The 141,622-nt window shown below is 54.6% G+C and overlaps 1 protein-coding gene across 2 annotated transcripts; it reads left to right on the plus strand.

Annotated features, from left to right (window-relative positions):
• Positions 1-13,577: 13,577 nt before the first annotated feature.
• On the plus strand, positions 13,578-81,912 carry NECTIN1 (nectin cell adhesion molecule 1). 2 transcript variants are annotated; one of them, XM_082410906.1, is made up of 7 exons: positions 13,578-14,603; positions 64,067-64,291; positions 64,597-64,947; positions 65,486-65,788; positions 66,199-66,316; positions 67,811-67,962; positions 77,578-81,912. In XM_082410906.1, the coding sequence occupies exons 3-7, from the start codon at positions 64,632-64,634 to the stop codon at positions 78,123-78,125; spliced, it is 1,437 nt and encodes a 478-aa protein (XP_082267032.1). In that variant the 5' UTR covers positions 13,578-14,603; positions 64,067-64,291; positions 64,597-64,631; the 3' UTR covers positions 78,126-81,912. The 2 variants fall into 2 exon arrangements, with proteins under 2 accessions (XP_082267032.1, XP_082267031.1); XM_082410905.1 differs by lacking the exon at positions 64,067-64,291.
• The last annotated feature ends 59,710 nt before the right edge of the window (positions 81,913-141,622 follow it).

The raw sequence follows: 141,622 nt of genomic DNA on the forward strand, positions 1-141,622 counted from the left end.
AAGACAGCATGGGGCAGGCAACCCGGAATGGGACAAGGTAATTGGGTGTTGGTTCTACCTCTGATGGAGGTGGACTGATAGTGCACCTGGGGCAGTCCTGGCAGCTCTGGCCTCTAAAGGGCCGCAGTGCCCAGAATTCGGATGCTGTGAGAGGTAAGGACTTCCCCATTGCAGAAGGAATGAAGCAAGAATTTGTAGGAGGGTCAGAAGCAGCCCCCTCCAGCCAAACCTATTCCTACCCCTGTCTTGTCCTGACTGGCACCCACCTCACGCAATCCCCCAACACTTGACCTGGGTGCAGTGTGCCATCCATTAGCCATTCTGTGGAGAGGGCAAAGTGCTGATAAACCAGAGCAGCAGCATTTCAAACCTTCCTATCAGCCCGGGATGCATTACTGCATATTATTTGTCTGCAGCAGCTGTGACAGCGGTTCTTCCTTCCTAACAATATTGGCTTCGCCTGGTATTAAAAAGGGCCCCTGAGTGCCACGAACACCTTTGCTAGGAGAGGAGACCACACACTGGGGAGAATGGGGAGGTGGACCACCCTGGGATGAACATTTTGCTGCGGATTAGTCCAAAGGTGGATGCAAAAATTAGGTGGGGGAAGGGGAGGAGGAGGAGGAAGACGGAACAGGACGGGGGGACAAGCCTCCCCAGGAGGCAGAGCTTTCCCGAGGACCAGTACACCCAGCCCCACTCTGCAGGAGGCAGGGCATGTGTGTGTGTGTGTGTGTGTGTGTGTGTATCCGCCGCACGCCCCCTCCAGCTTCCCTGCCACAGCCCGGCTACTCTTCCCCATCAATGGCCTCTTTGTGGCTGAGAAGGTACGGGAACCACTACAAGAACTGGGGGTTGGGGGGAGTCCACCTCGTAAGCACCCAGGCGCGCACGATCCCAACTGCTGCCGTCGGGGCCAGGGCTCCCGAAAAGGGTCTCCACACCTCTGGTAGCATGGGGCTGCCAGGGGCAGTGGCTGGAGCCTCTCCGACTCCGCGAGGCAGTCGCCGGTCCCACAGTCCCGGGAAGAAGCGCTCTCCCCCGGCCCACGCCCGCTAGGTGGCGCTCGGCAGTCATGCTCCTCCCACCCCCGGCCTCAGAGGCCCCTGGACGCCCGCTTGCAGGTGGGCGGGGGGGGTGGCAGGTGCACCGAGGTGGTGGAGGGAGATAGGAGCAGCATTCCCTCCTTCATTTATTCATGTCCATGGAATTTCTAAGGCCTCAGCCCTCAGCTGCATTAAAGGAAGCCAAGGACCAGGGAAGCTGGAGAATCCGTTTTACTTTTGTCCTTTGCATCGATGGCGCCATTCCCTCTCTTTTTATTGAAGTATAGTTGATTTACAATGCTGTTAGAAGTGTTAGCTTCAGGTGTACAACCAAGTGATTCAGTTATACATATATATATTCTTTTTCAGATTCTTTTCCTTTATAGGTTATTACAAGGTACTGAATATAGTTCACTGTGCTATACAGTAGGCCCTTATTGTTTATCTATTTTATACATAGCAATGTGTATCTGTTAACCCCAAGCTCCTAATTTATCCCTACCCCCTCTTTCCCTTTTGGTAACCATAAGTTTGTTTTCTATGTCTGTGAGTCTGTTTCTGTTTTGTAAATAAGTTCCTTTGTATCATTTTTTCAGATTACACATATAAGTGATATCATGTGATATTTGTCTTTGTCTGACTTATGTCACTTAGTATGATCATCTCTAGGTCCATCCATGTTGCTGCAAATAGCATCATTTCCTTATTTTTTATGGCTGAGTAATACTCCATTGTGTGTGTATGTGTGTGAGAGAGAGAGAGAGAGAGAGAGAGAGAGATAGATAGATAGATAGATAGATAGATAGATAGATAGATAGATAGATGATAGATAGAAATCTCCCACATCTTCTTTATCCATTCATCTGTTGACGTTGCATGTCCTTCTCTTGAGGGTCTAAATACCCCAGTCCTCCAGAAGCCCACAACCTCTGAGAGACAAGAGATCCAGGAAAAGTTAATCCAAGGTAATCTATGCCAAAGGCCAAGTAGGAAGTACAGCCAGTGCTCTGAGTTCAGAAACAGCCGTGGGATAAGACACCACAGAGCTCTGATAGGGGTTATCTTGGCCATTCTGCTCTGGACCAATCAGAGCAGAATGGGTGAGAGTCGTCCATCCCTGCCGGTGCCAGGTGCTGGACTAGGCCCTGAGCATTTGATTATGACCAGATAGCACAGCCCCTGTCCTCAGAAAGTGTGTGGACGAGTGAGGGAGAAAGACACCAGGCAGACAACTACACACATAATTAGCTGACTGCTACTGTCATATGTGAACAGGTTAATATAAAGACTTAGGGAGGAAGATTTCACAGTCACCCTGGGTTGCCTGCTCCAGGCCCAACCAGGGTTGGAAGTGAGGAAGTTTGCATTATACAGAACATGAGCCCACTTCCTCTTAGTAGACATAAGAAACGGTTGCCTAACATCCAAAGCATAATCAAGACTAGGGTGACATTTTTCCCCTGGGTAAACTGGGAAAAGAACCAGTGTTTACTGAGTGCTTAGTTCCATGTACCAGCATGGTTGATGCCTTCTCATTTAACCCTCGCTTCACTCTGTGGGGTGGATGTTAAGCCCACCTTACAGAAGGGGAGACTGATGCTCAGGGAGGTTGAGGAACTGGCCCTAGACTGGAACCCATAACTGCCTGAGTCCTAATCCCACCCCTCTTCTGCTGTAACACGCTGCCTCTGGGACCATCTCTGGATACCCTGCTGGGGGCCAACACAGGGAGCGTAGGGGAGGGGAGAGAGAGAAAGCAAAAGGAGCCTGGCAGGCTAGGAAGCCACCAGGTCAGGGCCATTGTCTCCACCTCCTGTCGGCATAGCCAGCCTTTTCTCAGCATCCTGACCAAACCACCACCCACTTAACATTCTGCTCAGTTTTCACTCCTTCCGGCTCCAAATGTTTATCAACACATGCTGTAATGTAATCAGCTCCTGGGAAAATACACACTAGGTAACAGATGCTGACAAGAGTGTCAAACAGATGTCCCCTCCCTGTCCCTCCCTCCCTCCCAGCCAGAGCCGGCACACCCAGGACGCTGGGGAGCACCTCTTGCCACTCCACCCTTCCAGCCCCAGCAGGGGAGGCCCTCCTTCCTCAGTAGCCCAACAGTGTGCGGGGCACAGTGCTGGGGGCTCACACATCTCACCTCAACCTCATGGCAACACTGTAAGTCTATTCTTAGGATGCCCATTTTGCAGATGCAGAAACTAAGGCACACAGTGATGAAGAATCCAAAGTGAAGCAACAGCACCATCAGAAGCAAAAGAAAGGATGATCACTCTGCCTGTTCCTTCACTAGGAGGCCACCTCCCCTCTGGAACACAGGTCTTGGAAGAAAGCTGTCTCATCACTTTTAAAGTTGTTGGATCTGAGGCCTCAGGGCCTGGCTTCTGTGGACTTGACAGGCCAGGTCAAGTCGGGCTGGCAGCCTGTTCCCCATTTCCACCCCAACCAGGTTGGGGACAGAATGGGTCCTGAAGGCTCAGGACCGAGCAAAATAGGGAGGCTTCAGATGCAGTGCGAGAGGAGAGAAGGGTCTGGGGAAGGGGGAGGCGCCTTCTTTTTGTCCTTTTCTCTCCCCTTCTTCTACTACCAGAGCTGAAGGACCCAGAGGCCAGCCCAGAAAGAGGGGAGAAGAAGGGCACAGAGATGGGGAGAGTCCTGATGGGACAGGACCCCCCCCCCCCAACTCAGGACCTCTGGACCCTCTGGGATCAACTGTCTGAGGCTGGGCAATCCTAAAGGAAATCCGTATTTGCTTTTCCCTCCAACGCAGTCAGTTGCTCCTTTCATCTGACAGGAGTTGTAAATGAGACTTTATGGGATTTCTAATGATGGCGGTTTCCCTTTATCAGCCTCCAATTCCCACTTCTCAGCCCAGTTGACTCCGGGAAATGTTTTGACCAGGAGTCCAGAATCTAGCACCAGGCCCCCACCCTGGTTCCTGCTTTCCATAGCGACAGCTAGCAGTCGTCAAACAGGCATCGGAGGCCAGGAGAAGCTCACGACGGAGAAGTCAGATCTGGGTTCCAGGCCACCTCCCAGATGGTGTATTTAACCTCTCTGGCTTTTGCTTCTTCAACCGTAAACCTGGGGTAATAATGCCTGCTCCACCCACCTACCTCACTGGGCTGCTGTGAGGATCAAATGAGATTACAGGCCTGAAAAGCCTTTGAAAAATATAAAGCAATCACCCAGCCTGGTTTTGCTATTATTATTATTGCTGTTGTGATTGTGTGTAGGTGCAACTGGGAAAGTCGATTATGGCAATCTGTGTGTCTCTGAGAGTGAGCTTGTTTGTGGGCACGGGGGTATATGTACCAGATTTGTGGAAGGACGGAGTTCTTGTGTCGGCACCTGCCTTTAAAGGCGCATACAGGCAATGTATGTGGCTATGAGTATATTGGTTCATGGCTACACATTCAAGTGTCTTAGTATAATATGATACTAAAATATAGCAATATAATAATCCTATATGCCAGGCATTTTGCTAAACACTTGATATGGAGGTTGGGCCAGTGTAGGTATACAGGCATCTATGGGAGGCTAGATGTGGAGCATTTGTACCATCTGTGTGTCAGTGTTGGGCAAATGTAACGTGATGTGTGCCTATTCATCTCATGCACATAGCAGGGAATCTCTCCATGTGCTCACCTGAGTTTCAGTGAATCTGAGTGTGTGCACGCAAGCATGTGTGTGCACGTACATGCATGTGGGCACACACCCACCTCCCTGTACCTGGGTCGATGGTGTAATTGTTCATTATTTATCAGCTGCCTGGGCTGTGGGAGCCCCTGGCACGCCCTGAGCTCATTGCCAAGCAGCCATCAGGCCCACACACCCATTGTGGTGACAGCAGCGTGCCTGGGAGGGGAGGTGCCACTCTACTCTCTGGAGCCCCAGTCTGTGCCAGGCAGCAGGGCCCCTGCCAGGGGAAGGTACAGATTGACTACTCCATGCTTGAAGCCGCAGGAGTGCTCAGCAGATGGGCCGGGCTCGGGGGCCTTGGGAGCAGAAGAGACAGCTGGCACCTTCAGGTCCAGAGGACGTGGCTTGTAACAGGCCAAACCCAGTGCCTGGCCCAGGAACACCATCTTAGCCTAATAGGCACTGGGGCTGCCCGGTGGCCAGGTGTGAAACATCCTTGCTCTCTCTGCCACACCACCACGGCTCCTCACTGCCCTCAGGATTAAGTCCAAACTCCAGTGTACAAGGCCCACACAACCTGGGCATGCACATCCCAGGCCCCCCGCTTCCTGCTCCTCTTGCACCGCACCCACCAGACTGAACTCTCACTCCTTTGATGCACCCAGCCCCCTGGGCCTTCTCACTGCCTTTCCTTCTGCCTGATTTCTCCATGCGACATCCCTGGCTAGCCAGTTCTCACCCCTCGGGGATCAGCTCACCTCTGCAGGAAAGCTTCCCTGACCCTAGATTAGGGAGGGGTCCCCACTCACCTGACACGCCCAGAGGCCCCTTGATTTCCTTATCATCCCACTTCCTAATAGAACCTTTCGTCCTCCTTAGACTTTGGCCCCAGCCACAAAGGGAGCGTGTCTCAGTAGTACATGGCTTTATTCCAATGCCTAGCATGGTACCAGGTCATAGGTGGTGCATAAATATTTGTTGAATGAATTATTTTTAAAATCCTGTTGAGAGAGAGTGGCTGTCTCAAACTCTCCATGTATCTACATCACAGTGTGCTTTGAACAGGCTCTTGGGTTCTCAGATCTCAAGGCTGGAGAGAACCACCCCTTTCCCCACTCCCTCCCCCCATGCTACCCCACCCATCATCATCATCATCCCAACAGGGCTGAAGATGGTAGAGTTTACAAAGTGCTTTTACAAAGGTCTTGGAAGTCATCAGCATCCCTTTACAAATGAGGAAACTGAGGCACAGAGAGGTTAAAGTGTCTCGTTCATAGGGGGCCAGCTCACTGCTTTGCCCAGAACTTTCCTAGTTTTAGCACTGAAAGTTCCATGTCCCAGGAACCCCCTCAGCCCCAGGCAAAATGGGACCGTTGACCACCCTTCCTGTCCAGGATGCAAACCTAGGACTCCTGACTCCAAATCACGTGTCCGCTCCCTGCCCAACTGCCTCCTGAGGGTTCTCAAAATTCAGTGACCCACCCTTTGGATGGCCTCCCCAGACCACTTGGCACTGCCCTGGAGCAACTCCCTCCAGAAGCATGTGCCAAGGAGTACAGGGCATTAATATTAACCTCAAGCAAATAGAATTCAGAGAGAGGCTCATTTCTGGATGGAAAGCACTTTACATAATATAGAAGAAAACTAAGTCTACTATTAAAATAACTTCATAATGATATTAAAGCAAATTTTTTAAATAAAAAAAAACTTCACTCACAAAACATTTTCATTTCTCCATGTTGCCTTTGCATTTTCCTCTTTCTAAGTGCGGATTTTTTACAGAACCTCAATGAAGTATAAGTATCATGCTTGTTCTCTTTCTCACTTCGCATTATAGAACTCTCGCTTAGATTTGCCTCATTCTGGATCCCCCATGTCACTAACACCCATTAGCTTAGATCACAGGGAGTTTGGGCTCAGGGCTGCCTCCTTCCTGAAAGACCCCTTTCTCAGCAGGGATTGCTAACTCAGGGCCCCAGCTGGGCTCCTGCGGGCTACCATGTAAACACCTTCTTTGGGCATGTGTGCTGTTTGCAGGGCAGAGGGACACAGCTTTCATCAGATCCTGAAAAGATCAGCGCCCTGGAGAAGGACACGCAGCCTCACGTCCACTCCCAGGGCAAGCGTCCACCATGCACTTTCTCTGCAGGGCTGGGCTGACCCAGGAACTCTGTTCCTCCCTTACAATAAATTCCATTTCTTGGCTTCCATATGGCTCTCAAAAAAAATCTGTTTCCTCTCTATGACCCTGATAATTATCCTGACCACAATGCCCCCCTCCAGCCTGAATCTAAAGGCAACATCGAAGGGGAGAGAGTGTGGGTGGGAGGTTGAGTGTCTTCTTTCTTTCTCTAAGTCTTTTTCCCTTTCACCTCTTTCTGCATTGGGTATGCTCCAGGCTGGAATTTGACCCATCCTCTTCCCGTCTCTTGGTCTAAGCTCCCTGGTCCATGGGTATCCTCACTGAAACCCTCTTCTTAGTACCACTGTTGAATTTTAAGTATTCCCACCCCAAATGAGGCATGCTCCTCCCCGTCACTTCCAGAATTCCCTAGGGTTTTGGATGTGGTGATTCACAGGAACGTGTTGAGTGTCTTCCAACCGGAGGCAGGGTGTAGACTGATTTACCTTCTGGAATCCCTTCTTTCTGGAGAATTGGGTGGTTCAAGAGGGAACTGGGGCCTTTCAATCATCGCTCAGAGCTCCAGCCCTCAGAGCCACAGAGATCCCTAGGAAACTATGGCCCACAAGGGAGAGGCTAGCTGCCTATTAGCCACTGAGGTACCACTTTGACATAGTAGATCATCGGACGTGGGGGGCAGCTGCGTTCCACTGATCTGTCATCTTCAAGATCAATGGCAGCCGTGGCAATAGGGAGGCTCTGCAGGGATCTCTGTAAGAATAACAATAATTAAACGTTCCTAAGCACTGTGGGATATGGGATACGGAGGCACCATCATAATCACCACAGCTACCAGGGTGATGACAACAGTAATTAGATGCTGTGGTTTCCCGACTACCCCCCGGGAGCGCTGCCTGGGGTGAGGCTGGCCTGTCAGGTTAATGAAGGGGGGACCAATGCCAGCCAGTCCTCTCTGGGGCTGGCTAGGGCTTTGGCCACACTTCCTCCATGAGATTCCTCCTCCTCCTCCTCCTCTTCTCTCGCCTTGCCCTCAGCCTCCACTGACCCCAGATTGGGGACTGGGGACACAGGAGAGGGTGACTCCCATTCAGCATATCACTCTAAGGTAGGTTCAAGTTCATCTCGTCCTATCCACAGATTTCAGGGGATTGGGGAATCTTGGGGACTTCTTAACAGGACTCCCCTCACATCAAAGTGAGCTTTATTAGCCAATTAGTGAATGACACCGAGGGGCCTGGGAGATGGCCAGGAGGGGAAGTCTTTATTGTATTGACTTTGGGCCTTCCCCAAGCCCAACAGCTGCCTCTCTGGAAGAGCCTGTAGAAGCCAAGGGGGGACGGTGGGGACAGTTTCCTGGGTAGGGCACCTTCCTCAGGGCTGGTCTCTGTCTAGTCACTGCCCTCAGCTGTGGAGAAGGTAAGAAAGGCAAGCCCAAGGGCCTGTCCTTTGAGCAGACTATCATTCCTGTAGTCATTGAGTCTCAGAGCCAGGAGGGAACGTGGAATTCATCTGGTACACTCTCCACGTCAGAGCAAGAATCCCATCCAGGGCATCCCTGATAAATGGACCTGGGGCTTCAGTCTGAAAAGGGACAGGGAGTTCATTCCATTGTTGGTTCCCTGAACAGTCTTCCTTAGGCTAAGTTGAAATCTGCTTCCCCAATGCATATGCCCATTGGTCTTGTTTCTTCTCTGTGAAATCACACAGGCTAGGCTTGTTCCTTTTCCCATCAGGGTTTTGGGAGCTTGCTAATCACACCTCACTTCCACCTCCTTTGGCCTTCTCCTTTATGAGGTCTGAGGCCACCTTCCAGCCTCTCTCTGCAGTTAACTCCAACTCCTACTTTACTGCAATGACCTTATTATTAACTTCCCTGCTTTCCACCCCCAAAACTTCCGTCTTCACTGCTTTCTTGACCTTCCCTCCAGGCTCAGAGAAAAACGAGTCCTCTCCTTTCCAAGGCCAACCCTCCTCCACCCTAGTCCCACCGGCCACGCTTCCTCCAGGGCCTGCCCCATGAAGTACACCCTCTTTCACTTCTTACACTTGTTTTGCCAATTCTCACCGGCCACTAGCTCTCTTCCTTCTGCCTCAGGATTCTCATCAGCTTTTGATTTCCCATCACAAAGGGGCAAATAAGCCCCTTGGTCTCTGTTGTGCTAATCCTCTTCAAGATTCTGGTCCATTTTACTCATTCTGTTCACCACCAAATTCCTCGAGAGCAGGGTGGACACCAGCTGCCTCTGCTTTTTCACCTTCCACATTCTTCCGCTTCCACTTTGATCTGGGTTCTGCCCCTGCTCTGCCCCCAACACCACCCTCTCAGAGGTCACCGGCGTTTTTGCCACTGTAACCAAAGGCCTCCTCTGATTCCCACCTGCTCTCTGCAGCATCAGACACTATTGGAAAACTCCTCCTCCGTTAAATTCTCTCCTCACTTGGCTTCCATGACAACCCTTTCTCCTTGCCCCCCTCCTCCCTCACTGACCAGTCCTCATCTGTCTGTCCTACCCACGTTATTGCCAGATTCATCTCCTGGAAGCCCAGCTCCGACAGCTCCCAATAAGCACTTCTCTGTTCAGAAACCTTCAATGGCTCACCATTGCCTGCAGGAAATAAAACAAAACTCATGGAGTTATAAAATGATGCAACTATAGGCAATGCATAATATACAATGTAATAATATGTCAGGGGGTTCAAACTTTTTAAGCAGCAGAGTCCATTATGAAGACTCTTTCTCAGAAGCCCAATGTTCGAAGAGCATGGAAACAGTATGTTCTTTAAACATGGTTCCTATTGAAGCAGGGAATAGGGATCCCAGGAAATTCTAGGGCTTTCAAACCACAGTTAGAAAACCACTGAAAAAATTAAATTCATCAGTCTGAGGGTGAGAAAACAGGCCCAGAGAGGAGAAGTGACTGGTAGAAAGTTGCACAAGATGTGTTAGTCAATCAACACATTTTCATTAAGTGCCTACTGAGTGCCAGACACATTCTAGGTGCCAGCAATAAAGCAGAGGACAAGACAGAAGTGGTCCTGCCCTGGAGGGGCTGACAGCCCAGCAGGGAGTGAACCAAGTATTATAAACAACTACTGAAAGTGGTCACAAGTATGCGAAGGAAACTGTGGGAGCATATAGGAGGGGACTCGCCTGGTCTGAAGGGCAAAGTGGGCCACCCTGGGGAAGTGACACATGTAAACTGAGCCCTGAAGGATAGACAAGTAGCTGGTCAAAAGAAGTAGAAGAGCATTGAGGCAGACGGAACAGCTTCGGTGAAGCCTAAAGAAGCAAGTTTGGTGGCCGGAACCTCAGGAAAGCCCAGCGGCTCCTACTCAAAGCCCTGGAGCAGGCTGAGAAAGGGCTGCAGAAGCAGGCAGCCTCAATGGCCTTACTGAGAACTTGACACTGGCCTCAGAGGCTGGCTGGCCAAGGAAGGCTTCTCAGGCATTGGGACCTAATCATTTGCATTGGAAGACAATCCACTGCTAAGTCAATGGGGTATTGTGTGTTGGATCCTAGAACATAAAGTAGACGTTAGCAGAAGAAAAAGACATCTGAATGAATTCTGTAGTTGAGTTAATAGTATTAAACCAATACTTATTTCTTAGGTTTAACAAAGGTACCATGGTTATGTAAAACATTAATATTAGGGGAAGCTGGATGAAGGACACATGAAAACTCTGTACCATTTTTACATCTCTTCTGTAAGCCCAAAACTATTTCAAAATAAAAAGTTTTAAAAATACATATATCCCTCTGGCACCGTGGCAGAGAGGAGCAAAACTGGATGCAGGGAGAGAGATTACAGTAATAACGATGACTAACACTTAAACCGTTCTTCCTGTACACCAGGCATTGTTTCAATTACTTAATGTGTTTAACTCATTTAATCCTTGCAAGTCCATGAGTAAGTACTTTATTCCACCTCATTTTACACATGAGGAAGCTGAGGACAGAGAGGTTAAGTCAGCGGCCCAAGGACACACAGCTACTGAGTGACAGAATTGGAGTTTAAGGATTCAAATCTAGGCAGTCTAGCTCCAGAGTCCTGTGTGCTTGAGCATTACATTGTACTCCCTCCCCTCAGTGTGCACTGGCTCTACTGCAAGGATATTGCAAGGATCAGGCAGAAATCATGAGCACACGGACTAGGGTGATAACAGTAGAAATGGAGCCATGTCACTAGACTTAAGACATCTATTGGAGGCATACTCAACATTTGCTTTTGAATTGGAATATGATGGTCAAAGAAGAGGGAAGAAGCAAGAATGACTCCTGGGCTTCCTTCCGGCTTAAGAGTAGGGACCAGAACTTAGTCTCCTGATGCTTGGTCCTATGTTTCTTCCCGTCACTGAGGGAAACATTCCAGACCTTTCACAATCTAGTTGCACCTACTTGTCCCTTTCTCTTATGATTTTCAAAATGCAAAACAAGCTGGACCACCTGCTGCTCGCAAGCAGGCCCCAACCTCTCCAACTTTCATGTCCTTGTACAAGTTGTTCCCTCCACTGAAATTGTCCCCTCCATCTCCCTTGGTCCAAATCTGATCAACCCTTCAAGGCCACCTCTTCCAGAAGCCTTCCCTGCTCTCCACAATGAGAAGCACTTAGTCTCTCCTCTAGACGCCAGCATTTTTTTGGCTCTCTTTGGCAGCGAACAACTTCCATCTTATAATATAGTTATTTGAGTTGGGTCTTGGCTCTTGTTCACTTTGGTGACCTCAGTACATAGCATAGTAGATGCTCAAAAAGATATTTGTTCAGTGAATCATCTGTCTGAGTAAACAAGCTCTATCTTATTTCTCTTTGTCCCTTCCTGGCTCCCTTTTCTGTCTACTGCAACCCACCGCACACACGCACCCGCGCGCGCACACACACACACACAACACATACAAGCTGGCACCCATGTTGGTGCTTTGCGTGTTTCAGGGACTGGTTTAATCCGCCTCCATCTTCTCCACCCAACCCATCCCCAGGCAGCCATGCCAACCCCCAGGCACACTCTCTCTGGAAGCCCATTTAATAGCAGAAGATCAAAGAAGCCTTACCCAAGGATGGAGAGATGGGAGAACATAAGTGGGGAACTAGCAGGCATTGGTGCATCTGGAATTGCCCCTTCAACCTATCCAGTCCAGCTCCTACAAGTGGTCCTGTCCTGGAGGAGCTGACAGCCCAATGGTGAATGAATCAAGTATTCAGAGGCAGAGTCTGAGACCACTGCAGTGAACTCAATCCAGCACTGGTCCTTAAAGTATAGGGCCAGACTGGACTACCACAAACCAAACTGATAAGGCATTCTCCAGGTAAAACCCTCCTGGTGGCTACCTGGCATTCACTGCAGGTCTCTCCTTTCCCCAAGTCTTAGGCTCAGGCTACAGCTTAATGCCTCTCTCCTCCAGCACTTGCCTCTGTCTGATAGATAACTCACTCAGCCCCTGTGTGCCTTCCCCACAGAAGCCTTCCCTGATCCCCACCCCACCCCAGACTGAACTGGGCACTTTCTCTGAGACCCATCAAATCATGTGTGCACATCTCAGGGACACACCACACACATTAAATGCTTGTTTATAACATCTGTTTCTGTTTGTCTTCCCCCTCTGCCCCCTAACTAGACTGAGTGCCCTTAGGGCAATGACGATGTCTCTGTATCCCCAAGCCTGGTATGGTGTTTGGTACAAAGAAAGCCCAATTACATTTGTTAAATGTAAAAGATGGTTGTATGAGTGTGAATGTTCATGTGAGCGCTTTAGTCTACAGGCTTCAGCAGGAAACCAAGAGACACTCCAGGGCCAGATCCCAAATAGTGGGAAAGTGGTGTCCTCTTTGCCCATCCACTTTCTCTCCTCCTACTCCCAGGAACTAGAATTTACATTTTATCAGGAATGGGCCACTTCCCCTCTGCTCCTGCCTGCTGGGCAAAGGGCAGCAATGGGCAAAGGGAGCATTGTCTGGTCAGGCGTCCGGGAAGAACTTGCTTCTCCTTAGTGGGAAACTCTTTCTGTCTGTCTCCTCTTGAGGGAGAGGATGGGGTCCAGAGGGAAGGAACAGAGGGCAGGCGCCGGACTGCCAAGGGCCCAGAGGGCCCAGCCGCCTTGGCAGGAAGCCAACCACACCCGGATGTGGTGGGTGGTGAATGGGATGGGGCGGAGAGTCCCTGCCTTGCCGCGGACACTGGATGGGTCCCTTACGCGGGTATCCTGCAAATCGCTCAAAACAGAGGTTCCACGAAGGGGGCAGAGCAAGATTTCTTGCTCTATTTAGAGAGGGAAGGGGGCTTCAGTTATTGGAAAAGGAACTCCTGAAGGGAGCGTGTGTTAGAAAAGACCAGAAACCTCAGTGGCCCCATTTCACCCACGAATGCACACCACCGACTTCTCTGGCAGCTTCCGGAGGATCCCCCATCCCCACCCCATAGCTGCCTCTCCATTTAGCGTTCAAGTGATGCAGAGACGCAGGAGCTACTGGGTTCTAGTCCGAACCCTGCCACTTTCTGCTCATGCCCCTGGGCGACCCGCTTTGCCCTTCTTTGAGCCTTTGTTTCCTCATCTGTAAAATGGGGCCAGGGTTGGAGGAGAGGGCCTGGAGAAGCCCTTTCGCCTCGGACACTGCTGGATCCTGGTTTCTCCGTACTGCACGCCCCCTCCTCCACAGCCCCGCCTCCACCCCGTCCTAACTCCACCCCCAGCGAGCGGCTTCTCCCCTGACGCCGGCCGCTAGGGGTCACTGCCTCCCTTTGTCAGCGACGGAGGAGGGCGGCTAGCCCTTCGGCCCTCTCCCCGGCGGAAGGGCGACCGAAGGGGCATCTCCCGAGCAGTGGGCCTGAGCGCGACCCCACGGCCCTTGCTGGGGATCCGCCTCTGCCTGCGGCCGGAAGGTGTGCGCGGCGGGGCGGAGGCCGGGGCCGAGCGCGGGCCGCGCGTGGGAGCCAGGAGGGGGTTAACGCTAACCCCTCCCCCTCAGGCTGACATCACGGGGAGAGCGGCTGAGAGGCTGGAGCTCGGCGAGTGAGAGAAAGAGAGGGAGAGGAGCGAGCGCGGCTCGACTCGGCGCCCGGGCAGCTCCACATTGTTGCGGATCGCCGGGACCCGGCAGAGCGAGCAGCTGAGGCGCTGCGGGGACGCGGCGCCCCGGGTCGCTCTCCTCGCCTGGAGCCGCACCGCCCGATCGCCCGGGCCGCCGAGCCGCGCGCCCTCCGCCTGGGCCCCGAGCCCACCGCGCCGCCCGCCCGCCGCCCTCGCTCGTCCCGCCGCCCTCGGAGGACGGCCGCTCATGGACGCCTTCAAGTTGGAGCCGAGCGGGAGGGTGTGAGCGCGCCGGGGGCCGGGAGCCCGCGCCGGGCAGCCGGGCGCGCCGGGGGTGGGTCCCTCTCCCCAGCCCGGCTCTGCGTGGAAGAAGAGGGCGGGGACCGGCGCGGGGAGGAGAGCGGAGGAGGAGAAGGGGGCATGACTCGTGCAACTTGCGGCGGGCATCTGCCGAGCCTCTGAGCCGGCGGCCGCCCGGGGCCCGGATTGCGTCCGCGCCGATCCCACCCAGCCCACCCCGCCCCGGCCGACGGCTGAGGTTGACCTGGATCTTCAGAGCGCCCGCCAGCCTGCAGGGATCGCCTTCGTCTTCCGGGCTGCTTTCTGGAGCGCGAGGAGCGCTCTCCTCGCGGCCCCTCTCGCTGGACCCCCGGACCCCGATGGCTCGGATGGGGCTTGCGGGCGCCGCTGGACGCTGGTGGGGACTCGCTCTCGGCTTGACCGCCTTCTTCCTCCCAGGTAAGCGCGTTCCGCCTCTGCCTTTCCCCCCCTCCACCCCCATCCAGTGCCTCCCCCGGGACTGGGAGCTGGATGGCGGGCACGTCTGGGTTGTAGGGAGTGAAAGGAGCCAGAAAAGTTGGGTCACGGCTTAGGTAAGGGGGGTAACGGGTGGCACGGCGGAGAGAGAGAGGTTGAGGAACCGAACAGCCTGCCCTGCAGGGAAGCAGTAGGATGCACGTCTCTGTGTAGCAAGAAAGCACTTTCTCCGCGCAGTTTCTCACACAAAAATAATAATATATGTAATAGCGTTCTATTTATTTAATAACCAGCTCTCAGCTCGGGAAGCAGTTTGGAAACACTTCATGTTACATAAATGCAAAATAATCACCGTAATCACCGTCTCGGGGTACGAGACAACAGACCCAGAGGGAGGGCATCAGTCTCGGATCTGGTGGGCTGCAGGGCTTGGCGGATAGCAGGGGGGCTTCGTTTCTTCTACCAGCCCCTTTGCCAGATGGTTTCGGGCGCTGCCGCACCGCGTCGCCCCACCACCGACGCGGAGAGCCCGCTCCTGCGGCAGGGCTCACCTGCGGTTCCTTTACCCGGAGGGTGAGGCCCCGGCGGCGCGAGATCGCAACCTCCCCGCCTTGCGCAGGGCTGGGCTTCGCCTCGGAACTGCAATCGCAGTTTGGGGGGCTCTCCCCGCAGGAGGCACCGCGGGCTTCGTGCCAGCCAGGTAGCTGCATGACCCACTTTCCCGAGGGTGCCCCGCGTGTCCTTCCTTGAGATGCTGGCAGCCGAGGGGTTAACGCGACGCCCGACCCCGGGGGTGGCCCGCGGTGGCCCCTCTGACGGATGGGGTGGGGGCGGAGGCTGGGACTGGCCCGGGCGTTTTGTGCTGGGGAATGAACTGGAAAATGCGTTTAGGAGGCAAATCCGACCGAGTCCCCTCGCCTGGATTTAACCCTTTGTGTCCCTGGGGAAGCTGCCTGGCTCCCACGGTGGCTGGGGACACCGCGCGCCAGTCGGGGCTGGCGGGTGGGGTGGGGGAGGGGTTTGGGGGAGTTCCTCCAGCCTTCGTGAAGGAAACCTGAGACTACCTCCCGCGCTAGCTAGATGGGGGGCTTGGGGAGGGGGCTGGGCAGGGTGGGGGCTTGGCTGGAGCACGTGGCCCCGACCTTAGGTGGCAAAATAAGGGGCCGAAGTACAGAGAGACCGGCTCCGCGTGGGGCGAGAATGTTGGGTCTCGGCTGTGCCGGCAGCTCCGCGAAGGAGGTACGTGCGATGTTGCAGACTCGGAGGGCGGTCTGTTATCTGAAGGCCAGCCAGGTTGTGTGTTTTGCGGGGCTGGCCTGCACTTCTGGAAGGGAGGAACCTGGCCGCATTCACTTTTGTACCCCGTCTGCCACCAGCTCACTGCCAGGGCTCCGAAAATGCCTCGGAGTGGCCGATGGCAGAGAAAGTGGTTTGTGAAAGCCCGCACCATGGTGCCCCCGGCCCTGCAGCCTGGGGGGCGCTGCCCTGCTAGGTGTGCGGGGTGAGGGTAAGTTCCTGGGCACACAGGTGTCACTGCCCATTTCAAAGAGGCATGGTTGAGTCCCCCCGCGCAGCAGGGTTGTTCTGGTGAGAATGAGAGGTCTTTATCTTTCCCTGGACCTCCTGGGAAGCCAGCAGGAGATGCTAGAAGCTCAGGCTCTAGCACTTGTCCGACACCAGGGTTTGGGCTTCTGGGAACACTTCAATCCCATATTGCCCATACCCAGAACCCAGCAAAAGGACAGCTTTCCTGAGGCCTGCGTGGCCCAGCATACTAGGGGTTAACCTAATCCTGGGTCAGACAAAGAGCGGGAAGGTTTGGGGAGGGGAAGTTCACTCCCCCCCATTCTCCCCTCCTTTTGTTACTCTCTTCCCCAGCTTTGTGGTGCTGTGCTTGGTAGTTCATTCCTTCTTTGGGGGACCGGAGGCCTGCCCTGCTTCCTCCCACTGAGGAAGTGGGGGCAAGGAGGTGACACTGTCACCTGGCTCAAGTGTAGACACTCCCCCCCACCAAAAATCCAGATTGAGGGGGTGGGACGAAGAGAAGGAACCACACAGCTCAGATAGGCAGTTAATAAGCCTCCTTGATTGATCGTAATTGTCATGTCTGGGTAGCGTCAGTCAGCGGGGCAGGCAGAGTTCCCTGACCCGCCAACCTCCTCTACGCGGTGCCTGTGGCCCTGGTGCCTCTGTGAAGGGAGGGAGGTGGATGTGGTAGTGCCCACATGACACTTGGACAGAGGCTGGTGGGCCCAGAAGTCGCCCTCCCACGCCCCGTTTACCATCACCCTCAGGCACCCTCCTGATTGCCCGCTGCTGCTTCTCTCTGGGGACTTGCCAGCCTGATGCTCCTTTCTGGGTTCTCCTAGGCTATGGCAGGGAGCGTGGAGGGTGGAGGAGAGGAGCCTGGTGGGGTGGGGGAGGGGAGCCCCCGGGCTGTGTGTGGTGGCCCACGGACTTCAAAACACTCCAAATCCGGCTATTGATGTGTAAGCACAGAAGTATGTTTTCAACAACACAGACTTTCCCAGGCAGGGTGGTGAAGCCCCACAAGCCTCTGAGATGAATCTGTTCACTCAGAGGCCGGGGCCAGTGGGGCACGGGGGCTGCATCCCAGAGGGACAGGAGGAGCCCTGGAGAGGAGGCAGAGAACCTGTCTTAGAAGCAGGTGCGCTGAGCTGGTGTCCCACCTACACCACACCCTCCCTAATTGGCTTCCCCAAACCTTTTGTCTGGAAAGAGAACACACGCCCCAGGTGTCACACACACCCTCGGAAGACCTGTCGGGCCACAGCACCCCCTTCTCTGCAGCCTATGCAGAGCTCGCCGTCATGGTGGTTTCCTTCGAAACCTGGGGTGTCAGGACTGTTGGGTTATTCTCCTCTCTCCCCATCGCTCACAGACAGTGGTGTGCTCTGGCTTGCTGGGCAGGACGTTATGGCAAAACCAATCCTGCTGGCCTGGGGTTTGCAGCGCGGGTAAGCAGGAATCCCAGTGCCCATTTCGGAGGCAGCGCTGTGGAATGTCTCAGACTCAGATTCAAGGCCGAACAGTCAAGGCTGGAAGGGAGGAGGAGATATGGCAGAGCCTGGGCCCAGCACCCTGGGCTGAGTGGTCTAGAAAGTGTCTCTGAGCCTGACTCTCTGTGTTTATGGGACAGGCCGCCCCTTGTTGCCTGATACTGGCCTCGACTCTGATATCCGTTCCCTTCTCGGCTGCTCAGCTTTGCACAATGAATCCACCTCGTTGGCCTGACCCGGGACCCAGTTGTACACTGCCAGGATGGTCTCCAGCCAGAACCCTAGTGCTGACGGCTGAGCAAGTGGGCCAGGCTGGGGAGGGTGGGGGGCAGGGGGGCAGCCCCAGTTGCTGTGCCTATGATACTGCCATTGTTTAGCAGCTGACTAATGTTCATTGTTCAGCACAAACAGAAAATACCCAAGGGAGGTGTGAATATACCTTCGATTTTCCTGATTGTATCTTTCCTGGTTAACCTGGTAAATTGAATGGCTCCTACCTGCTGGGGGAAAGAGTGAGGGTGTCTGTATATTCACCTGTTTTGCTGATTTTTTTTTTTTTTAACTTTGAATGTTAGCCAGTGGGCCAGGCTAGAATGGACATTAGCCAGCTATGGGACTTAGGCTGTAACATTTTTGACAATCTGCATATGGCCTCACCTTCAGTATAGAGTGGGTGCACACACACGTGTGCAAGACTGTGTGTGCATGTGTTGGTCATCTACAATTTACTGTGCACATGCAGACCCACGGGGGCTAGGACCAGGAGGTGTGTGCACTGGGATCTGTGGGTCACCATGGTGCAGGGGCCATAAATATACATCAAATGTATATTCACATGCAATTGATTTCTTATGGCTCTCCAACTAGGATTTTGTGAGTGGCTGTGAGCCTTGGTAACACCTGTGTTTATGTCAGAGTGTCAGTGAGGGTGACTTTGGAGGAGACCTAGGATTTGCCCTTAGCCAGCTCCTTCCAAGATGAGCTGCCATATCCTTTGGGGCTGGGAAGCCTGGACACTGCCTTATTTTTCTGCTCTGCCCTTGGCCTTAGACTGGGCCTCTGCATCCTCACAGGGAGATGCTCACCTGGAGAGACTTTCCGCTGCTTCTCAGGATTCCTGAACGGCTGGGAGGGGCCTCAAGAAATAGAGTTTCAGCTACTATTTTGGCATCTGCTTCCTGAATGAATACTTGGGGGAAAGGATCAGCTGGAGAAAGGTGATGTACTCTGGGCATTTAAAAAGGAGCTCTGAGTCGTGGGCTGTGAAAAGCCCTGCTGAACCATATGTGCGCCCAGGTTGGCAACATACATGTACCTGGAAGCATCCCAGTTCATTCAGCAGAAAGCAGGAGCCCCCTTGTTGAAAAGACAAGTGGGGATGAGGGGCAAGGAGTGGGGAAGAGGGAAGTCCTGGGATCCCAGGACCCGGTGCCCGAGTCCAGCTGGCAAATGTTTCTGCCCCATGATGCCCGCCCCTCTCCATAGAGACCAGGTCTGCAGAGCCAGCAGCAGATGTGCTGGCTGGGGCAGGAGGTAACTTAAGATCTGAGCAGGGATCACCTTGCACAGGGAAAGCCCTGAGCTGGAGATAACACCCCTTAGTCCGGTTAACCCTTTAAGCTCTGAATTCTCTTGCACTGTTTGGAACTGGGAAATGGGGAGAGGGAAAAGCTAGGAGAAAACACATCAAACCTAATATCTGAACACTGACAAGGAGAGATGAACTCAGTGCAACAGGAGAGACCCAAGAAGAACACAAAGAAAGTCTTCCTGACAGCAGACTGTAGGCTCTTCAGGGCAATGGATAATCCCAAGGTTTATTCTGGGGTAAGGGAGGGGCAATGCTTATGTATTCTCAGGGACTCATGGGATCTGTGCCTTTCACAGTCTTCTGGGGCAGAGTAGCAGTGGTCCCAGGCCCCAGTCAAGAGGGAGCAGCAGATAGCTCAGTTCCTCTTCCCACAACCTGGAGATCACCCCATCTTGGCCACCCAGCAGAGTGAGAGAGCAAAGCAAGGCCAGCTGGACTGGATTTGAATCCCATCTCTACCAATTGCCAGCTGAGTGGACTTGGTTAAGTTGCTTTGTAGCCCTCAGTTTTCCCATCTGTAAAATGGGTGTCTGCTAATACAGCTTTCAAAGGAGGTTTGTGAAGATTAGATTGACAGTAATGTATGAAAAGCGCTTAGTGCATTGCCAGGCATGTGATAAATGTGCAGTAGTGGTAGCTGCTCTTATTCCCTACACCTTTCCTCTGAGTGGTCCTGGCCCCCACTGTGTCTGCCACCTGGGCAGTGCCAATTTCACAATCCCTTGAGAAAGAACCACACAGCTGCCTGCCCACTGCTGACCTCTCATCCCCACCTGGAAATGATGGCAAAGGCTGCAGCAGCCCTGGGGGACTCAGGTGGCCTGGTTGGCTGCAGGCACCTACCTGAACCCAGCCCTGGTGGTCATGTATGGCACGAGCAGCAGGTGCTGTGCACCTTTGCTCTGCAGCCTGTCACCGAGGGCTCTCCCCCGCACCTGCCTCACTCCCTGGCTGGGGCCCAGCTGGGCACCGTGGCCCATCTGGAGTGCTGGCTGGGGCAGCAGCCTGAGGCTGGCATGGAGGGCCTGGGATTCGGCCCCTGCGAACTTCCACACTTGGGAGAAAGGTGGGCCACAGGACCCTTTCCCAGCAGTCCATGGTACCAGCTCTTCAGGCGAGATGGTACAGTCAGAGAGGTAGAGACTCTGTCCTGAGGTCACGCCCTTCTCACTGGCAGAAAGTCCTTTTGGTTTCTCCAGCTGAAGGTTCAGTCCTTTCACCAATAATAATAAAGATGTTTGTGACAGTCTTTTCAGTTCATAGTTTCAGTTGATCCTCTCAGTGAACCCATGTGAAGGGTATCAGTAGTTCTCCCATTTTACAGATGAGAAAAGTGAGATGTAGGTTTAGTACCTTGCTGACCATCTCATGCCAGTATAGCCAAATTAGATTTCAGGTCTTCTGACTCCAAATTCTGTAGATGAGGAAGATGAGATGGGCTGGGCTGGACAGATGCGGAAGAGGCTGAGCCAGGCCACGAGAGAATGTGTCCGATGAGGTGGTCATTCACTTTGGCAGCAACCGTCAGCTTACACTCTGCCCCACAACAAGCAGAGCATGGCGGCTCCCTGGAGAAGCGAGGGATAAGTTAAGGACATAGGTTGGAGGGTGGCCCAGCTGGAGCTGACCACAGAGCCCAGGTTGGCACAGAGCACAAGATGCCCAACAACAGAACAGCTTGCGGGGTTTGGGGGGGGGGGCGTGTCAAGGGGAGCATGTCCTTTCAGATGCTAGAGCACCACTCCCGGGGATCTGACCTGAGACGTGGGCACGGCCCCTGAGGTGTGAGCACAGAGCCTCTGGGCACAGGCAGGCACACAGCCAGCGTGTGGGCCTGGCCCGGAGCAGAGCAGTGCTCAGACAGCATTGTGGACTTGACTGGAACAGTGGAGAGGGGGAGGGGTGTGGGATTTGGTAGGCAGAGTCGATTCCCTCTCCTGGGCTATCCCCCACCCCTCTCTGGTCCACGCAGACCCCAATTTCATTCCCAGTTTATGAGGAGTCTCATTACCAAGCCACAGACAATAAAACCCGCCTGGCCACTCTGGCCCGGATCTCATTAGAGGACATTAGTTCCGCTGGCTTGGTGGCTCCACTGGGACACAGCTGCAGGCGTGGCCCAGGCAGCAAAACAGGCCAATGGCCATGGGCACAAGCATGTCCCATTGGGAGTTCGAGTTTGATCTGTGGGCCTAAGCAGGGTCCTCCTTCCCCACCCGCACCCACACATTCCTGGAATGCATGTTCCCCAAAGCTGGAAACATGGAGTCCCTCCTGCCCACTTGGACCCTCAGTTCTGCTCCCCACCTTAAGGAGACAAGGACACAGCTCCCTCCAGGGCTACGCATAGGAGTCCGCCTTCTCTGAGAAGCTCAGCAGATCATTGTCATTCCATAGAAGAGGGCACAGGGGACAGCACGCCCACCACACACACATCCCCCCCCCCAGATCTGAGAGACACGTCCTAGCAGCAGAGGTGGAGTCTGGAGCCTTCCACACGGCCTTGGCCTGAATCTTAGCCCATCTTTCTGTCCAAAAGGCGGGGGTAGAGACCTGGGGACCCCATGTGAGAAGCATTTTTCATTCCCTATAGATGCAGTTTCACCAGCTGGCAGCCTCCATAGGGGCTTCCTGGCCCCTCCCCTCTCCCCAAGGTGGAGTGACTTGCCCACAGTCGCTGTGATGGAGCCCTGGTTCCATCTTGGGGTTCTTCCCACCAAAGACGGGATTATTTCTTTCTCAGCAGATTCTGGTGTCTGTTGACAGCCAGCCCCTCTGCCCGTGCCCTCCCCCTCTGCTTTATCTCTCTTCCCCCGCAGACCAACCAGTCACCACAATACCACCAGGGCTCAGTGGATGTAGCCATGAAAAACAAGACGAGGGCAAAGAAAACCTTGCCCCTTCTTGGAGCCTCAGTCTTGTAGAGGAAAGAGGGTGCCAGGCCGGAGTAATTGGTTCTTAGCGCACACGGGGGTCACACAGGCCAGCCCACACTTCAGCACGTGAACGCCCGCCAAATCAGTCAGCGGAGGTGGGAGCGCCAAGCTGTTTGGGAAGACATCGGCAAGTCAGCCCTGCTCTGGAGAAATGGGGACTGGAGATCTATGCCAGCCCCTGATGCTCCCCTGTAAGGCCCTGCAGCTTGTCTGGAATTCGAGCCCCAAGTGAGATTGGTGGGCTGACTCCATGGGCTCCATTCCCTGACCCCTGAGCAGCGCCCCAGGTATCCCCTCCGTCACTCCTGGTCTCTCCTGGGCAAATGCTGTCAGCTGCTGGGACAAAGGAAGTAGACGAGGTGCCTCAGAGCCGAGCCAGCCTTGTCGCCACTTGACCCACTTGATCCCACTGCAGGAGGGGCTGGTAGCAGGCTGCAGCAGCCCCTGGCTCACCTCCGTCCCCAACTCCTGGCTCTCTGGCTCCAAACTGCCTACACTGCTTCTTGGATGAATATACCTAAAGCGTGCCTGAGAAGGATACTCACAAGCCCAGAAGCATTTGATGGCTGCCCCCTCCCTGGCTCAGCTCCCACCACCCCTCCCTGCATGGCTGGCCCAGCCAGCCACACTCCCCATGCTTTCCCACCTCAGTGCCTTTGCACGTGCTGTTCCCCCCAAATCGCCCTTATTTCCCATATCCAAAAACTGAGGTCGAGAGCTACTTTTATCATGAAGCCCCCAGCTGGAGATAACCTCTCTCACTCAAAGCCCCCACCCCCCGTCCCCAGCACCTCATCCATGCCACCCATGGCAATAACCACTCTGCATCTTGCTATAGTTATTTGGGCCTGGGATTTATCTTCATAAGACTGAGAGCTCCAAAAGAACAGGGCTCATTGTTGACAGAGCTTGGAATCCCTAGGGCCTTGCACAGGGTTGGCCACACCATGGGCTGACAGCACTGTAGTAGGTGGATACATCATTGCATAGTACACGCTAAGTGGATGCGTCGTTGCTTGTTTGGACAGTATGATGACAACAATAACAGCGAACTGTTATCAAGAGTCTTTAGACACTCAGACACTGTTGTAAACATCTCACGTGTAATCACTTATTCGGTGTTCATAACAATACCTCCTTCTTGTGGAGGATCCTTCCCCCCGTCTTTAACATATGAACAAAGGAGACCTGAGCAGAGGCTAGGTAACTCGCCTCTGGTCACATAGCTAGTAAGTGGCAGAGGCAGGATTCAGATCCAGGAAATCAGGTCCAGTGTCCATGATCCTACGATTTGGCTAAGCTGCCTCTCTTCTGGGTGATGGAAGAAGACAGCTTACTAAGCCTGGAGTAACACAGGACCTTGCCTCAAGAATGCCCATCCCCCCTGCATAGCATCTTATAGCCTACCCTCCTGCCCCCTTTGATGGTGCAGCAATGACCTGGGGCCTCCCTGGAGCATTGGGGAGTTATTAGTGCTTATCATCAGGGAGTTTCGGCGGTTGTTACTACTTATCCTTTGGATACATTACAAGTACTAAAAGTACAGTTGTTACATTCCTGGTATATCCTGCCACTGTCACCGTTGTGTCTTGGGAGTATTAATGTGCCTGTGCTGGAGGGAAATGTCTTGACATTATTGCTGTTTCATCCCCTGAGCCTTTGAGCATCACTGATGCCGTTTGGGGGCCTCCCACCATGTTTCACTGTGAGACTAGAGGCAGGTGTAATAGCTCCTCTCAGAGAATCTGCCTGGAACTGCCCCCAGCAGGTGTTCCCAGGCTGGCCCCAGATCCTGGGTGGGTCCACAGCTCAGCAAACTGCTCCTATGCCAGGGCCTGTCCTCAGCTTCTGGAAGGTTCCCGTCCCTCCTGCCCTCACCCAGAGATCCCAAAAGATGGCAAGGGAGGTGGCCCCTACCTGGGGAGAGGGGCAGGGAGAGGATTTAGAGTGTTCACCTGTGCCGGCTGCTTTGATCTCCTGGGATGAAAGGGCCTGGTGCTTCCTGTACCACAGGCAGGTTCAAGACAGGGAGCCGGGGACAGAGGCATTGTCCGCCTTGCAGCTGAGGTATGAAACTGTCCCAAGAAGGAGGATCGTGGGAGCAGAAAAATCAAAACCCTTTCCCAGTGTTGTGGTCAAGGACCAGGAGTGGACTCCAGATGGCCCACGTGTGGATTGTCCTCTCGAGGGTCACCTGGGGCCAGTGCTCCTCCGGCACACCCTGACCCTGCAGATTACCACGTGCGCTCAGGCCTCACAAACTCCCTTGCTTAATTAGGAAGGTAATTCAGCTGCAAAACAGTCATCTGATATGTTTCGACGCCAAAGAGAAATTCCTCCTAGACCCTCTGCTGTTCTAGATTATCCATGCTCCGTTAGTTTGAATTACGGTGCAACTTCTGTGGCCCAGACACAGGCCAGAGCTATGCGATCGGTTCCTGGAGCTGGAATCGCCCGGCACCCGGGAAGTACTTGGAAGCAATAGGAGGAAGGAGGGCTTAAGACCCATCTGACCTCCATGCAAACCTAAGGATTGCCTTGTCAGCACAAAGGAGCCAGCTCTGCCCAGAGCCTGCCTGCCCCAGGGCCTGCGATGCCCACGGGTGCTTTTGAGTCGAGCCACTTTCGTGCCCCTCTCGTGTGCCCTCTGGGCCAGGCCTCCTTTGAGGGTTTTAAGTCAATGGCAGAAGCTTCTACAGCGGCTCCTGGGTAAAAATTGGAGCAGAGGCAGGGACAGGCTTCTCCGTGAGTGTGAGTAAGATCGGAGCGGAGCAGCCACACTGCACTGGATTATTTTATTATGATTGCCCACCTCCCCCATCCCCAAACCATCCTGATCTCATTGGCCTAGATTGCTGCATCTCTCAGAATGATGGATGGGCAGGGTGGCCGGCCCTGCTACCGAGACACCTCCTCCCCAGCCCCTTCCCAGATTTATTCCCTGTGTTTACGGTGCCCAGAGAGTAATCAGTGTCCTGGGCCGGCTGCGCACTCTGATTATCTCCGCTCGGTTGATGGATGAGCCTTTGGGGAACTTAGATGACAACCCCCTGCCCCTGCTCCCCTGTGACCGCCCCTGCCTGGGCCTCAGCACCCTTCCCAACCTTCGACGCCTCCCAGGAGTCAGATAATGGGCCTCTGGGCTGGAACCGAAGGAGTGGGTAGTCGTGGAGGAGGAGAGGTGACAGTCTTTGGCCCCCACCTCTCAGCACTGCTGTGGGATAACTGGAAAGGGTCTCTGTGGCTCCCCCTTCCCTCCAGGGAGCCTGGGACAGCGGGCAGACAGTGCCACCAGCTAGTTTCTCTGCAAGTCACCCCCCCGCGCCCCCCCCACACACAGCCCAGCTCTGTTCAGAAGCACCCGTCCCAGGAAACAGCTCCATTATCCTCTCCCATCTCCCATCACTCCATTACTCCTACCCCCTCCGCACTTGTGTACACAGTTTGCACTGTAATGATAATTTGTGCTGGTTGATGTGTTTCTTTACAAGTGTTTTTATGTCCTGCGTGTGTGTATGAGAGAGGTTTATGGTTTGTGTGTGTATGTGTGTGCCCACGCATGAGGTCACGTGCTCTGTGTGTGTGTGTCTGCTCCCGATCAGACTCTGATTGCCATCTTCTCCCCCACGGAGGTGGGGGGCTGTCACCCAGCTCCCTGCGGGGAGGGCAGAGTCTGGATCCTGGGGGGTGAGTGGAAGAGTAAGGAGAGGCAGGCAGTCAAAGACGATGGCTGTTGAGGCAGGGTCTGCACTGTCCCCCAGCCACCAGTTAGAGAATGCAGAAGGTCAATCTTAGATAACTGTTTTGTCTATAGGATCACAAACAACTGGTTTGACTGTTTTTTTCCCAGCAAATTGACTGAACCCACTGGTTGTTTTGGAGCCAAGCAGTCTCTGCCTTTTATTACTTACATGTGGCCGTGTATATATCTATGTCTTGTCTTCTCCAGACTTGAGTTCCCATCACTGGAAAATGGGGCTGTGATACTGGGAGGTTTAGAAGTGGTAAAGAATGCATGTGGCCATGTGGTGTGATTAGCACGGTGCCTGGTACAGAGTGAGTCTTCACACCACTTGGCTGTTATTAGCTACTGCCCGCCTAGGGACCCTGGGTCTAGAGGAAGGTCACTTCCCAGGGGCTGGGAAGCCAGGCCCAGGAGCCCTCCCAGCAGTTCATGACCCGCTGGGTGGGGTGTCCCTCAGCAGGGCTCCTGTGACCTCTCCATGGTGATCAACTCAGGAAGAGTCAGGCTCTCAGGCCCCTGGGCTCCTGGAAAACCACCCCCCTGCCCAGATGGTCACCTGGAAAGGTGCCTGGTGACCCTTGGAGCCATCCTGTGCTCCCTTCTTAAAGGGTAGTTAGAAGCAAGAGTTACATGCCCTCGACCAAGGTACCCCAGGTGCAGGAGTCCGGCTGCCCCCAGAGCCCGATGCCAGCACTTATGGGACTCCCACTGCCCTGGGTGTGTGGTGGGAGAGGGGTGGCAGGCCCATTCCAGCACCCACTCAACCCCGTGTGCACTGATGCCTCCAGTACAGCATGGGACAGCACCAGCCCTCTGACCTCACACGCAGCAGGTGACACCTCAGAGTGCCACCTCTGCATGCCTGTAAGACAGTGGCCTGGCTGGGAGATGGAGAGGAGGAGCTGGGGCCTCATGAGGTATTTACCTAAGCCCGTCACTCTCCCTAAACCCTCCCTGCTGGGACATGAAGGGGCGGGGGCGACTAGGCAGGGGCTTCGTGCTCCTTCATCCTTAAAGGCGGGTTATACATCTGAGCCCACCTGGCCCCTCCCAGCCCCAGGTCTGGGAAGAGCCTCCCAGCTGGGCCTGCAGCTGAAGGTGCCTCCTGCCCTGCAGGTGAAGGTGGGGAGGACCAGAAGAGTAAGTCACAGAACCCTAGAGTCTCAGGGTTGGAAGGGGAGTCAAATGATGTAACACCCATTCACTTCTTAAAACCCCCAACCACATCCCTACCTGTTGGTTGACCATCCAGCTTCAGCATGAATACCTGCAGTGATGGGGAACTCACCACCCTACATGGAAGCCCATACAGCTCTGACTGCCCCAAATTCTTCCTTGTACTGAGCTGAAGTCTGTATCCCTGAAGCTCCCACCTCTTAGTCCTGTTTCTGCCCCCTTGGAATCCTGTAGGACACATCTGATTCTGCACATGGGGGTCCTTCAGGCATTTAAAGATGGCCTCTGGCACCCGGAGTCTTCTCTCCCATGAGCTCAGCCAGCCAAGTCTGACACCCCCTCCGTCTCAGATGCTTTCCTGGGAACCAAGTTGTCTAGATCCCCGGTAACAGGTGTGATGCTCCAAACGCCGGCTGACTGGCCCAGGGATTTCAGCCTAGGCGTCCCCAGCTGCAACTACTGTCCCAGGGGCCAGGAGGAGGGAGTGGGTTAGCTGCCTTCACCCTTCCCCACCTCCACCTCACCCCTTCCCAACCCCTGTTTTCCTTTGGATTAACAATAAATTGCAGTGAAAGATCCGTTTATCTCCAGTGGGAATTAAGGAATTAAGCTGGTGAGGGGCCTGAGAGAGGGAGCATATTGCAGAGATTCAGGGCATAAAGAGGACAGTGGGGAGGGCGGGGGACCCTCTGCCTGCAGTCACCTCACTGTGAGGCGGTGGGGGCAGCCCCCTAATTCTCCCAGCAGCCTGTGCCCTAATTGGCACGGGTGGGGACCGGTTGGAATGGGTGTGGTCACCGGTGGGAGGCGGTGCCCACAGGGATGCCTCCGGTGGGGTGGTCTCCTGGCAGCCTCTCCTGTCGCCCGTTGGTGCCTCGTGCCATGGTGCAGCGGCTCTGTGGCATGTCACGGCGCTGGGAGAGCGAGCCACGGCATGTGGCCGGGTGAGGCACCTCACCATCTGACCTTGTGATACACAGACTGTGATACAGATTCTGCAGCCGCAAGTCCGTCCCCCCACCCCGCACCGCCGCAGGCAGTTCATCAGTACCGTCCAGGCACTAAAAGCGCGTCCCCTCCCCGCCCCAGAAGACCCTTGCGGGCTTCTTAGCCGTGGATTCCCGTGGCCATTGGTGAGATGAGTCTTTGGCCCCTGGAGAGTCTGGGCTTCTCTTTATCCTAGGGGTAAACCAGAAGCCTCCATCCTGAACCCGAGAGGAGGTTAGCCAGGCTCCGCCCCCCAACACGTGTCCACCCGCCTGAGCCCCAGCGCCCCGCCCCCAAAACCCAGGAGGCGTGGCTTGGAGCCCCTTCTTCCCTGTTCCGCAGGCTCGCTGCTCCTTGCCAACTCCCCACCCCACCCCGCCTCAGATGGTGGTCTGCTTGCCAAACCTGCCAAACCCTGAGGCTGAGCAGGGAGAGATAAGGAGCTGGGCTACCCTCCGAGGGAGGGGGCGGGGAGGTGAGAAGTGAAGAGGGGATGGGATGGCTCCTCTTTTGGCCGCCTCTGGGTCACCCAGACACGCCCCCAAATAATATTTTCTATCGCTGTCATCCCTCTCTCTCCTGACACCCCACCAGGGTGGGGAGTAGGAGTTGATATTCAATAGTAGCAGCCACCGGGAAGGGCGGGGGAAGATGAAGAGGGAGGCCGGGCTGGGGACAGTCTGTGGTGGGTGGGGCGGAGGTGGGGCAGCCTCCAGAGCCGGGCTGGGGAGTTCCAGAGGGGCTCGGGATTCAACACTGGTGTAGGGGTGAAGGCGCAAAGTGGGCCCTCAAGTCCAGGAGTCTAGCTGGTTAATAATTAGTAACTCTGGTTAGTAAATCATTAGTGTTTTCTCCCCAATTTCAGCTCCCCCACCTCCAACCCTGGAGATCCTTCTAGGCTCTGCCCTCCCCCTCTCCCAGCTGCTTTCTGGTCTCTAGAGCCAGCATGGTGTTTAATCTCCAAGAGTAATTAGTGACCTGCCGGCCTTCCCACAGGCTCTTTGGATGCACCTAGATATTGCCTGCTGAGAGGGCAGGCCCTTCGACCACCCCAGAGAGCATCTCAGTACTCTCTCTCCTTGGTCCCCACTGACTGACTTGGTTGGGCCCTTTCTGCTGGCCAGATGGGGTCCTGGGGTGATCCTGTGGGTAGCTCTTCCCTAATCCTTTAGGTGAGGTCAGTTAGTCAACAGATGTTCTTTGAGCATCTATTAAGTGCCAGGTACCGTATGTCAGGAAAAAGTACTTTAAGCCATTCAAATTGACATTAAAGGCTTTATTCAAAGGCGCTTGGGGGGGGGCAGGGCACGTGTCCTTGAGGTTTGGCCTTTAGGTGGCATTTTTCATCTGTAACTGCTGGAACACTTCCCATTGGCAGTTGTCGGGGTTTCCATGCCTTTTCCTGGCTCCTTGGTGCAATCCCATCCTGGTGGCTATCAGAACAGTTCTTCCTAGAACTGTTTTTGTAAGCCGTGTGGTCAGGGGATGGGGAGATGGCAAAGGAAGGGCAGAAAAGGGAAAAGGGAAAGGAGACAAGGGCTGAAGCGAGGGCACTGGGAGCCTCTCCTGCCTGTTTCAGTCCTTGGCAAGAGCTGGGGCTGAGCCCAGTTGTGATGTACTGTCTGAAAACAGGTGTCCTCCCGCTCTGGGCTCTGGGATGGCACACAGAGCGGGTCTAGGGAGTTACTCGAGTGATTAAAGTCTGCACAGTGCTGCATTGGGCTGCCAAGGAGACACCTGGGCCCTAACCTGGGGGAGGCTTCCTGCGGGGAAGTGACCTTGATGCTGAGGCCTGGAGTCTGAGTAGGAGTGGCTGGGGGAAGCGGCAGAGGAGAATGACCAGGGCAGTCTGAGGGAGGCCAGATGCAGACACACATGAAAGAAGACTAGACTCGTCTGGAATGTCTTCAGGATGGGGGAGCCGGGAGCTTGTGGCGATGGAGGGCACTGGGAAGGCCGTGTGGAGGATTTTGGCCTTCAGAGAACAATCCCCTCTATCTGCTCTGTCCAGTTGCAGCCTGACCTGCACCCCAGACCAGCTGGTCTGACTGCCAGCTGGACAGTCCCGCTTCAGGCCCCGCGTGCAATCCTCCTCTTCCCAGGACACAGCCCTCGCTGGACTCTCCTCATTTCTGTGCTTGGAACCCCAATTTTGCATTCAGTGGAGCTCTGACCAATTCTCCTCCATTCTCTGCATCTGATTTGTTGCCAGTTCTTATTGGTCCCATTTCTGTCAGACCCCCACCCCCGTGCCAGTCCCGCCACCATCACCCTCTGAGACATCCGGGGGCCTCTCCCCATTCCTGTGTGGCCTGCACACACTGAGAGCGAGGAGAAGTTGGGGCATGCGCTCCTGCTCTGCCTGAAGCCCTCCTGGACTCCCCAGTGCTGCTGTCTTAAACACAGACTCCGTGATCGAGGCCAGGGCTCTCACCCCCCAACTGGCACTGCTGACGTCCTGGGCCAAGTAATTCTGTGCATTGTAGGGTGTTTAGCACCATCCCTGGCCTCTACCAGGTGGATGCCAGTAGCGTTCTCCCACCGCCCCCCACCATGTGACAGGAAAAAATGTCTTTAGACATTGCTGAACATCCCCTGGGGGCAAAGTTACCCCCAGTTGGGAACCACTGGTCTAGGCTCTTGCTGTAGCCAGAACCTACTTTTCCAAAGATATCTTCCCCTGCCTGACTTGGGCACATTCAAGTTTGCAGCCAGAGTTAACTGCTCCTGGCTCCTCCACTCCTGCCCCTGGGCCTTGGCTCCTGCTGCTGGCTGAGCCCAAAGCCCCAACATGTGAAAATACCTGTGAAATACCTGGTTCCCAAATGGCCCCTTCCCCAATCTCCTGGTACTATGTTGTCCGGTACTGTCTTTCTTTCCTCCCCTCACCCTAGACGCTGAGGTCTTTGCAGGAGAGGTCTCAGCCTTATAATCTCTGCAGGCTCTAGCTCAGTGCCCTGTACACAGTAGGTGCCCCGTAAATGTACAGTACACCGATGGGAGCTGCTGGCTTGCCCTCCTTCTCAAGCCCAGTAAGCTCTGAGGTTTCCTTCCCCAGCGCACCTCGCTGTTTTCCTGGCACTTTGTTTAACCCCACAGCCAAGATGCGAAAACTGCTCTGCTTCCCTCTCTCCTGACACCTCCCATACTCATGTTGTGTTGTTTGTGGCAAACAAAAGCATCTTTTTGCCATTTAGTCAACATTTACTAAGTATTTACCTCCCATGCATCGACCCCTAGGGAGTAGGGGGCTCTGTAGACGCGCATGTGTGAAGGTGTGTGTGGATGTGTGGTTTCCCAGGGTGTGTGTTGGTGCATTGCTAGGTGCAGGTGTTTGCGTCTGACTTAGAACTTGTGCCACCCACGCCAGGGTTTGTTGGGGGTCTGCTCCTCCGCTAGCTACTCCACTGGCCAGACACCCTGGGCTTGTCCCCTCTACACACCCTCCCTTACTTTTCATTCCTTTGCTCGCACTGTCCCCTCTGCTTGGTGGGCCCGATTTCACTGCCTGGTAAAGTCCCAGTCCTCCTGCAAGGCCCTTTCTTCTCTAACTCCTCTCCCCAAGTTCATCATTTTCTCCCTGGTACTGTCATGGCACTTGTGAACATTCCTACCATAGCACATGATCACGGTATTAGTTCATGGATCCCGTGTCCTTAAGCCCGGGACGATATCACTCGTGTGTGTGTATGAGTGTGTGTGTGTGTGTGTGTGTGTGTGTATAATCCCTACTTTCAGGCACTTGATAGATTCTTAATACATGTTTATTAAATAAATTGAAGTAAATTGCTTATTTTCCTAGAGCATTTTCTTTGTACTGTTCTAAGAATGTGTCTCTGATTAATGACTTTGCTTAATCATTCTGCACGTGCCCCCATGTTTCTGTGCCTGCAACCGTGCACATATATACACGTCTATATGTATACAGCACTATTTAACTGCACACGTGTGCTTGGTTGGACATGCATGCATGCATGGATCTCTGTCTCAGTGTTTCTGTAGATTTAAATGTGGGTCCCCCCCCAGTGCAGCCCCTCTCCAAGCCCCTCACCTTTGAGAATTGAAGGAGTGAGGGTGAGCGGGCTGGGTGGTGACTCCCCCCAGGCAGCTTTCTCCAGCCACCTGAGATCTTCCTCACAGAATTTCCTTCTGACGCCAGCCCATGGTCTGTTGGAAGTGACCAGGGGCTTGCTGTCCATCCTGGGGCAGCCTAGGGTAGGCAGGTTAGGTTGGAGGGCAGAGCCTTCTGTGGCCTAGTCACATCATACCCCCTTCCCGATCCATCTCTGCCCTGTTTAATTGGAATTTGTCTAGTGGAGACCATCTGTTCCATTCCGTCCTGTTTCCATGACAACCAAGTGGCTTGAGACTGAGGTTTGTGGTGAGAGAAGTGGCCTGGGGGATGCTGGGAAAAATCAGTGATGTCCTCCCCCTCAGACCGGCTCTGCCTCGCCTTTTCCTTTCTGCCCTGCCCTCACCCCCAAGCCCAGAGCCAAAATAAAGCTATTGCCTGCCAGGGCGTGAAGTCCCCCAGCATCCCCTCTCCCAGCCCAGCCCAGCCCTGCTCTCTCCCAGGCTCCTTTGGGTTTCCTATACACGGCTCCCCCCGGCTTCCATTCATAAGCTCTTGCCACCAGCAGACTGGGGAGCTAGCCCTGTCCTTCTACCCACACCTGGGACTAGAAGGGAAATCTGGGGGCACAAAGCCCTGCAGTTTCTGCCTGCACTTTTGAGCCTCAGCCACCCCTGCCTCCAAACCACTTCCTCGCCCCATCCAGGCATCTTAAGATCTCCTTCAGCCAGGGATGAGACACATGCACACCCCTCACTTTACAAGCATCAGAACTTTCAACCCACTTTGATGGTTGGTGCATTTCCCCGCCCTGGCCAGTGTCCAGGGAACCTCAGTCCCCACGGACCTTCCACATGACAGGACTTTGAGAGTGGGGTCCCTTGCTTCCCTCCCAAGGGAGTGAGTGCTCCCTCAGCCGCCTTAGAGGCACTCAGGGCCCCGCACAAAGGACTCTGTCAGAGCCCCCTGTACCCAGGGCTCTCCCACCCACCCCACCCCCTGGCCCTAGGGAGCAGGGTGGCCCCGGCAAGCGCGTGGCAGATAGAAGAACTCTGAGCCTGGGGGGTGGTGGGCAGCTCTGCAGCTGGATGGTCCCTGGATTCCCGGGGGCTCAGGCAGACTCTGACACACTGGGATGAGGGTGAGGCTTTTTCTCTCCTATTTCTGGACAGACAGTTCTGTTTTCATAGTGTTATTTTCTGCCCTAATTTCCCCATCTATGGCAAAGCCTCTTCCGTGCCTGCTCTATTACCAGGGGACCCGCCTGTCTTCAAAAATAAGTGGTGTGGCTTGTCAGGTGACCCGTCTGTCGCTCTGGTCCTAGGCATAAGGTGCCGCCACCTGGATGTGGGGCGGGGAGCCTGCCCAGAGGTGGGGGTCCCAGGATCTCCCCAGTGCCTCCCACCCCAGGAGAATCAGTCCGGGGCAGAGGAGGGAAGAAGACCTCAGAACGTCGACGCTCAGAGCAGCTGTGCTAAGCAGGGGACACCACATCTGGGGCCTCCGCAACCTTGCAGAAGTCTCCTAGTGGCCAGCCTGCCTCTGTCGGGGTGGGATCTAGCTCCCTGCCACCCATCCTTCTTCATGTGCCTCTTCTTTTATTATTGAGACATAATTCACCTACCATAAAATTCACCCTCTTAAAGTGTACAATGCAGTGGGGTTCAGTATATTCACAAAGTTGTGCAGCCATCACCACTCCCTCATAGAGAATATTTTCATCACCCCGAAAAGAAACCCTGTACCCATTTGCCATCATTCCCCATTATCCCACCCCCTCTAACTCCTGGCAGTCACTATCTACTTCTGTGTCTCTGGATTTGCCAGTTCTGCACGGTTCATATAAGTGGAATCATACCCGGAGTGGCCTTTTGTGGCTGGTGTCTTTCACTGAGCATCCCATGTGCCTCTTTCCATGTCACCACCCTGATTCAACAGCACCAGTGGCTCCCAGTTGCCAGCAGGGTGAAGGGGGTGAAGTGCAGACCTTTGTCTGGTACAGAGCCCTCTTTAAACTGGCGGCCAGTTCCCTTTCGTGTCACCTCCGCACCACACAGCCAGCACGTTAGCCACAGCCAGGCTTTTAAAGACCGTCCTCCCTCTTCCTGTTCCTCTTCTGCCTCTGAGGGACTCCTGCTTATCCTGCAAGACCCAGCTAAAAATCTCACCTCTTCTGTGCTCCTCCATCACCCTCAGAACCACTCCTCATCTGAACTCCCATGGATTTTGGTTCATACTTTAAAAAACAAACAAACAAAACACAGCACTTATCACTCAGTAATTATTTGTTTTCATGTCTGGTCCTCTGCTAGACTGAGCTTGCACAGAGAAAGAAAATGTCTTATTCTCTCTTATTCCTCTACCTTCCTACCTCTTGCCGCTTCCACCATCGCCTCTACCCAAATGAACTAGCGCTGTGCTTGGCACACAGTATGTGTTCAGTAACGCCTCACAGACTTGAAAGAGCCAGTGTCCAAAATATCCTGGAGGAGAGAGCCCGGTGCGGGAGACGGGGAGGGCAGTGTTGAGGCTTAGGCCGGTGAGGTGAGCGGGAGCCCAGTTGCCCGGGGAGCTTTATGACAAGGTAAGGGTGGTGGCCTTTACACCTGTGTCTGATGAAAACCTCCCCATCCTTCAAGGGTCCCTTCAGGATGAATGGACTCTCCCTGACCACCCCAGCCTGCAGGGATATCAGTGGTCCTAGTGTCCTTGCCAGATGGAAACTACTAGAAGGCAAACGATGGATTCTAAAACCCTCTCCCTCTTCACCCAGCCCCATGGGGAAGAATTGAGGGTCCTCTGTGACCCTCTCTCCTCCTATAGACATTGGCCGACTGAGTATAAAAGCGGGTTGATAATAACACGTACTTTGAGGATTTCCTTGAGGAGTGAATGAGAGGGGGCATACAAATGCTCTGAAAGGGCCGGGAGAGCACTTATTCTCACATGTGCTATCAGCACAGATTAACTGAGGGAAGGAAGTGGAGGCCCGGGGTCTCTGGCTTGAAGGAATCACCCCTTCTCTTTTCTTGTCTTTTATGTCATTTCCAAGAGATTAGAAACCCTGATGGGGCAATTCCATACTGTTTATTTGAAATAGGCTGGAAAGCAAACAGAATTGTATTTTCTTGGGAGGACGGTGATGAGGGGGACAAATTAAGCCTCCACGCCTACTCCGAGGGCTGGGGATGTGGAAAAAAGAGAGTGGTGCTGGGTTGGGGGCGTCGGGAGGTCCCTCCCTCTTCACAGATACCAGCAGTTCTGGAGCAGAGGGAATCGGGTCCTTCCTGCTGCCAGCAGAGCAGTGAGGGGCTGGTGGCCAGGGTGGGGCGGGACCAAGTGAGGCCGGCAGCCTTCTCCACGGGGAGCCACCGGAGCCGCTGGCCCTCCCCACGGTGCGATCCGGTTCCCAAGGAGGGTGCCTGGCAGACCTCCTGCTCCTGCAGAAACAAAGCTGCCTAATTGCCTTTTAATCTGGGGATGTCAGTCCGATGGTGTTGGTGCTGAATTGTAAGGGGAGATAATATCTTTCCCTTTGAGTGAAAAGTTATTTGATCTCTGTGTGTCAGAGGAAGCCCTGTGCCCAGGGAAGAGGTGGGACGGAAGGAAAGGTGGAAGGAGAGAGAGGAGAGAGGGCCTGGCTCCTGGCTTAGCTGAGGCTTTATTTCTCCCCATAACAATCATAAATAAAGGGGAACAAGCATTGCGCTTGTCTTGGCTCAAGGCCATTGTTTGGTGCAGGCTTCCTCCTCACCCCTGCCCCTCCCAACCTCCCTTTCAGGCCCAGGATGGGGAAGACAGATTGTCTGCAGGGAGAGGGAGTGGGCTGCCAGCTGTCTTACCTGGAGAGGTGGGAGAGGTGGGCTCCCAAGACCTGAACGCACCCCTCCCCCGCCCTGCTCTGCCTCTGGCCTTGGCTCTCCCTCCCCATCCTTGCAGAGGCTGCTGAGATGTCCCAGGTGATTACAAGAGCCTCCTGACCAGTGCCTCTGCCTCCACTCCCTACTGTGTCAGCAATCTTGTCCAAAGCTAACCTGTGTTCCCCTCCCCCCGCTCACACTCCCCAGCGGCTCCCGTCTCGCTCAGAGGAGAAGCCTGGGCCCTCCATCATCTGGCCCCTGCACCTCTCCCCTCCAGCCACAGCCACCACACTTACCAGGCACACGCCCACCTCAGGGCCTTCGCACCTCTACTCCTTCTGCCTGCCATGCCCTTGTCCCAGGCGGCCACACGGCCGGCGGGCTCGCCTCCTCGGTCCTTTCCTCAAATGTCCTTCTCTCAGTGAGGCCTTCTGTGGTGACCCTTGGTCTGAAGTTACGCAGCCCTCGCACATACCCACACAGCACACCCACACAGTGCCCTTGAAAGTCCTGCTCGCCACACCCTGCTCCAGGAGCTCTCCCTGACCTGTGCATCCCAAGCCCTCCGACGGCGCCCCGCTTCCTGCAGGGTTTTACAGCATCTAGAGTGCTCTCGCCTCATCCTCCTAGCATCCTGTGCAGGTCAGGGTGGGCATCCCTGATTTACACTTGAGGAAGGTTCCGAGAGGTCCAGGCCTTGCTGGAGAATTCCACACGTGAGCGGCAGGCTCTTAGCCGGAGCCATGCACATTTTTTCTAGAAGCTTCTGCCGGGCTGAGTGGAAGAATGTCCGAGCCCTCCCCCAGCCTCGGGTCTGTCACTGTGGCCTGGGATGCAGGCTGTCCTGTCCTGGGAGCGGCTCACCACCTGCTGCCCCGTGTCCCAGCTCATCTAGGTCCCCTCCCACCTCCTCCCCTCACTCCCTGGCATGCACAGAGGCCCAGCTGATCTTTTAGCCCTTTTTCTGCATCTGTCCACCTGATTGGAGAGACCCTCCTGGGAGGGAGCAGGGTGGCCTGTCTTTACCCCAGCGAGGAGAGTCAGACCCCCTCTGAGCCCTCACAACGCTTAGTACTCCAAGTTATAGATGGAGAGGTGAACGCTGGGAGGGCCCGGGAGGACCCCTCCTGTGCTTGGGTCGGCTCTCTGCCTCCGGAAGCCCTTCTCTCGCAGCTCTGGGCTTTCTCCATCTCAAGAAACTCTGGGGTAGCCCCTGGAAAGATCCAGAGGGAGAAGGAAGACAGCCCTGCCCTCGGTGCACCAGCAGGAACACAATGGCAACCAGGGACACCAGCTATGTGGCCTTGGGTGAGGCGTTCCTTCCACCCCAGGTCCACGTCCCTGGTGCTAAGGTGGGGTCCCCAAGCCTGGAGCTGGAGGGGCTCACAGGAGCAGGTTTCTGAAGGAGCTGAGCCCAGTGGGTTGGGAAGAGCGGTGACTGGTCCTGGAGAAGAGGCGTGATGCGGTGGAGTAGATAATCTGGAAGGGCCGAGCACGCGTTCAATTAACCTGGCAGTGAGCTACCTTGCGTCGTATGTGATTGACCCTTTGGGGATCTCACTTGGAGCGTTGAAGTTGGAGGGAGTTACCTTAGCAATAATGCAGGGTGACAGGAATCAAATGTGGAAGTCACACAGGAAGCGGGATTGCTGACGTGGGCCAAGTGTGCTTTCGGGGAAAGAGCACCAGCCTCGGAGTTAGGAGTCCTGCTCAGCCACTTGTCGCCGAGTCACCCTGGGCACTCTCTGGCCCCAGTTTTCCCATCTGTACAGCAAGAGCGTTAGACTAGCTGTCCCTGTGCGGTCCCTGCTGACCCATCCTCGCTGTACAGTGACGTGCGTGGGACCAGTGACTAAACTTCACCACTTGGGGAAGTCCAAGGCATGCAGAGACCAAGAAGGGCACAGAAGAATGTGGTGCTGGGACTTCCCAGGGGCCAGCTGGTCCCTGAGCCCTGGGGATGTCCACGTGCCTTTGCTGTCAGACATCTCTCTGTCCCTTTGGCAGCCAGCATGAAGGCCCTTCCTGACTACCTTTGGGCCTCAGAGCGGAGCCAGGCAGGACCTGGCCCCCTCTGTCTCTGCCAGGAGCGATTCTCAAACCCGCCAGGGTCCCAGACCCTTTCCACTGGGGTGGGGGAAGCTCAGCACCTTGGCCCCTCCAGTTGTGCCAGGCATCAATCAATTCTCGGTGACTGATCACTAAGGCCTGCGTGCAGGCCCTGGCAGGGTGCTGGGATCTAGCCTTGAGCAGGTGGGCGCCATCTGTGTTCTCATGGAGCTTGTGGTCTAGCAGCGAACAGTGAACAGGTTACTACAGGTGTGGCAGTAGCCAAAGAGATGGCCTGGTGGGAGCGCACAGCAAGGAGGCTTAACCCAGTCTGGAGGGACCTAAAGGATGAAGGGACACTGGAGAAAGAGGAGAAAGAAAAGGGAAGAGCACACGTGGGGGCCCTGCATCTGCAGAAGGCGTGGTACTCCTGGGTGCTGGTAGGCGTGATGGGCAGCAGCACCTCGAGCTAACGTTTACTGCGCCAGGCGCCGCTCTCAGTGCTTCGCTTGTAGAAATTCACTTAAGCTTCCCAACAACCTATAAGGAGTTTACTGGCATTTTCTCCATTTTTATAGATGAGGAAACAAGTACAATACAGAAAGCGTATAGTCACACAGCTAGCCAGTGGCAGAGCTGGGATTTGAACCCAGGAGCCTGATGCCAGAGCCTCTCTGCTGTACAATTCGAGAGAACTGGGATCTCCAGCAGACGCCCCTGATGAGGTAGGACCAGGACAGGAGCAAGTGGCAGGGCCAGGCCCGGCCCAGCCAAAATCAAAAGGGAAGACACGCTTTCTTGCGGCACAGAGCTGGCTTGGCAGTATACAGACAGCCTCTTTCCCCAACCTGGGACTGGCCTGGATGGCATCTGGTGGTGGCCGACCCTCTCCCGGGCTCTGTATCAAAAGGCATGGGGAAATGCACTTGCTTTTCAGTGAAAGGGATCAAGATGAAACAGCAGGAAGAATTTCCCAGCTGTCATGACCATACGCTATTAAAACAGGCAGCCGAGGGAGGTGGAGGCCCCTCATGGAGAAGGTCAATGTCTTGGTTGCTCAGAGCTGCAGAAGAGGGGAGTGGAGGCTGGGGAGGTATGGGACGACCCCTCGGCTCAGCTCCGAAGGTGAGATACAGTCAGACACATCGCAGGGCACTGTCCCACAGAAAGAGACATCCGCTGTCCCCAAGCTGGTGCCCCCCTTTTCCTGGGACCCTGTCTGCCCCAGCCCTGCCATCGGACTTCATTAAATTGCATTTTCCCAGAGCAGGGCAGACCAGTGACAGAATGAGTCAACGCCAGCTTGCTACAACTGTCGCCCCTGGAGCCGGCGGGCACGGAGGGAGATAATTGGGAGTGGTTTGACAGCTTAATGTCTGGGGTTGGCTTCCCAGAGCAGTGGAGGGGTGGGGCAGGGTGGACGCAGGCAGCCAGCACGGAGGAGGCAGGGTGGTGGGGGCGGCGTCCATCCAGGTTGACCCCACCGCCAGCACCGTTCCCTCCATTTCCTTATCAGCAGCTTGTTGGGCAGGAAAAGAAACATGGGGAAGGAAATTAGATCTGGAGAATAAATGAGGCTTTCTTTATTAATTTGTCAGAACTAATTAACATCTCTACCAGATTCATCTCCTCTCCAGCTGCCCCCCTGAGCAGGAGGAAGGGAGGAGTCTGGAAGAGGCCGGATCTGGGCTTCGGGGTCCCATTCTAGGGACTGCAGGCTGAGAGGGACCCCCCCAAGTTCTCTTGTCCACTTATCTGGGGTGCTGAGTCCCGTTGTGGGTGACACAGCTCGGGGGTAAAGCCGCAGAAAACCCCAGCACCAGGTCTCAGCTACTTCACCTCTCTGAGCTTCTACCGAGAAACCGAGTCAGGGCCTGCCTCTCCACCAGGGGTGTTGGGGGAATGTGAAGCAGCAAGTATTGATACCTTCTGGGTGCAAACTCAGCTCTCGATGTTACTCTGGGAGATGGAACATAAGTAAAGCACTGGAAAGATCTCACAGTTCCTTCGTATTCACAAGGTCATTTTGGTTTGACCCTAACAGTAACCTCAGGAGGTATTAAGAAACAGTCATTGGTGTTCCCATTTCACAGATGACCCAAAGGGAGCACAGAGTGGTGAAGGACCTTATGGAAAGCACACAGCAAATTGCTGTAGAGGCAAGACCAGAACTCAGCTGGGCAAGTGCTCTGCTTCCCGGCCTGGCCCATCCCCCCCAACCCCTGGGCTCTGCAGAGACCTGACTCATGGCCAGAGCCTCACCTACTACCAGATGCCTCACTTCCTGGGTTTGAGCTCAAGGTCTCCAGCCCAGGAGCCTGCCCTCGCTACCGGGCACTCCTTCAGGCTGGCCCTTGATGTGGGCGAGAGTGGGGATTCGTCTTGCAGAGTGGGTGCCTTCCCTCACCACCCGCCCCCATCCCAGAACCGGGCCTAGCCCCGGCCATTTCGGAGAATAACCAGCTCTGAGAAACGCCTGTCCACGCCAGGCAGGAGGAGAAGCCCTCGAGAACCAGCCACGCCTTGCTTGCAAAATCCAGTCTGTTCTCTTGCCTGCCGTGCTGTGGTAGCATCCTAGAGGCTCCATTCCTGCCGACCGGCTGCTCCCGGGGGGCCCTGGGAACACGTGGACGTGAGCACTGCCCAGCCGGTAACATCTCCCTGCAGCCCGAGAGCTCGTTGCCTTCTGTGCGTGGAGCCGGTTGGGGGCTGGTTACAGAGCAGAGACTCCCTGGCTGGCCAGGCCGGGGGGAACCTGAAGGAAGCGTGGACTGTCCAGCTCCTGTATTTGAAATGAGGAAACTGAGGCCTCGAAAGAGAAAGCCACATGTTTCACTGGCTCATGGCACCACCAGGGTCAGCACCTGGGTCTCCTGACTCCCAGCCCTGGCCCTTTCATGAACTAGGTGTTAACGCTTGGTGAATGGCATCACAACAAGATGAATGTCTTACATCAGGGACCCGCAGAGCCAAGAACAGGCTGAGGGCTGGTGGCAGCCGGACAGGGCAGGGCAGCGTCCCTGGGGGAGGGGAGGTGGGACGTCTGCCTAGCGGGGCCAGACCACAAGGCCCAGGTCCGGGGGCAAGATCACTGCCCCCGTGCCCTCCGGGCCTCCTGGCAGAGCTCTCAGGAGGGGCCTCACCCCTGCAGGGCACACGGCCCTGCTCCATGCCCTCAAATCCTGGACCGGTAGTAGCCAGGCACGTCATCGGCGGCAGCACCGTTCTTTGCAGAGCTTGTCTCATTTGATGCCCTCAGCAGACCCACTAGTGCCGGCGGGGTGGAGGTTAGAATTCCCATTGTACAGATGGGGAACGGAGACCCGGAGAGGCTCTGAGTTTCCCCATCTTCGTGGGCCTGAAAAGCAGTGTCCTCGTTCGGGAGGCCTTGGAGGGGAGGGGGTTTTCGTCCGTGCTCCTCTGCTCACGGACTGTGGTGGTCCGAGCACCTCTGAGCCACGGTTTCCTCAGCTGTCTCCTAACGCCTGCTCTGGAAGGCAGTGCCCATGCCCAGCGAGTCCACCAGTGTCTTTCAAAAGGCCACACCCCAGGCTCCTGCCGCCGTCCCTCACACGTCTGTGAGCGATGAGGGAGCCGGGAGAGATGTCAGAAAGGAGCCCTCCCAGCCATCCTGTGACTCCAGCCAGGCCCAGAGGCCCGAGGTGCCAGAGCGCAGGGGTGTGGCAGGCAGCTGGGACGGGGGCCTCTGCTCTCCAGGACTCAGGGCCGGGCCCTGACAGCGCTGGATGTGGCCGGCTGGGGTCGGGGGAGAAGGACCCAGGGAGAGAGTGGAGCTGGCAGAGTTGGCGTCGGCTGGCTGGATGTAGGATAGAGTCCCAGAGTTCCCGCGAGGACACTCAGATCTTTCTTAGAGGCACTGGAAAAGGAGGTCGGGGGAAGCCCCTCAGCCCTCGTCACACCTCCGGCCCCTCTGGTCCTTCTTTCTTCTGCATCTTCAGGGCCCACAGTATGAATACAGGTCTGTGCTGGCACCCACCCCGGAGGCCCCTTACCCTCTGCGGGTAGCACACTCCAAGCTCTCCTGGGTCCCCAGCCACTTGCCATAGGACTCCAGGACCAGGCCACGCACCAGACTGAGGATGCTGATTTGGGGGAAAAGCAATTGAGCTGTCTGAGATCTATCACGGAGCTTTGGGGCTGTCCTTTCTTCTGCAGGAGGGCACAGGGCAGCTTCTAGAATCCAGACAAATGGGGGTAGCCTTGGTCTTTGGGGAGGGTGTGGAGCCTACTTTGGGATGCTAGAAAGGGCCTACTCCAGCCCTGAGGGATGGTCTCAGCTTACTGGCTCTGTCCGTGACCCCAAAGTACCTACATACCAGCTGCCACCTCCTGAGCAATTACTCTATGTCACACTATCCATGAACATACATTATTTTATTGAATCCTTATAGCCATATAGTGATCACACATTAAGTCCATTTTACAGATAAGGAAACTTATCTCATGAGCACTCACTGCCAGTGAGTGGAAGAGCTCAGCCCAGGTCTGTCTGCTACCACCCACGTCCCCTCCCTACCTCTCCCGTTCTCTCCTTAAGAGGAGGACCTGCCTGATCTCCAGCTCTGGCACCTGATCCAACAGGCCCCAGCACACCACAGGATAGAGTGTGCTTCCACTGCAGTAAGAGGAATTGAGGACAGACTTTAGGAAGGACTTCTCTGTCAATGAAGTGTCTAGAACATTTTAGCAGTTTCCCAGGGAAAATGGTAGGATCTCCTACTATGAAGACCTTGAAAGAAGGGGAAGAGATTTATTTAGTCACCTAGGTAGAGTTCTGGGGGGTAAAGCCTTGTCAGAGGCAGAGGGTAGTATATGACAGCCCCTCTCTCTAACCTCTGGTTGGGCAGTTCAGGGGCTCAACCTCTGGCTGGACATGACTGCCCTCTGCTGCTGCCACCTGGCCCAGAGGGTCAGGTATGGATGTCGCCTTTCTAAGGACATGCTTTCTTGCCCAAGTCCACTTGGAGCCCTTGCCAACTGGTGCCTGGGGCGGCATGTGGGGCAAGGCAGGGCCTGGGTAGGTGTGGTGCCCAGCTACCTGTCCGGACACCAGTTGGCTCTATGGGGAGAGCTCAGCCACTCCAAAGCCCCAGACTCTGCTCCTTTTCCCTCCCTTGCTCCCAGAACTGGGCTGGGAGAGGAGACCCAGACTGGGCAGATCACCGAGGGCTTCAGCCTCTGATGGCCGCCCTGTCCTTTGCGGAAGTCCATCTTATTCACTTCAGCAAATCCGCAGAGAACCTACGAATGTCAGCCAATGAGTTGGGCACTGCCTGCCTAGAAAGCTGAAATCTGGTCTTAGGAGAGGTTCTAACTGAACAGACAGAAAAACAGAGGGCAGTGTCATTCTGAAAGTGCACAGAAGCCAGACTCACCACTTTTTAGCATTGCAAGTTGGCAAATTTCTCAACCACTGGGCCTCAGTTTCCTCCTCTGTAAAATGGGAACGTCAGTACTTGCTCCAAAAGATGGAAGTAAGAATGATGTGAGATCCTAAACGGGAAGCACTTCCCAGTGCCTGGAACGTAGGAGTGGTTCAATCAGTATTGGAGGAAATAAAACAGCTTGCTGTTAGAATTCTGGGAGGCAGGAAGCACAAATACCAGTACTTACTTTTAGGGGTGAGGGAGCCCACAAAGGAGGGAGGACTGAGCCTCATATAAAACAGGGACACACACAATCTGTCTAATCACTTTGAAAATGAAAAGTTGCTGGGAAATGCCAACCTGTCTGATGGGAACAGGGCTGGAGCAAAGATGAAGAGACACAACAGGGCAGATTGTGTAAAATAAAGTGCATATTTTTAATTGCTTGAGTTCACATCTCATAAAAGGAAAAAAACTAAAGCACAAGCCTTGGCCATCCCCCCCTTTCTCTGCCATGAGCCAAGAACCAGTTCCCACCGGCCTGTCTTGGGTTCAAAGTGTCTCCCTGCCCTAGTCCTCACCCCGACCTGCCCACCCCCTACATCCACTGTGGGTGAGGGGCCTTCCCCTGAGCAACGGGGGCTCTGCCCCTCCCCGGGCCAGCCCCTCCCCGCTGTGGTGGGCAGCACCTAGAGTTGTCAGGCCTGATGGGAGATGGGGAGATGGAGGGGGTGTGGGAGATAGGAGTTAAAGGCAGCTCCCCCAACCTCTGCCTGCCAGGCCTCCTGTTGACTGTAGCTTACTGTCAGGGTGAAATGGCACAGCTAGGTCACTATTATTAGGCCTCGCAGGATTTTTCCCCAGACAATGGAGGCTAGGTGCTGCTTCCTACCTTGCCCTATCTACAGCCAGCAGTCCTGCTCCTGGGGCGTGTCTGAGCCTGTAACCTGGGAAGCCCGGGCCTTGGGCCAAAGCCCGCTGAGCCAACTCTGCTTCCTTCCCACCCTGGAAACCCACCCTTTCCCTGGTTCCTGCCAGCCCTGGTCCCCATGTCCTCTGAGGTGGGACAGACCTCCCAGCCACCTGCCTGTCGCTCTCTGTTCTCCCCTTCATTCTCCCCGCCCACCCCTGGCCCCCGAGCTCCGACTCATTCCCTCACTTCCCACCCAAGCTGTTCTCTGGGACGTGTCGGGACAGGGCACCTGGGTTCTGGTCCTCCAGGCTCTGGCTCTGCCCACTCGCAGTGGGGGTGGGGCACGTGGGGAGGATCTGCTTTGACCTGCTTCTTCAGGCTTTCTTCCTCCTCCACCCCCAACCCCGAGGGGGCAGGCTGGTGGTGAACTCCAGAGCACCTCCTGATTCACCCTTAAGGGCCCCAGCCTGGGGCCACTGAGGGGAGTAGGGGAGAGGGGTGCTGGCCATCTTCGCCTTGATCTGGGCCAGCTTGGGTCTCTGAAAACAGGACGTGGGACGCCAGCCTGCCCACCAATGACTCCTATCCAGAGGCCGTCACTCAGCCAGGCGCTGTGTCTACACCATTCCTCTTCCGCATCCCTTCGGGACCAGAAGAGTAAAAGAAGCGTCAAGAGACTTGGATTCACTCTCTGCTCTCAGTTAATTTATTATATAGCCTCTAGTAATCACCTCACCCTTCTGGGTCTCAATTTCAACATCTACCACATGGGCGGCACCTTCCTCTGGATCGTTCCAGAGGTAAACGATCGTTCCAGGGTCATCAGGGTAAATGGGGCTGGAAGAGCAGACTGATGGGATTAGCCCTGGCACCCCGGACTGGACTGCAAAGGAAGGGTTGGGGGGGGTCTTCCCACCTCCCACTGGGGCCTGGAATTGGATGCATCTCTCACATATGGGGCCTCTCAGTCTTTCTCTTATAGAGAATCCTTCCTTTTTATACATAATCATGGCATTCTCCAGGGAGTCTTTGATCGTGAGCTTTCTAAGAAGTCTTGATTAAAAGATCTTAATGACCGGAGCAGTCAACAGAGCACCCTGTCCCTGAGTCTGTCCTCTGAGATGTGACTGTAGCTGGGCTCGCAGTTCATTGAGCAAACACAGATCGGGGTCCTGCCTTGTGTGGGCACTGGAGCTTCAGAGTAAGAGATGAGCCACACCGGGCACCCGGGGAAAGCTTGTGCTGTGGGCGCTTGAGCACAGAGCTAGTGGCCAGGGGACCTGAGTGTTGAATTGGGTGGGAGGTTTCTACAGGGGCTGGTGTGGCGGATGGGGACATGGGAGGGCCCAGAGAAGGAGCTGGGAATACAGGCAGGGACAGATTGTGAAGGCTGCTAAGCAGCTCAGATTTGCCTTAGATTTCGCCCGGGGCAGTGGAAAGTGGGGGTGGGGAGGGCACTGGTGTGACAAGGTCTGCTTTGTGTTCAAATCCACTTGTGGCTTAGACAGGCCACTTCACCAGCCTGAGCCTCAGCTTCCCAACATGCACAGGAAGACTTCACTGGGAGGAATTTTGTGAGGGGGAAATGAGATTCCGCGCCTAACAATACCTCTTAGATAGTGAGCACTTACTAAAGATTCGCTGTTTTTAGTGTAATCTGTGCCAGGATTCCAGATTAGAAATGGTGGAGGCCTAAATTCCCAGTTGAGCTGCAGTAAGGATCAGGAGGTCAAGGGCTGTATTCTAGAAATTCAGAGGAAGGAGAGTCAAATGGATATAATGAGGTGACTGACGTGATGGGGCCCTGGGAGGGATAGGGGTGGTGAGGGAGCCGCTGGAGGGAAGAGTTCAGTGCGGAGCTGCCCAGTTGGCAGGTGCATGCTGGGGGCCCTCAGCATGGAGACATCATCAAGGCCTTAGGGGCGCGTGGACCCACCTAGAGTTGACCAAACATCCACAGCCAGGCAGCCGGTCCTCTCCCCTCCCTTCATCTCATGTTCCTTCCTCCAGTCTCCTCCCTCCCCAGAAGAGTACAAAATCTCTAGGTCACCATGAGGTTCCAGGGCTAAATGTCTTCATCACTTCAGGATGAGGCTGGTGAGTGTGAGCCAAGCAAGAAAGATACAGGAGATGCCTTAAGAGACGCCCATCCAGCCCTTTCCATACAGACCAGAGGGAGAGAGAATCGCAGGTAGAGGAGGTGTAGAGGTCGTAGCCTTCCACTACCGGCCCACCCACCGCTCTTTCTTTCTACACCTGACTGCCTCCCGGCTTGATGAGCTATTTGCTTATCCAATGACCCAGAGGCAGGGCCTTTGTAACCACAACAAGAGAAACAACCACAGTATACTGCTATGGGCTGGTGTCTGGCTGATAACCGTCCCCAGGTACTGTCACATCCACTCTCACAGTATTGAGCCCAGGTGGCTAAAGTCACGCCTTCCCACTGCTCTTCTTCCAGGGCCCAGCTTTGCCAGCTCCTCCTTTCCCCATTCCCACCAACTTCTTGGCAACTTTGGATGAGTTGCTTTTCTCCGCACCTCTGTTTCCTCCCCTATAAGTGGGAGCTTAGGCCAGATGGTCCCCATCTAAGGGAATGCACCACAGCTGAAGGATTCTCAGCCTGGTCCTTCCTCCCTGGGTCTGTCTGAGTGCTCTGTCCCTTTGACTTTCCTATCTGTTTATACACAGAATTCACCCACAACATTTCAGTTTTCCAATAGCATCATTAATTACCCCAGTAATTAAACCCAATTAGCAGTTGTAGGGGCCTTTCTGAGTGAGGAGCCATTAGCCAGGGTGAAAATGCATGGGAATGAGAGAGAAAGAAAACCCACCCTTTCCCAGCATTAAAAATGAAAGCCCGAGACAGCGCTGCAAAGCAGAGGGCCCCAATTAAAGCTGGGGCCTCACTCGTTAAGCTAATTTGACATGCCATCCCACCCAGCAGGCTCTGATGGGAAGCCCGCTGGTGGAGCTGGCTGGGAGATGTGTCCAAGCTTCCTGCTCACCTTGTGGGCTGAGCTGGACCCCCAAGTACCCCCTCCAGCCCCCTGCTCAGGGAGGACCATGAAGAGTCTGCCCATTTTTCATTAGCACCCGCTGCCCACTTCTGGGGGCTTCAGGGTAGCTAATAACCCAGAGTGGATGGGGCGGGGCTTGTGGGGGGGATGACGTGGTGGTGGAAGTGTGGTACAGGCCAGGTGGGAGGAGCAGGGATGAGAAATGAGAAGGAAAAGAAAAACCCGACATTTCTGGGGCCTTGGGAAAGGCAGAGGTTGGCAGTCACTCTCCTGTCTGGGCCCGAGGCTGAGGGGACTGCCCCGCCGGGGATGGCGATGAAGAGGAAGTGAGGTTATATATGTCAGTGCCTGACACATCATAGGTGCTTAATTGACGGTGGCCAGCGTTAACCCTTTGCACGCCTGGTGCTCCGAGCCGCACATCCCCGGAGGCCCCGGGGGAAGATGTGAACACCAGCCTTCACAGGTGGGGCATCCCAGGGACAGAAAGAGGAGGATCCACAGCCAGAGATCGGACTGGAAGTCAAGTTGCTTAGCTCCTGGACTGGGAGGAAAAGAGAGCAGGGGAACAGTGCATTTGGAGCGCCCAGAATTATCCCTTTGGCCAGGGCGGCCCTGGGCCCAGCCGGCCCAGTAGTCCCGATAGGAGTGGGGTTGGGGGGCTCAGCCTCACCCAGAGCCTGGATGAGAGGGGGGGATGGTGTCTGCCTTCCCAACGAAGAGCCCTTCCCAGCCCCATCAGCATGGCTGCCAACAGACAAGGGTCCCAGGTGTCACGTGCACCCTCACCCACGATTCTGGGGCTCGGTAGGTGTGTGCTGGCCACTCGTCTCCTCATGGAGTGGGGAGAGGGAGGCCGCGGGCAGCCGGTGTTGTGTTGAGGAGCTTAGCCTCTGGAGCCAGGCTGCCATGTCAAATAGGCTTCACCGACTGTGTGACTTTGGGCAGGTTACTTGACCTCTCTGTTTCCTCATCTCTAAGATAGAGACAATAATGGTACATAGCTCCCGGAGTTGTTGTGAGGATTAAGTGAGTTAATATCTGTAAACATTCAGACCTCCGCCTGGCACAGACAGGTAATATACATGTGTTAACTGTTCTTACCGTCCACTGGCAGGGGGCTGGCAGGGGCCCAGCAGGGAACGTCATCCTTTTGTACTTTCTGTGCTAGGGAGGGAGGGGAGCATGGGAGACCCCTGGCTTCTGCTGCTAAGGGGATGGGCTCAGTCTTGGGGCACTTGTGGGTAGCAGGCAACACCCTTCCCAGACTTAGTAGAACATGTGGGTCTGCTCCCCACCACACGCATACGCATTCCCGCCAGGGGCCACTCCTGGCTTTCGGGGGCCGCTCCCGGCAATGCGGTGGGCAGGGCGAAGAGGGCATGGGAATGGGAAGGAGAGGGAGGGCGGGGAAGGGAAGGGAAGCAGGTGGCCTCAGAGGCTGGGCTGCATCCCCGCCGCTGGGTATTGTGCCCTGCTGACTACGTGTTAGCTCTCTCTGCAAGGCAGGACGAGAAGCAGGTCCCGGCATGCCGGGCCCCTACCCAGTGACTCCTGAAACCCTAACAAGTCTGAGCTGGAAGTGGGACTGGGCGAGGTTCCTGATAGATTCATGTTGGGCAGAGGGATGGCGGGGAACAGAGGGTGGGGAGAATGGGAAAGACCCCCCCCACTTGAAACAACGGCACTGCCCGTGTTGGGGGAGAGTGGGCAGGGCTGGGGGGAAGTGACCAGGGCTTGGGGTTTTCTCCCCCTGCCTCTTGGGTTCCCTCTCACCCCACCTGCCCTGGCCCGACAGGGTGGGAAGAGGACAGGCTGTGACAACGGCAGGGACCTTCTCCTCTCAGCATTTTGCCAAGAAGAGGGTGATGATTTCAGCGCCGCTGAGAAAGGAAGTGGAGGAGAAATGAGGGGGAGGGAAGATGGCAGTCCCGTGGGGCCAGGCAGGAAGGGTCATTTGACACAGATGCCCTCACTCCATCCTTTCCCCAGCCAAAGAGGTGGGCGTGCTTAGGCCCGTTTTACAGGTGGAACAGGCTGGGCTTCGGGGAAGGTGTGGAACGTGATCATGGGTCCCACTGCTAGCGATCGCTGATGCTGAAATCACAGCAGGACAAACTGGGTAGCGGGTACCCCATCACCACCCCTTTCAGCCTCCTGGGCGCTGGGGAAGGGACAGCCCAGGGACTAGACATGTCTACAAGGTCCTGGGCCATGGGGTGTCGTGGGGAGAGAGCAGGATGAGCCCCCCGTCAGGCAGATCCACCCACAGAGGGAGGCCTTCAAGCTCAGCCAGCCTATCCCTGCAACTTGATGTCAGGACCCTTTGAAGACCCCGCTTTCTCTGGCCACCCCTGTCGGGGATTACTGGGTAGGAAAAAAACTGTGAGCTGTCACTGCTTTCCTTCCGGGGTACCACAGAGCTGAGGCTGAGTTCAGATCTGGAGTGAGTTGAGGTTAGAACCACATGTAGGATTGTGCTTCATTCTGTGGTTAAAACCAGGAAGAGGTTAGCGCAAGTGTTAGGGTCGTGACCCCGGTCTGTGGTCTAGGTTGGCGCTGACATGGCGACTTGGCTGGGGCTGGTTTGGGGGTTCATACTGTGGCTTGAGGAGGATGCTCTTCTGGGTTACCATTGGGGTAACAGTGAGTTGGGGGTGTCACAGCTAAGGGGTGTTGGAGAGGTTGGGGATCCAGCACCTCCTGCTTATGTTTGGAGGAGAAAAGGTCATTTTCACTTGAGCCATGGACTGGGGAGAGGAGCGGGGCTGGGGGTGGCGGCTGAGCCAGGGTGGGTTGAGCGCGGGGGTGTGAAAGGGGAGGGTGTTCTGGATGTGACGGAAGGACCGTTCAAAAACTCTCTCTTCCCTTTTCCCAAAGTTCTGCTCACCTGTTGCATCCCGTGACCCAGGCCACCCCAGGCCTCATTCAGATGCTACCCAGACCTAAGCCTGAATTTCTGAGGCATCGGGCAGTGTCTCCTCTGTGGGGTTTGGGTTCTCCCCTCGGCCAAGGGAGCATAAGGACTGGGGTTTGCCTCCTCCTCTCTACCCCAGCAGGCCCTCGGCCCTGACCTGAGGGGCCCTAGGGGCCTGCCTTCCTGGCCCACCTCCAGCCCCCCGCTGGAGACCCTTTAGGGGAGGCCCCTGGGGCAACACTAGCTGAAGAAGGTCAATCAGAGAGAAACTGTGACCCGAGCATTTGCCGGTTCCCTGCTTCCTGCCCTTGCCTCTTGTCTGCACCCTAGACCCTGCCCAGTACGGAGGTTTAATGCTGCCCAGAGTGGGTCAGGTCAAGACTGCTCCCCGCCCGCCTGAAGCCTGGGAGCGGAGCTCATGGGGTGGCAGGGAAGGCTTTGGGGGGATGGAGACAGTCCTGAACTGGGACGTGGAGAGGGAGGCTGACCTGCTGACGTCTGGGGCCAGGTTGTGGCAACCCAGACATTCAGGGGGGGCTTCACCAAGGAGGGGCTGTGCAGGGAAGGGCCCTTCTGCTGCACCTGAGACACTTCCCCTGCACCCGAGTCCAGATCTAGAGGAGGCCCCGTCTGCAGGCCCGGGAGCACCCTCTTCCCATCCCCCATCCCCACAGTCAACAGAAAGCGTCCCATGAGCCAACGCCCAAGGCCTGGCTCTGTCCTTGTACCATCTGTACAGTGAGGGGCCCAGCAGAGACCCGGCCCCTCCTGCCCTGCCTGGGAACATTACGTCTGAGCTAAGCCTTGGGCTGCAATGTGGCTACAGTATTGCTCATTTGGTCCGCACGGACCCATGCGTCCTGCCCAGAAATGAAATAGCAAGTTTGGTGCCGGCAGCGGCCACCTTCTCCCTCTCAGGCCCCTTCTCCTTCTTAAGCCTGTTCAGAAGCAAGTAGAGGGGAAGAGGTTGTCCTGGGCCCTAATCACTGACCCCCACGCCGTGTCCAAGAGTCCAGGGTTGCCACTGTGCTGTGGCTACAAAGCATCTTCACAGAGGCCGCTGCATTTCAGCACTAGGGACCAGTGAGACCGAGGCCCTCCTGTGGGGCGGGGTCAAGAGCCCGTCTCCCCCCCAACCCCGCCCCCCCGCACCCCAGCATTCCTCCTGAGACCCTCACTGCTGCACCGGCGGGGCAAGTCCACTGTAGTCCTGCCACCCCGTCATTGTCCTGTGAGCAGCAGTGGCCCCGCCCACACCCTGCAGCCTGGACGATCCCTCCCACTCCAGCCCTAGCTAGAGTCCCTCCCAGCAGGAAGAATTCTGACCCTAAAGCCTTGCCCAGGAGGAGCCCCCAGAGGCGGGGTTGGGGGGGGCGACAGGACGCAGAGCTGCCAGCCCACGTGGAGGAGGCTGGGGAGTGGACGGAGGTGCTGGGAGCCGCAAATGCCAGCCCAGGGTGGGATGGGTACAAGGGCTGGTGCTGTAGATGCCACAGGGAGGGGTGGTGTTTGTGTGTGTGTGTGTGTGTGTGTGTGTGTGTGTGCACGCACGCGTGTGCGCATGCCCACTCATCTCCTGAGGCCTCGAGGCTGAACAACCTGCACGGCAGCAATCAGGCCACCTGCCTTAAAAGGAAAGACAGAGGCGAGCCAGGCCGGGGGTGAGAAGAGCAAACGGCAAAACTTAATGACTTTAATATGAAAGAATTTGCCACTAATTAAGCACAAGCACTCCACTAATGCAGAGAACACATGTTGTGGATTTCACTTAAGCAGGAACCAAATGAGGTGACAATCCTTCCGAAATGATAGCAGTTTACCAGCCGAAGGAAGATGCTGCCGACCTCGTTTCTGCTCTTAGAAACACAGCCCTCTTGTCTTTGCGGCCTCTTGGCACTGAGCGTCTCCCTGTCTGCGCCTCTGTCCCCGACTCCCCCTCCCCCATGCTCTTCTGTCCTCTGAGGACTGCACGCCACTCTGTCACCCATGTTCTGACAGCAAACAGCAGTCAGGTGCAAACGCCCTAGGCCTCCTGTTCTCTCCGCCTGTTCCCCCCAAACACGCACCTGCTCCTACCGGGTCGGGAGCAGGCTCTCCAGACAGGAGCCTGCAGCTCCTCTGCCCCAAGGGAGATCAGGACACTTCCCCTCCGGAGTGCCCCCACCCCTCTTCCCCACTCCCCTCCTCACCCAGCTGGCTCTGGTCTGCCCTGCGCCTCCATCCCACACTCCAACACCCCTGCCTGAGCTTCATGCCCTTTCCTCTGGGCCAGTGGTCTTAACTGGAGGCAGTTTTGCCTCCCGGGGAACACTCGGCAATGTCTAGAGGTGTTTTTGGCTGTCACACCTGAGGGGGGCTGCTACTGCGTGGAGCGGGTAGAGGCCAGCGATGCTGCTAAATGCCCCACGTGCACGGAATGGTCCCCACGACGAGGGGTTATCAGGCCCCAAGTGTCAGCAGTGCTGAGGTTGAGGGCCCCTGCTCTGGGAGAGTGGCCTTATCACAGCAGGGACTTGATCAAGATCACATGGCGGGTTGGTAGAGCTGGGATGGAAACCAGCTTACCTGACTCCTAGGTAGCTCCTTTCCCCAAGACTATAATAGTGACAATAATACAACCACTTGTGTAGCATAACTGTGGCAAGCACTGCGCTAAGAACTGATGTGAATTATTTAATTTTCAAATCCACCCCAGGAGACAGTCCTATAAGTGTTCCCCTTTTATACATGAGAAAACTGGAGCACAGAGAGGTTGATGCAACTTGCTCAGTCACCCAGCGAATAAGGAGCTGATACAAGCCTGGGTCTATCTGAATCCAAAGTCAGTGCTCATGGATGAATGAATTACTTACATCCCCCTGCCCCGCCATATTCCTCTTAACCCCTTCCCCATCAGTCTCCCACCCCAACCCTGCCCTTTTAGATTGAGCCTTCCCTGAGGCTGGCACCATATACCCACCTGACTGCCTTCCCTTCCCTGTACGGGCCCAGCCCCCTGCCATTGGGGCAGGCAGCCGCCTGGGCGTCTGGAGCTGGGCACTGGGGTAGTCCGACAGGCCCCTCCTGGTAAGAGGCAGATCAAGAGACCTCCACTTCTAAACAGGTGGTGACCGTCGGCATGGAACCCACAGGGCTGAGACAATGCATCTGTCACCCCTGAGCCTTGGGAGGCTTGGGGAATTCTCCCTCTGTTTTCCCGGCAGCCCCCCGCCTCTCCCAGCCCACACTAGCCTTCCAAGGAGGCTGCTGCCTACACTCCCCAAAATGTGTCATTACAAACGCACATTTGCTGAGGGGAATCCGGGCTGCCGTGTGTCTGCTGCGAGATATGTCGTCTGCTGCAGCCGGGGTGGAGACGGCTGGCGTTGGCCGCAGAGAGGGGACCTGTCTGAATCCTGGCCTGAGAGCCAGGTGGTTCCAGGTCTTTGAAGCCTTAAAAGCCTGGCCAGGCTGGGAGAAATCCAGGCTGTGTAGTGAGGGGCGTGGAGCTGGGGAGCGTGCAGGCTTTGCAGGGCTGAGATCTCAGGAGCAGGGCCTCAGGGCCTCAGAGCCACAGCTCTCTTGGGTGAGAAGAATGTTTTTCACCTTATGGTCTGGAGTGAGGAAGGAAGTGGGGCCGGGTGCTAGGAACTGGGGCAGAGGACAGAGGAAAGAATCGGGAGGTGGCAAGTGGGAAGCAAGCGGAGGATATGGGGTTGGGGGGCAGACAAGAGGTCAGGCAGACCTACACCTTTTGGGGGTGTAGCTTCCTGGTTTCCATCAGGAAGGAGGAGATTCAGACCCTGACCTGCTTCCCTTCCGTGCAGATGTGAGGCCTCACCTTCTGTCTCTGTCCTCCGGCCCTACCTGGCCACACCATGCTGTGTCCTCCTGTACAGGCCCCCCTCCTTGGCTAATGTGCAATTTCCAGGAAGCTGCAGTCGGACCTGAGAAATGGCTAACCTTGGCCTGGGACCCCAGCCGGCTCACAGCCTTCTCCACCAACCACTTGAGGCCCCCTTATGCTTACTAGATGCCAGGCACTGGGCTGAAGCCCTGATCTTTCCACTCAGTAGGGGAAATGCCATGACAGGTGTATGCTGAGGTCCTGGGACCCTTGGGGTGTAGGGGGAAGGGGGGAAAGCCTCCCCAAAAGTCAAGGCTAAGGTCATTCAGGAAGGATGAAGAGGTGTGGGCAGGTAGCAGGGTATGTGTTTTTTTTTGTTGTTTTTTATTTATTTATTTATTTATTTTTTGGCTGTGTTGGGTCTTCATTTCTGTGTGAGGGCTTTCTCTAGTTGCAACGAGCAGGGGCCACTCTTCATCGCAGTGCACGGGCCTCTCGCTGTCGCGGCCTCTCTTGTTGCGGAGCAAAAGCTCTAGACGCACAGGCTCAGGAGTTGTGGCTCATGGGCCTTGTTGCTCTGCGGCATGTGGGACCTTCCCAGACCAGGGCTCGAACCCGTGTCCCCTGCATTGGCAGGCAGATTCTCAACCACTGCGCCACCAGGGAAGCCCCGGGGTATGTGTTTTTAATGGAAGGAAGAACGTGGCAGGGAACTGGTGGTCTTGTCCCATGTGGCAGGAGAGAGAGAGCAGGCAGGGGAGAGGCAGCTGGAGTCTTGGATGCCCAAGATGAGGTCCAGAGCCCAAAAGGACTTTGGACTTGATCCTGAGGGCTGTAGGAAGCCATGGAAGGATTTTAAATCGAGAATGATTTGTATTTTAGAGAGCAGAAAATGGATTAGAGGGGGAAGCCTGGAGGCAGGTATGTATCCTTGGCATTATAGTACAGTAGACTGGGCGAGAGATGATGGTGGCCTGCACCAGGGGCAAGGCGTGGGGAGAAGAAGGGCACAGGGCAGCAGGGATGAGATGGTAGGTGCTGGGTTCAAAGGAAAGGGGGTGGGATTTACTTCACTGTGGGTTCCCAGTCCAGGAATGTTGAGAAAATAAGGAAGTGAGACTCTGCTGGAGGTGCGGGTGGGTAGGAAAGGGGCTGAGCTGGAGGGAGGGGACTTAGGAGGAGTCTGGATTGGAGCCGGTGGGGATGGAGAACAAAGGTGAATTCAAAAGCATTTAGGAGCTAGCACCAGCTGCGCTTGGTGATTACGTGGCCGTGGAAGAGCCCTGTGGGCCCCGGCTCTGCCGTCGTGCAGCCTGGATTTTCCTGGCATTCCACTTAATCTGGGAGGTCTTCTTGGAGGAGCTGGGCAGTATACAGAGGTAGAGCACCCGCTTGGTAGAGAAGTTCCAGAGGCTGATCCAGGGAAGGTGCAGAGCAGGGGCAGAGAGAGAGCTGGACAGGTGACATCCAAAGTCAAGTCCTCCAGGGACATGGGGTCCAGCACTCTTGTTTTACAGAAAAGGAAACTAAGGTCAGAGAAGCAAACTGCCCTACCTAAGGCCATACAGAAAAAAGTGACCAAGTAATGGGGGCCAGAGCCCACCTCTCCCAATTTCCAGTAAGTACCCTCCCTTCCCACCATCCGGCCAGAGGAAAGGTGACAGGTGAGCAGTACAGAGAGGACCGAGAGGCGAAGCCTGAAGGCTAGAGACGGAGGGGGCAGAGCCGAGAGAGGCTCCCTGTTGCTGGGATGCCAGGAATGGAGTCAGGAGCTGCTCAAGTCCAGCCTACCCTGGGCTTTGGGGATGGGCAGCCAGCGTGAAAACAGGCCTAGAGGAGAGCCGTCCAGTTGTCTCTGGCCACTTGCTCCTCAGCGGGAGAAGGCAAAACCCAGCTCCCTGATTCATCCCCATCCCCCAACCTCTCCTCCTAGGGTTCAGGGAGAGATGGGACCAGAGCAGGCCCCACCGCCACCACTCCCCAGGGACTTCCGCGCTGCCAGAGAGCAGAGCCGGCCCAGCCCGTCTGGAAGATCCCGGGCTTCCACTCCAGCTCCTTCTGGGGCTTTTCCCAGGCTGCCACGCCCCCTCCTCTCCCACGCACTGTGCTCACGCGCCCCAGGCGCCGGGCGCCAGCCCCACAGCCCGTCATTAACCAGCTCCGCGTGGGGAGTAGGGGAGGGTGTGCATCGGCCCAGAGGAAAGCATTGGCGGTTTCTGTGACCCCAAATGAGGGGTGGAGGCGCCTGGGTTCGGACAGTAGCAGTTAGCCCCTGGCTGTGGGATCACGGGGTGTCATCACCTCTGCTGGTAAGGTGGATGTGGAGGGGACGCAAGGCTCCAGGACACCTGGGGCCGTCCCAGTAGGCACTGCTCCCAGAGAGAATCCCACCAGGCAAAACCCCTGCTCTGCAGGAGGCAGGGGGAGCATTAGTGCTGAGCTAACAGTGGCACCGGGCCGGGCTGCTCAGCCTAGACTCGGCCCTCACGCGTCCTTGCCGTGTCCAGACCCAGTGACGGGGGGCTAGGGGTGCAGGGACGGGAGCTGGGCCAGCTGCCACTTCTCTGTTTCCTCACTGAGACCTCTGCTCTGGCTCACCCCGGACCCCATCCTGGATGTAGAGGAGAGGCTGGAGGCTGGAGATGTAGCCTGGGCACTTGGGGAGCTCCAGAACTAATAGGGAAACATGCCCAGGGCATAGATAACGAGACAGGACAAGTTCAAAGGACTTCAGTGAGAGCCCTGCTCATGTGGGTTCTTGCTGGCAGAACGGTTGGGTCCAGGCGACACTGATTGGCAAAATCTTCCCAGAGGAGGGAACCCTAGGAAGGGGAATCCTTCCAAATCTCACCCTCTACCTCACTAGCCTCTCCCCCATGAGGTTAGGCCGTGACACCAGAAAGTGAGGAGCTAGGCAGCCCTGGGAGTTGACATTTGGAGAAGTAGCTGCACTGGGAGGAGGGGACCTATAACCTTTAGGTCACTGTGCTGACTCAGCAGGGTTTCGTCTGGAGGCTCTCCCCCTCTAATGGGTGAGTCATTCCCACTTACCACTTAGCTGGTTTCTCACCGGATGTCCTGTTCCTTTCGACCAGTTCCAGGGCAGGGAGCAGGGGAGCATCCCTGGGAAGCCCTAGAGATGGATCCCAAAGGATGCCGATTTCAGAGACGCCCCTTCTGCAGGGCCCAGTGCCTCCCACCCAGGCCAGGCCTGCCACTTCTGCCCACCCAACTGAGGGCGCCCGGGCAGAGTCTCAGGAAAGGAGTTGGGCACCGAAGAAGAGGTAGCCTGTGCCAGAAATCTCTGAATCCCCTGGCCCCGGCCCTCCCCTTCACCCTCCACATGGGCCCAGTCCCAGCCTGCTCGGCTAGGGAGAGAGGGGTCTGAGGTTTCAAAGGTGGGGACAAACTGGTCGAGGTGGGTACGGGGAGGAGAGCAGCCCCCGCTCTGGGCCACACCCCGCTGCGTGGGAACCCGTGGCCCCAGCCTCGGATTAGCTCGATGGCAGGCAGGGCAGGCGGGCAGGGCCCTGGGGAGCAGGTTTGTCGGCCACAGCTGAGGAGCCTTTGTGTTTTGTTGCTGAGCTGGGGCTTTTGCAGGTCCGTGACGTCTCGGGGGCCGGCCTGATGCCTGCCTTGTTGGCTCAGCACTTCTGAGAAGCCACGAAGGCAGCCCAAACTGCCCGACCCCAGCGCCAGTGGGGAAACTGAGGCACGTATGCACAGGTCCCCGCGACCTGGGTCCCAGACCCTGGAGCTCATAGGGTGGCCAGGGAGAAAATAGGCAGGGCATGAGGTCAGGAAAAGAAACAGACTCATTCTATGGTATCCTTAGGATGCAAGAACCCCTCTGCTGGGACTTCCCTGATGGTCCAGTGGTAAAGAATCTGCTGTCCAATGCAGGGGATGCAGGTTCAATCCCTGGTCGGGGAACTAAGATCCCACATGCCATGGGACAACTAAGCCCACATGCCACAACTACTGAGCTCACATGCCTCAACTAGAGAGCCCACGTGCCACAAACTACAGAGCCCACACACTCTGGAGCTCACATGCCACAACTAGAGAGAAGCCTGCATGCCACAGTGAAGAGCCCGAGAGAAGATCCCACGTGCCACAACTAAGACCAGACACAGACAAAAATAATTAATTAATTAATTAATTAATTAAACAGAATAGCATTTACAAAAAAAGAATAAGAAAACTGGAGAGGAAAAAAAAAAGAACTCCTCTGCCAAGGACACAGGTCCCAGTGGATCTCTTCACCCTCACTCCCCACCTCCCTGGCTTTTTCCTGCTCTGTACATAGCAGCCTCCTGCAGGTGCCCCCCACCTGGGCTCCCAAAAGTCCCTGTTTCTGACCTTGCACCTGACACGTAGTCACTGGACTCCGATGGGGGCTCCATCCCTGGCCCCCAGCCCCTTGACCCACCTGCCCGCCAAGCCCAGCGCAGGTAGCCCGCAGGCACTGTGGCTGCAGTATTGTAACTGGTATTTTTGTGCCATTTCTCCAAAGGAGCAATGGAGGCACTGAGATTACACAGGAGGGACACCACCCAGAATGAGGCCCTGGAGCATTAGACTGAGAACCTGAGTCTATTTTTACGGCAGGTTGGGAAGAGCACTGGGCTGGGTACTGCTGTTCTGTGTTCCTGAGCAAGTGACCCAACTGCTCTGGACCCTTGTCTCCTCCTTTGTAAAATGATGGGTTGCATGGTCCATTGAGCTCCACTGTGCTACCATTTTGGTGGTCCTGGTTCCCACATCAGGGACAGCCTCTGCTTCTCATGTAAGAGGGAGCCTGTGGGGAAGAAGAGATGGTACCTTCTGTGGACCAGCCCTAGCTGCTTGGGGAACCAGAGAGAGTCTGTAGAGTACTCTCCAAGCCCTGGACCCTGCCAGCATCGGCCGTGACATGATCAGCTCAACCCAAGGTCAAACCTGCTCCTTCCCTCTCCCACAGGGACTTGCAGTCTATTTGGAGACGGGGGGTTACAGTAGAAAACATGCTAAACACACATGGAGGAAACAAAAAAGGGTACAGATTCATGTTATATGCAGTTGGGCAATGAATAGAGGTGTCAGCTAAGTAGGAGGAGTCCAGAAGGACTTCCTGGAAGAGGGGGACTAGAAGCACACAGTACAGTGCCTAGTACTGGGAAGGTGCTCGATAAATATTTGTTGAATGAAGTGCCGGGAAGGGAGGCCTCCTGCTTCATAAATGAGAAATGATGATGATGATGATGGTGATTGTGATGATGATGATGATGATGATGGTGATGATGGTGGTGGTGATGTTGATGGTGGTGATGATGATGATAGCAACTAACATTTACTGAGCTAATTTTGTGCTAAGTGCTGTCCTCGAGTCTCACATTTACTCGTTTAATCATTACAACAACTTTTATAATAGGTATTATTATAATCTCCATTTTACAGATGTGCATCCTCAGTGCAAACTGAGGCACAGAGAGGTTAAGTCATTTGCCCAAATTTTCACAGCTCGTAAGCGACAGGCGGGGTATGCAAACCCACACTGTCTGGCTCTTCACAACCCACCATACTGACTGATGGGGATGGTGACCTTCTCTTCAGAGGGTGGGAGGAGCTTGGGCAAGGTAGGGGAGACATAAGCATCAGTTTTCGGGCTGTCAGGGCTGGAGTGCTTGGTGGAGAGGCATGGACCAGCAGAGGAGAGGGGCTGTGTGGTCCCCAAGGGGACTCCCCTGCGGTGCACCCCTTCTCTCAGGCCTTCCAGAGAAGGCTTGCAATCCACCTCATCCTGCACAGAGGAGGGCCCTTCTCCTGGGTCCCCGCCCTCAACTAGCCCTTTCTCACTTTTCGGTGGTGCCTGCAGCATTCTGACCCTGGCTGTCAGAGTCACTGGGGTAGAGTGTGCCCCCCTCTCTGAAAGCCTCCCAATCTGCCCAATCTAAACAATGAGGGCCATAGTCCCCTCACCCCCGCATCCCCCGACCAAGACACGTGGATTGGGTTCCGGGTCCCTAAGCCTAAAGTGGGGGGAAAGGTAAAGGAGAGTCTTCAGCCCTTACCAGTCTTCCCAGCCCCTCCCAGTTCCACAACTCTAGGATCCCCGCCCTCAGTAACCCCAAACCCCATACTCCAAGCGTTCCCTTATGCCCACCCGCCAGGGTCCCCTCACCGGCCCTGCTAACAGCAGCAGTTCTAGGTGCTTTCACCAAAAACATTTTTACTGCAAACATTTTGCCACATAACTAATTGGCCATGAGGCGATTTTGCCATGAAAGAGAAAATAACTGGTTGACAGTTTGGTTTGACAGTTTGGTTTCAAGTAGTTGAGATGTACTAGCGTTTCTTCCAGTTAGTGACGTTACTGATGGGTTTATCAAGCTGACAGAAGATGATGGTTTGCCCCAAGAGTTGGTTTTGTATTTTGAAACACACTACGTTGGAGGAGAAAGAGGCCAAGGGCCTCGAAGGCACAGAGTTGAGCCTACATTTCCCATAGAACTTTTTGGAAATTCTATCACTGGACATAAGACAATGTGCCGAGAACACACAGCAGTGCAGAGGCTTTCCCAACGCAACACAAAGTTCAGTTACAAACATGCACCCTAGTGTTTGGAAACTGATACCTCTCTTAATGAAGGAAGAAATTTTAGCAGAAAAGAAAAAGTTTGATACCGAAAGAGGAGACGAATCAACAAATGTATAAAATAATATGAACGAAAGACTTGGAAGGCAAGTGCTTACTGCTTAGACAAGTACAACCCACAAAAGAAAATCAGTTCTTTGCACGGTATTGCCATGCATCTACACACATTTTTATTTATTTATTTATTTTTTATTTTTGGGCTGCATTGGGTCTTCATTGCTGTGTGCAGGCTTTCTCTGGTTGCAGTGAGCGGGGGCTACTCTTCGTTGCAGTGTGTGGGCTTCTCACTGAGGTGGCTTCTCTTGTTGCAGAACACGAGCTCTAGGCGCACGGGCTTCAGTAGTTGCAGCACACAGGCTCAGTAGTTGCAGCACGCGGGCCCTAGGGCACACAGGCTTTAGTAGTTGTGGCGCGTGGGCTCAGTAGTTGTGGCACACGGGCTTAGTTGCTCCACGGCATGTGGGATCTTCCCGGACCAGGGATCGAACCCATGTCTCCAGCATCGGCAGACAGATTCTTAACCACTGCACCACCAGGGAAGTCCCTACACACATTTTAAATTCAAATATTTCGTATTTTGCAGTAAAGTCTTTTTAATTTTGTTACTCATTTCTCCTGTTTCATTATGGCCTTTTTAATGTCCCTCATTTATGTTTTATTATTTTATCTTTTTCGGCAAAATTGCCTTACGGACAATTAGTTATGCGGCAAGAAATGTGGCAAAGGCATCTGCGGCAAAGATGCTTACAGTAGAAAGAGCAGACAAGGCTAACAGTAAGCTGTAGGCAGAGAGGCCCGTGTCAGGATGCACCTGCCTGCTCCTTAGAGGTCCTCCCGCCCGCCTGCCCGCTCATCACGGGGGCAGAGGGGCAGGAACCCAGGGAACCCACTTAGTGCGCAGTGAGCGGGCACCCAGGCACCTTCCTCGCTGCCCCGCCTGCCATGGGGTTGCTTCTGGGAGAGTCACACAGGAGAGGAGACAGCAGCCTCAACCCCAAAACAGGCGTGGGATGGGGAGGGCCACCTCAGCCTGGTGAGGTGCTGATGGGTGAGAGGGGGTTTCTGGGGCACCTGAGCCCCTTGCAGAAGCGTCTCCTCCCCACGCCCAGGCCGCAGTCAGCCGTCTCCCCTCCTGACGCTCACAGCTCTGCAGGGTGACGTCACTGCTGAGGACGTGGCGAATGAATGTCAGCCTGTGCTCCAGGCACTGAACCCTGCCTGTCCCTACATCCCCAGCGGGTGAAAGGAGATGGGGTGGCGGCGGGCTTGGTGGGCTGTGTCCCGCTGCAGGCCCCACTGTGCCCTGGCACCAATCCCAAGGTGGATCCTGGTGCCCACACCCCTACCCACCCCCCCCCCACCGTGGCCCGAGCCTTCCCAACTGGCTTTTCCTGTTCCCGGCTTTGTGTGGTGAAAGTTCCCCAATTATACCCACATTATCTCAGCCGCCGGGCAGCTGCCAGCAGGCTTGGCGAGTAGAGGCTGGGGCGTGTGGGAGCGAGCACCTGCTTACCCTGCTGGAAGGGCTAGGGCTTAGGTGCTGGCCAACTGGCCAGTCAGCAGGAGTACTCGGCTTACTGGCCCACTGACTTCACTGTGGGGCTGTGTCAGGGGTGAGGCCACAGCTGGGCTGGGCTGCAGTTCAGGGAATCAGACTGTTAAGGCCAGAAGGGACCACTGACATCGTGGAGTCCAGCCTGCTCCCTTACAGGGGAGGAAAAGAGGGCTCGGGAAGGGGAAGTGACCCGCCAAGGTGCCAAGCTGAGCTCAAGACGGAGCCGGGCTAGAAGCCAGCCTTCCTGACCCCCTGCTGGGTGTCTCCTGCATGATTCTCCCACCAGCCCACAGTGTTCTCTGCCGGGGACATGTCAGAACCGCCCAGACCGGCCAAGGGGACAGCTGGAGGGGTGGGGTGGTGGTACCCCAGGTGGACCTTGAAGGGCTGTGTGGACGTGAGCGGGCATAGAGAAGGGGACTGTCAGGGAAGCTTTCAGAGCGTGGCGAGGGCCTAGCTTGGAGGGCCAAAGATATACTTATTCAGCAGGCGTGTCTTGAGTGCCTACTGTGTGCCAAACACAGGGGATACCTCAGTGCCTAGAGAGACCTGGCCTGTACCTTCTTGAGGGGAGGCGTGGGGGCCAGCATACTTCACTGACCGTGGTCTCGGGACCCTTCAGAGGAGTGTGACCTGCTCACACCTCCATCGTGCAGAGGCGAGCGTAAGCCCCGAGTTCCCAGGCTGGAGCAGCAGACTCCCGTAGTGGGGGGCGCGTTTAGGCCATCCCTCGGGCTCTGGGTCAGTCCAGGGCCTGACACTGATGTTATTGATGGCACTCAATAAAGTAACTGAAATAAGAATGGAAGGACGGCTGATGACAGAGCTCAGGAGTGAGCCCGCTGGAGGGAAGGACTGAGCCAAGTTCAGGGTTAAGGAAAAGCTCAAACAGAAGCCACTTGAGATGGAATAAAGCAAAATCGTTAGGGAGAGTAGAGGGAATTTATTCATTCATTAAATGCCACTGATCACTCCCTCCCTCTTGCAAATCTCTCCTCTCACGGCTTCCAGTGCCATTTGTCTGGCCACAAATATTCACTGAGCACCTACTGTGTGCTTGATACTGGGCTAGGCGCTGGGGCTACAGGGATGGAAAAGACACAAGAGGAGAAGCCAGAGGTGTGAACAACCACATTCCCAGGCAGAAAAGAGCTGTAATAAGGGTGGGAGGATCAGGGAAGCTTCCCAAAGGAGGCGGCCTGAGTGGGATATCCACAGGTGGAAAAGGGGCAGGGCCTTCCAGGGAACCAGAGGAACAGGAGCCTAGACATGTAGCATCTGCGGCTCTGTGCTCCTTGGAGGCTGGGACTGAATCAATCGCTCATTGACGTGACTCCAGTGCTGATAATAGACTCAGAAATTGATACATAAATGGGAAGAGGGAGAAGGAAACACAGAAATATGGCACGTTCTAAGGAGGGGTCCAGTCTGACCTGGTTGGAAGGCCTCATGTATGGAGAGACGTGGACAGAAAGGCAGGACCCAGGTGATAAGAACATCAAATGCCAAGTTAAGACATCCAGACTTGATTGTGAAGGCGAGTTAGAGCCAGAGAGGCTGAGCCTTGTGCGGCTGCCTTGCTGCGTAAGAGGGCCCAAGCCAGTGCACCCCAGGGCCCGGGCCCTCAGCCCTTCCTGAGGGAGAAGGCAGTGGAGGTGTCCATAATGATGGCCACTGTGGGCCCCGGTGCTCCCCCAGCGCTTCCTGCCTCCTGACACTTTCTCATCCGTCATACCATTTGGTTCTCCTAGCAACCTGTGAGCTAGAGAGGACTGGATTATCCGCCCCATTTATCAGACGAGGGAACCGAGGCCCAGGAAGGTGAAGCAGCTGGTGGCTCCTCTGCTGAGCCTCTGCTCAAAAAGCAGCACATTCAACCCTCATCAAAAATAAGGGTGTGGACGGATATTTACTGCCATGGAGCAACACTGATGATATATCACTAAGTGAAAGGACAGTTTATGGAACAGATTACGGTACGGTTCTGATTTTGTTTAAAAAAACAGATGGTTACCTGGATGTATAGAGAAGGCTGTAAAAGAGAACACTTCCTATCAGATGATGAGTGATATGTCCGAGTGGTGGGATCATGGGTTGCTGTCATTTTCTTCTCAGTATTTTTTAGTTTTGCCCACAACAGTGTTTCTATAACAAGCAATTATTATTTTAGAGTCAGAATTTTTTAAATAATGACTACTGGAAAGTAGAAGACCAGCGCACAGGGAGTTGGGGCGGGGGCTGTGGCTGTCCCTGACCACCCTCTGCCATCTCCCTCGACCAGGCGCCCACACCCAGGTGGTCCAGGTGAACGACTCCATGTACGGTTTCATCGGCACGGACGTGGTGCTGCACTGCAGCTTCGCCAACCCGCTGCCCGGCGTGAAGATCACCCAGGTCACGTGGCAGAAGGCCACCAATGGCTCCAAGCAGAACGTGGCCATCTACAACCCGGCCATGGGCGTCTCGGTGCTGGCGCCCTACCGCGAGCGCGTGGAGTTCCTACGGCCCTCCTTCACAGATGGCACCATTCGCCTCTCCCGCCTGGAGCTGGAGGATGAGGGCGTCTACATCTGCGAGTTTGCCACCTTCCCTGCCGGCAATCGAGAGAGCCAGCTCAATCTCACTGTGATGGGTAAGCTGACCTGACCACTCCTCTCTGCTTGGGTGGGGCCTGTGGCCTGGGCGCTTGGCCATCTTCAGTGGCCCCAGATGCTCTCCTTGGGTCAGCATGCTCCCGTGCTCTGGACGTGGCACTTCTGGTCCCTTCTAACCAGGCTGTCTCAGTTCACTAGGGATGGGGGCTGGGCCTTCGCTGTGGACAGAGCTGAGGATCAGTATTCAGGTTGGAGCCCCACCGTGGGGCACTTTCCAGGTGGCCAGGAAGGAGGCAGACGCCATGGTAAAGGAGAGAGCCGCTTGAGCACAGCAGCACTCCAAGAAGACTTCCACTTGACAAAAGGGGATACAAAGACTAGAGCAGGAAGGCTGTGGGTTAGACCCGAAGAGGTCCCTGTGAGAAGTGCTGGGAGGGGCTTTGGTGAAGCATAGCTGAGAGGCATGGATGGCCAGGGTGACCTGGAGCAAGGCCTGGCAGGTACCTGCCCTCCTGGCCTGTGTGTCCTTGATGAGGCAACAGAGCCAGACTCATGGCTCTCTCTGGTTCCCCACAGCCAAACCCACCAACTGGATAGAGGGCACCCAGGCAGTGCTTCGAGCCAGGAAGGGGCAGGATGACAAGGTCCTGGTGGCCACCTGCACCTCGGCCAATGGGAAGCCTCCCAGTGTGGTGTCCTGGGAAACGCGGCTGAAGGGTGAGGCGGAGTACCAGGAGATCCGGAACCCCAACGGCACGGTGACCGTCATCAGCCGCTACCGCCTGGTGCCCAGCCGGGAAACCCACCAGCAATCCCTGGCCTGCATCGTCAACTACCACATGGACCGCTTCCGGGAAAGCCTCACCCTCAATGTGCAGTGTGAGCGGGGCAGAGTGTCGGAGGGCTGGGTCTCCCGGGGTGGGGCAGGCGCCGTGGTCCCCTCACACCACCCCCACCCTCGCCAGCCCTCCCTCCTTTGCTTCTCACCTCTCATCACTCTCCCCACCCTGCCTTCCCTCACCCCTTATCCTTCCTCTTTTCCTTCCTCCTCCCTCTCTCTTTCTGGGGGTTCTTTGTCCTCCCCGCCTCTTCTCCCTTTGCCCACCCTCTCTTTCCCCTGCTATTTCTGCTCCGAGGGTCCGTGACCTCCACCCTCCCTGTCATTCTTCCCCCTCTTCCTGCTGTTTCCATGTCACTTCCCCTTCCATCCCTTCCCCATCAGAGCCTCCCTCACCCAAGTCCTGCTCTCCTGACCTCACCTTTTTCAAACATCACCTCTTGTCCCACAGACGAGCCCGAGGTGACCATCGAGGGGTTTGATGGGAACTGGTACCTGCAGCGGATGGATGTGAAGCTCAAGTGCAAAGCTGATGCCAACCCCCCAGCCACCGAGTACCACTGGACCACGTAAGTGCTGCGGGGCTGGCTGGTCGCCTTGCCGGAACCTTGCTGGTCACAGGGAGGCCCACCCACCCCACCTCCAGAAACCTTGGGCAGAGAGGAAATGAAGGTCGGTGAGAAGGGGAGAGGGGCCATGAGAGACACGCACACACACACACACACACACACACACACACACACACACACATATACACCCCCTTGTATGACAGCATCAGGGTCCTTGGGACAAACCATTCTGCCAGGGGGGCTTCCCTCGTGATCTGCCTTCCTTCGGCTCCCTAATAAAGAATGTTGTCATTCCCCTTTGGTGATTCAGTTTGAGTCACTCCCACCCCAGCCCCCAGTATTTATTTTTATCGAGGTGTCCCCAGGGAAGCTGGCTTTCTGGAGCATCCCAGATCTTTCTTTGCTCCTTTTCCTTCTCTCCAGCACCCCCAGATTCTCAGGGAAGAGGCGGCAGTCAGCCCAGAATGCCTGTGTTCATAGAGTGCTCGCCCCAAGGTCCATCCTCCCATTCTTGGCTTCGTGGACTTTGGGCCTGGACCTCAAAGGGTCTAGTCTCACCCCCCGCCCCCGCCAGCTCTGATGGCCTGAGCCAAGGTTCTTCCCAGAGAAGAGCTGGATGGAACACACAGAAAGCAGAAAGACAGAGGCGTGGGGAAACTAAGAAGCAGGTTGACATGGGTGGCCAGAAGACGGCTGCCCAGATCGTGTCTACATTCTTTTTCTAGGGAGTAGAAGGCACTGACACACGTTAGCTGTTTGTTACCATCCACTTCCTGGAACCAGAAGTAGTTCTGAAGGTGCGAGTGGGCAGGGCCTGCTTGCCAATTTCAGCTCCGGGTCCAACAGAATAATAGTTTTGTGGCATGGAGGATCAGGAGGAAGGAAAAGGTCTCCTGTGTTCAGGAACCTTCTAGGACTCTCCCCACGTGAAAAAGACCTGCGACATGCCCAGCCAGAAAATGAGATGGTGAAATGGAACGTAATTCCTAAACATGGGTCACATCTCGTTACCTGAGTAGCTTGTTAAAATTCTAGGCCATGACCCCAGTGGTGCAGCTTTAGTAGATTTGGGGTTAGGACCCCAGACTATTAACCAGCTACCCAGGAGACCAAGGACCAACTACCAGGAACCAGTGTGGTGGAAAGAGCACTGTGCCAAGGGTCCAAAGCTCTGGCTAGAACTCCAGTTGTCACTTTCTAGCTATGTTTCCTTGGCCTTGAACCTTGTTTCTCTTCTGTTAAGTGGGACCAGTATCTACCTGTCCTGTCTGCATGTCAGTGCTGTGATGAGCAAATGTGAAACACTGAATGATACAAAACTGCCAAATGCAAGAGATGATTGTTGTTTTTTATTGTTTTTACCCCTTCCGAGACAGATGCTGCCTGTTAACTCAGCCAAAGGGCTGATGGTGTTGAAGTCAGGTTGGTGACACAGGGGCAGCTTCTTGGGGCTGGAGAGTCATAACCGTCTGCCTTGTCTCCCAATCCCTGCAGGCTGAATGGCTCCCTCCCCAAGGGTGTGGAGGCCCAGAACAGAACTCTCTTCTTCAGGGGACCTATCAACTACAGCCTGGCAGGAACCTACGTCTGTGAGGCCACCAACCCCATCGGCACCCGCTCAGGCCAGGTGGAGGTCAATATCACAGGTAGGAAGCTGCACCCTTCCCTGCCACTCCCCGCCTCTCCGCGCCCACTGCCTCCTCCACTGCCAGCATCCGCCACCTATGGGCTGTGTCACTGTAGGAAATTTGCATCTCCTCTCCCTGCTTCTCTGGTTCTCCCTTGAGCTCTGGCCATTGGTCTTGCTTTGCTTTTCTCTTTCCTCTGTGAAGGTTGTGCGTGAGACAGGGTGACTCCCCCCGCAGTCAGAGAGGGGCAGGAGGGAGGCTGCAGGAGAGAGGAAGGAAGTGCTGTTTACAGCAATGCTGTTTTGGGGGTGGGCGTGGTTAGAGCCTGCCCATGGGTCTGCCGACATCACACCTGTGTTGCTGCCTTGGTGGGGTGGGCTTGTGGGAGGAGCTCATCTCCTCCGAGCTTTGCTCCTGCAGTTCAGGAAACCTGCGTGGGCTGGAGGGCGAGGCTTACCTGAAGCAAAGATACAGAGGGAAAGCCAGGATAGAGCCAAAGGCCATGGTGGTTTGTGTGCCCTGCAATTGAATTGCTATTTTCCCTGCATTTTTCTCTCTCAGGGCAGATGGGAGGGAGACTCAGCCTCTTGACCTCTTAGAGCAAAGGGAACACAGGGGCTGGGATGTTCTGGGGGAGACATCACATGGAACGTGAAAGGAGCATGGGCTTCCGTGTCAGACAGCTGGACAAGCCCTCATCTGTAAAATGGGCACAATATGACATGCCTTGAAGGCTTGTTGTCAGAATTTATATAACGTAGGCCAAGTACCTAGCACAGACCAGTCTGTCAATAAATGGCTCGTGTTCTATGGTTATTATCTTGTCTCTGTCATTATCATTATTAACAGAAAGATCAAAACAAGCCAATAGAGGGGTAAACTACCATCACAACTTCGCAACCAGGGTGTCTTTAACCCTGTATCTGAGCTAGTTCCAGGATGAGAAAGTGACAGAAAGACCCTCCTAGGACAGGAAGTGACATCATGCTGCTACTGAGCTGGATAGGAAGTGACCTCAGGGAGATGTTGAGCTAGGTTCAGGGATACTGGAAGTTGGGCGGCGGTTCCTGGCTCCAGGCACAGAGCTTGGGCAAGTCCTGAGGATTCATTAGCTCTGAGCCTCTTTCCCAGAAGTGGGAGACCTCACCTGTGGGTACATTCAAGGCACAGCTGCTGATAAAACAGCCCAAAGCTGTCCAAGGGCTGCATCTACCTGTCCTCGGGGCTGCTCTGTCACCTCTCTCGCCGGGGTTGGGAGGAGGGTGGAGTCACTTGTCACTTGCTCTTTTCTTCAACTCCCTGCTCTTGGCTCTCGGACTGGTTAAGGTGGTCGAAATATCAGAGGGAACACACAGTTTTCAGGGCATGAGCCCGCTGTGTCCCCCTTTGCCTGGCAAAGCGATAGAGCTATTCTTTTCTACTTAACCGCCCCCCCCCCGCAAAAAAAAAGAAGTGTCAGAGGTGGAGCCTGGGGAAAGCTGAGACAGCCCCTCCCCCACTCTAGGGTTTGGGGGTTCCCATAAGTTGGCAAGGATGGGAAGGCCAGTGTCACACACTTCTCGCCCCCTGGAGAAAGTCTGAGCAAAGCTCAATAACAGCCTCCTAGGTGCGTGAGCTCTGGCCGTGTGGCAGATAAGGGTGAACAATGTCATAAGGGAGCATGACCAGCTGAGGGGATGCAGGTCCTGTGAGGGACAGCACAGACTTGGCCCGAGTGTGTTCACATACTGGCTCTTCCTGGCTGTGTGGCCTTCACCCCTCTGAGCCTCAGCTTCCTAGTCTGTAATACAGAGATCATCATACTTATCTCAGGCTTCTTTTGATCACGCCAAATCCGTATACCACGGCCTAGCACACAGCATGGACTTCCTGCATGGGAATACCTTCACCCAGCCCTGGAGCACCAACGCCACCACTGCCTCCCCCGCCACCACTCAGCCTCTCTGGGGAAACTGCTGATTGGGAAATCAGGGGCGGAGGCCAAGAAACCCGGGAGCAATGACCTCCCATTGATCCTACTGCCCAGCATGAGTGGACCGGCCAGAGGCCCACTAAGCTTACGGGGCTAAGTGGTACTGCCCTACCCCAGAGGCAGGGCCGAGACAGGAAAGTCAGGACCTCCCTTCTCCCAAAGCCCAGAAGAATGCAGGACCACCGTGAGTGCAGGACTGCTCATCAGGCAGACGCAGCAGGTCCAGGAGCAGGGAGGAAGGAAAGGGAGCAACTTCCCAGGCCCAGGCTGGGAAAAGAGAGGAAAGGAAGGAAGGGAAACCAGCGTGGAGGTGAGCCACTCCTTGGGCGTGTTTGCTCTGGTGGTGCCCTCCGTGGGATCTGTGGTCAGGCCTAGGTCGCCTTGCGGGGAAGGTGGGCCGGGGCCGCCCAGGGCTCCAGCTGGAAGAGGCACGCAGCGTGTCCTCGCGTGCTCCCCAAATACAGAGCGGGATGGGGGTGGTCACCAAAGCCACACACATGGGTGGTGAGAAGGGCCTTGCGTAAGGGGACTCTGTCATTGGCAGCCCAGTGAGGCAGGAGCCAGGGAAGCGTGATGCTCCCTGAATCATTGATGGGCCCAGGGGCTGTTTCACTGGCTGTCCCGAGGGAAGGTCTCTCAGCCCCCTCAGGAGGACTCAGCCAGGCGGCCTGAGCCTTTTCAGAGCTGTTCGCTCTCGTACTCACGGGCAATTTCCGCGCAGCCGCCGACCCCACCAGCCTTCCTCCCACATCGGCTGGTCTCCAGGGGGCACAGCCATGCCCTGTGCTCCAAGCCCCGCTGGTCTGGAAGGAATGCATGAACGAGATGGATAAGTGGAAATTTAATTTTTCATTCTGGCCATCGTACAGGTAATAGCTTTGCCCTGGGCGCATCTGGCGAGGGAAATGAAGAGCAGGGCAGAGGAAGGCGTGCAGCAGGGTGCGTGCCAGAGACACACGTGTGTGCAGGGCACGCATGCACAGGGCCGCTGCACCACCTGCACAGACACACTTTGGCACAGGCTTCTTGGGCTCGCAGATCCCAGAGGAGGTGGCCTTTGAGTTGTTCCTCCAAGGATGAGTGGTGGGTGAGCGGCGATGGAGGAAGCGTGTGGGAGGAGAATGGCTGGGGCCGAGCGGGCAGGAACAGGGGGAGCAGAGCTTCCTCTCTCTCGGCCACGGGCGGCCTCCGAAAGCAGCAGCGTGGCAACGAGGGCGGTCGAGACTGAGCGCCTGGGAGGCTGTGTGGATGGCACCTGGGGGACCAGTTAGGGGCTGTATGTACAAGGAGGGTTTTTCTAGAGGGAAACGACAGGTCCAGGCTGTGGCCGTGCGACTGACAGCAGAAGAGACAAACCCACCGGAATTTGTGGATACACTTCACGGGGCCCGGGCCCGCAGAGAAGCCCATTTCCCAGGGGCGGTTTCATGGGGTTGGCCCCTAGTCACAAAACAAACCTGTGAGCTCCCCTCCGTCCTCCCTCTGGGGGCAACGCTGAGGGCGGGGAGGGCTGCGAGGGTATGGCCTCGACCAGACTAAAGAGGCCAAAGAAGGCAGCATCCGTCCCTGGGACTGGGTTTGTCCGGAGAAGAGTGTCCAGGGCACTCCCAGGAGCCAGGCAGGAAGGCCACCAGGGTGCAGGGCGTCCCCAGTTTCCGTTTCCAGCGCTGAGCGGGCTCAGCCATCAGGGGTGAAGGCAACAGGGTCTGCGCATTAGGCCGGGAGTCCTTCAGGCCAAGGGTTGGCGGGGCTTGGAGGTCCATCTGGAAGGGAGGGCTGTGTGAGCCTGCGAGTGTGCGTGCCCGGGCGTGAGTGTGGGTGTGTGCCCCTGAGCGTGTAAACGTGCACAGGCAAGCAGGCGAGCAATGTCTGCATGCTGAGTGTGCAGACGGGGCCCACAGCTGTGCTGTGGGCAAATGTGGCCGTCTCCGGCCGCCCGTGGCAGCACTGGGGAGCCTGTGGGGAGGCAGCTGCGTCCACACCCCTGGGAGGATTCAGTTCCCTCCACCGCCATGAGGCCCTGCCCGCTGGTCTGCGCAGTGCACAGCTGCTGCAGCTGCAGGAGCAGGAGAAGGGCTTCCCAGAGCTTGACCTCAGGCCTTCCCCCCTCCCTGGGCCCGCAGCACTGCACACTGGGAGGTGTAGTTCTCACAGCTTCCGGGCCTAGGCTTCTGGTGCCAGAGCGCTGGCTGCCTGCCTGCCTGCCTGCGGAAGCAGCAGGCGTTGGTTTGAGAAGCCCGAACATTCTCTTTGACCCCAAACCTCCTCTGGATCCTAGAACCAGACTAAACCCTAACCCTCGCCCCACCTCCGATCCATCCAAAGCCCCCGTACCAGCCCACCCACCTCAGTCAGGAGACCCCCCCCAGCCCCAAAGGAATGCGGAGCCTCCACTGCCCCAGGGCCCCAGCCAGCCTGCCATCCCCGAGGGGAGGCTGCAAGCCTTCAGCAGTGGGGCTGGGCTGCCCCCTTCGTAAGAGGAAGTGAGGGGAGCCGGCTGGTCCCCCACCAGGAAGCGCAGATGACCCCCACGGCCCAGCTCTTCTCTCCCGCCAGCTGCGGCCTTTGAGGCTCTGCTACTGGCACAAAGACGGGAGCTACTGGCTGAATGTGACAGCTGGAGGGGTGGAAGGGGAGGGCGCTCCGTTCCACACCAGACAGCCACCTCTGCTTACAAATGAGTTAGGTCCCCACGTGCACTCCTTCTGCACCCTCACTTGGCATCTCCACACAAGTCTGCGTTGCTGGAAGGTCATCTTAACCGGTCTTCTGCCTCTAGACAGGCTGGCCCTAAAGTAGGCAAAATAACCAGGGTTCCCTTTGGTCCCAAAAATCTCCAGGGAAGAGTAAACATACTTAGGACTCAGGTGGGGAAAAGGTAAACAGAAGGCCCTAGAGAGGAAAGAGACCCAGAGGCTCACCTCTGAGACATGGCCTTGCCTCTGTAGAATTCATTCACCAAATGTTCTTGAACTCTGGCCACGTGCCAGGCCGTCTAGGTGGCGGGGGGTACGTCAATGAGCCAAAGTCCCTGTCCCCGTGGAGCTTACGCTTTAGCACAGGAGGACAGACAACAAATAACAGATAAAATACGTTTGAAAAATTATGTGATCATTTTGAAGGTGATAAGGAAAAAAGAAAAGCAGGGTGAGGGGTTCATAGTGCTGGGGGTAGGAGTTCATGAGCTGTGATTTTCGATAAGGTAGTCAGGGGAGGCCTTGGTGAGAAGGTGACCTTCATGAGAAGTTGGAGCCAAGCCCCAAAGGCGTTGAGGCAGTGAGCATGGGACACCTGGGGGAGGAGCTTTCCAGGGCGCAGAGCCGCCAGTGCAAAGGCCCTGAGGAAGCTGGGAGTGGAGCAAGCTGGGAGGAAAGCAAGAGATGAAGGCAGAGACACAGATCATGTAGAGCATTTTCAGCTCTCAGATTTGACAGGATCTTTGTGGCTGCCGTGTTGAGAATAGCCTGTACGGGAAAGGAGTGGAATTGGGGAAGCCAGTTAGGCAGCTATTGCAATAATCCAGTTGCGATATGATAGTGGCTGGGATCAGGGTAGTAGTGATGGAGATGGTGAGAAGAGGTCAGGTTCGAGATTTACTTTGAATTCGAATTTACAGACTAGTTGGGACAGCAGCCACTCTCATGAAACAGGCAATACAGTAAACTCTACCATACTGTGATTAGTGGGGCCCAAAAAATTCAGTCTAGTCAAGTGAAATGTAGGAGGTATTTACTTCTCCTTGGGTCTCTGTTGCTACAGAAAGCATAAAAGTAAATATAGTTGAACTAATATTGTACACAACTGGAACACACTGAATTGAGTCGGTCCCAAATTACCATGACACTGCCACTTCCTCAACCCCTCTCCCTGTTCCTGCAGAAGAAAAGAACTTTAGCCACTCGAAAACTGGCAGAAGGACCAGAGCCAATCATGGTAGATCCTAATTTGCATTTACTGCAGGTTGTTCTATCAGGCCTTACTGTAATATGTCAGTATATGATTAACGAAATGGAGTAAGCTATTGTTTATACCAGAATGAAAGCTGCAGACCACTGGTATGTAAACATTCTAAAGAGAAAGAGAAGTGTGAGCTGGAGAAGAGAAGGCTGCACAAAGAAGGGACCGAAGCACTGAAATAGGCAGAAGGAGATGAGGAAGGGCATTCCTGGCAGGGGAAACAGCATGAACAAAGGTCTGCAGTAAAGAATCTACTTGGGGGCTTCCCTGGTGGCGCAGTGGTTAAGAATCCGCCTGCCAATGCAGGGGACAGGGGTTCGAGCCCTGGTCTGGGAAGATACCACATGCTGCGGAGCAACTGGGCCCATGAGCCACAACTACTGAGCCTGCGCGTCTGGAGCCTGTGCTCCGCAACAAGAGAGGCCGCGATAGTGAGAGGCCCGTGCACCACGATGAAGAGTGGCCCCTGCTCGTCGCAACTGGAGAAAGCCCTTGCACAGAAACGAAGACCCAACACAGCCAAAAATTAATTAATTAATTAATTAATTAATTTAAAAAAAAAAAAAAGAATCTATTTGGACAGCAAGAACGGTGAGTTGGCCAGACCCAAGATCAAGTTGCATGATGGAAGCTTTGAAGACCAGACTGACGTGGTCCAACAGGCAATGGGGAAGTCATTGCTAGTCTTTTGAGAAAGGGAATGGTAGTGTCTACACAGGGAAAATTAACCTGGTGACTGTGGCTGGAGTGACTAAAGGGGGGGCAGAGACCAAATGAAGGTGGGAGATTCACAGATCTACTATAAAAGTAAAACCTGGTGTCAAGTGAGAAGCTATTGAATAGGAAGAGTCAACAAGATTTGGTGGCAGATTTTGACCCAAGAGATGGAGAAGGAAGAGTCAAAGATAAGTAAGATTCTAAACTGGAAGAGTAGACAAATGGTGGTGGAGTTGTGGTGTTGAATGGAGTGGGTTTGGAGGGAAGACGGTGAACCATGTTGGGAGGGATGGGCCTTGAGTGGGTGGAGAGAGTTCCAAGTGAGGTTGTGCTAGATAAAAGAGTGTTCAAAGTGTGTCCCCAAATACTTCTCCTGTGAATGGTCCTTGAGTCAGGAGGATGGGGTTTGTGTTCCAGTAGGCTGGGAAACACTGTGTGTTCCTCTTACAGTTCAGTGTGCCTGAGAAGATGAAAGGGCTCTGATGCTTTGTCTCTACCGACATTTCCCGAAGCGTTTGACCCCAGTATTTTTGCCAGCCCTCTGAGCCAGTGGCTTGAGGTTCCATGGCCACAGCTTGGGAACTGCTGTCCCAGAGGCCTTTGGAGATAAAGCCCCAGAGTTGGGGGAGAGCTAGCTACCCGAGATGGTTTGGAGAGCCAGCAGGGTCAAGGTAACTCATGACACTGAGGCCAGGTCTGTCCCTAGGACAGAAAGCAGAGGGTAAGGTCCAAGGATGGAGCCCCCAGCCAGGCGGCTGGAGCAGAGAGAAGGCCCAGCAGTGCAGTCTGCAGACAGAAGGCTCCAAAAAGAAAGCCGAGGGTCAAGGACTCCTTGTGTTTATTGGAAGGCAAAGGAAACATGTCAGAGAGGAAGGGCAGGTTCCTCCACCTGATGCCTTTCTTATTCTGCTGACCTCTCCAAGTCCTAGTCATCCTTCAAGGCTTGGCCTAAGTCTTCTCTCCTCCAAGAAGCCTTTTCAAACTCCAGGCCACAGGACTTTCCTGCACTGCACTCCTGAAGCCCTTATCTGCCAGCGCCCTTGATGTCCGCATGCTGCTTTGCTTAAGAGTGTCATTTGGTTCCTCAGCTGGGCTGTGAGTTCCTTGTATCCTGTGACTAGCGAAACAGATGCCTGGTACACGTTTGCTGAGTGGATAGGTGGGTGGGTGGATGGAGCGATGATGCGGCAGGTGGCGAGAGGAGAGAACACGCAGGTACAGGGTAAGGACTGAAGAGGGAGCCGGCAGGTTGAAAGTACACAGGTGGCTAGGTTCCTGCCAGCTGCCTCTTGGGCGTTTCTTGTGGCAACACCTCCCACCTCGCGGGGAGCAAGTGTGCAGCCCTTTTCAGGGCGGTGAACAGATGGGACCTGGTGAACCAGGAGAAGACACTTGAGGTTCAGGGAGACTGTTCTGGAAGTGGGCGGTGAGGACAAATATACAATAAATATTTATCACGCAGCCACTCGGTGACCTGCACCGAGGACGCAGTGGTGACAAGTGGGAAGCTGCGTCCTCAGTGGTTGTGTTTCTCTCTGCCAACTCCCGCCCCATGGAGAGGCCCGGAGCAGGAGTCTCTGGGTGGTCCCAGCTCAGCCATGTGACGCAGGCAAATCGCCTCCCTTCTTCGGCCCCCGTGTTTTCATTAGCCCTTCCAGCCCGAACTCGTGGAAGGCGCTTCCTCTTCTCTTCTAGAATCCTTGCCCTGCTCCCGCTGCAGACAGCACCCCGCAGGCTCACACACCAGACCGGCTCCACCTCTGGGAGGAGGGACTGGTCTCATAGGAGGAACAGGATTCCCACGGAGGGAGTGATGCTGAATCGGGGAGTGAACTGGCAGAAACAGATTCCCAAAGGCCAGAACATATGCCTAGATTGACCGCCTCCCTTGGCCTGAAGAGAGGAGGGCTGGGAGCAGCCGAGGTCAGCCCTCCAGGCCTGCCCTGGACCTGCCCACCGGCTCCTCCTGTCCAAGGCCAGCCGTGGTCTCCGGTGCCACCCTGTGGTGGTGCTGGGAACCGCCTCCCTCAGCATCACCTGGGCACCCCTTCGGCCTCTGGCCTGGCCCCCACTGGCCGACAGTCACCCCCCCAGCCTTCTCGCCCTGCCCACCCACTTCCTTTCTCTTTTCACCTTTTCTGCCTTCTCGTTTCTGCTCTGCCCTCAGTGTGTACATATTCGTACACACACGTTCATCACATCAGCACATGTGTGTGGGCCGGTGGCGACAACAAGGATGTGTGCCGGCACGCGTGCTCGCTTGTGTATACTTGTCATCTTTGCTACTCACGTACTCTCACACCCCCTTTCTGCACAGCCATGCTGAGTGTCTTATGCTCATAGCCCAGCTTGGCTGCACCCTGGCCCCCACCCTGCCCTGCAGGGCCAGACTGCAGCCAAGAGCCACAGCCCGGGTCTCTGGCACTCATGGGGCATCTATGGGGCCAGCACCTCGGAGCAGATGAAATCAGGCGTGGGGCACCCGGTCTGCTCCAGGCTCTGAGTCTCAGAAGCCAAGGTGTGGTGCTGGGGCGCAGTGACCAGCAGGTGTCGGGCAAAGGGGCAGTGGTGACACTTGCACAGGCTTTCGGTGCAAGAGAATCAACGACGCGTCATTGGCTGATGGCCTCGGACAAGTTATTTGACGTCTCTAAGCCCCGTCTCTTCGTGTGCTGGAGGGAAATTAACAGCATACTTACTTCACGGGGTGTCATGGCGGTGACTGGCGTCTACTTGGACACGGGGTCATGGGTGGGCCAGCTCCACATCCAAGGAGAAAGTCAGCCTGAGGGCTCTGGGGCTACGAGGCTGTCTCTGCCTCTCTCTGGCCCCAGCTACCCACGCTGCAGCGTGTTGGGCTCCTGGATGGGTGGGGTGCTGGGGGGACCTCGGGCCCACTTCCTGGCTTTCCCTCCCCTGCCACCCCTGCTGACTCCCCAGGAGCAGACACTGACACTGTCCCCCCTCCATCTCTCTTCCTCACCCAGAGTTCCCCTACACCCCGTCTCCTCGCGAACCCGGGCGGCGCGCCGGGCCGGTGCCCACGGCCATCATCGGGGGCGCGGTGGGGAGCATTCTGCTGGTGCTGGCCGTGGTCGGCGGGATCGTGGTGGCCCTGCGCCGGCGCCGGCACACCTTCAAGGGTGACTACAGCACCAAGAAGCACGTGTACGGCAATGGCTACAGCAAGGCCGGCATCCCCCAGCACCACCCGCCCATGGCCCAGAACCTTCAGTACCCCGAGGACTCGGACGACGAGAAGAAAGCCGGCCCCCTGGGCGGCAGCAGCTACGAGGAGGAAGAGGAGGAGGAGGGCGGAGGCGGCGAGCGCAAGGTGGGCGGCCCTCACCCCAAATACGACGAGGACGCCAAGCGGCCCTACTTCACGGTGGATGAGGCGGAGGCCCATCAGGACGGCTGCTACGGGGACCGGACTCTGGGCTACCAGTACGACCCTGAGCAGCTGGACTTGGCCGAAAACATGGTTTCTCAGAACGACGGGTCTTTCATTTCCAAGAAGGAGTGGTACGTGTAGCCCTGTCTGCAGAGACCCTGCCCCAAGCCCACACCCGCACGCCCCCTGCCCGCCCCCCACCGTCCACTGCTCCAGGAGCTCGGCAGAGACTCACCCAGCTGCTGGGGTACCTGGGAGCCCACGGCACGCGGCCTGGCTTTGTTTTGATTTCCTCCCTGCCTCCCCCCCATCCTCCCCCATGGTGTGTGTTCACTGTGGCTTCGGTGTTGCTGGTACCTTTCCTCCCCTGACCCCACCTGCCACCCTCCGCAGGGAGCCCTAGTCCCGTCTTGTGTACCTAGACGTCCCTCCGGGGTTTGGGGAGCCAGCCCTCCCCTGCCCCCAACACTGGAATTTGTCTGTGTCCTGTCTCTGCGGGTGGAGGGCTGAAGGGGCTCCAAGAGGAAAAGCCCCCTGCCGCCGACCCCAGATGCTGCTCCTTTTTCCCTGGGAGAGGGAACCCGGCACCCCCTCCCCCATCCCACCGTGAGCTGACCAGCTGGAGTTCGGACCCCCGGTCTAGGCAGCCATTGCGCCCAAGGGGTAGGGGAGGTGGGGTGGCTTTTCCAAAGCACCCAGGGTCGTCTTTGTTTGTTAAGTGAATCAAGCTGAGGTCGCCACCTGAGGCCTTGGGCAGTGTGTTTTCCTGGCAAGGTTAGTTTTACATTTTTTTTCCCTCATTGGCCTCCAGAGAGTTAAGGTGGCCCGGCTCTGGTGTGTCCTCCTCTTTACCCCAGTCTGCTCCCCACATAGCGGGACTCCAGGTAGACTCTGGCCCACACTTCCCATACACTTCTACCAACACGTATGCACACTTACACACACACACACACGCCGCTCGTGTCTACCCCTGTGCTCCCCCTGGGGTCACATGCCTTACCCAGGCTGGACACTGCCCAAGGCCCGCCTCTCTGCTCCACCTCTCCCCCTTCCCTCCAGCTGAGGATGGGGCCAGCCTTCAGAAGCTTCCAGGGAGAGCTGAGACTAGGCCCTTCGGTGCCTCCACCCTAGGATCTCAGGCTGGCTCTTAACCGCTTCTCATAGCATGGAAGTTTCTTGAATTTCTCCCTATCCATCAAGTGCTAGCAATTCTTGATTTTCTTGGGGAGTCAGAGCTGGGATCCCGGAAGGGAATTACCTCCAGGAGCTACAGGTGAAGGAGGATCAATGCAGAGGGCACCGGAGAAGGAAGCCCGCACGATAGGAGCTCTGCAAACACAGGCTGATAAGACCCTGCAGAGCGCAGGTAGCTCCTGGCCCACAAAGGCCAATGTAGCTGCTCCGGGCCTGCCTGAAAGTGCGAGGGGCACGGGGAGCCAGGGATCCTGAGTCCGAAGCTCCTGCTCGCCACCCTCCCCGTCCTGCTTCAGCTATCCCTGGTCTCCATTCTGGATGAGGTGGGGAACCATGGAGAAGCTTTCCCTTTGAGTTGTAGATTCCCTTCTTGAATGGGGTTCTGGGTTCCTGTCAATCACCTGAGACTGATGGTCTTCCCCAGGATACCATGGAGGAAGGCCCCTCCCAGCCCCTTCTTTGCTCCCCCAGCTCAAAGTGCCTCAGTTCCTCCATTTGCCTACCCCATCCCCCTAGCACTGTAGATGGGAAAGACCCTGGGATGGGAGAGGCAGGTTCATGCCTGCCCATGAGGATTCCAGTGAACTTAGCCCAGGGTGCAGGGGCTCTGTGGGATGGCAAGTGTTGGGGGGAGGAAGGCAGACCACTCTGTGCCCCACGGGCACCAACCTACCCTGCCATAGGCTTCCCAAGGGAGCCCCCAGCCTCCCGCCCTACTCCTCCCCTCCCTGGTGCTGCTATGGAACCCCCAGCCAGCTCCATCTCTGCCCTGGCAACCCTGGACCCACCAGCTGGGTCACGCTCCTCCCCCAGCCCCCACTGCCCTAACCCCAGCCCAGACCACCCAGTAGCCACGTAGCAGAAGTCTGAAGCCATGCCAGCCCTGGGGCGGCACTCCCCTCTCTTGGCATTGGGGGTACTGGATGGGGTGGAGTTGGGAGAAACTTCTGGGGTCTTTCTAGCCACAGGGCAGAGGGGGTGGAGGAGCTGGGCTGCATCTCCCAGCAGTATTAGTGTCCCCCCCAGGGCAGAGGACCTTTTCCATGTTACATCACTGCCCCATCCCACCTCACACCACCCTGGCCCCTCTGCTTGGTCCCCTTGCCCCCAGGCAGGAGGAAATCCCAGGGGCCTGCCTGATAGAGGCATTCTCTGTCCCCTTGAAATCACAAGACTGAAAGGACTCTTCCTCTTGTGTCTCCCTTATCTGCACTGCCACCCCCTCTTCCTCCTTATATGATGGACTTAGGAGGCCCCCGGGCCCAGCCAAAGCACTGAGTCCCCCTTAAGACACCTCCAAGCCCTCCCCTCCAGCAAAGCACAAATTGTGGGGTCCATGCCACATGTGTGGGCCACGTAGGAGGCTCCTGCCTTGGCAGGGACCCATCAGCAGCATGCCCAGCAGGGCAGCTGCTACCCGGGGCCAAGAGTCGGCACGAGGCCGGGGTCGGCCCTTGGGCCTGGGGTGACGGGGTTTTCTGTGCCCCGAGTTTGTGGGGCGGTGGGTACTACTGCTGGGCCCATAGCCACAGCCGCTGGCACAGTGGAGGTCTGGCCCAGCAGAGAGACGAAGAAGTCTTGCTTCTCCTCCGTGCCCCCAACATGAGCTGAGCTTCTGCCTTTGCTGGAAATGAAATAAACTTGGTCTGCATTGTGCCAAGGCCTCCCCACTGGTCATCCTGCCTCTTGTTGCCCTCCCCGTCCTTGCCCGCCCCCCACTCCACCAATACCCCTCTTTCCTTAAGATTTTGATACTGTTCTAACGTGTAACAACCCTGAGTCCCCTTTGATCAGAAGGATCTGAAGAGCGGCAGCATGGAATCAGGGAACACAGGCACGCACGTGCAGCCACGTCAGGCCTGGCCCACGTGGCACGTGCAGCCATGCGTCAGGCCTGGCGCATGCCCCCTGACAGACCCAAGCACAGGTGCCCCGGCCCCACAGACATGCCAAGGGGCTGGGCTGGTCCTGCTGAAAGCCCTTCAGGAAAAACTGATTTCCCAGCACTCGGGCCATAAGAGAGACTTACGGGGGCCCTGTTTCCCAGGCATGTGCCCCCATGCCAACCCCCTCCCGCGTGCCCGAGTCACTGGTGCAATAATTTTTCTGCCATCCTCCAAGCAGAAGAATCGGGGATTGTGTTAGGTGGTGTGGGCAGCTCACGTGGGAGGAGGGGAGGGCTGCCAGGCCTCCCGGTGGCCAGACGGAGACCTTCTAGGCCTGACTGCCACCAGGAACCCTCAGGTGGGCCCCACCAGGCCCCAGGCCCACGGGGAGACGTGCCCAGGCCCCTGCGCCGTGGCCCAGGTGGTGAGGGCTTCTGGGACCTCGCTGCTGCCGCCCGATTGTAAGGCCAGAGGAGCCCCTGCCCCACAGGTGCTGCTGCTCTTCTGACTCCTGCTGTGAGGAATGGGATTCTTGGCCGGAAACAAACAAACAAAACAAATGGTTTTCTTTTTTTGTTGTTTTCTTTTTTTGTATAAATGGAAACAAAATCCAGGAGAAGCTGCCCCCTCCCCTCCACCCTGAGTGTGATGCACTACCTTTGCTTCAATTTCTTAGTCACTGTTTTTGTCTTTGGTCCCAGGGACGGCCCAGCAGATTCTCCTGGTTCTAACCCAGGGGGTGTTTGCATCACCCCCTTTTACTTGTATAAAAAAAAAAAAATGATGGGTTGAAAAATGTACTGAGGAAAAAAAATGTACTTTTTTATAAATAAAGTCTTTAAAACAACCGCAGTTGCTTCGTGTCCCTCGGGAGCTGGGCCCTTCCCCACGGACCTGGGGGCAGGACAGGGTACAGCGGGGATGAGCCAGCGCCCCAGTGCAAGGAAGGCGGCCTCCACCCCAGGCCCCGTTCCCATGGCTCTGGAACACTGACTCGGACCCCGAAGGAGCCCCCTGCCCAGGCCAAAGGAGCCCCAACCCGCCCTCTTGCGGGAGCCCCAAGGGCAAACGTGAGGGTCCTGCCTGAGTCCTCAGCACAGCTCCCGGGCTGCCACTGAGCCGCCTTGCACACACGTGGGACCGCCGCGGACAGCAGCATCGGGAGGGGTTGGCTGCTCAGACACAAGCAGGGAGCCCTTCAACACGCGGCCTGAGAGTCTGGGGACCGATGGTGCAGAGGGAGGGCCCTGTGCTGGCTAGAGTCCCCTGCCCTCCTGCCCCAGAGCTCCTACTCAGGCCCCTCCAATTCCCCTCCTCACCCCCCCCCCGCCCCCCCACTGTCCTGCTCCTTCCTGCCAAGTCCCCTCCCGTGGCGGTTTGGAGAAGAAAACCAGCAATGTCACACCTGTCGTGTTAAACAGATCCCTGGGGACAGGGCAGAGACAGGAGCTTTATCCTCTCATCTTTTTGGAGGATACTGCTGACTGCATCCCCTGCAAGCTCTCAGAGACCCCGCCCCGCCCCCCAGGGGGCTGGTTGGAAGGAAGGTCTCCTAGTTCCTTGGTTACCTCGCCCCTCCCCGCTCCAGCACCATCTGCTTCCCATCTCCTGGGCTGGAATGCAGGACAAATCGATCCAGGGGTGGCAGTGGCAGGGGCTTCAGTGACTGCCCCCTCCCAGCCACCCCCAGCAGCATCTCCTTTCACTGAAATCCACACCATACACCCCTGAGAAAAGGGGGTGGGGATGCTGGAAGCCTAGGTGGCTGCCCAGCAGCAAGCCCTCTCACCCGTCTGGGGCAGGACCACGCCCTCCGAACATGGGCTTGGGGAGGGCGGAATTGGCGGGAGCAGGAGAAGCCAGCAGCTGTTGGCAGCTGGCTGGGTCCCTCACTGGAAGGTCAAACCCAGCACCTTAGACTGTGTTTGGATGTTGATACTCGAGTGAGATGCAAATTGGTTGTTTAAGCGGTCACTTCCTCAGTTTTCCAGGCTGTCCGTTTAAGTTAATTTTTAATTTGCACAGGCAATAAATGCTTAATTACATTATTAATATATTGGAAGAGAGCAATGGACAGAATGTCCTAATTGGCATTTAACTAGAGCGTTCCGGCAAATTAGCCAAGACTTTCTCCAGCAGCCGAAGGAGGGCAAGCCAATTAGTCCCAGGCACAGCCTCTCCGGGCTGGAGAAGCCAGACCCAGCCCCATCCCCCGAGATACCAGGAGGCCAGGACACACGTAGCTTTCTAGTTGAGCTAGGCTTTGGAAGAAGCTTCTGCTAGTTAGGCTACTTCTGCCCAAACTTCAACCCTTGCCCCTGTGCTCCATCCCCACCCTCAGCAGAGCAGAGGACAAAACGCTGAATGGCTTGGAGACAGGATCCACCTGAGAGGTCAAGGTCCCCCTGGGGTGTGCCCACCATTGCCTTACCTCGACTGTGGGCCCAGAACTGAGATAGCTGGGCAGCCAAAGCTCCTCTCTGCATACCAAGGAGTCCTCTCTCCCATCCTCCTTACCTTACCCTCTGCAGATGTTTAAGGGAATGAACTTGATGAATTGAGGGATTCATTTATCCACTCATGCATTCATTCATTTGGCCACGCTGGGCCAGGCACTGTGCGACCCTGTGATAGTCCCACCCAGAGTCCCTGGTCTCAAAGAATTCAGAGCCTCCAGGGTCCTAAACCCCAAAACAGTGCCATGCTGGCCATGGGCTGAAGCAGAGCTATGTGTAAAGTGCCATGGTAGCACAGAACGGGAGTGACTAATTTTGTCTGGGAAGGTCTGAAAGGCTTGATAGAAGAGGTGAATTTTCCCCTGAGCCCTGAAGGATGTGTAGAAGTTCCCCAGACCAAAGGTGTGTTAAGAGTATTCCAGGACGGCTTGGAATTTAGCATCTTATATTAATTCTTCTAATAAAAGAGATCATTCTAGTCCAACACACTTGTTCAGCACGTGGAGAACTGGAGCCTAGAAAGAAAACTAAGGTTTGGTAACCAGACCATCAGAAAGCATGTGCTGGGCTTCCCTGGTGGCGCAGTGGTTGAGAATCTGCCTGCCAATGCAGGGGACACGGGTTCAAGCCCTGGTCTGGGAAGATCCCACATGCCGCGGAGCAACTGGGCCCGTGAGCCACAACTACTGAGCCTGCGCGTCTGGAGCCTGTGCTCCGCAACAAGAGAGGCCACGATAGTGAGAGGCCCGCGCAGCGCGATGAAGAGTGGCCCCCGCTTGCCGCAACTAGAGAACGCCCTCGCACAGAAACGAAGACCCAACACAGCCAAAAATAAAATTAAATAAATAAATAATTTAAAAAAAAAAAAAAAAAAAAAAGAAAGCATGTGCTAAACATGCTCAAGGACAAGGCCATGTCCTGAGAGCAGTAGGAGTAGGAGGAATCCAGGGGAAGGGGTGGTACCAGCCTAACTCCCTTGGGGGTATACTAGATGTGACCCAAGGCTCGGTCCCCGACCCCGGCCCCAGAATAGGACAAACACCCCTGGGATGTAAACTGGGCTTTCGGGAGCCACACTTGGTGTTGAGTGGAGCCATCGGTCAGACAGGGCCCGTGGAGAAGACTTCCTGGAAAAGGCGGTGTGATTCTGGTCCCAGTTCTGATGTAGTTTTTTCCCACACCACCGAGCAATCAATTCAATTCTAACCGTATTTACCTGGAGGCAGCATTAGATCTCACAGTTAAGGGCTCAGTCGCACAAGACTCCTCCCACTTCAGGTGCTAATCACAAGTCCAGGTTGTTACCTGTGCTTCTGACTGACTGGCTATAAATCAGAGGTCCCCACAACCCCCTCCCTGCATTCGATTAATTTACTAGAGCAGCTCATAGAACTTAGGAAACCGGTTTACTCGCTAGATTACTGGTTTAGTGTAAAAGGATCCCACTCAGGAACAGTTAAAAGGAAGAGATGCAGAGGGCAAGGTATATGGGAAAGGGGCGTGGGGCTTCCATGCCTCAGGGAACTAGCCTCTCCCAGCACCAACCTGGAAGCTCTCCAAACCTGTCCTTCCGGGGTTTTATGGAGGCTTCCTCACATGGGCATGATCCATTAAATTATTGGCCATTGATGACTGAACTCAATTTCCAGCCCCTCTCCCCTCCGCAGAGGTCAGGGGTGGGGTCGAAAGTTCCAAACTTGGTTGTTCGCCTGGCACCCAACCCCCATCCTTAGGTGCTTTCCAAAAGCCAGCTCATTAACATAAACTCAGGCGTGGTTGAAAAGGATGTCCTAAGAATGACAAGACACCTCTCTCACTCTTATTCCTTAGGAAATTCCAAGGGTTTTAGGATTTGTGCCAGGAACAAGACGAAGGCCAAATATACACTTCCTGTTATAAGTCATAATAGCACAGATGGTATCTGCAATGGTTTTGAGGAATGAGAGGCACATAGGTTGGTGGGAAAATGGAAGAGGAAAGGGCTCTGTGAAAGCTTGAGGAAAGCAGCAGCCAGACCCTGCTCCTAGACCCCCTCTGTCCTCTCCCCACAGCCAGACACTTCTGGGGAGCCATGCTTGGGCTCCAGCTTGGTACTGGTGTATAGGGCTCCCAAACCCTATTTTCTGCCTTGGCTTACAGGCCGGATGGCAGAGCCAGGCCAAATCCCACTCCCCAACGCCAGCATCAACTCCCAGATGAGAAGCTGCAAGCACTGCCCTCTTCCCTCCCTCCTCTCTGCCAGCCACGCCTTCCCTAGCTGGAGGGCACCCTCGCTTCATTGCCTTGGGCCACATCTAAGCTGGCCCTTCTGGCCCTGCTGCATCCAAACTCATCCTGAGCTAGGAAAGGTATAGGAATGGACTTGCTTGGCTCAAGAACCAGCCCCAGGGCATCATCAACACACACCGCAGGCTCCACTGAGCCAGGGAACTAAACCCTGGACACACAACCCAAATCACCTGGGGATTTAAAAAATCAAATATCCAGGCCCCACCCCCAAGCCAATAGGGTCAGAGCTCTAGGGTTGGGACCCAGACAGCTATATTTTCAACAAGCTACCCAGGAGGTTCCAATGAACAGCCAGAGTCAGAGCCCCCGGTGTGGAGGCAGAGGCCATCCAAGGTGTCAATCATGAGGAAGAGGCAAGTCATGAGATGGGAGACTGGGACTGCGGGGTGGGTAGTTAGGTGATTCGGTGAGTTAATGCACATAAGAGTTTGGGCGCCAAATATGCTCTGTATTGTCACCATCGTCAATCATCTGCATCATCGCCATCCTCATCCCCTCTGAGACGGGATCCTGGATGACAGTGACTGCAATGGAGGCCAGTCCCTGGAGGCAAGTAGGGAGCCAGGATGGAACCGTGCTTGTAACACTAATGGAGCAGGTTTTCTGGGTTTAGAACATTCCTGAGCGCTTGGCCTCTGGGCACCTGTCAGAGGGAAAGTGGGATCCTGAGTTAAAAGCTCGGGCAGGCAGTCTCGCAGGCCCGCCCCGAATGGGGTTGTTGCTCCGTAGTGTTACCACCTTAGGAGAAGCAAATGGGGTTTATGAAGGACAGTGATAGTCTCCTTAGAGTCCAGTTAGGCAGATGAGGGGGGACCCTCGGAGAGAGACAGAGAGGGAAGGTGGCACACCCGGGCCCCGTAAGCCCTTTCCTCCTTGCCCAAGGACTAGCCAGAGGGCCCCTCCAGAGCCTTCTCTGAGGAAGGTATTCCATTCCACAGGGAGCAAAGACCTTTGGGGGTATAACTGACTCACAGAACGGCAGGCTGGGGTGCCCTCAGCCTGAACTCCTCACACCCACTGGCTCCTCAGTTAGTGACCAGCTCATCTCCATGGGACCCTCAGCCTCGAGAGAGCCTCCATGGATGAGAAAAGAGTCAGCAAGTGATAGGACCACGCAAGCTGCCTTCCTACCAGGCTGTAAGCCCCTGGAGGGCTGGATCCCATCTTATTCATCCTCAGCACCCAGCCCAGGGTGGACAGAGTGGGTGGTCAATAAAGGTTGAACCAAACTGAACTCATCCACGTGAGAGTCAAGAGATCTTGCAGGTGGCATGGCCCAACCTCCCCGAGGCAGGGCTGTCCTCCAAGCATCCCAGGTGCCTCTGGAGAGGGGCACCGCACTACCTCTAGAGCTAAGCCCTAGCATCAAAAGGCAACTTCTCTATTCAGACAAAATTTCCCTCCCCTAAGTTTCACCCATTGGTCTAGGTATTTCCCGGAGAAGCTACGTGATCTGGCCTTCCTAGGACAGTCCTTCAGGTATTTGGAGATGATTACTCCTGGCCCAACCTCTTTTTCATATGATTCTCCCTCTAGTCGTCAGGCCACTTAGCAACACATCTGTTAGGAACCTGGACTTAGGAGTCAGGCAAACCTGGGTTCAAGCCTTGGCGGCGTTGACTTGATGTGACTTGACTCACATCAAAAATCCCAGTTATCTTTGGACTTTGGGTGGTCATAATGTATCTCTGGAGGTTCACTGATTGTAACAAATGTACAACTTTGGTGAGAGATTTTGGTAGTGGTGGCTGTGAATATATGGGGGCAGGGGGTATATGGGAATTCTCTGTGTCTTTCAATTTTGCTGTGAACCTAAAACTGCTCTAAGAAAAAAAGAGCCTTTAAAAAAAATCCTATTACTCCAGCTGTTCCTGAAGAAAACCCATTACCAGCTCCCTCCCATTCTGAGGGCCAGGGAATAAATGCTGTTTCCAGGAACTGATCTGACCAGCAGGCGATGGGGGTGGAGGGGTGGGAGACTATCTGTATGTCCTCCCTGAACCTAGCGTACTCTCTCTTACTCTGTGGCACAGCCAACCCAGCTGACCTCATGGTGATGGTATGGAACACAGAGGGGCTCAGTCGTGGTGGTTAAATTTCTGGATGCATGGGTGGATGGATGGGTGGATGAATAAACCTTTGAGTCTTTTTCATGTGTGCTGCCTCTGAGCAGATCTCTCTCACCCTGTACTTGGGCTGTCTATTTTTCTCCTAAATGTGGCGCTTTTCATGTATCTCTGCTCTGTTTTATCTTAATGACAAAGTCAGCATTTCAGCCTGTTGGGATCCTTTCAGATGCTGGTTCTATCATCAGTTGAGTTCACACTCGACATCTATTGAAAACCTGGTAAAAGGAAAGAGGCAGGGCCTTAGGGTCCATTGATCTCGATTCAATCCCTAGTCCTACCACTTGTCAGCTGTGTGAACCTTAGGCAAGTTGCTTGCTTTCCCTGAGCTTTATTTCTCAATCCATGTGAACAGACTGCTGGGATGAATAAAGATAGTTATAGAGAGAGAAAGTTAGTTGTAAAGCAGATAACAGTGGCACCTACCACAGAGGGTTGCTGTGGGGATTAAAGGAGAATCATCCCTTTATAAAGTACTTAACACAATGCCTGGAACAGAGTAAGTGCTCGGTTAAGCTAGGATAATATTAGCTCTTACTATTATTTTCACCACTGTGCAACTGCCCTTAGCAGCAGCAAATTGCAGCATGGAAACAGAACCTGTCATAGGAACGACATCAGGCACTAGGACTCTTGCCAAGTCCAAGTAGAATCCCAGCTCTGCGCCTTCCTGGCTATGGGGTGACCATCCCCTTAGTTCCTCTCTCCCTGACTTGCATCATCCCACGCAAAGACCCACCAGCTAGTGGGAGGGACAAGGCATTGAGGGGCTGCGACGTGTCCCTCAAGGGCGTGGCCTTGGTGGGGATTCCTATGCTAGGCCACCGCCGGGGGGTGGGGGACTGGGGCCAGCTGTGGGAACCTGAGGCCACGCTTACTCCAGAGCAAAGGCTTCCAGCAAGCCCTCCAAAGTTTCATCTTCAGGAATGCCCCGGAGCCTCCTGAGGTGGGAGGCAAGAGGGTGGGTCTCAACTTTCCATTGTTTTACTTTCCAGGATTCTGTGTCAGGTTTTAACCCTTTGTTATTTTTAACTTAAAAGAAAATTGTATTGAGGGATACCGACAGTAAAGTGTCAAATCTTAAGGGAACAGCTCCATATTTTTATAACCATGTTATAGGTATACACCCACGTCATCAGCCCCAGATCAAGTCACGGAGGCTCGCTCAAGCTCCCTCTCAGGCAAACACCCCCATTCTGGAACTTCACATAAATGGAATCATGCAAAGTGCGCACTCACTTGTGTGTCTGGCTTCTTTCACTCAATACGATGTCTATGAGATGTATCCGTGCGGTGTGCTTCTCCTCGCTGTTTAATATTCTATCGTGTGAATGTGCCACAGTGTAGTCCTCTATTCTGTCATTAGTGAATATGTATGTGGTTTCCAGTTTGGGGCAATTATGAATAAAGTTGCTGCAAACAGTCTTGTATGTAACTTTGGAGCACTTAACACTCATTTCTGTTTAGAACGGAATTAGGATCGATAGATACAGCCAAACAGTTTTCCAGTTTATGCCCCAGTGTAAGAGGGTTCTGATGCCTCCACTTCCTTGCCCACACTTGGTATCATCTATCCTTCTAGGTTTAGCCATCTGGCAAGGGCATAGAGGTATCTCGTGATTTAATTTGCATTTCCCTGATGACTAAGGATGTCAACACTTTCATATGACTATCAGAGATTTGGAGTTCTGAAAGGGTCCTAGACTTAAAAAAATTTTTTGGGGAAATCCATTGTCATGCATTCCCTGGAGGATGGGTTAGCCAGCCACTGTGTGGTCATCTGGGGACAGGTCCCTGTTCTAGGTGCCTAGGAGGCCCTGGGGAGGCGGGGACAGGACAGGTAGAGCCAGAGGAGGAGGGAGGGTGGTGTGTGCTCTGAAAGAGTCCCAGAGTAGCAGGAAGGAAGGGCCTGCCTTTGGCAATCAGGAATTCTGACACAAGACACAAAGCAATGCCCTATGGCTGAAATGAGCTGTCGAAGTGTCACGATGATGACACTGGGTGGAATTAGCTGGGAAACCTTCCTCTGCTCCCCACAATCGATTCCTAAGCAAGGCAGTTTTCCTGGAGTTTCACCAAAAAAAAGGCAGGGGATGGTGAGCAACACCCAGATGGGCTTTTCGCTGCTGATGATAATGGGTTGGCAGGGAAGTGCAGGTGGTCAGGGCTGGACCGAAGGCAGGAGGCAGGTAATGTGCTGGAAAGATGCCTGGACTGGGAATCAGGAGGCTGAGCTGTTTCCTCTCTGCCACGTCTCACCCAGTGACTTTGAGCAAAACCCTTCACCTCTCTGATTTCATGACTTTCTACGTGTGGAACAAAGAACCGGGGAGATGGGAGCTTGGTGGCCTCTCCTGGGCTACCCCTGGAGACAAAGCGGGGCTGGGGTGACAGGTCCCCCGCAGCCCTGACAGTGATGAATCACCACGCCCCATTCCGTTGCCTCTATCTACTGTAATTGATCCTGAGGCCAGGTGTCTGGGGTGATGGTGAGCAGGGGCAGCTTCCAGAAGAGTCTGGCTTGCTGCAGCAGGGGGAGTATGGGGGAGGGTGGGCAGCAGCCCCTCACCGGTGAGAACACCCCACGCCACGCTCCTCTGCAGAGAAGTGACGGATCTGCCCTGCTAGCAGAGCAGAGATCCAAGCCTTTACAAGGGCTGAGCAGAGAAGCGGTCCCCACTGGGAAAACCACAGTGGGAGTGGGCGCCCCATGTCTCCTCTGACAGCGTACTTAGGGGGTGCCAGCTGCTATGTGTCTCCAGGGTTTTCCTCCGGAGTTCACCCTAGAAAGACTTGGGGTTTCGATCAATGAAAAGTGTAGGTCCCTTACATGCAGCTCTTTCAGGAGACATCACAGGCTCACAAGGGAACTGGGGCCCAAAGCTGGTTGGTACTGGCCTTCCTGCAGGCTCTGGGTGAAAACAGCACACAGGACCCCCCTGATTGGGAAGACTCACCCTCCAACACCTGCTGACTCTAAATTTTAGGTGTTTTCTGACATCACCTCCCAGAGATCATCCTCTCCCTTCCTGAGCCTGGGTCCTGCAGTGCCCCGCCCTTTGCCCTATCCTTTTGCCCCTACAGCACAACATGTGCAGATCCCAAGCAAGACATCTATCTACCTATTTTAGAATTATAGACCGTTAGAACCAGAGCAACCTCAAAGATCATTTGCCCCAACCCACAAATGAGGAAATCGAGTCCCAGAAGGCTAACAACAGTAAGAATTCCTTACACTTATATGACATTTGGAAATTACACAGTGAATCAAGAGCTTTTAATAATAGCTAAGACTTATAATATCACTCACTAAGTGTCAGGCATTGTTCAAATTACTCTATGATATTAAATCCTTACCTCAGACTTAGAATTACTATTACCATCATTACCAGAGAAATGAAGAGAGTTGTCCAAAGTCACAGAGTTTGCTGGTGGGGAGCTGGGCTTCGAACCCAGGCAGTCTGGCCTCAGAGGCCATGCTCTAACCATTGTACTACCCTGCCCACTGCCTGCAGCACTCCTAAAGGGCAGAGTCATGTCCTGACAACAGAGTAGGAGAAGAGCCAGGAGAGGGGGCCACACCAGCCTAACTCCTGCGGGCATCCTGGGCCTGACACAAGTTTCAGTACACAAAGCAACAAGTATCCCAGGCGGGGATTGACTGAGCTTGTGGGAACCACGTTTGGTATCAGATGGAGTCATCAGGGGCAGGCGGGGCTCATAGGAAAAGCTTCCTGGAAGAGATGGTATCACAGATGACTTCGGAAAACGAAAAGTGATCTGGAGAAGATGTAGAATACCCAGCGTGGGGAGGACCTCCAGGTAAACGTTTGCATCAGGAATCAACTAGACTAGACCAGGCGCTTTGGGTAGCCGGAGGGCACTCGGCACCCCAGGATCCTCACAGCCAGCTGGGAAGGTCAGCAAGGAACCCCATTTAGCTGATGATTAACCCGAGGCTCAGGGATGTTAAACGTCTGGCCCAAAGTCACACAGGTGGTGGGTGGTAGACTCATAACTTGGACCCAGGCCTTCTGACTCCAAGCCAAGTGCTCTTTGCTCCCTACCGAACCTCCCATTAAAAAGAAACAAAATGCCACCATGGTCACAGTATTACACCAGCTTATAACTTACAAAATGTGTGGAACATACACAGGCCCCTTTGAGGTAGTATCCGGAATCCCGAAGCACAGCCTAGGCGCACGCAAACATTGGTGGGCGGGCCCAGTTTGGGAGTCATACAGACCTAGGTTCAGTCAAATCTGTCAGTCAAATCTGTTCAGTCAAATCTATCTCTTATTAGCTTGGTGATTTGGGGCAAGTGGGGTAAAATGGAGACAATAAGGCCTACTTCACGGGCTGCAGTGAGGGGCAGGTGTTATGATGCACGTGGCCTGCGCACAGGCAATACCATCCCACACCTCCCCCACCCAGACGCCCACCCTCAATCCAAGTCTGACCTCTTCCAGTGTTTTTCCCAGGAAGGACCCAGAGTCCAGGTGTTCCCTGTTTCTTTTCTTGAGGTTGTTTTCCCCTCAACTTGAGAGGGGTGAACAAATGTAATCAAATCTCTCAGGCTTGCCATGGTGCCACTCAGAGAACTTGCCAGAACTAAGCTGCTCCTCTCCTCCTGACCTCCCCAGAAGTGTCCAGATCCTGAAGTCCTCCAGATTTCCTGAGTCTTCCGAACCCCTGGACCCCAGCGACCCCAGGGCATTGGAGCTCATCCCCCTGCAGCCCAACGCACCCCCTCTAAGAACCAGAGCTCCTCCTGTGTGCCGTGCATTCCCCACCTTGGCAAGGCCCAGAGAAGCACCATTGAATTTCACAGCATTTTAATGTAGAATTTCCATATCTAAATCCCCTCATTTCGAGTACTACTCTCAATATACACTTGATTTGGGAGATTTGCCACAAGGAGAGGCTACAAGGAGAGGGGTCCTGCAGAGGACCCCTGCCCAGGATGGATAGACAGCTAAAACATCAACACCCATGCCTCACAGGGAGACAGACATAACCCCTCAGCTTCTGGCTCTTTGCTTCCAGAATTCTAGCCTTTTCAGGTCCCCTTCCCCACCCAGCCCCTCCCAGAAGCCTCAAGACCCCCAGTTTATCTGGCTAATGTGTCCATGTAGAGATGTTTCCACTCTCCCTGCTGAGGCCCCATTAACTCCAGAATCACCTCCAGCCACCTGCTAAGTACCCTGCAAATGTGGGCCAACCCTGGAGGAAGGGGCAGGTAGGTGGGATGGGCATCCACGAGAGACTGAGTCAGGAAAGAACCACGGGCGCCCTGAGGGTGGAGCCGCTTTGCCCTGGTGGCTCAACATGTGGATCCCAGCAAGTGTGGCCACCACCTCCCTGTGACTTTGGGAAAAGCCACTTCTCTCTTGTCCCTCAGTTTTCTCGTCTGCAAAACAGGGATGTTAATCCTTGCTCTGCCTAATTCCTAAGATTACACCAAAGACTCGAGAACGCCAGCGAAAGCCCTTTTGTAAACCGTGCAGTTCTATGCGGAAGTGAAGGACCATCATTATGTAGTGAGCTGTCAAGGTCATTCCCCACCAAGGAAGCATCAAGGCCCTGCTAGAATGTCTCCAGTGACAGACCTCACTTCCTCCCAGGGCTTTCTGCCCAAGCTTTCTGCCAGCAGCACTGACCTTCAGAGATTTCTAGTGAGTCTGTGGCTAGATGGTAAATTACCTTAGGAGAAGAAGTAGGTCCTCCATGAACTTGACCACCCCTGTATGTTTTTATTTCCTATTCTTCTTATTTTCCTCGTAACACTCCTTTTGGAAATGGCTCATCTTGTCCCAGATAAAATAAAATGGAAGAAGTTTATCCTCATAGGCAGTGACTGTTGTAGCAGGAAGTTTAGGCAGCGGGTGAGGGAGGGGTGTGGGGACCATTATGGGTCCATGATGGGACCCATGGGACCCCTCCCCAAAAGCCAGAGCCTGTTCAGAGGGGGAGCAGGGGGGGAAGAGCCTGAAAGAGCTGGAGATGCAGCCCCTTCCCCGGCCAGCCCTCAAACCGTGCAGGGGAAGTCCTGGGCTTTGTGGGTGGTGAGGGTCCCCCTGGGCACCCACCTAGACTGGGACGAGTGATGGGTCCCCAAAGCAGGGAGCAGGGGCTTGGACGACAGGCTGTCTCCGAGACCCCGGGCAGCGTGCCTGTCGGGGCGGGGGAGGGGCAGTCAGTCTGCTGTCCCCTCCTCCCACCCACCACTGGCACCTTGAACCAGCTCCAGACCGTGCCCTGTGGCTGAGCCTGCTCTGGAACCCACCGGCTATCGTAGCCTTCAATCCAACCCCCAGACCATGCCTAGGAATCGTCTCAGCTGCCCTGGACCTCACATCTTCCTGCTCCGCGCACAGAGCTGATACCATCACGCCACAGTGGGGCAGGGTCAGACGTGACTGCTTTAATGCTGTCACTCACGACGTCTCATCCCAGCCCCAGGGAGGCAGGCCACGGCTGTAAGAGCTCCAACCAGACTAGAAGAGAGACAAGGCTCCCGCAAGGCCACCCTGACCCCCTGGTCTCTCCCCCTCCGCAGGGGACAGTGGAGGCTCCAACAGCGCAGGAAGTCGCTGTGCAGTGCCCAGCAGCTGAGAGTGGGAAGGGGGCTGGGGAGCCTGCCTGAGACGTCAGGGGACACCGACCCCAGCCCAGTGAGGTTTGGTTTCTGTGAGGACAGAGCCCAGGGCCCCTTGCCCTGCCCAGGCTTCCTACTGCTGGGTGCTGGACCGTGGCTCCCGAGGGCAGCAGTGAGGGGTAATGAAGGAACACCTGCTGGGGCTGGAAGAATCTGGAGCTCACCAGGGAGGTGCTCAGTCCCTCCCCCGCAATCCAGGCAAAGGAGGGAACCAACATTGTGCTTCAATGTCGGAATCGCCGAGAACACCACTGATGTTAGAACACTACTATCGCTGCTGCTACGATTCATAGAGGCCGCTCTACCCCAGGAGCTCCTTGTGCGTTATCTCACTTATTTCTGCCATGTCTCCACTTTACAGAGGAGAAAACTGAGGCTCAGAACAGCTAAGGTCACAGCACTAGAAATACTGGAGCGTCCAGGCCATTATTTTCCCCACTGCTCTGTGCGCATTCTCAGATTTGGTCCTTCTTTCCCCTTCAAAGCAGCCCTTTGTGAGAGAGGCAGGAAGGAGTTACGAGCTGGCAGGTGAGGGGAGAGGGCACGCAGAGGGGCGGGAGGGAGTGCCCAGCCCAGCCCACAGGGTGCATGACAGACAAATGGCTTCCCTGTGCCCCCTGGCCTTCTCCAGCTGGCTGGGCAATAGCCTCGCTCATCTTCCTCCCTCTGAGAGGGCTGGGGCTCAGGGTCCTGCCTGGCAGGGTCCCCAACAGGGAGATAGTCCCTCTCCCCCAAGGAATGTGCGTGAAATCCCAGTAACTCTCTCCAGCTGGGCCCAACTTTGCAGAGGGCTCTGGGAGCAAACCCTGTGGCGAGGGGCGGGCTTCTGGGAAAGTTAGCCTCCCTCATGTTCCTTTCTCCTCCTAATGACAACTCAAGGTGTGAAGGGCTGGGTGGGAGGGGCTGGGACCCTGGTGACACTGGGGAGAGCATTCCAGATGGCGGGAATGCTGCGTGCAGAGTGGGAAGTGACTGCCCTCAGCCCTCCCCAAGGAGTGTCACAGTCTTTCTCTCTGTGTCACACACACGCACATGTACACATACACATACACCCACATACACACGTATAAACCCATACACGTATACACACATACACCCATACACACATACACTCACACACACTTGGATGTCCTAAGGCCCGCACAGGCCTAGACAAGTTGGCTTTGCAGATCATGACCAGCAAGGGACTAGGGAAAGCTGAGGGCAGGGATGAGAGAGGGCCACAGGCGAGATTAGAGCAGAGGTCCCAGCCCGAGCTGCCTGGCAGTTGCCCAAGGAGCAGACACGTCCCCTGCCCTCCTTGAACCAATGCTTATTAAGCACTGAGTGGGCGCAGGCACTGTGCTGAGGGCTCTGACATGCATTTACATCTGACAGCAACCCTGTTGTGATTCCCATTTTACAGGTGAGGATACTGAGGCTCAGAGAATTTGAGTGACTTGCCCAAGATTCTGCAGCTAAGTAAGTGGCAAACTCAAGAAGGAGCTGGCCTGTCTTCCCCTGCAGATGAACAGGGAGAAGATCCTCATCAAGGCCGCTCGGAGCTCTGCACTGAGGACCCGGACACCTGGGTCCCTATCTCACTTCCATCATCAGTGAGATGTGTGACCTTGAGCATTTTATTAAATTTCTCTGAGCCTCCAGTTAGCCATCTGTCAACAGAGGCAATGGGTGGGAGGGCATCAAATGAGCTAATTTAAGTAAAAGCACATGGAATACATGTATGGTATCATATTATATATGATAGTAAGCTAAGGTGGCCACAGGTGTAACTTGGCCCAGCATGCTAGCTTAGGGGAGAAGCCAGGACTCCAGGGAGGGGAGAAGCACCACCATCCTCATCATCACCACCATCCTCGTCATCACCAGCACCACCAACATCATCACTGCCATCAACATCACCATCACCAACATCATCACCACCATCAACATCACCATCACCAACATCATCACCACTGTCAATATGCATTTATGGAGTAGCTAACAACAAAAATAGCAGCCATTTATTATATATTGACTATGTGCCAGGCACAGTGCTAAACACTTTCCATAATTCATGTGTGCTCCAGACAGATGATATGGAAGTCAGAGGTGAGGGAGAAACGAGGGCGGGGCTGCAGAGCCCAGAGCCCCCAGCCTCCATCCAGAGGGGCCGAAGAAGGGGATTACAAACTGACCTCCACCTGAGTGCAGAACCAGAGAAAATTCTGTGGCCAAAGGCTTTCTGCACTAATACTAACCCACCAGGGCAGATGCAAAGCCGAAGGGCAACCCAGCCCAGGGCAGGGGGAATGACCAGGAGCCCACCTCAGGGAAGAGGGAGGCAGGGTCTCGCAGCAGCAACTAAGGTCAGCCTCTTTGGCCTGTAGCCCAAGACAAGGAGAAGGCAGAGGCCTGGCTGAGTCTGAGTCGTGCTGGCGAGGTAGTCGTGCTGGTTGCATCGGGCTGAGGAAAGGGCTCTGTGACTCACTCAGTTCCAGGCCTCTGAGTGGGCTCCCTCACCACCTGGGTCACAAGAAAGCACGTGAAAGGGTGCTCTTCTGTATGGACTGAGCAGGGGAGGAGAGGGATATATCTCCTCCTGGGCAAGGAGAGAGGATACTCCCACAATCCCCCAGTGTGATGGTGCAGCAGTCGCCCCACTTGGAGTCATGGGAAGAAAGTGTTGAAATGAGAGAGAGACAGGGAGACAGGGAGCTGGAGCAAGCTGAACACGAGGACTTGAGTCCTGGCTGCCCACCCCTGGCCAGCAGGAAGGAGCCACTCCCGCACCCCTGGGCTGGAGAAACGGCCAGAGGGACTCTGACCCGGGGGGTGGGCGGGCCCTTGGCAGTGAAATCAGCCCCACCCCCAGCCAATCCTCCCTACCAGCATCCGCGCCAAGTCCAGACACCCAGCTTCCTCTGAGCTCCTGGTCCCCCAGAAACACCTCTTCGGCCTGTGCCACAGAAGGCAAGCAGACGGCGGACCGACCCAGGAGAGCTTCGTGGGCAGGAGGGCCAAGTGCTCCCCAAGGAGCCCTGGAAGGTCAGCCCACAGGAGAGCCTGGGTCAGTCCAGCTCCTGAGAAAGCAGCATCTCTGTCCCCAGGCAGGGGCAGCAGGAGAGAAGGGTTACATTACCTATGGATAAAACCTAACCTCTGGGCCAGGTCCACTCCCTACATACCTCTCCCCAGATTCATGCCCTGTCTATCCTCTTTTGAACCCAATTTCCAAGACATAGCCAATGCTTGGAATTTCCCTTATACACCCCACATCTCACACACGTGTCCCTGCAACACTCCTTATCCTGCCTACAATGTTCTTCTCCATTTATTCTCCTGGAGAACTCCTATTATGCTTTCAAAACCCTGTTCAGAAGGCCCCTCATCTGTGAAGCCAAGAACTCCCAAAACTAATCACTCTCTTCCCTACACCTGTGCTGGACCTTGGACAGACTTCTCTTGAGGCATGAATCATAAAATAGAGTGTTTATTTGTACACATGTCAGATTCCCCCATTATCCAGGGGGTAGAACCCCCAGCAGCTGGCACAGTGCGCAGCAAATGGAAGGTGTTGGGATGTGTTTATGGAACTGAGCGGGGAGCAACAGGTAGGCAAGTGAGCAGGCTGTGAAGCAGGATGTCTGGGTCCGCTTTCCATCACTGAGCAAAGGCTGGGACTCAGGACCAACGAGGTATGGCTGAGAAGGGGGGTGGTAGGGAGAAGCAGACTGAGATTGTTGGACCCCTGTGTGGAATCTAAAGCTCCTCCCACCCCCCACCATGGGGCCTCAGTGCAGCGGGCCGGTCTGGTTCCAGGAAGAGCCAAGAAGCTAGCTCCTGACTGCCACTGGCCTGCAGTCTCCTTGACAAAACCCAGGTCTGTGTTTACTTCCCAACTGGGGATTTCAGTTTCTCAGTCTGAGGGACCCAAAAACCAGGCACGCTGTCCCCAAGTGACAGGCGAGAGCACTGAGGTATAGGGGATATCACTGGTGTGACCCCAGAGACAGGTAAGAAGGAATTGGTTGGGGGCCATCCTTGAAGCCTGAGCCAGGACAGATGCAGACTCTGCATCTGGGATGCAAAGCGACAAGCCCCTGCTGACAGAGTAGGGAAAAAAGGGACTTCAGAAGTCGACCTGGATCCAATTCCAGCTGTGAAGTTCCTGGCTGTGGGACTCCAGACAACTAACTTAACCTCTCTGAGCCTTTTTTTTTATTATTATTATTTATTTATTTATCTATGGCTGTGTTGGGTCTTCGTTTCTGTGCGAGGGCTTTCTCTAGTTGTAGCAAGCAGGCGCCACTCTTCATCGCGGTGCGCGGGCCTCTCACTATCGCGGCCTCTCTTGTTGCGGAGCACAGGCTCCAGACGCGCAGGCTCAGTAATTATGGCTCACAGGCCCAGTTGCTCCGCAGCATGTGGGATCTTCCCAGACCAGGGCTCGAACCTGTGTTCCCCGCATTGGCAGGCAGATTCTCAACCACTGCGCCACCAGGGAAGCCCTCTGAGCCTTTTTAGTAGAATAAAGCCAATGTGACCAACCTCAGCCCAGCACCCAGCCTGGCTCACAGGAGATGCTCCCGGGAGGCCCCTTGCCCCCCTCTCCCTCACACCCTGATTCCCAGCTCTCCCAGGCCCTATGCTCCAGCCCTGGCCAGCCCGGCTGCCTGCAGGTGACTGGTCCTGCCCTAAAGCCTGTGGAGCTGGGGCTAGGGGAACGGATTTGTCCCGGTGTAACCAGAGAGTGTCTGGGGGCTCAGTGCCAGGGCTCCAGCTGGGGTCAGTGCCAGGCCCCCACCTCACAGCTGTCAAGGGGAGGAGGCCCGGAGACAAAGCAACTGGGGGTGAGGGGATAGGTAGGGCTGTGTCTGGTAAGGGAGAGGGGGGTGGCAGCTCCATGCGTGTGAGGGACCAGGACTGCTAAGAAGACCCCATGGCCTGATTGGGGAATGTTACGCAGATGCAGGTTCCAGGGCCGCTCAGCCACTGACCAGCTGGGTGACCTTGGGCGAAGCGCTTAACCTCTCTGAACCTCATTTTGCTCACTGGGAATAGCATTATCTAATTTTGCAGGCTTGATGTGAGCATCTAACCCCAAATCAGCCAAGGCGCCGGGCAGCGCCTGACACGTTGGAGACTTCAGACTGATTCTCCTCTTTGCCTTCCCCTTTTCTCTTCCTCATCTCTCATTTTCCCTCCACTAGTATTTCTTCCACCAGGGTGGGGCCTTCCGTGTGGAGCAGGCAGGGCCCAGGGGCTCCAAGGGAATTTGCACTTATATTTTGAGAGGGTGGGACATGGAGAGAGGGCAATTTGAGGGAACAAAATCAGAGTTATCCACTCTGGCCCTGGCACCTTTGAGGCCCTGCCCACAGCATCCCACCCTTTGTGGCCCTTGAGTTCTTTAATGACCACGTTAGTGCCTTTACAAACTCATTAGCGTATATTATTGTTTGCACTATAAGCATGCTCTAAGGCCCCTTAGAAGGACGGCTGCCTCCCTGTCTTGCTGAAGTGGCCCCAGAGTCACTGAGGGGGCGATGGGTGAGAGGGCGTGGGAGAGGGCACCCGGAAGCAGGGAGCTGAGGGCAAGGGCTGACGTGAAGCTGTGTCTCCCTCCTGCCTGGATCCCACACAGGGCTGGCCCACCCAGCTGAGCTGGCTATGGCAGGAGAAAACCCTGAACTTCATGAGCCAGGCAGGGTATGTGCACTTATGCATCTCTGCTGCTCAGGGTCAGAATAGTGCCTTGGAATACAGTAGATCCTCAATAAATGCTCGCTAAACCAAAGGAGAAGCAGAGTCAGAGGCTGCAGGAGTGGAAGCAGCAAGGCTTGAGGATAAAGAAGAGGGACCAGGAAGGAGATGATGGTGGGTGCTAAGAAGCTAAGGTTCAGAGAAAAGAGGACGAGGTTTGTTCAATTGACTGCAGTATCCCAGCCCGAGAGGTCTGTGAAAGGAGAGGAGAGACGGGGGAGGGTAAGGGTCCATGGAGGAGTCTGAGGTTCCTAAGTCCCTGTGATACACACACGCAGACACCGCCCTCCCAGCGGGACCACAGCCCACCAGCTGTGGATGGATAGATGCTGGGCCCAGAGCCTTTGCAAAGAGTCCTCCTTCCGGGCACGGTCAGGAGCCCGGCCAGAGGGGCGGCAGATTCACTGGGAGCCAATCTGTTACGGAGGACTCTGCCAGACACCCCCTCCTTCAGGGCATTGGAATGGGGCGGAGAGACAGAGACAGAGAGAGGCAGGTGCTTGTCAACCCCGCTTTAGGAAATTGGCTCCATGATGTTTATTGCAAACTGCAATTTAGCATCTCTACTCAGGTGCTCTCCTGTTTAATTACGTATACGGTGTGGGGAGGAAGGAGGGAAGGGAGTGTATATGATTTTCTCCTCAGTCCCTTCCTCCCTGGGTGTTGGGAAGGTCAGAGGTGAGAAATGGAGCCCAGCAGAGGGAGGGAAGGGAAAGGCCTGGCGCCATCCACGGCTTCCCACACCAAGCCTGGGCCGGCAGGGCTGGCCAGAAAGCAGCACGTGCCCCTGGCCACAGATTCAGTTCCAACAGCTCTGGTGTCCTTGTCTTCAGGGACCACCCCCACAGTGGCCGCCCCTCAGGCTGAGAAATCATTCGACAAAACTTCACAACTTCCCAGGCCCTTTTCTTTCCAAGGCCCAGAGAGACTGGGTGACTTGCCCAGGTCATCAGAGAGCAAGCTGAGAGGGGCTGCCACCTACCCCAGCCCCACTTCCCACCCGTGGGGTCAAGGCTCCCGGTGCAACGGCCGGGCGGGTCCAGACAGCGGGCGGGAGGCTTAGTCCCCTCCCCTTAGACTCCAGCCCTATGGGTTTTTCAGCTTCTCGGGCGCTGGACAGACTAGGTTTCCCCCAAGGATCCCCTTTCATCCTCAAGCTCCCATCTTCCCCTCTCCAGATCCTCACACTTTCTCCAGAGCTGGGAGGGCAAAGCACCAGTTAGTTCATTTGCCTGTTTAATTGGGTAGGAAGGGGAAGAAAATTAAACTCCTCAATAGAGATCTTCCCTGCAGGGCTAGAGATGGAATGAAGGCGTGGGGACCCCCACCCCTGAGCACCCCTGAGCCTGGCCTGCGCTCCCCATCCCCCTTTCCCACCTCCATGCCCCAGATCCCAAGATCAGAGCAGAGGCTGGGATTACAGGGCCCTGGGGAGCCAGCATATGAGGTCTGTCCTGCCCTAACTGGGACAGCCCCCCGAGAACTGGAGCATGATGGGGGAGGGGAGCTGCAGGTGAAGGGGTTAGGGCAGGACACTGCCTCAGGCTCTGATTCTTACTTTTTGCCCACCTCTCTGACTCCAAAAGTTTTCTTTCTCTCCCTCTCTTCTGTCTATGTCTCCCTCTGTCCTACTCTCTCATTCTCTGCCTTGGTCTCTTGGTTCCAGAAAAGCCCCTCCCCCAGGGGGGCCCAGGAAGTATGGCCGGGTTCCTGGGGTGCACCGTGGCCGTGGTCTTCATCCTCGGTGTGGCTCTTACCGTCTTCTTTCTGTATCACCGGCAGCAGAAGAGCAGGCTGGAGGTCGACGGGGGCGGGTGAGTGCGAACCAGCCCATCTTCTGTCCCCCCAAACCTCCCCCGCCCCCCCCGCTGCCCACCCCCATGGACTCCTGCTGAAGCACCCGGACTTGTAAGGGGCTCAGGGCTACCCCGCCCCCAAGGCCCCGTCTCCTCCTCCTGCCACCTGCGAGGCGGGAGGGGGACCTACCCCTCCTGCAGTAGAGCTAAAGCCTTCAGAGAGCTCACTGCACACAGGCACCTCCCAAAGTTTACGCTGGTTTAGGAAGATGCATTTTATCCTCTCAGCAACTCTGAGAAGTACGTGCGCGATTATAATCCACGGTTTATGGTGAGGAAACTGAGGCACAGAGGTGAGATGCCTCACACAAGCTCACCTTCTCCCAGCTGGACCAGGGTGAGCTGAGTGGCGCACTCGCCTCTGACACCAAGTTCAATGGGGCACCAAAAACCTCCATCATCGTGAGAAATAATGCTCTAATGCAATATTTTTAAAAAATCAAAATGAATGCCCAAAATACACAAAGAACAAAATATCAACACTTTAAATAAAGACAGGATCAGTAATACTGATTTTTCTTTTTGCCTCAGGCTCTGATATGGCTTGGCATGGCCCTATTACTTACCTTGTCTTTACTTAAAATGTTGATATTTTGTTCATCACGGATTTTTGCATTCATTGTGGTTTTTTAAATATTGCATTAAAATATTCTTTATCGCGATGACTGAGACTTACAGTGCCCCCATAGGCTTAGCACCTGAGGCCTCAGTCCCCCCGCCTTGGTCCTGGCCCCCGCTGAGGGCCCATGTGGATTTCCCACTGTCCTTCAAGCTAGGACACCTGACTTACTTGGTTCCTGGGCCCAGGCTGGAGGGAGGGACAGGCTGGGAAGATGGCAGAGGCTCTCTCAGCCTCCATCCCACTATGCTGAGTAACCATCTCCCAAGCTCTGGCCACTCAGGAGACCACCTGGGCCTCCTGAGCCCGGGGCCATCCTTGCGAGGGGGCCTCCGGGACCAGTAACTGTCAGGTGGCCTGACTGACGCAGAGACCCCCATGTGAGCCTCATCCTGTTCCCCCAGGACTACCCCGCCCTTCGCCCAGAAGCTGGAACCTTCTCCCAACAGGCAGAGCCACCTTGCACCTGAGGACATCCAGGTGGGCCTGGGTCGCTCGAGTGAGGGAGGGGGTCGAAAAAATGGGAGATGGGCTCAGGGCGGGGGCCCAACCTGAAGGCAGAGCGCTCCCAACTCCATGAACTCCTGGACAGTCCCCAGCGCACCACTAGCCCTGGCCAGTTCCAACAAGGCCAGGTCCAGGCTAGAGACCGTGGTCGGGGCTTTCCCCTCCTCTACCCTGAGAAATGACAAACTAGGACCCTTCCTACCCAGGGCCCCCCCGAGGGGAACCTCTTTCTCCACCTCTCAGATCATTCATTTAAAAATAACCATTGATGTGTGGCCCTGGGCTGGTCAGAGAGAGCCTGCAAAGCCAAAGGCTCAGGCTGCCCTGTGCCTCCCAGATGCCGCCAAAGTGGTGAATGCAGGATGGAGGCGCGTGGGAACCTAGGAGGGGAATCCACGTCCCTCCAAGAGGGCCGCCTGGAGCAGGCCCGTGCAAGAGCCCATGCAGCCGCTCAGCCCCTTCTCTTTCAGATGCTTCGCCTGGAGCCTGGGAAGAAGCGTCCACAGCAGGAAGAGGAAGAACTGCAGAAGCTGCCCGCCCAGCCCCCCTACTACGATCCGGGGGCCTCCCCTCCCTACTGCCCCTTGGTAAGGACCCCTGAACCTTGAGGATGCTGTCCCCAACCCAGCTGCACCCGGCCTGGCCACAAGCCCAGCTGCCTGAGAGAGAAGGGGGACAGAGGAGGCTGAGGAGACTGGGCAGGGAGGGCACAGGACAGCACCCCCAGGGAGGGGGAGACCCCTCCTTGTTGCACCACCACAGGCACCGTGACGACCAGGGCAGGAGGGTGGGGTTTCCAGTGAAGGCAGAGCCCCAACCTGAGGCCCAGCTCTCCCTCCCCCAGCCCCGCCCCCTGGCTCTGTACCCTGCTGCACCCCAGTCCCTGGACCTGCCAATGACCACCAGAAAGCCAGCCCCAGCCCCTCCTCCTGGTCCCACTCCCAGCCGCTCGGAGGGCCGGCGTCCACTTGAATGGCTGCCACCTCCGCCCAGAGCCCACTCCTTTCAGCAGACTTGGGGCCAGGGCAGTACCCATACATACGGTGCCAGCCCAGAGACCCAGGCCAGACCGCCTGGGCCCGAAGATAACACATTCTCTCCTGGCACTAAGGGGAGAGCCAGGTCATGGTCTCCACAGCTTAACCATCCTCCCCCTCTGTTGGAGGTGCCAAAGTGAGCCAGTCTTGAGATGCCAAATCCTGCCTCCAGGGAGGTAGCATTCCTATCCCAGGGTGCCAAGCCCAGAGGACCAACTCAGCCCCCCCTTATGATTCTACGCAGGGGGTAAGAAGACTACCAGCCGTTTGTTATTCCTCAATCAACCTCGAGGCTGGGAAGTGAGTTAGAACTCACAGTGGACACAAAGTCCATTCCTCAGACAGCGGCTGGACAGCCCCTTCCCATGTGAGGGTGCCCACACCCCTGTGTCCCCGCCTGTACTGCCTGGCCCTGCCAGTTCCAGCAAAGGGAGTCTAGTGACAGTTCTGAGCACGGACTGCGTGCCAGACACTTTGCTGAGACTTTTCAAACACGACTCTGTTTAGCCCTCACAGCAATCAGTGTGATAAATCCTATTATTGCCCCCATTTTATAGATGAGGAAACTGAGGCTCAGTGAAGTGAAGAGATTTGCCCAAGATCATCCAGCAAGTAATTGGGGAAAGCATCATTCAAACCCCTGGTCCTCTGGCTCCCAAGTCCAGGCCCTACCACACAGCAGTCACGGTGATGGCCAGACCTGTGGGGAGTTTACCTGGAGAGGCTTGAAGAGCCTCAGAGTGGGCGCCAGCTCATGCAGGGCCCTCCAAGGCCCCAGGCTTCCTGCTCACAGCAGAACGCCCAGCTCTGCTGCCTGGTTGCCCCTCAGCTCTAGGGGCCTTGAGAGCCGCAAGGCAGCCCTGAGAGCTTGGGTTTAGAGTCCTGAGTGGGAGATCGGGTGTCACTTTGGGCCACACAACCAGCACCTGGCAGGGTGGAATCTCCGACCTGGAGAGCCTCATCTTACCCACCCCTGCCTCAGGACAGTGAGAAAGCACATTATCCCCAGGCCTGAAAGTGGGTAAGGTAGGAGGGAGTGCAGAGACCCCAATGTTTCCAGAAAAGAGAAAGCCATTTCCCCTCAGGACTCTCCAAGTCAGCCTTCCCCTTCCTCAGCTCAGCCCCGAGTTAGGGGTCAGTAACCTTGTCAGAGCCCTGGGTGAAAGGAGAAAGCAGGGGAGAGGACAAAGAAACAGGAAAGGGCAGGCAGGGGGCCTGAGGCCTGGGGGAGAGGGAAGATGATGGAAGGGAGTGATTTGGAAAGTCATGGAAGACTCCAGCTGGATCTCCTGAGGAGTGGGCCCAGGCTCGGCATAAAAATCGCTGTGATGTAATGGCACAGCTGCAGCTGGCCCTAAGCCCCACTAACGACTTCTCGGCCCTGCTCTCTGACTGCTGCCCCCTCAGCCTGGTGGGCACAGCCCTCCCTGGGGGCACGGCAGGAACCAGGCCAAGCCTGGCAGCTCCAGCTCCAGGACAGCCCCCGCCCACCACCATGACCCCTCCTCCCCCTCTTCTCTTTCATACAAGCCCCAGACCCCAGCACACGGCTCTGACCCTGTCCCCTCCCTGATAGCCTTGCCTCCCCAGGTTCTGCCATATTGGATTGACAGAAACCCCAAATGAGTTGAAGCATCCAGGACACAAGGTGACTACTTGGGACGAAGGGCAGAGTAAGCTAGTGTCCACCCACCTCGCCACGGGCAGGAGGGGCTGGGGGATGGGCGCACTCTGTGTCCTGAACCCAGAGGCCACGGGCTTAGGGCATCAAGGTGGATGGACGCTTGGGAGAATGGCCTGTGGGGTGGTGTACGGAGGTCAACGCCGGCATCCTGGGGAGGCGCTGGTGTTGCTGCCAAGAGAAGTGTAATTCCTTTTGGCTTACAGAGCAATCACTGGGCCAGGAGAGGATTTATCCCCAGCGCTCAGGTTTGTTGGCTGTGCAGCTTGTATACAAGTCACATTATTGATGTTGTCATCAATTCTCCTTCCCAACAAGCAGTGAGAGGGAGCCGGGCAGAGAGCATGCACCATTCACCGAGGCAGGGCTCCAGAGGGGAGGCTGCAGGGGTCTGGGGGGCCAGCAACTAGAGGCTCGTCCAAGCCCAGTGGCCCCAGCCTGGGTGGCCCAGGCCCCATGCTTCCCACACACTCCAGGGCACTAAGCAAGGCGTGACCCTCCCCTCAATTTCTGTCGAGGTTTCTGGGCTAAGAGTCCACTCAGGTGGCAGGTACCATTTGAAGAGCTGGCTGGCTCAGGACTAGATCTCAGGGAGGACTTCCAGAGGCTCCAAAGTAGATGCGTCGAAGAGGTGGGAGGAAGAAGCACTGCCTTACCTTTAAGGAGAGGGGCTTCCATCTCCTCAGTCCTGTGAGGATGGACAGCCCAGGCTAGAAGCGGAAGACTGGATGCAACGACATTTGGAGGGATGGAGTTCTGAAGCTTTTGTGTTGGTTCAGGTCCCCCAAGAAGGAGACGCCAAGATGGAATCAGACACACAGAGTCATTGGGGGTGGGGGGACACCGGTGAAGGATCAAGGAGGGAGGAGAAGTAGACGGGGAGAGGGGGAAGGAAGGAAGGTTGAGTAGGAAGAGTCTCGAACGGCCACACACTCTACAAAAGCTCTGGGCAGGCCACAGAGAGCCCTCGAGCCACAGCTGCCATTAGAGGAGCCCCGCATCCCGCAGGGGTGAGCTGCACAAGGTCCCCATCACATTCGGTCATTGGCGGGAGCAGCCTGGGGAAGTGTGGGTGCGGCAGAAACGCTGAGGTGTATCCCGAGGGGTGGCAGCTCGCTGCCCACAGCAGAAATCTAAGTCGTGTGTGTCCACAGCTGCCACGGGTCACCCTGGCACCCCAGGGATCTCCACCTCCATGATTTGGGGGCCTCTCTTCCTGAGGGTGTAGCCCCTATTGCTCCAGGAGATCTCAGGGCCACAACTGTGCACATCCTCTCCGTCCCAAAACCGTTCTAAATTCCCCTCGCTCAGCTGTCACCTGCCTTCATTCCTGAGGCGTCTGAGCCCTTGGCAATGACACCTTTCGCAGGCCAGGGCTGTTGCATGTGTCCGTTCACAGCTAAAGCAGAAGAGGCCCAAGTCGTCACCCGTGCCTGTCACATAGCCCTCCCCGCCTCATGTGTGACAGCAGCCTGACCTCCTCCTGCCGGTCAGGGCCAGTTACACCTGCCAAGATGTGACTCCTTGCCTGCTGGCCTGGAACACGAGGAGTCCAAGGGTGCCCAGCAGAGCCCAGAGGGGCAGGGATGGGAAGCACACAGTCCCCACACTGGGTCATTGGGAGTGATGGTGAGTGGGGTCACACCTGTTTTCATCCCTTGCATTCTTCCTGTTCGGGCCACGGCGCCATGTAGAGGCCTTTCAGAGTATTGCCACCCAGCTGGCATTTCAGCTGGCATTGGGAGCTACAGTGGGGCTGCCGCTTGATGGAGCCTTTGGTGGTCGACAGTGATCCTCTAGCATCCTGTGCGGCCAGACTGAGGAATTAAATGGAGATGAGACAGGGACCCCCATCCCTGCGTCCTTTAGGGCTCTACGATGACACCGATCTCTCCCCGACCTCGGGTACCATATCACTTTTGATTTACTCTCTTGGCTGGTGGGGGCAGTCTCAGAGGTCTCCACTTGGCCCTTGTCCCGCAGACCATGGGCTTATTGTGGTGTCAGCATGTCAATTCCAGTTCTGCACTGGGGAATGCCATATCCCCTAGCAGTGAATTTGCCCTGTTCTCAGCGGTCCTTGCCAGGCTGTTGAATCCCATGTCCTGAGAAAGGGCCCTGCAGGTCAATGCAGTCTTGCTTAACCCCCCAAATCCCACCCAGGAATGCTCGCCTGGCTTCTGCTGGAACGTGCTAGAAGTGTGTGCCACTCCTTGCTCCTTGGGTGTAATCTCTCCTCCCTCATCAGGTCCCGCTGTCCCCAGCTTAGTTATTAGTCTGGCAGCCAGGAACACAGGTGGAGGCAGCTCTCGGGGGGGTGGGGCACCTCTCGCCTCGCAGGGCAAGCCTGGAATGGTGTTAGCTCTTATAGGGGAAGGCTGGGCACCTCCATGTGCTCTGAGGGACACATCCTCCGGCAGGGTGGGGGTCTTCTATCCATTTATCCTCAACACAGTTTCAGAGTTGCAGATTTTTCCAGCCTGAGCTCGCACTTAGCATAACAAAGCTGGCGTGGCTGGGAATCTCTGGAGCCCCGTGATTCCCGCTCTCACGTCCTACATCTGCTTCTCTGCTGTGTCCACTGCCCACGGCTGGAGGAGATGGGGCCTCTGTGTAAGCTCCCTGAGAGGGTCTCTAGCTCTCACATTGAGTCTTTAACTGTCAATGGCCCTCAGTTTCTCATGAACCCTCTGTAAGTGCCAACATCACTAAATAATAACCAGCCAACTCTGCTGCCCCTCCGGCGTCGCTTCCCGCGCATCTCAAAGCCTGAATCACTGTGCCTGAGAGAGCATTCCCCTCCACCATGATGTCCTCCCAGGCCCCCGCTGGTGGAAGCTTCATCCCTGGGCTGCCACCCTGTGCCAGGCACTCTCTGGGTCCTACTTTCCACTCAAGGTGGGGCCTCCTTGCTGCCAGGCAGTGAGTGAGCCAGACCCAAATCTCCAATTTCCCTTTTGCATCTATTTTCTCAGACCACTCCTGGTACCACTTTTGATCATCCGAGGCCTCCAAGAAGAGACAGCAGGACAAGATTTGATGTACAAGAGCTTCATTGGGGGAAACACCTGTGACAGATAAAGGGGAGGGGACGGGAGAAGGCGGGGCAGGCTTCTGACCTCCACGCAGGTCTGGCCCTGAGAAAGGAGAGGGGAAGGAAGGAGCTTCAGTCTTCAGCTCAGCTCTGGGAAGCTTGCCGGGCCAAAGGGGAGTGTTCAGGCCAGCCTTAGAGGAGTCCTGCCCCTCAGGAATGGGTCTCCACTGGTACCGGCCGTGCTCAGTCACTGGAGGGGGCAGCCAGGGGACATGTGGCCTCTGCAAATGCCGTGGTGGATCCAGCCAGGCGGCGGCTGGGTTGTCGTTCAGCCACGCTCCCCGCGGCAGATCTGAGCATTGCATTTCCATGGCTGCTCCAATGACCAAGCGGGAAGTGTGGGAACTCCAGGGCAGGAATGACCTTTGGATGGAATTGATGGTTGAGTTTGCCAGGGGCCAACTCAGGGTGAGACTTCTACCAGTTCCCCAAACTTCTACCAAGAGGTGTGTACCTTCTGGGATGAGACGGGGAGCAGAGCCTGAGAAAGGCTGGTGCCTGGGGCCAGGGACACGCCTGGCCTACAGGGTGCTGACTCCCTGACCTGTCGCCAAAGTTCCCCCCAGTCCAAGCAGGAGTCTCAGGGCACTCCTCCCTTGCCTCTTGGAGATGGATTCTGTTAAGACAGAAGGCAAAGTGCCAGGGCTTCCAGGGCAGCCCCACCTGCCTTGGAGAACTCCCCTCCACCCACCTGCATGAGATGGTCCCAAACCACCTTTGCCATCACCCCATAATCTCCTAGGCCTCTGTGGGGATCAGAGCCAAACCTGCTCCTTACAGATGGCCCTCAGTTGGGAAGGGCCCACGTAGAGAAGTTACTGGGCCCACTGCTGGTGGTCTCAGCAGACAGCCTCAGTGGGAATCCCACTGAGGGGTCCCTGCCTGAGTCTGGCAGCCCCAGGACACCCCCAGCCTCACATCCCCCTGAAACACCTGTCCACAGGCATCCTCATGTTGATGGGAAGGTCAAGAGGTGGGGTCCGTTCATCCTGCCACACGTTGGGTGTGTGGAACGAGGACAGAGTTAGTGCATCCGTCCCCAGCCTCCGCAGGATGGTCTTCACACCATCCCAGAGTGCCAACCACCCTCCCACCTTATGGGAGCCCCGACTTGTGGTGTCCACGCTCCGCCTGCCTCCAGGGCCCCACGGGGACAAAGGGGGTCAGAGATTTTGCCCTCAGCAACTCCTACTCACATGCCGCCCTGCTTGCCTTGAGCCCACGTTCCCAGCCCTGGGCCACCCTCACCGGCCCTCCAATTCATGGCTTGGGAGCCAGACCTCCCGTCTGTTCAGCCCCCTTCCCCTTCCTTCTACCTCTGGCCTCTTGTACCTCCAACCTCCTCCCCCAGACCCCTTCCTCCTGGAAAAGAGGTGTTTCCTCCACCCTCACCTCCAGGCAGGCTCTGGAAGCACAGGGGGCTGAGGAAGGAAAGGCATCAGGGCATGACTTTCACTTCTGAGAAATCAGGAGCTAATTGCTCTAATATTAGCCCAGCCACGTGTTCCTGACTGCAGTCACTGATGGGCACCAGACAGGCGCTGCTGAAATCAGGACACTCGTCCTTCCTGCCATGCAGGCAGCTCCACCAAGAGGCAGAGAGTGGGCACCAGCCTGGGTCACAGGGGCCTGCCTCGCATGACGGGGAGCCCCCCTCCCTGCCCTCCGACCTGGGGAGAGCCCTCTCTCCCTCGGCCCCTGCTCTGCGGACACGTCCATCCGTCTGCTGCCTAAACGTTGGCAGTGAGCTTAGGAGGAGGAGCTTGTGAGGAACGGTCCAGGGCTAAGAGCTGGAAGCTCCTCGGAGATCACGGATCCTTTTGCCAAAGGGGAAACCGAGGCCCTGTGAGGGAGAGGGGCCAGGCACAGCCTGGGGCCATCAGTAGAGCTAATGCCCATGCGAGGCCGGGAGGGTCTCTGCCCTTTCAACTTCATGGCAGCCCCTGCCCTCCGAGCCCTCTTATCTAGTAATTTCCAAGTCAAGTTAAGAGTCAAGTAATATAGAGCCACTGAAGAGCTCAGGGTGGAAGTTGGAGCTCTGGGTTCTAACAGTGATTCATGTAATGAATTGTTTTATTCCCCCATTTTACAGATGAAAAACTAGGCTCAGGTGGGTTGAACAATCTGACCAGCCACGGCAAGTGGTCCAGCTAAAATCCAAAGCCAGGTCTTCTGACTCCAAGTTTGACTTTATGCCACCGCTGCTCTGCCAGCTACTTCCATGTGACCTTGGAAGGTCACATCACTTCCCCTCTCTTGGCCTCACTCTCTTCCCTCTGCAAAATGAGAGGGGTGGCCCAAATAGTCTCTGGGAGGCAAGTGCAGTGGGACCAGGAGCGGGACCCACCCTCCTCTGCCCATCCCCACATCAGTCCAAGGGGACACAGCATAGCGGAGCATACAAATGCTTGTGGTGATTGATTGTTTTTCTGGTTCTCTCTCCTTCCCTCCATACTGTACAATCCTCCCTGGTTCCCTTTTCTCCTCACGCACCCACCTCACTCCCACACCTCCCCATCTCATCCCAACTCCTGGCCCTGGGGTGCTTCATCTGGTCCTTACTCCCCTCCCCCACCCCCTCCTGCCATCTCTCCCTTCTGCCTCATTCCTAGGGCTCTGGTCCAAAGACCACTGACATCCACTATGCAGAGCTGGACACATCAGCCCTGGAACTCATGCCAGGGCCACGGAGCACCATGCTAGGGTCTGAAGAGGTTGTGGAATATGCCACCATCCAGCTGAGCCCACCCTAGCACATGACCCCTAGCGGCCTACCCTGCCTCTGGACCACAGGTACACTTTGCCCACCACACTTCCCAGCAGTGCAAATGCCCAGCTGCACAGAGGGCTGGAGTGATGCAGAGCTGGGGGCTTCAGCAATGGATAAAGGGGGGTGGGGGGGTGGAGCCAGACAGGTGCAGGAGAAGGAACCTGGACCAGGAGCCCAGAGGTCTGGAATGTAGTCCCCTTCTGCCACCAATGTACTGTGTTACCTTCATTTCCCCTTTTGGAGCCTCAGTTTCTCCACCTGTGAAACAGAGAGGTTGGAAATAATCTCTAGGGCTCCTTCCTGTTCCAGCGGCCCCCATTTATCCTTCTATGGGTCCAGTGGGCACATGCCTCTCCTAGAAGTGGCCTCACTCCCTGCAACACTGACGCCCCTTAGCCATCATGGGCACCTGGGTGCCACATTTTATTTTCTTACCATGGCTCAAGGCTGCACACCCACATTTCCTCTTGACCTTGACCTCTCTTGGCTCAGCTGAACAGTTCGAGGCAAAGTTCCTGTCCCCTGAGGGGCTCCCAGCAAAGTGACAACCGAGGGCCCCTGAGCTGAAAAGGGACCAGCTGGGCTCTGCAGGGTGTGGTGAGCAGGCCTCCCTCCGCAGCATGGATTCTGAGTCACCTGGAGGCCACAGGGTTGAGAACTCAGATATTGACTTGGGGAGATGGTGAGGTCAGAGGGGTTTCAGCAAACACGTGAGCCTTCTTGAGGGATTAAAGTAAGCTGAAGGCCCCTCAAGCTGCGACAGTAGAATCATAGGGCTGGAGACTTGGGTCAAAGGGTCCACCCCGCCCCCCCTCCCCCCTCCAGCTACAGATGAGGAAAGCTGACCTCGGGGCCCTGTACTTGAGATGGTTTGGGGATGAGCAGGGTGGAAGAGGATAAAGAAAGGGGCAGGATGGAGAAGGGAAGGATCAGCCAGGAGCGACATGGCAGTGCTGAGCGTGAGAAAAGTCCCACAAGACCTGTGAGGGCTGGCATGGGGGGAGGACCCAGGAGGGACTCACTGGTGGCCCCTGCAGACCGTTCCCCACCAAGTAGGAGCCGGTTGGGTCCTGGGACCCAAGAAGGGCCAGGACTCTGCTCCCGCACATGCCACCCATCTCCGCCCCACTGCCTCCCAAGCTCTGCGCTCCTGCAACACGTCATCCCCCAGCTGCCTCTGCAGATCGATTGCCTTGAGCCTCAAACCCCTGCAGCGGGTATGGAGGAGTGAAGACCCAAAGGGATGCAGGGACCTCCCCCAGGCCCCTGCACAGCCACGTTCGGAGAACCTGCCACTGGGATCGGCTGTCTACCTACTCTGACAGGTCCTCCCCCTCGCCAAGGAAAGGGTGCTGCGGGCTGGCGTGAGGAAGGGGCTGGGCGCCAGGCGGGGTTTCTGGCCTCCGCTCCCCCCCCTGCCCCCACTAACCAAGGGAAGCAGCTCAGCTATTGCAGAGCCTTCTTGTGAGGTCTGGGCCCCAGGGAGGGCCCACACCACTGCCCGGGGCGGGGAGAGCGTGAGGTTTGCAGTGAGGGAGACAGGCAGGGGGAGGCAGAAAAAAGCCATTAATCCCATAAATCCTAATTTGGAAGCCCTCCCGGCCCCTCTGAAGTACAGGGAGTTGGGGCGGGTATAATCCTGGGCGCGGCTGGCGGAAACCCAGGAAAGGGAGGGGTTCTGCTGCCTTTCCCCTCCCCCACGGCCCACCCCACCTCACCCACATTCCCACCGTCGGCAGAGCTAAGGGTGCCATCCTGGGCCCCGGAGCGGCCCTCTGTTTGGGTCCAGGGTCTGAAAGGTGCTGGACCAGGGTGCCCAGGACAGGGGAGAAGCTGTGACGAATTGACAGCTTCCAGGGAGGCTGGGCAGTGTGGAGGGGAGGGAGCACAGAGCTAGGGACAGGGTCGGGGTGGGCAGGGGGCTCCGAGCTGGCGGCTTGGTGGAGCAGACAGAGGCTGCCGAGCCAGGAATTAGCTGGCTTCCCGCCACTGGCCCCTTCCCACCACGTGTTCTCACTTCCCCTCCCGGCAGGAGGAAGGAAGATGTCAGACAGGAACAGGTGCACGGGCCGCGGGCAGAAACCGCCCCCCAATCTCTCCCCACCCCCTTGCCTGGGCGCAGGCCTGAGCCATAAACTCCAGGGAAATCCAGGATGGGAGCTCCTCCCTTCCCCCTCACCCCATCCCTTGGGCCATCTGATGCCATCAATGAGGCCTTGGCCAGAAACTTGTTGGAACCTCCAGACCATTAGACACCGACAACTGGCGAACTAGCCTGAGAGAGAGGTGCCTCGCCTGGAAGGAGAGGGAGGATGGCAGGTGAGGGACCGGTGGGGCCCATGGCACAGGCTCACCCCACAGCCCAGATTCCCGGGCAGAAGAGGCTGGAAGCTGGGGCCCCGGGATCCGCCTCTGCCCCCAGGCCACCCCCTCCCACGCCTCCTTCCTGCCCCACGCAGTCCACTCGGCCCTGTCTCCTTTCTCCGCCCCGGGCCTGGCCAGTCCCTCTGTCTGCCCGCAGCATTTCCTGCCCCCAGTCCCTCTTCCCCACCGGCCTCTCACTCTCCCTTTCACCAGCTGCCTCGCCCCCTTTCTCGGTTCACATCTGTTTCTCTCTCATGTCTCTTCACGGCCCCCCACGCCCTCCCTTCTCTCTCCCACCCCGGCTGCCTCTGCCCTTTCATCTCCCCCTTCCCTGGGCCCTCCCCACTGAAGTTGCCGGTTCCAGAGGCCGGAACTTCAAAAGGAGATCAAAGCTGGGCTCCCCCATCAAAGACCAGACTCTCCAGGAGCGCACCACCCCCCCCATAGACTGTAACTCTCCCTGACAGGCCAAAGTCCTGCATCCCAGCACCCCGGGAATCACATTCTCAGCCAGAGCCTGGTGCTGGAAAGGCCATTGTGTTTGATGGAAAGCTCCCAGCACTTGGGATTCAAACAACAAGCTGGAAAACTATAACAGCCAACCCCTTACTGGCTGTGTGACCTTGGGCGAGTCACTGAACCTCTCTGACACATAGCTACATTATGTGTTAAACGGGACTCTAATCTACTTTATAGGATTGTTGAGTGGATTAAAGGAGAGAATGCAGGTGAAATACCTAGTACGATGCCTGTCTTACAGCTGGCGGTCAGTAAGTTGTTGCTCTTAATACTACTGCTACTACAGTAGCACTCCCAGGGCTGGAAGTGTGTAGAGACCAGGGCAGAGGTGTCCAGGGAGTAAGGCCTACTGCTGCCCTGTAGGACAGGAGTCCTAACACCCCCAAGGGGTCACTCGGCACACAGGCTCCACCTGAACCCAGACCTCTGGGCCTCATCCTCACCAGGCTGCAGTGGCCACTTGAAAGCCCCCTCCCGTCACCCCCACCAGACACTCAGCTCTGTCTCCAGGCTGGGCTCTCCTGCCCCGGCGGCCGCTTCTCGCCAAGCCTCTGGCCCGAGTCCTCACCCTCAGCTTCGGCCCAGCCCCGCATCCCTCAAGGGGATGGTGGCGTCTAGATGGGGTGGGAGGTGGAGCTGGAAGGCCGAGGCTGCATTTATGAAACTTTTCTTGGCTCCAAACATCAGAGAACTTCAGGAAGACGTGACTTGAGTAAGTCCCTAAACCTCCCGAAGCTTGTTTTCTCATTTGTAAAATAAGGGGTTAGCGGCCTCAAATCCTCCTTTGGCAGCAGGCTCTGCATGCATTATAATTTTAAAGAACCTAGGAAGTAGAACTCAAGGCCCTCTGAGGCCCCTCCGGACGGGAGACACAGCACAGATCTTCCGTCTGCACTGCTTCCCACAGCCAACAGCCCTGAGCGCTCAGCTCACTGGAGCCTCCACTGGTCCTGCTTTTCCAGGGAGTGACTGAGGCTCCGGAGGGGACGGGACTAGCCCCCAGGCCACACGGCCCGCCCTGGCCTCTCTCAGGCCCCCATCCCTACACCATCTGATGGGACTTATTCTTCTCATGTTGTAAATGCGCACGTGGGAGCTCAGAGCCTAGGTACACAGGCCGGGCTCAACGTTGCTGGCCTGCCCCACCTGCTGGGACCCACTGGACCCTCCCTCCCTTGGATGTCTGCCCCCATTCCAACAAAGCCCGTCCCTGACTCCCTAGTCCCAGGGCTTCAGATGGCAGCACCCCACCCTCCAGATCACCTGCCCCCCGAAACACACTGTGAGGAAAGCAACCTGTTCCTACCTGCTTCCTGGCTCAGCGCCCCCCACACACCCCAGGGCCCCCATAGGACTGTCCGCGCTGATGCAGGTGCTCTGTATCTAAGCTCTCCAGTACACAGCCACTAGCCACGGACTTGGATGTCAGTGTAATCTTATTTTTCATTTTAATTTAAACAGACACACACGGCTAGGGGCTGCCATACTGGACGGCACAGGTAGAGGTGCCACCAAAATGCCTGGCCTCTGCCCCTCTCCTCCGCAGGCACATTCGGCAGTGGAGACTTTTGAAGTGTGTCTGTGGAATGTTTGGGGTGGTGAGGTGGGCAAGGGAAGTTCCTGCCCCCAGGCTCCCCACACCAAGCCAGCCTCCTCGGTTGAGCCCCGAGTGGCCATGGCCCAGATGGGGCCAGGTACGGGGCACGGTGGGAGGTGGAAGGTGGAGCGATGCCCGGGGAGCAAGTGGCCACCTTACCCACTACCCCCAGACACACCCCCCGCAAATCCCTGCAGGGGGTGTGCAGCCTGAGCAACCTCCCAGGCCCTGGTTGGTCTTTCCTCCCCTTCCTGAGGACAGCCTTTTCTCCCAGGACCCCTCACAATCTCACATGTTCTTCCTCCCCTCTAGGCCTGGAGGAGGCAGGAGGCCCAGGCTCTCCCCTGGAAGGGGCTTGGGAGCCGAATTGCCAAAGCCTTTTTTTTTTTTTTTTTATAAATTTATTTATTTATTATTGGCTGCATTGGGTCTTGGCTGCTGCGCACGGGCTTTCTCTAGTTGTGGCGAGCGGGGGCCACTCTTCGTTGCGGTGCGCAGGCTTCTCATTGCGGTGGCTTCTCTTGTTGCGGAGCACGGGCTCTAGGCACGCGGGCTCAGTAGTTGTGGCTCGTGGGCTCTAGAGCGCAGGCTCAGTAATTGTGGCGCACAGGCTTAGTTGCTCCGCGGCATGTGGGATCTTCCTTGACCAGGGCTCGAACCCATGTCCCCTGCATTGGCAGGTAGATTCTTAACCACTGTGCCACCAGGGAAGCCCGGCCCGTCTTATGTCCAACCTCTTGGGAGGCCAGGAGTTGTGCAGGCCGGGCAGGCCAGGGAGAAGAGGGCCGGGGGGCCTCCCCCAGAGCCGGCCAGGCTCCTCCACTCATTGGCCTCAGCTGTCTTCAGAGGGCAGAATGGAAGCTGCTGCCTCGGCCCCTCCAGCCCAGTCAGACCCTAGGACGTGGGCTGGTGGGGCAGAGCTCCCCCTGCTGGGCAGCCCTGGAAGTGTGCCCCTGCCCCCAGGCACTGCAGCCAGGGAGTCCTCAGCCCCAAGGTGAGCTCCCCCAAGGAAGCCACTGGAGGACTTCAGGTGGGAGTGGGAACAGGATGGAGTGACTGGGGACCCCGAGACATACTGGCCAGGCCTCAGGGTCGTGGGGAGCCAAGTGCAGATCAGTTCAGGATCCCAGTCACCCCATTGCTACTCACTTCTCGCCCCAGAGAGAACCCCCTTCTCCTCCTTCCTCCCCTCCATTCCTCAAACCCTCCTCTGCAGCAGGGGGAGGTCAGCCCTGGACACACCTGAGTTCAGACCCCGCTCTGCCACTTACTTGCGCGTGGCCATGGGTGAGCAGGTTAACTCCCCCCCACCCAATGCTGGAGTAGGGAGAATAACGACCCCCTCCCACACTGCAGGGAGGAGGGGACGGACTGGGAGGTGCCCAGTGGGCGGCAGACCCCGTTATCACCAGTTCTTTTCCCTGCCCTCCCTCTTCCCCTCCTGTCTTTCCCTGGAGCTCCAGGATGAGACCTGCCGGGCCCCTGGCCCTCCAGAGCTACCCTTTCCTCTGGGAAGACCACTACCTGGAGCTGGCCGCCCACCTGACCACTTCCCCAAGCCTCTTTTCACTGACCTCCCTGGACTCTGTACCTGCCTCTAATGGCCATCCATGCAGAAGACACTGTCCCCGCTCCCACGCTCACCCCAGCCCCCAGCTGCTGCTCTGGGCCATCCCGGGACAGGAGCCTCGTCCTGTATGCCAGTCCCCTCCACCCAGACCTACAGAACCCACAGGCTCCACTTCCCTAGGCACACACGGGGCTTTGCTTTTGTGAGTTGGTAGTTGGTTGAATGCATGGAATCTGGGTGAGGGTGAGCGGGCACGCCCTGAGTGTGTACCTCTCCCCCGCACCTCACACTCCCCACCCTCTCTCTGATGCTTCCAGATGGAGCCCCAGCCCTGACTGCTCTCCGCCCCCCACCTCCCTGAAGCCAGCCCGAGACTGCTGCCTCTCCTCTCCTGCTGGGGAGCTGACCGTTAGGGTCACAGGAAGAGGACAATAGAGCTGACCCCATGAGGTGGCTCCGCCAGGTCTCCAGCACCCCACAAATCACCCCCAAGCTCAAATAGCAAGTTCCTTCTTCCCACTCCCCACCAGCTCAGGCATTGTAGGCGGGTCACCAAAAAAGGTCAAGCCACGCACTCTGCTGGCCGCTCAGAGCTTGGGATATCGATTGGGACAGGTCCCCTTGCTCACCATCAGGGGAAGAGATCCAGGAAACCTGGGGGCCCCCAAATTATGAGATCCTCCTCCTGCAGGAGCTACACAGCTTCTGTTCCTACCAGGCTCTCCTCTGACTGGGAAAGAGCCGACCCAGGAGGCCATGGAGAGGCTCCCATCTTCCAGCAACCTCCAACCCTCGGGCCTGGAGCAGAGTGCATCTCCAGAGTGTCAAGTGCCATTGATTGAGAGGCCCTGGGGGCATCTGGGCTGGGCCTTATAAAGGTGCCATCTGTCCCCCCTACTCACATCTGCCCACAAGCTAGCAGGCCCTGGAGAGCTGGGAGGGGGCAGCAGGGCCTGGAGGTCCCAGTCCCCAGATCACTGGACCGGGACGTGGTCATCTCAGTCAGCCTTCTTCTTGCTCCTGGGCCAAAGAATGCAAGGAGGGGACCAGGCTGGCTCTTGTGCACAATCATGGATGGAGAGCAAGAGCGGGTCACTGCCAGGGCAGCTCAGGAATGTCCCTATCTCCTGGATAGGATAAATCTTTTCTCCCAGAATTCCCAGTTTCATCTAGGCCCTCCATGGGCTGAAGAGGTTTCAGGGGGCCTCCATCTCCCCCACCAAGTCTTCCCTTCTCAAGAGCCCCCTGGGGATCTATTTCTGGGATCAATCAGATTGAGCCCTACCCTGGCAGAGGGTCAGGAAGCTCAGGAGGAGAAAGGTCCAGCGGAAGGCAGCTGAAGTGTGTGTAGCTTGTCTGAGAGGCCTGAGATAACCTATCTGGACTTTGACAAGAAAAAACTTATGCTATCATTCTACATTTCCAGCCAGCTGCCCAGCCTCTAGCCCCGCCCGCCCCCCACCCTGACCTCAGTCCTCATCCCCAAACCAGGACTGTGGACCCAGCTATGTCTGCAGAGAAGACTGACCATCCCCTCACCACATACAAACTTGTACAGAGAAGGTCATAACCCCGGGAGCACACTGACCCAGCGTAGGTCTGCTAATTTGAGTTCCATTTTTATAAAGCGGGGTGAATCCGTATATCATAGTCACTACACCCTGACTTCAGCAAGGCATTTTTCCAAATGTGGACAAGATAGAGAAATATGGGCTACCTGGTACAGCAAGGTAGGTTCAAAACGTCTGTACATTGGTGCCCTGAGGTTCCAGTGTAGTTTTACAGACTCTCTCTTTTGCTTTGCTTCAGCTCTCATCATTTCTTTGGATGAAGAAAGTGTGCTTATTGAAAACTTATGGGTAAAAGAGGTAGAGTCGAAAGGAATTAGGAATATTCTGTATCATTAAATTCGTCATTGAAAAGGTCTGTAAAAGATAAGAGCTTAGATCAATTATATCAAAACCAAAAAATAAAATTTAACAGAAATGAAAAAAAATTTTTAATAGAGACAAATGTAAAGTCCTTTATTTAGGTTCAGAATTCAGTCACATACATTTAGGTTGAGAGAGTCCTGGTTTATTTGCAGTTCATGTAAACTTCATTGACTACATGTTTAAAATGAGTTAGCAGCTTCTGAGGTTTGCTTAAATTGGTAGATACAACCCAATGTTGTTTAACTTAGCTGTTCAATGACTACACCAATTCCCCCATTGTTTGTTTGTTCACTTGCTTGCTTGTTTATTTGTTTTATTTTTAAATGTTATTGCTCTGTTAGCCTCAGTCTTTCCACCCTGCCTTCAACATAGCTTCCCTCACGGTCACAAAATAGCGGCCACAGTTCCAGGCATCACATCTAGGCTCAATTTTCTACTAGAAGAAGAGACCAGCTCTTCTTGTGTCTTTTTAAAAAGGGAGGAAACCTTTCCCAGAAGCCTCTAGCAGGCTTCTCCTCCACCTCATTAGCTAGAATTATGTCACGTACCCATGCCCTTGTCAAAATCATTCATTGGGAAGGGAAATGGGGTGACAGAGAGAAGAGATACGATTAGGTAACCAAAAGTTCCTGCTCTGATGGCAGAGAACTTTCTATCATTAGAAATGTTCAAGACTGAATAAAACCTAGCAGAGATATAAGAGGAGATTCTGGTAGTGGGTCGGAGTTGGATGTGATGACCTTGAGGTCCTTTCCAGCCTAGAAGATGTCAGTCTTCTATAATTCAATAATTATACATGGCTCACAAGTGTACACACTTCCTCAACCAAGGACCATGTCTCTGGTTGAGATCTCATGAAGTAGACTTTGTGACTGAAGGCAATCTCCACGCCCTAGGGGTGTCCCTCACTTCTCACTGCTCACCCTTCTCTCTCAAAGACCCCCTTCTTTGTCTCCTTCTCTCCATGACCACATCTGGGCACCTCAGAATATCTCAAGAGACTGGAGTAAAGAAACAGACAAAAACAGAACAGGGGCCAATCCAAGCCTCCCGCCCAGGTCCGGGCTCTCGGGATCCAGCCAGGGAAGGAATTAACACCCACAGTAGCAACACATCTGTGGAGCCACTATTGTGTGTAAGACAAAAGGAACCAAAGGAAAACTGTCCGTTCGATTTCTGACTCAAAGAGCTTGCAGTATAATTGGAGGCAGGAGACAGAATACACGATGCAACCAAAAAATAGTCATTCTATTTTCATAAACCACACGTGAAAACCAGCCAGGTTTCTTATATCTAAAGAGAAAAATAGTCATCTAAGATTAGTACTCAGCGACAGAGGATGGAGACAGACAGTAAATGCTCTGGGAACACAGAGGATGAAGAACAGTGTTATTAAAAATAATAGTAGCTGACGATAACAACAACATTAGACATTTCCAAATATGGTAAGACCGTCCCTTGCCTGGAGACCGTGACCAGCGGCCATGCATCCCCACCAGGGAGACTGGGTGCCAGGGAAGATACAGGAGAGGTCAGCACTTGCTCCTGCAGATATGTGCCCACCTCACTTCTGATGAGATTTTTGTACCCTTGCCAAATATAAAACAGGACATTATCATGTGTTCAAAAAATAGCAACTCCCAAATTTTGAAGAGTATCCTAGGTGTTGGGCTCAGTGCTAGGAGCTTTAAGTACATCATCTAATTTAATTCTCAGTGATCCAAATGCTCTCTTGAAGCCCCTTTAAGGCTTTGAGAGTCACCCTTTCCTTTAGTCTTCAGATAAATATGGTTCCCCTCCCCATGCTCTCCAAGATTCCCGAGAATTGCCAGGACCTGGCATTTTCATGATTCCCTCTCATTCTGATGTCCTCTTCTCTCTCAATCCTGTTCTGCCTCAGTTCTGGAGTTCATGCCTTTTTTGTCTTCTTGTTGATCTACAGAAGGGGGGTACTTAACCAGCGGTGGGGTGGGTGCAGGGAGAATCCAGGAAGGAAGGCTTCCTAAAAGAAATGACAGGTGGGGTGGCTCTGCTTTTTCCTTAATTTTCCCCCAAACATTACTAACGTCAGGAGGGACTTAGAACTTTACCGAAAGTTGAGAGTAGCTGGGGAAAAGATGGGCGCTTCTCTAAGCCCAGCAAACAGCTGGAAATTTAAAACCCAGACCTGTTCTTGCAAGTTGCACCTCCCCCAGGCACATCCTCTGAGTTCTCCCTTCAGCCTCTGCCCTCCAGTGCACTGCTAGACCCTCCCCACACCTGCGCCACTTTGGCCCCCTCTTCCCGGATTTCACTCTGTGGGGGTGGGTGAGAGGGCTGGCTGGACAGCTTTACCTGTCACACTCCAAAGTGCGTCATTTTCCAAAACAAAGATTCCTGTCTGTCTGCCAGCAACTGGCACCATTCTCTAGAACAGAAACCAGCTAGAGACACACACTCGATTGGCAACAATCTGCGATACAGTGACCACAGTTACGCAGGGAGAAACCGAGATTAGAGTGGTTATGAAATTTGTCCAAAGTCACAAATGATGGGGATCTCTGGTTTGAACCAGGTCCGTCGGCTCCAGAACCACTCCTTCTAACTCTGGCAGTAATCTTCAAAGAGGCGAGCCTTGAGGGAACCTTGAAGGAAGGGGACGTGCCCGACAGAAAGCAAAAGGCATGAGGCAGAGCCTGAGACCGGCTGAGCTGAGGGGAGTGAGCAGAGGCGAGCCCGGAGGCAGGGAGCCCGGGCGGAGGCTGGAACAGAAGGAGGCCTCCATGCCAGGGTGGGAGCCACCGGAAAGGAGATAAGGGAGTGGATTGGGAAGCTAATTAGGAGGGGAAAACCTCATGGAAAACTGGATCAAATCAAACAGGACTGAACTTGGAGGGTGAAAGAGAGAATGGCTCCAAGCATCACGCCCAGATTTCTGACGGATGTTCACTGAGGGGGTGACCATGGTGGGAAGGCAGGGAGGGGCGTTTACAATGCGTTCGGTCAAGCGTGCGCACGTGGAGAGGGAGGTGCCTGTGAGGCATCCACGCAAAGATGTTCGCATGCTGCTCTGCGTATGGGTTTGCTGCTCCTGAGACAAGCCCACACTGGAGAGGCGGTCATGGGCCTACAGATGGTAATTAAAGCCATGGGAGGATGAGCTCAGGCTGGGAGAAGGTGTGAGAGAGAGGAGGCGAGGACCTTGGACAGAACCCCAGGAGCATCCCCAGCAAAGGGAGGGGCCCAGGGAGAATAACCGGCAAGGAAACCAAGAGAGGAGAGGCCAGGCGGTCAGAGGGAGCGGGGAGGACTCATGTCAGGGAATCCGGGGGCGCAGGAGGGGCGGGGGGGGCAGGAGGCAGAGGTCCACGTTGTCCAATGCTGCTCCAGAAACATCCTGAGAATGACCATTGGATGGATTTAGAAACAGGGTGTGGGGTGTTGCAGTGGGGCGGGGTGGGGGGGGACTTCAGAGACCACTGGCGACCACAACCCAACCTGAGAAGTAAAGGAGAGATGAGAACATAAAACAGCAAGATATGGAGGAAAAAGGATACGATGTTATGAGACGAAACAGGTAGGGGTGAGGGAGAGAGGGTTTGGTTTTGTTTTGCGTAAGGAGAGTTGAGCAAGGGTAAATGATGGTGGGAAGGAGCCAGACAGTGGGTGGAGAAGGCTGTAGACAGCAGAAGTGAAGATGCAGATGGAGGCCGACCAGAGATTTCTGAGGCTCAGGGACAGAGGGTCCCACTGGCCTCTCCTAAAGACAGGCTCTGTCAAAAACATCTGAATCCACAGAAATCCACTAGGGATCTGGGCACGAATCCATGGTCCCAGGAGTGTCATAGGAGGAACGGAAATGCTCCTGATGGAACATCCTAACCTCTTGTGAGGCCAGGCTGGCAGAGGAGAGGCAGTGTTCAGGAAATGCAGTTGCACTTTGGGTCCTTCTGGCCATCGGTGACCAACCCCCCCAACCCTGAGCACAGGGGCCCCAGCAAAGCTCTCTCTGCCCACCCCCCAGGGGCTGTGTGCATGGCCCTTGGACCACCCACTTGAGCTGCCCCTGCCTGTCTGCATGGACTTGGACTTCAGTATCCCTCTGCACTCTGGGGCTTACTGTGTGCCTGGGTGCAGAGTAAGCTGGCTCCTGGCCCCTTGATTCACAGCAGAGGTGTCCCAGAGCCTTGGTGCCCAAGAACTCAAGTCCTTCCTTGAGCCTGTCCTCCTCACAGCCACCTGGAGATGCCTGCAGACCCAGCTCCTCCAGCCTCCCCTCCATGTCCCCAGACTTGGTTAGTTCCACAGGCAACCCCATTTCTCCGGCACAATTCCAATGGTGGCCCTTTATTGAGCACATGCTACTCATTTATTCATCCGTTTAATGAACACTTATGAAGCACCCCCGTGTACCCCGCGCGTTACAGATTGCTGGGGATCCAACGGTGAACAGGCAGATTCGTCCCTGCCCTTGTGCAGCGTGCAGCCCTCTCCCCTAGTGTTGTGCCTGACACTTGGCTTCCTTTATCCTATTTATTCTTACAGCAACCCTGTGAAATAGACATTACTACCTCCATTTTACCAAAAAAAAAAAGAAACTGAGGCCCAATGTGGTTAAAAATCAGGCAGCTTGCAGTTGAAAAACCTTAATCTACCACCCTCAGAGGCTCTGTCTCCTCCAAGCAGAGCTGATCCCAAGCTTCTCTGCGTTTGGGGTCTCCCAGTTCCCTTCTTTAGAGCGACTCCTTCCCCTCCTTCCATTTCCTCCCTCCTTCCTTCTCTCCCTTCTCTTGCTCTTTGGAGGAGAGGGTGAATTGTTTGAGTCCAGAGTCCCAGGTCTAGCTGGCGAACCTGGAGCTAGCAAGTTGTTAGTTTCACTGCTCTGGGGCCCACATCCTCTCCTCCCTGAAGAGAGCATGATTATCCCGGCCCTACCCTCTCCAGAAGGAGCTGGGAGGATTAAATGGGGTCAGAGACGTGAAAGTGCTTTCCAAGGCACTCACAGGCAAGGGGTTATTCTTATCAAAACCTTCTCTAAGCGGAAGCCCTGGGATCAGCAAATTACTTGTTAACGTGCATTGCAGTCACTGTATTTCCTGTCCCAGGCTGTTTACACTGCAAGCCCTTCGTTAGCTGTGTAATGAAAGGGTTTTCCTCTTCTGAAGGAATTTCAGGTGTCATCTAACAGGGAGCAAAAGGAAGTGGGGGCCTTCCTTACACTTCTGAGATCCCAGCCAAGGAGGGATGAAAAGACAAACATGTATCAAGTATTTATTACCTGCCAGGCTCTGGGCTAAGCACTTTGTCCACAGCACCTTTGTTTATTTCTCACAACCCCTTAAGACTAAAATACTATTTTTACTTTACAGATAAGAAAATTAATTTATCTGAAATTGCAAAGTTTTGAAGTGGTGGATTTAGGACTTGGACCTAGACCTGTCTGATTCCCAAACTCATGCTTTTCCCACTGAGAAAAACCCAATCCTGCCTGAAATCCCTGCTGAAGCCACCTCCTCCAATGCAGCCTCAGCAATGTCACTCTATGACAATCACTGATTTGCCTCCCTGCCTGCCCTGTACCAGACAACCAGCCCTGTAAGGACACGGACTGTGTTAAATTCATCTTCGTATTCCCAACCATCAGCACAGTTTGCCTGGGCCACGGAAGCTGAATGGTTAATGGTCAAAGAATAATTTCTGTCCTAAAGATAAAATCATGACTCTCACATACAAATATAAAATCAATCTGTATCGAAAATCTTATTTCATTCATTAATTAATGAGGGAACCACTGAGATGTTACAACTCGTTCAAAGGAAAACTCAGAAGAACCTCAAGTATGTATGTCTTTGTCTCCTCGGGCTGTCATAACAAAATACCACAGGCTGGGTGGCTTAAACAACAGAAATTTATTTCCCATAGTTTGAAGGCTGGAAGTCCAAAATCAGGATGCCAGCAGGGTCCCTTCTGGTGAGAGCTCTCTTTCTGTCTTGTAGGTGGCTGCCTTCTCACTATGCCTTCAAGTGACCTTTCCTTGGTATGTGCCTGTGCAGGGAAGGGGGAGAGAGAGTGAGGTCTCTGGTATCTCTTCTTATAAGGACACTAATCCTATAGATCAGAGCCCCACCCTATGACCTCACTTAGCCTTAATTACTTCCTTAGAGTCTGCATCTCCAAATACAGCCACACTGGAGGTTGGGCTTCAACATATGAATTGGGGGCGGGGCGAGGGGGGGAGGGCCACAAACATTCAGTCCATAACAACATGCAAATAAGGAATGCTGACATGAATTTACAAATAGATGTAAAATGGGTCTATCCACAGGCAATAACCAATTGCATTCCACTGAACACAATTCAATTACATTTTTAAAGACAACAAGCCTTTGCATTATTATCGGTTTTCTACCACTTGCAGAGCTGTAAAATAGCTCAAAGACAATGAAAAGTTGAAAAAAAAGAAGAATATGCTAGTCAGGACACCTAATTATCTTTTTGGTCCATTTCAGCCTTTCACAGTGTTTCCCTGTAGAATGAATCAATAAAAGCAGTTGTCTGGGCTGCCACAGGAATTGTCCACTCCCTCAGCCATCCCCTTATTCTGTCTCTCTTGGATTGCATTTTTGCACATGTCTTTTATCACCCTATTTCCACCAGACAAGGGGTGGTCCCACAGCCTGTCCCCTAGGCCTTTCAACTGCCAATCAACTCCCACTCACAGTGACACTAACATCCCAGACTCACAACTACAGCTGCCCGTGGAATATCTCCTTTGTCTAGACTGGAGAAAGTAGGTTGCATCACAATGTACTAAAAGGCAGAGGGCCTCTCACGTCAAACAGCCAACATCAAGGGCCCAGGTGGGCTGGGGAGATGAGGGTCCTGCAATGCTTGGATTTCCTAGCCACTCACATTTGCATTGGCCCATGGAAGATCTCCGTAGCCCAGGAAAGAGGTGCATTACACAGTCGTACAGGACAGGGGCATCCCCAGGTCACTCAGGCCCCAAGGGCTCCCTTACCAGCTGGGCACTTTGAGAGGTTTCAGGTCTTTGCCAGAAACAGCACCTGACAGAGGACTGAGAATGTAAGAAAAGACCAAGGATGTGGAGAAGGCTTCCGCTGGAAAATCAATGGAAAGCAAACCCTGGGATGTCTAAATGCCAAGTGGAGCCCAGCTAGCTCATTGAGAAATTCAGCCTTGGCTTCAGAGCCTCTGGAAATCCAACCTTTGCTCTGGGAGAACAATTTCGGATTCCTTTCTCTGCCTTCCTTTTACAAAGGTCAAGTTCTATCTGCAAAATGGAATTTGTGGTGCAAGTCCATGGTGTTTATCACTAGAATAGTCCATGCAAACTGGACAAGGTCCACAACAGCAGTTGACAGCCTCACATCTCTAGCCTGGACTAGCAACAGCCTATAACCAGTTTGCTGGTTAGCTCAGGCTGTTAGCTTAGTCAGCTCAGGCTGTTACAATGGTGTATCACAGACTGGGTGGCTTACAAACAACAGAAATTTATTTCTTACTATTCAGGAAGCTAGAAGTCAGAGATCAGGGTACTAGCAGGGTCGGGTTCTGATGAGACCCTCTTCCAGGTTGCAGACTTCTTATTGTATCTTCAAATAGTGGAAAAGAGAGTGAAAGCACTCCCTTGGGGTCTCCTTTATATAGGCACTAATCCCATTCATGAGGGCTCCATCCTCATGACCTAATTACCTCCCAAAGGCCTAGCCTTCTAACACCATCACATTGGGTGTTAGAATTTCAAATATGGATTCAAGGGGGACACAAACATTCGGTCCATTGCAGTGACCTCCAGTCTCACCCCTCCAGCTCATCTCACACAGACACCAGAGTCACTTTCTAAATATATTTAGCCTTATCATTTTCCTGCCTAAAACTTTTTGATGGCTTCCAATCACCTATAGGATAAGACCAGTGATGTTCAAGGCACTCCACGGCCCTGCTCAGTTCCCCATCCTCCTCTCTCATCATCACTTCCTGATCCCCACCTTATGCTCCAGCATCACGAACTCCTAGTCGTTCTCTACTCATCCCAGGGCATTTCTCCAGGCCTTTACTCATGATGTTTCCTCTGCCTGGAATACCCATCTTACATCCTTTCCCTTACCAACTCCTATCCCCCTCGGAGACTTGGTTCAAATGTCCTCCTTTCCCCTCCTCCTACTCTCCCTCCCCCTGTCATGAGCTCTCTGCTCCAACATGCCCTTCACTCCATCACTCCTGTTAGTGTGTCTGCTCCCCCTTCCACTAGACAATGAACTCCTTGACAGCTGGAATCATTTCTTGTACTACGTTAAATAGTCTCCCCCCAAAATTCATGCCCACCCGGAACCTGTGAACACGACATTATTTGGAAATAGGGTCTTTGCAGATGCAATTAGTTAAGATGAGGTCATACTGGAGTAGGATGGATTCTAAATGCAGTGTGACTGGTGTCCTTTTAAGAAGAGGGAAATTTGGAAACAGACACCCAAGAGAATGCCATGTGAAGGCAGAGACAGACTGGAGTGATGACTCTACAAACCAAGGAGTACCATGCATTGTCAGAAGCCACCAGAAGCTAGGAGAGAGGCATGGGACAGACTTTTCTCTTGAACCTCAGAGGGAACATGACACTGCTGTCACCTCGATTTTGGGTTCCTAGCCTCCAGAACTGTGGAAGAGTGCATTTCTATTGTTTTAAGCCACCTAGTTGGTGGTACTTTGTTACTGCGGCCCTAGGGAAATAACAGATTTCTTATTAAGGTCCCTAGCATGGTGTTTGGTTCACCAGTATGTGGTCAGTAAATGTTGAATGAATGAATGATCCTACAGTACTACTATCTGCCTCACTCCCTGGTCTCAAGGAGCAGCCAAGGGAGGGAAGAGGGACTCAGGGCTAGAGGACCCATTCTGACCAAGGGAGGCAGGCTTAGTCAACACATCTTAACTGAGTACTTACCATGTGCAAAGGCTCTACAAGGTATAGTGAATCAGACAGGGCTCCCATGCTGACAGAAATGACCTAAAACCACAGATAATTCAGCCAGTACCCAGGGGTGGATCTGCCTTACAAGGAAGTCTAGGTGATGCTCCCATCAGCGTGGGTGACTGGAGCAGAGCTGCTGAAGGAAGTGAAGATGTGGAGTTTGCAGAGGAGAGGCTTTTAAGGGCAGAGACTCCAAATATGAGACAGACATCGTGGATAAGAAAGATGTATTTCCTGTGGCTGCAAGACCGGATATTTGAAATTCACAGAGAAACAAATTAAGGGTCAGTCTGAGACAGAATTTTCTAATACAAGGAGAAAGGAACTAACAATGTTGAATGCCTGCTCTGTGCCAAAAAACCAAATCTGGTTTATTCATACAATGGAATATTATTCAGCCATAAAAAGGAATGAAGTACTGACACATGGTACAACACAGATGAACCTTGAAAACATGATGCTAAGTGAAAGAAGCCATGCAAAAGGCCACATGTTATATGATTCCATTTAAATAAAATAGGCAGAATAGGCAAATCTACAGAAATGGAAAGTTGATTAGTGATTGCCTAGGAATAGAGGTGTTGAGGGGATATAGAGAGTGACTGCCAATGGGTACCAGGTTTCCTTCTTTTTGGGGTGATAAAAATGTTCTAAAATTGATTGTGGTGATGGCTCAGCAATTCTGCGAAATTACTAAAAATCACTGAATTGTATACTTGATAATATTGAGTTTTTTGGTATGTGAATTATGTGTCAGTTTAAAAAAAAATAAGCCATTAAAAACCATTAAGCCATGGTTTTAAGCTGGGAAGTGATATTTTTCGTCTGCATTTTAGAAAGAAGGTGCTCTGGCCATGGGGTAGAAAACAAAGTGAAGCAGAGAAGTCCTGATAGTTCTGAGGCTGTTACAGAGTCTTGGTGAGAGATAATGGTGACCCAAACAAAGGAAGTAGCAGTGCAGATGGTGAGGAACGGTCAGATCCAAGAAGTATTTAGGATGGATGTAGCAGGTTTAAACATATAGTCATAACTGAGATATGCAGAAGTGTGAATTTCTTTATCTCTCTATAACTGAATTCAACTTCGTTCTTGCGGTGGTTTTTAAAATGTCCTCAAAATATCTTGACAGTCATTTTTTCAGAAGGTGGAGTCTAATTCCCCCCTCCTTGAACGTGGACCAAATGTAGTGACTCACTTCTAACTAATAGAATGTGGCAGGAGCGAGGCTAAATAACTTCCAAAGCAAGATAATAAAAAGATCTCGATCTCTCTCTCTCTCTCTCTCACTGCTCACTCTGGGGAAAGGCAGCACCATGCCATGAGGACACTAAAGTATCCCTGTGAAGAGCCCCACGTGGACAGGAACGAACCCTCCCATCACCAGCCAGCACCAACTTGCCAGCTGTGCGAGTGCATCATCTTAGACGCAGATCCTCAGACCCAGTGAAGCCCTCAGATAACTGCAGTCCTGAGCCTGCGGGTTTTCTAGCTGTGGTCACACGGAGCAGAGACGTGCTGTCATTGCTGTGTCTCCACTGAGTCCCTGACCCACTGAAACTTGTGAGAGAGAATAAAAGTGATTTCTGTTCTAAGCCCCTAAGTTTTGAGATCATTTGTTATGCAGCAATACATAACCAATACGGTTCTGAAGCCCAATGTCTACTGAGAGCAAAGAAGTTTTCACCTTGCCAAGTAAAGGTAATTGAGTCACTTCCCTTTGAAAACTTAAGTCTCTTTGGGGTCAACAGGCAGCAGATTCCAGATTCAAACTCCCTATCAGGGCTTCCGGTTTTCTCTACTCTTGCCTCCTCCCCAGGACGCCTCGTACACGGCAGGGGTTTAATGTAACATCATGGCCCTGAGCAAGGGCTCCCGTGTCCTCCCCTGAGGGCTAGCTTGTCCTCTGTGGTCCTTGGGCATTGATTTCTGCCTTTGCTGCATCTGCCACTGAAGTGGCTATGGGCCAGGTGACCTGCGTGATCTGTCCCCCGGATGAGGCCACTGTATATAGTCGTACAGAGCTTCGTCCAGGAGGTCTGCCAAGGGGGTGAATGGGAACTGAAATCCCAGGAGGAGGAATTTTGTTTCAGTTTCTGGAATTCATCCTCCCCAAACTGAAACAAGATATTAAAGTTTTAATAGAGGCAAGATCCAGCCCAGCTCTTGCACAACCTTGTCTCACTCACCTCACTGTAATCCCAACCCTTGTTCCAATAAAACTTTATTTATAAAACTAGGCAGCCATGATTGCCAATTTGATTTTTTTTTTTAAGTGCTACAGTAAAATAATATTTATCTTGATTATTGGGTTGCTCCCCTCCTGCTAGCCCTGACTTGTCCCACCAGCCCTCATCTGTCAGATTGGGGGCCACTCTGGATTTCCTCGTTTCCAGCCACAGGCCAGGAACCAAAAGGGTAGCAGGAGAAGGCTGCCGCCAGAGGCAGTATCTCAGGCCTCTCCCTTACGCTCTGCAGCGGCCACCCGCTGCTGGTGCAGGACATTCTGGGAGTTCCAGAGGAAAGCAGGGCACAAATTGCCTTGGGCTTGGCAGACTCCCTGGGTGGTCTCCATCACCCCCTGGAGTTCTGGTCTCTAAGAGAAAACTGAGGGTGGGGAGGACAGAGAAAACGCCCATCAAAACTCCAGCTCTCTGCCTCTTTGGGCGCCCCAGCTTCCCAAGGAGGAGCACCTCCACGTGTGGTACAGCAACTACCCTCAAGCCCCTAATCTGTGGTTACTGTTTTTTCATTCATACATTCATTTAGCCATTTATTTCACAGTCAGTCCTCGATCTCAACTATGTGCCAAGCATTTGCTAGATTCTAGAGATACAGAGAAAAATTCCAGTACTCGTGGGTTGAACAATAAGAGGGACCAACATTTACAATTATTAAAGTCATGCATGTAGGGACTTCCCTGGTGGCGCAGTGGTTAAGAATCTGCCTGCCAATGCAAGGGACACGGGTTCAGGCCCTGGTCTGGGAAGATCCCACATGCCGCGGAGCAACTAAGCCTGTGCGCCACACTACTGAGTGTGAGCTCTAGAGCCCGCAAGCCACAACTACTGAGCCCATGTGCCACAACTACTGAAGCCTGCACGCCTAGAGCCCATGCTCAGCAACAAGAGAAGCCACGACAATGAGAAGCCCGTGCACTGCAACAAAGAGTAGCCCCTGCTCACCACAACTAGAGAAAGCCTGTGCACAGCAACGAAGACCCAACACAGCCATAAATAAATAAATAAATAAAATTTTTTTTAAAAAAATCATGCATGTAAAGTGCAAAAGTCACTTTATAAGTGCGCTCAGGTTTAGTTGTAGCAGGGAAGAGAAAGTGATTACCTCTCCCCAGAAGCCTCAGGACAAGGGAGGTTGGATCTCCCCAAGCTGACAAAGAACCTGGAGGAGTAGCAGTAGTAAAATAGAAGTAACAGGATTGATTTAAAGAGAGAGAGAGAGAGGCATGTTATAGGGCATAGTATTAGGCAATTGACATGAGTTCATCTGTCACCTGGGGACAATCGTAATACCCTTTTATGAGGTTGTTAAGAGCATTAAATGAGATACATCAAACACTCGGCACAATGCCTAGCACACAGTAAGCGACTGTGTAAGCACAATGTTAACTACTATTAGCCATTCAATCTTCAGTCTAATATGAGAAGCACTGCATGAGAATAAAAGTTTAGTTGCATGCATACACTTTCGAACATGGAGAAGGTTAATTCAATCAACAGTTAAGCATCTACAACATCCCTAGATACTCTGTGGTTAACTTTTAAAAATTCAATGACCAATCCTGAGTTTAAGCTAAGCTTTTCTGGAGTTTAAAGCTAAATGGTTTCTCTCTTAAGCTCAAGATCTTGCCAATCAAAATCGCTTTGCTCATAGACTATTGTTACCTGCGTCTGAAAAATCCATTCGCCAACTCAGTTGATGTCTTTGTTCTAGGCTGTAGCCACCCTCCCCAGAGGCATCGATGCCACTGACTCAGTGGGTGCAGGCTACCCAGTGTAGGGGAGCAAAACCTGCCATCCCAAAGTGTCTCTTTGGCCTGTGGATTATTTCAAGCTGAAACAATCAAGGCCCAGAAGACTCAGATAGGAACCTTGACCTTCTCCCTAACTGCCTGAAGGATTTAGATGGAGGGCCTGTTACAGGAATAAGGATATCACCAGAGAAATCTGGGCTGGGGTTGTGGCCTGGGGAGACAGAGATCAGAGACCACTCTGTGTCCTATTGTCTCTGCAGGGCCCAGCGAACATTTGTTTACCAAACATTTGCTTTTCCGTTTCCTTGTGAATTCCCTTCCTCTCCTTTGAAGTCCCAAACCACTACCCCCAACATCCTCTTTTGTCTTTAGCTGAAGACAGTATTTAAGGTGAGGGTTTCAGCCATTTTGGTGAGTCACTCAGTTTTTCTGGGTCTCTCCCATGTATACATGTTATTAAAATTTTGCTTTATTTTCTCCTGTTAATCTGTCTCACGTCAATTTAATTCTTAGAACAGCCAGAAACCTAGATGGGTAGAGGAAAAAAATCTTCCTCCCCACCACCGGCAATAGGACACACTGGTCTAATATTTCAAAACCATTATTCAGCTCCTTAGGAAACTGGCAAGATTTAGGGATGAGGCTTGGTTAGATAAGGGGTGAGAGAAGGCTTAGACCCAAGGGGCTTAATTTACAGAAAGGTTTGTCTTTGGGGGGACTTTTTTGTTCCTCCCAGGAGGGAATAAGACATCCTGCTAAACTATTCCACTTTGTGGGAGATGGGAGAGCATATATAATATTTACTGAGGCACCTACTCTGTGCCAGGCTCTGTTCAAAGGGGTCCCCCCGAGGACTGGGACAGTTCTGCTTCTGTGACTTCCACCTGAGGCACTTCATGGGGATCTCATGGGGGTAGAATTGTCCCGGCTCTTGGGAGGTTAGAGTGATGTTATCATGTGATTGGGAATTTAGAAAAGTGAGCCTATACTTCCACCAGGATTCCTAGCCTTCGAAACCTGCCCTTTGGACACTGATTCTGCTATCTGTGTTTTCTATTCCTATTTTCTATCTTTCGAATACAGCGAAATTTGAAAACACCAGCCTGTTTTTGGCCATGTTCAGAGAACCAAGGAAAGGATTTAATTTCAGCCTGAGCTGAAGTTAAAAAAGAAAAGCTGTCCGCTCTCTCTTGGGGGAGGTGGGGAGAGGGCTGGTCCCCAAGGTGATGTGAGGTCCCAGGGAGGAATCTCAGCTACTGGGGAGGCCTCGGGAGATGGAGAGAGGCTGGGCTCCCAATTTCCCTGGTGTCCCTGTCTCCCCACCCCGAGTGGTTCGGCTGTTGTTCCCTTCCTGCCCTGGGGGATCCATGAGAGCCCCCTCCCTGCCCTCTCAATATTTCCCTTGTCACTTGAGCTAGTCTGAGAGGCTTTCTTTCTGTTACTTGCCAGTCACCATCTTAGCTCAAAGGGGTGATTCTAAGAGTGAGAATTATTCTGGGCTAAGAGAGAAAACCCCTCCCCAAAAAAAAACCACCCTCAGAAGCTCCTGATCCTGTCTTCCACACAGCAGGCCACTTAGGCCTTTGTTCATTCCACAAATATCTATTAAGTGCTTACTGTGTGCCAGGCACCAGGGATAAGAAAAAATAAATAGGGGCTTCCCTGGTGGCGCAGTGGTTGAGAATCTGCCTGCCAATGCAGGGGACACGGGTTCGAGCCCTGGTCTGGGAAGATCCCACGTGCCGCGGAGCAACTAAGCCCGTGAGCCACAACTACTGAGCCTGCGCGTCTGGAGCCTGTGCTCCGCAACAAGAGAGGCCGCGATGGTGAGAGGCCCGCGCACCGCGATGAAGAGTGGCCCCCACTTGCCACAACTAGAGAAAGCCCTCGCACAGAAACGAAGACCCAACACAGCCATAAATAAATAAATAAATAAATAAATAAAATTTAAAAAAAAAAAGAAAAGAACAAATAAATAGAGACACAGCTCCTGCCTTGAGGAGCTCCCTTCTGACGGGGATGCAAATGAGTAAAAGGGCCGGGTGAGCGTCACAGGAGTAAGCAGCAAGAGCCCCAGTTCTGGAATTCCCTCCTCCGAGGACCAGTTAGGCCCGTTAAAATTAACTCCACCAATTAAAGGCATGGTTAGAAGACAATGCTGCCTGTCTTCCTCTTTATTTTTAATTGCAGGGCCTGGCCTAAAGTTGTCAAACCATTTATAATTAGAGCAGAGCTTGTGAGCAGGAAGCCTGGATCGGGGAAGAGAAGAAGGGGTGGAGAAGACAGGGGCTCCCTGCCCAGCACCCCTCCTCGACCCCATCCTCTGGGCCTGGCCCCGGGGTCTCTCTGCCTCCCGGACCGTGACCACCTACTGCTCCACTAAGGGACTGGGTGGCCGGGGGGGCACTCTCCCCTCTGGGCGCACACCCTGATTATAGTCATTAAGAAGTCACCCTGAGCGATGGGAAGACCAGTGGGTACATCCGTGGCCCAGAAGGCGGGAGGCGGCGGCAGGGTGAAGCAGGACCAGCTGGGACTGGAGCACAGACGCCTGGAGAAAGAGAAGCGGGTGAGGCTTCTCTCCTGCCCTCTCCCTGCAGGGAGTCATCCATCTCACCTATAAAACAGCCCACACTGGCACAGCACAAACTGTGAGAGAGGGCCAGCCCAGGGCACGCGGCTCCAGACAAAGGCGGTGCCCCTCGATCAGCGTCGGGGTACCAGCTCAGCTTCACAGCACCCTGCACCCACGACGAGCAGCAGGGCCGAGTCAGGGCGCTCTTCCCATAGGCCAGGGCCAGGGAAACGGCTGGGAGGAAAAGGCCAGAGTAAACCTGCTCCCTAGACACAGAGAGTCCATGAACTTGACTTGGTCGGACCTGGGCTCCCACCTCCACCCTCTGCTCAGATCCAGAGGGACGGGGCCCCTCTTCCCGTCGTTCAGGGAAGCTCCAGGCAAGCACAGAGGGTGATCCGGGGTGGCCCAGACCCCTGAGTTCCCAGCCCCCCTGTCTACGTAGGCCAAAGATAGGGAGGTGGGAGACCCATCAGGCTGTGAGGCACCCAGCGCCAAGGCCTCCATCTCACCAGGCAGGACCCAGGCTCCAAATGCCCCCACCTCCCACCCTCCCCTTTCCAAGGTAGGGACCAGGGGAACCTGGAGCCAGCCAACCTTCTCTCTCTCCATCTCCCACCCAGCCTGCAGTGACAGTGCTACTCTGGACTCAGTCCTATGTTCCTGCAAAGCATCCACGGTTCAGTAATCCCCTGCCCTTTCATGTTCCAGGAAAAGGCTCACTGCAGAGAACCACACTTCCCCAGATGACTTAGATCCGATGCGAAGATGACTCCCTTGTTCACCTGTGACAGTGCCAGAGACCCTGCAAATGCCCACTCTCTGTCTGTGAGAGATGATAGCCCAACCATCTGTCCCCACTGGCCAGTCTGGATGAAATGCCCACTAACTTGACCAAACTTCAGTCAGGCTGCTCTCCCCTGAACTTTGACCCACCCCCCGCCTGAGCCCGCGCATAGGACTCAAAACAACCCCTCCTTAACGACTCCTCCCAGGACTCCGCTGACTGCAGGGAAAAGTGTTCCCTGATCAACTGTCCCTTCAGGCCACCTGCTCATCCCACCCCCGACCCCAGACACCTGATTTCTTCTAGCCTTGTTTACTTTTCTCTGTTAAAAAAAAAAAAAAAGCCCTTTTTGTCTTATCTTTGAGATGCTGACGTCCTATAGCAATTGTCTTTTTGAATAAAATCTCTTCCTCACCTAAATCCAATTTGTTCTTTATTCGACACCAGCCCAGGAACAAAGACCCTTCCCACTTGAAATCACCTCTCACAGGCCAGCCACCTCAGTGACCTCCACGTGACTTATGTGCCTTACCAGCTCTGCAGGTCACCCGGTTAACAGTTAACGGGTGGGAACTCCCCGTTCTCTGCTCCCAACTAGCTTCAGGATTGTCTGGTCAAAGGCTTTCTGGTTAGTAACGAAAGCAAGCATATCTTAGACGTTGATTATATGCTGACCACTGTGCTAAGTACTTCACAGGCATTTTCTTGACCCTTGTGAGCTGGGCACTATTACTGCCCCCACTTCTCAGATATGGAAATACACGTTCAGAGATGTGTGTAGAAAATAGAGTAGAGGAATGAGGACAGAACCATTCAGCCACAGGAGGGCAGACTCATGGGTACACCCCACGAGCCTTAAAATATCATCGTTTTCTCCTTGCCTTAGAGGTTTAGTTCTGAGGATTAAATAGCTGAATATACACCACGCTTAGAACAGTGTCTGGCACACCATAGGTGCTATATAAATACTAGCTATTGCTATTAGTATTCCTAATATGATGATAATGGTAATGTCATTTTGTCCAAAGGGTTGGACAGTGCTGGGTTAAGTAACTTGCCCAAAGTCATACAACTAAAATGTATCTACTTCTAATGTGCTATATGATTTACTTCTATATAACCCCACTACTTATTTATTATGTTCAGTGCTTATTGGCTCCACAACTAGAATGTGAGCTCCCCAAGGGCAGAGATCTCTATTTTGTTCACTGCTATATGTACACCTAATGCTTAGAACTGGGTCCAAAACACAGAGAGTGCTCAATAAATATTGCCGAATCAATGAACGAATGAATGAATTCCAAAGCTTGTGCTCCCAATGATTATGCTCTAAGGCAGCCTTCTGATCCTAGACCTGCAGCCTCCTTTTAAAGTCCGTCTAAACAATTCCTGATCCAGAAGGTAAAAAGCAAACAGAAAACAAAAAACCAAAACAAACCAAAAAAACACTCAGTCCCCCTAGCCCCGTTAATAATAATTCCTTTACTTAGGTATGAGATTTGTGGGTTTCCAGAAAACTTTCACATGCATCACCTGGTTTTATTATACATAGATGTTTTTATTATCTCCAGTCTACAGAAGGAGAAAATGAGATCCAGAGAGGGAACCTGACCTATCAGCCCGACCCTCACCCCCGGGTTCCCGGTCCCCGCGAGCCGCCAAGCCGGTGAGCATCCCAGCTTCCTTTCTACTCTGCTAATTATCCTTTTAACTCGCGCTGGCGTATTTTCGCGGCGCGATCTGCGGGTTTATTTTTATCTACCTCTCCGTAATGGTATCCGGCGGTTTCTCAGGGAAGCTCCCGGCTCTGAGCGGCTCCCCAATTTACAATTGCAATTATGATCTCCGACAGAAACACATGCAGCTGGCGTCAATTTTAAGCAATATTTTGATCATAATAATTAAAAAAGTAACTTATGGCATGCACGCATTAGCTAAATTAACGTTCTTCCAAGGCTCTGCTGAAAGGCGTGCATGGGAGAAAGGAGTGAAAAAAAAATGGTGCTCCGGATCTCTCAGGGGCAGGGGGAGTCCCTCTCCAGCACGGCTCCCTCTCCAGCTGGCCCCGCTCGCAAATTAACTTCGAGTTTAATATCTGCATGCCCTTCAAGTTGAATGCCACCTGTCCCCGTCCGCACCCCACCCCTCACCGCCCACCGACACACGCGTGAAATTGACGGTTATTAAGGTATTTGGATATAAACAAGCACATCTTCTTGTCACTGCTACCCAGGCAGGTGACAGGCAGCTGAAAGGATGTTCGCATCTCTCTCCAACTGGATGTTCAAGACCCAAATGAGAGCAAGACCTGAGGGTTGGGGGCTGGGATGGGAAATGGCAAGGACTTCTGAAGGCCCTTTTTCCCAGAGCCCAACACACAGAGCACATACAGGCACTGCGTGGATATATACAGACCTGGACGCTTGCACTCGTTCATACCCAGGTAACCACACGTGCGCACACACACACTCTCACACCTGCAGCCATATCCACAAATTCACATAAGTTACTCACACTTATATACATCTGCCCTCTTACACATGACCCATGATTATCACAAAACACTTCCATCCACATACAAGCTCACATACATGCACACACACACACAGGCACCCCCATTCACAAATGTACCTGCTCCCAGGCACACGACTCACAACCACAGACATCCCCACGCCTCCACCCACAGCACGCACGCAGACATGAACACACACACGTCTGAACGCATACCTTGATTTACAGGCATTGTGTACACAACTCTCTGCTCACAGACACACGATTCATAATCACAAACAAGGCCTGCACACAGTCACACGATGAAACTCATAAACATGCATGCACACATGCACACACATGGATACACACACTCCCTCACACACACGCCCCTCTCACTGCACAGGCAGGGCACCCCCTGCCCCAACTTGAAGGCCAGGCTATAAGGCAGCAACAGCAGCTTTTCAACTTTTGAGGGGTCCCCAGGTTGGCTGCTCCCTACAGAGCAAAACAGACAGATGCAAAACTTTTGCACACCAATGCAAGGACCTATATCCGTTCTGAAACCCACCCCGAGTCCCCAGCTTCAGTCCCCTGACGTGAGGGTCCCAGGCCATCCTGTTCTTACCCTCATTAGGGTGAATACAGAAATGGCTGTGGGTAGAGGAGGGGAAGGGGAAGTCCCATTCATCATCTTTCGGGAAGAGTTTACTTTTTAAAAACATGATGATCATCACTACTTTTGGTAAATGGAAAAAAAAATCTGCCTTTTTCATACTAATAAGATGTTTTAATTTTGAAAAAGTACTGCTCCTGTCCCCTACCTCCTAGGCCTGAAGGCACAGGACCTTCAACACGGCAGAGCTGAGCTTATTTCTAAGTGTCTGAGTCAGATGCTTGGATTCAGATCCTGGCTCCACACCACTCACTGATGAAACGACCTTGGAAAGTGCTCAATTTCAGTGTCTTCAATGGTACCTCGCCTACTTCACGGAGCTGCGCCAGGACCAAATGAGAGGAGGAGCTGAGCGCAGCGCCTGGCACGGAGCGTGAGCCCAGTACATCTCATTTGCTGTTGTTTTTGTTACTAACGTCATCTTGAGGCCCGAGCTCTCTCCCATCTGTGCTTGCCGCTTCCTTCTCTCGTCACCTTGCCCGACTTCTCTTTCTCTGCCTCTCCTGCCCCTTCCCCGGGGATGCTCAGCCCCCTGGATCTTCTTCTCCTGTCCCCTCACACACCTCCTTCAGAGGCAACATCCACTCCCGTCACCTACCACGGTGGAAAAACGATGGAATCTGAAGGCAAAAGATGGGAGTTTTGATCGTGTGCCCATGGGGTAAGTCACTTAACCTCTTGGGAGCCTCCGCTTCCCCACTGCTAAAATGGGGATTGTGATGCCTGCCTTCCCCATCTCGCAGGGCTGAACAAGGCTGAGTCTGAGAAAGTGCTTTGAGGTTGGGAAGCCCTAGAAACACGTCAGGTGTCACAGTGGGCTTTGTCCCATCACCTGGGAACGCTCCTCTAGCACTTCAGTTCCTCCTCTCCCAACCCCCAATAAGTCCTTCCTACTTGCAGGCCAGTCCCTCTGCCACAGCACACTTCCAAAACCCACCCTAGATCCCTCCACCGCTCCCCTCCTGCGCCCATATCTCTCCCCATGACTCCATCCTCTCACACCCAGCCTTCATCACCTGGGCTCCTCCCTCCACCCCCTTTCCTCCAGTCACCACAAGTTCTTCTCTTTCAACTTTCAAACTTTCTGTCTTCCTTCCCCTCCTTCCATCTCCACCGCCACCGCGCTCGAGCCCATCACTGGTTTTCTGCAAAGTCATTGGCTGGTTTCCTGCCTCCAGCTTCTCCTATGGCCCCATCCTGCTCATGACCGGGACGTTCACCCTCTTCAGGCACCAGAAGCAACACCCAGTCGCTCCAGCCGCCCCCCCAGGTAACGTCCCTCTGCTTGGCTTTCAGTCTCCCTCACAATCCACCTCATTTTCCACCTGTGAGTCAAGTACCGGTGGGCATTTCACCCAATTAGAGCAAAGAACCTACTAAACACACCTCCATCATAGCCCCCCTGAGCCCTTGCTCTGGCCACCCCGTCCTCCCTTCCTGCTTCCCCCTGCCCATATAACTCCTCTCTACACACAATACCCAGCTAAAGGCACCCCCCTCCCAGAACCTTCTATGGCAGCTCCAGCCCTCAGAAATCACTGGCCTGGGATTTTTCCTTTAAAACATTTTTATTATGAGAGATTACAGACATACAAAAATGTATACTACTGTAACAAAATGCATGCACCCAATTTTTTTTTTTTTAGTTTTATGTTCTTTATTTTATCAATGTTATACATGCACATAGTTTGAAGAGTGATAGAATTCTACCAGGTTTGGTATTAAAAACAAAACAAAACACAACAATCTCGTGCTTTCTATCCTACCCACCACCCCCAGCCCTGCCCCCGCCCAGGAGGAGGCAACCACTCTCTAGAGGCAACTACTTTCAATGCTTTTAGCTGATTCTTTTGATATTTACCTCCACATCTTTTTTAAAATGTGCTTATATTGCTATTTCTTTGTTTTTCCATTTGGGGCATTACCTGTTGACTTTCCACCATGTAGAATGAGGATTTGGCCCTCTTCGCACTCCTGTCACATCACTCTCACACACATGCTCATGCACACACACACACACACAAACACATTTCTTACCCACCCCCCATCCTGACAACTTACTTGTATTATAAATTTTGTTAGATCAGTAGTTACAAGATTATGACTATAAAGATGCCATTCTGATGTCTAATCCTTTGTAGGAAGCTTGTAGAATCTTCTCTGTTTCTTGTGTTCTGAAATTTTGCCATGTTGTGCCTTGGTGTGGTCTATTTTTCCATTATTGGGCACTTCAGGGGGGCTTTTCA

The sequence above is a fragment of the Balaenoptera physalus genome (assembly GCF_965194825.1).
Source record: "Balaenoptera physalus genome assembly, chromosome: 10".
Taxonomy (NCBI): domain Eukaryota; kingdom Metazoa; phylum Chordata; class Mammalia; order Artiodactyla; family Balaenopteridae; genus Balaenoptera; species Balaenoptera physalus.

Bases quoted from the DNA above. Each gene is read 5' to 3' on its own strand.
- NECTIN1 (XM_082410905.1), top strand. From the start codon at position 14,525: ATGGCTCGGATGGGGCTTGCGGGCGCCGCTGGACGCTGGTGGGGACTC. The intron at 64,948-65,485 runs GTAAGCTGACCT...GGTTCCCCACAG, and splicing joins GCTCAATCTCACTGTGATGG to CCAAACCCACCAACTGGATA. The intron at 65,789-66,198 runs GTGAGCGGGGCA...CTTGTCCCACAG, and splicing joins CCTCACCCTCAATGTGCAGT to ACGAGCCCGAGGTGACCATC.